The sequence below is a fragment of the Elephas maximus genome, chromosome 2 (genome assembly GCF_024166365.1).
Source record: "Elephas maximus indicus isolate mEleMax1 chromosome 2, mEleMax1 primary haplotype, whole genome shotgun sequence".
Taxonomy (NCBI): Eukaryota; Metazoa; Chordata; class Mammalia; order Proboscidea; family Elephantidae; genus Elephas; species Elephas maximus.
This window is the reverse complement of record NC_064820.1, coordinates 231166724-231288619: the sequence shown is the minus strand read 5'-3', so window position 1 is coordinate 231288619 and position 121896 is coordinate 231166724. Positions and strand designations below refer to the sequence as shown.

The following is a 121896-nucleotide window of genomic DNA, read 5'->3' as shown; positions in this document are numbered from 1 at the left end:
TTGAGAGAAGTGACTCATCCTGGCAGGGCCCACAGTCAAGTAAGGCCAGCAAGGGGCCCCACTGTATGCTGGTGTCTGCCTGGAGGCCTTTGGCCACTTCTCTTTGTGGGTGCCAAGATGAAGCTGTTGGGCTTTCTGGGCTGTTCTTCACGTGGGGTGTCTTGTCCCACTGTCCTTGTGGCCTGGATGTGTCTGAGATGCCCCAGCACTCCAGGACCCCGACTGCCCCTCCCAGGCTGATGCTTGAGTGTGAGGAGAAAGTACAAGCACCAGACACAGATCTCATGGGCTGGGAGACTCATGGCCTCTGCGGGCCGCTGCTGCCTGAGGCCATGGCCCAGGTGGGGGGCTGGAGGTGTTATTATCCCTGTCAGGGGCCTTGGGGCTGGTGGAGGCTGAGGGGGAAAGGCCACAGGTTGCAGAGGACAGAGGGCAGAGAGTGCAGGCTGCCCTTTGCTGAGCACTTGCTGTCAAAGCTGAGACCCCAACTTCCCCCGTGGGACCCAGGGAGGGTTGGCACCACCATTACCATGCCTACCCTCGGGGAGCAGAGGCTCGGAGAGGACCCCCGACCTGCCCAGGCTGTGCCTACCCTTGGCTTTTGGTGGTGTCTGTTTGCCCTCGGCGCCTGAGGGTCCCTGGGTATGCCTGACCCTTCTGGGGGCAACCGGGCCCTTCTGGAGGCCACAAACCCTCTCATAGTCAATGGCTCTGTTCCTGTGGGTCATCAACATGAGCAGCTGCAGAAGGGTTGGCTCCCCAGGGCCCACAGGGGCCAGGAGTCTGAGAAGTCTGGGTGTCCTCTGCGTGGGGATGAGGCAGCCTTGGATGATAAACATGGGGGGAAGGCTTCTCCTGGAAGGGAGATGAGGCTGTGAGGACAACAGATGACAGAAGGAATTCAGCCTGCTCTTGGCCAGGGGTGGTGCTGCAGGATCTGGAGGGGGCCTGAGGATTGGAGACAGAGCTGGACTCCAGGACTTGGGGGGCCCAGGTCTCCCATGGCTGCCCCTGTGCTGCCAGGACCAGCTAGACAATCTGTGGGGCTCCTTGTTCAATTTCATGATGGTAACAGCAGGGTGTTACAAAAGTGGGGGACCCCATGGGTTGTGCTGTGCACACCTGTGACCTGGCCCTGTTGCTGCCCAGCTGGAGTTTCTGGGAGCAGCGGTGGGAGAGCTAGGGTCTTCCCCTGCCTGCTGGTCCCTCCAGGAGCACACACAGTACCCACACAGCACACCCATAGCACATGCCACCCACACAGCACACTCACAGCCCATATGGCACCCACCTGGTATACTCGTGGAGCACCCGCTACCCACATGGCACACTCAGAGCTCACATCATCTACACAGCACACTCAGTCTCACAGTCACACAGTGACACCCCCCATGCACACTCAGGCACACTCACACACATTCTTACACACAGGCACATCCCCGTGCACACCCACAAACACGTGCTCTCACACTCATACACCCCCATTCACTCTCCGGCCGTCCAAACCAGGCTGACCTCTGAAGCTGTGACTTGGTGGTTAATAAGAAGCCCAGCCATGGGGAGGGGCTGGCCGGGGGATAAAGTTCTGAAGCGGCTGCCGAGGGCCCCTCACTGTCTGCACCATTGGAGAGAATCCCACCGACCCAGGTGCTGGACCATGTCCCAGCTGGTGGAATGTGTCCCCAACTTCTCGGAGGGGAACAGCCAGGAGGTGAGGTGCCCAGCAGGCTGGCAGCAGGCAGGGAGAAAGGAGTATTGGTGGTGTAGGCTAGGGGCTTGTCTTTTCCTGGGACAGGTGCCGAGCCACAGGGGCTATCTCTCTTCAGCCAGAAGAAGTGTGTCCGTGTGCCTAGGGGACTCAGGAATGACCTGACCCAGGTGTTGGAGTAGTCAGAGGGGGAACCCGGGCCAGGGTGGGGAAAGATGGGGGCCCAGGAGTAGGGGCTGCTGTTATTTGAAAACCAGGCCCCAGAGGACTGACCCCAAAGGACCATTGTGAGGGTCACATGGGGGTCATCCATGTGTGCCTGCAGAGTGCATGCTGTTCTCAAGCATGTTCACTGAGTCCTTCCAGCCCTACGAAGGGGGCGCTACTATTACCCTCACTTTACCAATGATGAAACTTAGGCACAGAGAGTTTAAGCAGATCGCCGATAGCCACACACCAGGATTTGGGTCCCGGGCCGTTGTTTCCAACCACTGGGAAGTCCTGCCATGCTCCCCTAAATTTCTGGGCCCTTCACCCCCCTACCCTGCTCATCGTCTGCCCTGCCGCCATCCACTTCAGGAGGTATATCCATTGAGAGATCATTTGGGGGGGCACAGGAAATGGGACCCTCTGTGACCTTGGGTGACCTTGGGCCAGTTGGTCATCTTCTCGGAGCCCCGGCTGCTCCCATCTGGGCATTGATTATCAATGGGGACCCCCTAGTTCTGCTTCCTGCCTCAGTTTCTCCTTTTCCCCTCCCAGCTGTGATAAGGTCTCCTGGGGTTTGGTGGTCACCATCTTACATACTTTCAGGGGACCACACATTCTTTGGGGGTCCCCAAAAGCCCAGCAGCACCTCGTTAGGCCACTTTCCGGCATGTGGGAGAGGTGTGGTTCGGCCACTCGGAAGCTTCATTTCCCTCTCCGAGTGGGAAACTGAGGCACAGGCCGGCTTCCATCCCACAGGTGATTGAGGCCATCTCGAGAGCCATTGCACAGACCCCTGGCTGCATGCTGCTGGATGTCGACTCAGGCCCCTCCACCAACCGCACCGTCTACACCTTCGTGGGGCAGCCCACGGATGTGGTTGAGGGCGCCCTCAATGCCGCCCGGGCCGCCGCCCGCCTCATCGACATGAGCAAGCACAAAGGTGGGGGCTGTGGGGTGGGACACAGGGCAAAAGGCAGGGTGGGAGGGATGTAGGGGTGGTTCGTGGGGCGGGCTGCCAGATGGGTTGGGCATGGGGCCTGGCCTGTGTCTAGAAGTGTCCAGGGACCCAGCTTAGTCGTCCCCTGGGGTCCTGTGGGTCAGAAGAATGAGCTTGAGCTTCTCCTTGGAGACCCCAGAGCCACCCCTACCCCCAGCTTCTTGCCAAGTCTCCAGGCTGACAAAGACTGTTCCTCCATGGCCCTGGCAGCCTTGGTTCTCTCCTCCCTTCACTGAGGCCACCAGCCTCCCAGGACAGAGGAGGACAGGGCCTCGGTGACACCGCCCACATCTGCCAGGGGTCCCCAATTGACCATGAGGCCCACCCACTCAGGCTCTGGGCCAGGCCCTCATGTGGGGGTGGGGTGGGGTCAGGGGCAGAAGATGTTGCTCCGCCCAGGGAAACCAGCCTGACACCAGTTAACCCTCAGATCCAAACACGTCAACACCAGGGCGGGTGGGGACAAAGGTCAGTGGACACAGGGGAGCCAGTCGAAAGGCCAGGGTCTTGGGTGGGGAAGGCACACAGATGATCCCAAGCTGGGGAACGGATAAGAGGCTTATTGAAAACAAAGGAGCCAGTTACCTGACTGGAAGGGCTGGGGGACAATGACTGAGGTGGGGGAAAGAGTGGGAATAATGACTTGGTTCCACTAGAAAGACCCTCCCGAAGCCAAGCATGGATACTCAGCTGCCAGCAGTGGGGTAGGGGCTGGAGTGGCCAGAACCCACCAAGGTCAGCCCTTTCACCTTGGCCAGGGCTCACTGAGGGTTGACTTGTGAAGCCTAGAAAGTTACTTGTGAGACTTTTAGGAGAGGGAGCGAAGGGCGTATTGCAAAGAAGCCAAAATATCAGGCCCCATGTCTTCCCTGGGGTCCTACGCAGTCACTCTCATGCTGGCCAGGAAGGATGTCCATGGCCGTCCACTGGCAATGCCTTCGTGTCACTGAAGGCCACCCTGGCAGGAACTGCTGTCCCTTGGGAGTAGCGGGTCAGCATGAGCAGGTGGGATATGGGTCTGGTGGGCCGGTGAGGAGCAAGGGTCTGAGCAAGCCCAACTGAGCGGGTGGGGAGGTTCATAGTGTGCTCCCCGGCGTCTTGCTGATACCCCTCCAAAATCGGACTTTTGCCCTGGCCCCTGTCCTCAGCACACACCCATCTCTGCAGGGGAGCACCCTCGGATGGGCGCTCTGGATGTCTGCCCCTTCATCCCGGTCAGGGACGTCAACATGGATGAGTGTGTGCTATGTGCCCAGGCCTTCGGCCAGCGGCTGGCAGAGGAACTGGACGTGCCAGGTGAGTGTCCCCAGGAGGGCCCTCAGGGGCTTCAGCTGGCCCTTCTTCATATCACGTCTGGTCATTTCCTGTCAGCAACTACTTATTGTACTGCTGGGCAACCTCTTCAAAATGGTGGTTATTACAAAACGAAGCCCTGGTGAGCAAGCTGACACCCAGGAACCCTGCTGCTTCTTCACTAATGAAATAAATGCAAATGGAAAGGACAGCAGATGTGTCATGTCCCATCTGGTGGGGCCACAGGGGGCACTTGTGGTCCAGCATTGCCGATGGCATGGAAGACTGCTTAACATCTGGGAGGCAACTGAGCAAGACAAGCAGTGAGCTTAAGAGTCTGTGCCTTCTAATGGAGTGACTGCCGTGGACTGCAGAAGAATGAACAAATCAGTATTAGAAGAAATACAACCAGAATGCTCCTCAGAAGTAAGGATGATGAGACTTTGTCTCGCTCACTTTGGACACGTTATCAGGAAAGGCTGATTGCTAGAAAAGGACATCATGATTGGGAGAGGGTCTACAAGAATGAGGGAAACCCTCAGTGAGATGGATTGACACAACAGCCATAACAATTGATTCAAACAGATCAATGATCGTGAAGGCGGCACAGGACTGGGCAACATTTCGTTTTGTGATACGTTAATGTCATCTTGAGTTGAAGACAACTGGATGGTAACCAACCACAATAAAAACCTCACTTTGGGGAATTAACCAACTCAAGAACACGACCCCAAGCAAAAGTACAAATGGGCATAAAGAGAATGTCCAGTAATGGGGCGATGGCCAGATGGATCATGGAGCAGCAGCCTCTGGATGGAGAGCTCAGTGCCAAGGCCATATAAAAAGTTAACAGTGGTGCTGTAGGAGGATGGGTTTGAGGGAGTTTTTTTTTTTTTTTTTTTAATTTGTCGTTATATTGATCGTACAATGAAAACACATCTTTAAAAGAAAATGTGGCCATCCTTCCAGCAATGCTTCCCACACGTCTGACAGTGAGGCTGCACCAGGGCCCCTGTGCAGAGGGAGCCAAGCTGGGCATGGGGCATCAGGAGACCTCACCCCTTGGTAGGGGGGCAGAGGGTGGAGACCTGGGATGGCTCTCCAGGGAGGTGAGAGAGGTGGAAGAGAGCAGCCCTGCCTAGGTTCTTCTCCGGGATCAGGGATGTGGCCTCCTGCTGACCAGGCCTGACCAGCACTTCCCTTGCAGTGTACCTATACGGGGAGGCAGCACGGACGGCCAGTCGCCGGAGCCTGCCAGCCATCCGAGCTGGGGAGTACGAGGCCCTCTCTGAGAAGGTGTGACGTCCCTATGGCAGGCAGGTCTAGGGGGGTAGCCCTTGGCAGCAGTGTGCTTGGCCCTGCCACTGTCTCCTGTGCAGTGGGTGGGCCTTGCTCCTTCCTCCCCGACCCTGCGGCAGCCCCATCTCGTGGAGGAGGGCTCACTCCAGGTGAACCCCTCCACAGCTCAAGCAGGCTGAATGGGCACCTGACTTTGGCCCCAGCACCTTTGTTCCCAGCTGGGGGGCCACTGCCACTGGAGCCCGGAAGTTCCTCATCGCCTTCAACATCAACCTGCTCAGCACCAAGGAACAGGCGCACCGAATTGCCCTCAACCTGCGGGAGCAAGGCCGCGGGAAGGACCAGGTCGGTTCCCACTGAGCCCTGGAGTGGCCCTGGAAGAACCAGAGGCTGAGGCCAGTCTCAAGGAGCCACTAGGTGTGGATCAGCAGGGCGGTTGGCTGAGGCAGTGAGTCCGGCAGCTCAGCCTCTGGTTGCTGGTGACCAGCCTAGCCCCACCTCAGCGTCCTGACGTGTGGGATAGGGCAGGGCCGGAGCTTTGAGTAGTCTCAGTAAGGCATAACTTGTTTCAAAAGACATTTTATACAGAAGCAAGGCCATCCCTGCTGTTAAAATATTACAGTATTTCCATGCTGATGAGGAAGCAGCTGCCTTGAGTGCCAGGTGCCCTCAGTACTCCCAGATAAGTCCGGGTAATCCTTGGTACTCTTGGTGCTCCCAAGTGTCCCCAGGCACCCCCAGATATCTTCAGGTGCTCTCAGGTATCCCCACATCAAATCTACCACAGCAACCATCACCTAGTTTGAGCATCTCTCTTGCAGGAAGTCCGGTCAGACACAGATAGATGAACAGACACCTGGTGAAGGAATTGGAGGGCAACTGGAAACCCTCTACCAGCCCCCTCCTTCCTAAGACCCAAGGACTCTCCACATGCAACTCTTGGTTGTTTAAGTGTCTGGGCTGGGCCAGCAGGGGACGGCGGGGACACAGGCAGAGTGGGGCTTAAAGCCAAGTGCCAGGGGCGTAAGGGCAGGGCAGGGTGAGCCTCCTTAGCCTAGGCTGGGAATGGCTTCTCCTTTGGCAGCGAGGACGTCTAAAAAAGGTTCAGGGCATTGGCTGGTACCTGGATGAGAAGAACCTGGCTCAGGTGTCCACGAACCTCCTGGACTTTGAGATCACGGCGCTGCACACTGTCTATGAGGAGACCTGCAGAGAAGCACAAGTGAGCAGGGCAGGGTGCCCCTGCTGGCTGGGAAGGGTGAGCAGGGTGAGGCACCCCTGCCAGTTCCAGTGGTGCGGGTGAGGAGACTGAGGCAGTGAGAGGTGAGGTGACTTGCTCAAGGTCACATCTGTCATAAGTATGGGCAGGGACATGCACCCATCTGCCCTCCTATGGCCTGTTATCAGACTTGGAGTCCCTACCCCGAACCTTCCAACACAGTGACTGATTCAGCGTCTTGTGATAACAAGGTGTTTCATACCTGAAAAAGAGTAAATGATTGATAGTCCACAGGGCAGGTGCCTCCAGCTGGCTGTGCGAGAGGGGATCCATCCAGGTGAGCAGGGCAGGTGCCTCTAGCTGGCTGGGTTAGGGGTGGTTTGGGGGTGGAATCCATCCAGGGGAACAGGGCAGGAGCCTTCTACCTGACCCTAGGAGCATCCTCAAGGCTGCGGCACCCCTAGGAGTGGACCTGACTTGCTTGTGCCTTCCTAGGAGCTGAACCTTCCAGTGGTGGGCTCTCAGCTAGTGGGCCTAGTGCCTCTGAAGGCCATCCTGGATGCTGCGACCTTCTACTGCGAGAAGGAGAACCTCTTCATCCTGGAGGAGGAGCACAGAATCAGGCTGGTGGGCGAGGCTTCCAGTGTGAAGGGGGCAGGGAGGGACCAGGAGTGGGCCAGTGGGTCTGACAGGAGAGTTTGAACAAGCTTGATGCTCCCTGGGCTGTGTCTTGGTGCTGGAGTTACCCCCACACCTGAGCTGGGATCTCGTCCATGGACCAGGCCTCCCTCCAGAAGGAGCTTCATGGGACATTGACACCGTGGCTTCCATGAGCCCAGAGAAGGTTCTGGTGGGGTGGGCTTCTCTCAGCTGCATGGAGAAGGAGACACCACTCTGGAAAGCAGCGGTTGGGTCTGATGCCCCTTCCTGCTCCTGTCTTGGAGGTTCTGTCTCTTTGAACTCTCTTGGTGAGCCCGGGGTGTTTGAAAGTTTTCTTCTGGTTCCTGCCTTAGCTCATTTTCAGAGTTTAGCACCTACCCTGAGTCTTCAGTATGTTTCATTTTTCTGTTTATCCATCCTGAGAAGGAACGATCTGTCCAGGGTGTGTTTGGCTATAAGCACGTGGCTGGATAAATCTTCTTTTATCACTAGATAGCAGCTCAAAGTGGGTGGACAATTCTCAGGAGTACTTTGGCCTTCTCTGGTGTGGCTTCTCTGCACTGGGAGTGGGGAGGTGTCTTTTCTGCACCTCACTTCCTCGCTCTAGGGTACTACAATGGGGGCTGTACTCCAGCTCTGCCTCACCACCAGGACCCCCCTCTCCTGCCCAGGGGCAGTGTGGAGAGTCGTATCTCTGGGGGCTAGCAGGCAAGAGTTCCCAATGGTCCCCATTGTCTCCATTTCCCTAAAGCAGAACAGTGTGTCCCAGTGTATGTATATTTCATGGCACACTCTTTGTGCTGGGACCTGTTTACAAATAATGCTGCAATGAAGACCCTCACCCAAGTGTCCTTATCGATTATTGTGGTGTAGCTATGTGTGAATTGCAGCCAGAGGTGTGTGCATCTTATATTTGGAAGGATGTTTCTGCTCCCCACAAATGTTGCCACAATTTATGTCACCCCAGTAGGGGATGGGGAGAAGACCTTGTCTCTACTCTGCACAATGTACCAGGCACAAAGAAGACTTTATGATTTTTGTCAATAGGCTGAGAGAAAAATTGGATCTCATTTTTATTTACATCAAATGAGATTGATCATCTTTTCTTTGGTGTATTGATGATTACTTCCCGTGAGGCTCCTGGTCACGCTCTCTGATGCTTTGCCCATTGTGTTGTTCATCTTATAAATTAAAGGAAGTAGCCTTATGTCTATTGTGCGTGTTGCAGATATTCTCTGCAGTTCTACTGTGACACACATGGGGTCACCATGAGTTGGAGTTGACTTGACGGCAAATGGTTTGGTTTCTGGTTTCTGTACGAAGTTCTCTTAGATTTTCTTGTTTTCCCACTCAGTCCTTTAGGTTTTCTAGGGACATGAATGTTTTGTCTGCAAACGGACGTATCAGGAAAGACAAATTGCTTGCTAGAAAAGGACATCGTGTTTGGCAAAGTAGAGGGTCAGCAAAAACAAGGGAAACCTTCAATGAGATGACTCTCACAGTGACTTGGTTCCTCATGTGTTTTGTGATTTTTGATTGTGAATGCATGTTCTTTGGAATTTTATATGTTGTAATTGGTGAACATCTGGATGTAAAGTTTGTTCCTCCAAAGATGCTTTGTGTTTCCCTCTGTTAGATGTTTGGGAGCACTACCAACAAGCCACTTTAAACTAAGTTTTTTGCTTGGAATTTTAGAAGTACACACGTAGCGAATTCTGTGTGAATACTAGCCCATATCCCCATCAGGATGGGCTTGTGGTTAGGAATTTCCAGGAAAAAATTTTTTCTCTGCCACACCCACAGGGAAGGCAGACACTGGGAAGTATCCAAACTATTTGCTCTGGTGGGTGGTTTTTTCTAGTACACACTTTGGGATGTTGCCTCTCAGCGGTTTCCGGTCTGACCCCTACTCTTTGAAAGATCAAGGCTTTTCCCACCCATTTGGGGCTGTCAGAGGGGGTCAGGTGCCCCCAGAGCAGACCCAGCTTCAGGGTCATCAGCTTTTCTGAACTCACCTTTCTGGTTCTTTCTGGCTTTGAATGATTTTCTTTATTTTTTTGCCAGTTTAGCCATGCACTTAAATAAAAAGAAAATACTATTTATCTTTGCTGGAAATTTGAGCTGGATTCAGAAGAGGACGTGGAACAAGGGATATCACTGCTGATGTCAGATGGATCTTGCCTGAAAGCAGAGAATACCAGAAACGTGTTTGCCAGTGTTTCATTGAGTATGCAAAGACATTCGACTACGTGGATCATAACAAATTATGGACAACATTGTGAAGATTGGGAATTCCAGAACACTTAATTGTGCTAATGTAGAAACTGTACATAGACCAAGAGGCAGTTCAAACAGAACAAGGGGATACTGTGTAGTTTAAAATCGGGAAAGGTGTGCTTCAGGGTTGTGTCCTTTCACCATACTTATTCAATCTGCTTGCTGAGCAACTAATCTGGGAAGCTGGACTATATGAAGAAGAATGGGGCATCAGGACTGGAGGAAGACTCATTAACAACCTGTGATATGCAGGTAATACAACCTTGTTTGCTGAAAGTGAAGAGAACTTGAAGCACTTACTGATGAAGATCAAAAACCACAGCCTTCAGTATGGATTACGCCTGAACATGAAGAAAACAAAAATCCTCACAACTGGACCAATAAGTAGTATCATGATAAATGGAGAAAAGATTGAAGTTTTCAAGGATTTCATTTTACTTGGATCCACAATCCACACCCATGGCAGCAGCAGTCAAGAAATCAAACGATGCATTGTGTTGAGCAAATCTGCTGCAAAAGATCTTTTTAAAGTGTTAAAAAGTGAAGATATCACCTTGAGAACTATTATTGATTGAATTATGCCCCCGCTAAATGTGTGTTAACTTGACTAGGCTATGATTCCCAGTATTGTGTGGCTGTCCACCATTTTGTGATCTGATATGATTATCCTATGTGTTGTAAATCCCCTGGTCATACAGTGGTTAAGAGCTCGGCTGCTAACTAAAAAGTTAGCTGTTCAAATCCACCAGCTTCTCCTTGGAAACCTTATGGGGGTAGTTCTACTCTGTCCTACAGGGTTACTATGACTCAACAGCAATGGGTTTGGATTGGTTTTATGCTGTTAATGAGGCAGGAATAGAGGTTGTTATGTTAATGAGGCAGGACTCAATTACAGGATTAGGTTGTATCTTGAGTCAATCTCTTTTGAGATATAAAAGAGAGAAGTGAGCAGAGAGGAAAGGGACCTCATTATCATCAACAAGAAGCACCAGGAGTGGAGGATGTCTTTGGACTTGGGGTCCCTGCACTGAGAAGCTCCTAGACCCAGGGGAAGATGGATGACAAGGACTTTTCCCCAGAGCCAACACAGAGAGAAAGCCTTCCCCTGGAGCTGGCACCCTGAATTCAAGCTTCTAGCATTCTAATCTGTGAGAGAATAAATTTCTGTTTGTTAAAGCCATCCTCTTGGGGTTGGTTTGGGTCAGGCGTACATTAGTAAGACAAGGACTAATGTACGCCTGACCCAAACCATGATATTTTCAATCATCTCATAGGCATGCAAAAGCTAGACAGTGAATAAGGAAGACTGAAGAATTGATGCATTTGAATTATGGTGTTGGCAAAGCATACTGAATATGCCATGGACTTCTGGGAGAATGAACAATTCTGTTTTGGAAGAAGCACAGCCAAATTCTCCTTAGAAGGGAGGATGGCAAGATTTTTTCTCATGTACTTTGAACATGTTATCGGGAGGGACCAATCCTTGGAGAAGGACATCCAGCTTGGTAAAGTACAGGGTCAGTGAAAAAGAGGAAGACCCTCAATGAGATGGATTGACACAGTGGCTGCAACAATGGGCTGAAATATAGCAATAATTGTGAGGATGACACAGGACCAGGCTCTGTTTCATTCTGTTGTGCATGGGATGGCTATGAATCGGAACCCACTCAACAGCACCTAACAGCAATAACAGCAATTTATCTTTCTGGAGTTTTCTGTGCCAGGAGAGCTTTGCCTTACTGCTGAAAGTGGCAGTAGCTTGCTGATTCTACAGTTTAACTCTCAGGAGGTCCTCTTATGTTCCCATTTCCATGTTCTTGGGGAGACCTCACAACCACCCTCTGGGATCCCCTGGTTTGTTTCTCTCAAGCAGCACTAGCCGCTTTCTACTTTTATGTTTGGCTTATAATTGACTTGGACTGTGTTGCTGGCATATAGCACCATAAGGTGTTTTGAATGTTTTCTTTTTTAAAAAAATTTACAATTTGTGCAATCATTATCACTATTTCCAAAAGTCCCTTATCACCACAAACAGAAACTCTGTACCCATTAAGCAATAACTCTTCATTACCCCCTGATCTTAACCCTTGGTAATCTCCAATCTACTTTCTTTCTGTATGAGTAATTTGCCTATTCTAGATAGTTTATAGGCACTGGGTTTCTGGGTAGATAGTTCATATAAGTGGAATTATACGATATTTGTTCTTTGGTACCTGACTTATTTGACTTATCATGTTTTCAAAGTTCATCCATGTTGTAGCATTGTCTTAGTCATCTAGTGCTGCTATAACAGAAATAACAGAAGCAGATGGCTTTAATAAACAGAAATTTATTGTCTCACAGTTTGGGAGGCTAGAAGCCCAAATTCGGGGTGCCAGCTCCAGGGGAAGACCTTTTATCTCTGTCGGCTCTGGGGGAACGCCCTTGTTGTCAATCTTCCTCTGGTCTAGCAGCTTCTCAGCACAGGGACCCAGTGTCCGAAGGATGTGCTCCACTCCTGGCTCCTCTTGCTGGGTGGAAATGAGGTCCCTTTCCTTTCTGTTTGATTCTCTCTTTTGTATTTCAAAAGAGATTGACTCAAGATACAACCTAAATCCTGTAGATTGTTTTCTGCCTCATTAACTACCTTTAATCCTACCTCATTAACATCACTGAGGTTAGGATTTACAGTACATAGAATGATTACATCAAATCACATAATGGAATACCACCACACAATACTGGGACTCATGGTCTCGCCAAGTTGACATATGTTTTTGGGGGATACAATTCAATCCATAACAAGCATATATCAGAAATTCACGTCTCTTTATGGCTGAATAATATCCCATTGTATGTATAGACCACCCTTTGTCCATTCATCTGTTGATGGACACTTGGGTTTTTCAAATCTTTTGGCTATTGTGAATAATGCTGCAATGAATATCCAAGTATATGTGTATGTTCAAGTCCTTGTTTTCAGTTCTCATAGGAGTGAAATTGCTGTGTCATATGGTAATTCTATGTCTAACATTTTGAGGAACCACCTAACTGTTTTCCGCAGCAGCTGCACTATTTTACATTTCCATCAGCATTTGTATATCTTCTTTGGAGAAATGTCTATTCAAGCCTTTTGCTCATTTTTTGTTTTTTTTTTTTGTTGTTGTTGTTGAGTTGTAGTTCTTTATATAGTCTGAATAATAAACACGTAATCTGAAAATGTTTTCTCTCATTCTATAGATTGTCATTTCAGTCTTTTGATAGTGTCTGTTGATGTGCAAAAGCTTTTAATTTTTATGAAGTTCAATTTAACTGTTTTTTCTTTTATTGGTTGTGCTTTTAGTGTCATATTTAAGAAACAATTGCCAAATACAAGGTCATGAAGATTTACCCCTATGTTTCTGTCTAAGAATTTTTTTAATTTTAGCCCTTAAATTTAGGCATTTACACTGTTTTGAGTTAATTTTTATATGTGGTGTGAGGTAGGGATCCAATTCCTTCTTTTGCATGTGAATGTCCAACTTTTCCAGCAACATCTGTTGAAGAGATTGTTCTTGGCACTCTTGTTGAAAATCAGTTGACCATGTGAGTGGGTTTATTTCTGGGTTTTCAGTTTATTCAATTGGTCTGTATGATATGTCTATCCTTACAGGCATATCATATCACATATGATATGTCTATAGCCACTGGCTTTGTACTAAGTACAAAGCTTTGTAGCTTTGTAGTAAGTGTTGAAATTGGAAAACGTGAGTCCTCCAACTTTGTCCTTCTTTTGAAATATTGTTTTGTCTGTGCAAACCCACTAAGGTCCCTTGAAATTCCATATGAATGTTAGAATAGGTTCTTCCATTGGGATTTTGCCTTTGGGGTTTTGACAGGTGTCTTAGTCATCTAGTGCTGCTGTAACAGAAATACCGCAAGTGGATGGCTTTAAAAAAGAGAAATTAATTTTCTCACAGTCTAGTAGATTTGAAGTCCAAATTCAGGGCATCAGCTCCAGGGGAAGGCTTTCTCTGTTGGCTCTGGAGGAAGGTCCTTGTCATCAATCTTTCTCTGGACTAGGAGCTTCTCCGCACAGGAACCCCAGGTCCAAAGGACACACTCTGCTCCCAGTGCTTCTTTTTTGGTGGTATGAGGTCCCCCACTCTCTGCTTGCTTCCCTTTCCTTTTATGTCTTGTAAGATAAAAGGTGGTGCAGGCCACACCCCAGGGAAACTCTCTTAACATTAGATCAGGGATGTGACCTGAGCAAGAGAGTTACATCCCACGCTAATCCTCTTTAACCACACAGGCAGAGATTATGATTTATAACACGTAGGAAAATCACAAAGTGGAGGACAACCACACAATACTGGGAATCATGGCCTAACCAAGTTGACATATTTGGGGGGACACAATTCAATCCGTGACAATTGTTGTCTTAATTTCTTTTTCTGATTGTGCATTGCTAGTGTATAGAAATAGACCTGATTTTTGCATGTAGATTTTGTATCTTGCGACTTGACTGAGTTTGTTTATTAGCTTTCGCGGTTTGTGTGTGTGTGTGTGTGTGTGTGCATTCTTTTAGATTTTCTATATATAAGATCTTGTCATCTGTGAATAGAATAGAGATAGTTTTACTTCTTCCTTTCTGACTTGAAAACCTTTTATTTCTCTTTCTTGCCTAATTGCTTGGCTAGAACTTCCAGTACTATGTTCAACAGAAATGGTGAAAGGGACTCCCCTTGGAATGATGATTGGTTTGCGGAGTGATCATGAGTGGGCACCTCCTCTCTCTGGGCCTCATTTTCTCCATCAGGTAACATGGGGTGGGTGGATTTATCAGGAAGCATACACACGGTGCCTGCTCTGGTCTTGGCATGCTCTCCTAGGTGGGGACCAGTTGGACATGGGAGTCAGTGGTCAACAGGGCTCCTCGTGGGAGCCGAGTGTGTACCAACCATGCCCCCTGCCCTGCTCCCCACAAAAAGGCCAGGCTCAGGGCAGAGACAGCACAGTGAGCTGTGAGGGATCCCCAGCACATTCTGTGGCCCTCCTCACTGTTGGCCTTCCTCACGCAGCGGATGGGCAAGAAGGGTCATTTCACCCTGTGCTACACCTCTTTTTCTAGGTCGTGAACCGGCTTGGCCTGGACTCCCTGTCTCCCTTTAATCCTAAGGAACGGATTATCGAGTGAGCTCCTTCTCAACCCTACCTGGAGCCAGAGGCGCCTTCCAAGTCCCTGTGGGCATGGTATAGGGGGCAGGGCCCTGTGTGGCTCCAGTGCTTCCAGATCCCTCTGCTTGGTCGCTTATTCATTCAACAAACATCAGAGGGCCTTGTGCTGGGCCTGGGGCTGTGGGCCAGGGTTGGGGAGGGGTGAGACCAAAACAGGGTCCCTGCTTTCTCCTAACAGTAGGCCCCTCTGAGTCTGCCACCTGCTCTGCAAACTGGGGACAATGTCCTTGCTGGTGAGGGCTGTGGTGTGGGCAGCAGGGTGGGACTGGGAGTCAGAAGCCAGGTCCTGACTCCAGCTTTGTCTTCACAGCCTGGTAATCGGGTTGTGACAGTGTCACAGCACCATGGGAACTTTATGCCCAAAACACTTGCTCAGCAGAGGGCTATGGACCTCGGAGGGGGCTGACACTCTTCCTGGTCTCTGTACCTCGGTACAGCCACTCCAGGAACTCATCCCAGTCCTGGAGGGAACTCACCGTCTGTTCGCTGTGTCCTCTCTGGACCCCATGCAGACAGGGCGGCAGAGCAGTCTTGTCCCACTCCTGGATGGGGACACTGGGGATGGAGACGATGGGGCTTGCTGGGTCCACCCATGAGCCAGTGGTTTCTGAAGGGCTCTGCCTCTGACCTGCAGCACTGGGAGCAGCGGGCTCTTGCCCAGGCCCCAACGCCCCAGGGCAACAACCCCAGAGCTCCCTCCCCTCAGCTGAGCCCTCATCTGCCCACAGGTACCTGGTACCAGATGGCAGGCCCGAGCAGTGCCTGGTAAACAAGTCCCTGGGCACCTTCATCCGCGAGGTGGGAGCCCGCTCGGCAGCCCCGGGAGGCGGCTCAGTGGCAGCGGCTACTGCGGCCATGGTGAGAGCAGGGCCTGGGGCATGTCTGTATCCCAGAGCTCTGAGATCCCCCTGCAGGACATACGGGCTGCGGCACCACTGTCCAAGACCCCACTGTGGGTCACAGGGGTGGAATCCTCAGTCCACCAGGACTCAGTGGCCCCACAGATGGGGGAGAATCACAGCAGGACCCCACTGCGTGTGGGGCGTGGAGGAAAGGATTGTCACAGGTGTAGGAGTAGCGGTGCCTCTGTGCTGGGTCCTCTCCGCTGTCGCTACCTGGGGTCTGGATACCTGGGGTGGACAGAGCACCCAGCATGGGTCCCAGTATCCCAGAGCCCACGGCCCGCCTCTCCCCAGGGTGCGGCACTGGCCTCTATGGTGGGTCTGATGACCTACGGGAGGCGCCAGTTTGAGCACCTGGATGCAGAGATGCGGCGCCTGATCCCACCCTTCCACGCAGCCTTGGCCCAGCTAACCACGCTGGTGGACACCGATGCCCAGGCCTTCACGGGTTACCTGGTGAGTGCCCACGGCCTCCTCCTGCCCGGGTCCTAGAGGCTTTGGAGACCCCAGAGGCGACTGCAAACACTGGCCTATGGGCGTCGGAGCAAGAGGGCTTGTCTGAAGGAAAGAAAGGGCCAGGCCAGGGTCTCAGAGAACAGGTGGGAGTGGGCAGGAGGAGTGCAGGCTGGAAAGGCCAGCCAGGGGTGGGAGTGGGAGGTGCTTGAAGAGCAGGTGTCTAGAGACCAGGAGTGCCCAGACAGGAGGGCAATTGTCTAGCTGCTATTTGGGACCAGGGCAATCAGCAAGACCCCTCCCTTCCCTGACTCTGCTCCCTGCCAGTGCAAACCTGAGGCCAGTGGGGCCTGGGGGTTGGCACAAGAATGACTGCACTGCTCACAGGCTACAGCAGTGGCAGGGGTGGGTTGGGAGGGAGCAGCCATGGTGCAGGGCTCCCTCCCACCAGCCGCAGTCAGAGGCCAACCTGGCTGCCCCTGAGATCTCACAGATGGGGGAGGGGGCATCGAGTGCACAGAAGTGCCCACGATCCAGATACCACAGATGCAGGGGGATGGCCAAGAAGGAGCCACCACACAGAAGAACTCAGACCCAAGGAAGTGGAGTAAACAAATCTCACAAGAAGAAAGACAGGGCAATTGATAGTCTCGGGGAGATTCAGGAAGACGTTTTGGCTATGCAACAAAAAAGGAACCAGTGGAGCACTGGGAAGTGAACACTATGAAATAACCCACCTGCGCCAGGCAGGCCAGACCACAGAACATGCACATCGGGAGTGAATTGGCCAGTGGGTCCACAGAGAAGGGGAGCCACGCAGATCTTGGGGTGACAGTGCAGAGAGAAACTACCAGAAACAACAGAGACATAGAGGACAAAGTGGAGAATCCTCACCGTGGGCAGGAGAGCAGTTCTGGAGGGAGACCCCAGAGGAGAAGGGCAGTGATTAGAGACAGCAGGAGAGACATTTTCAGACCTGGAGACAGAGTCCAGCAGCGGAGTAGGTGAGCAGGAAGACCTGCCCCTGTGATGCTGTGAGGTTCCACAGTTCCACAGGTGTGGAGATAGCCTAAAGGCTCTGGGACCAGAGCCAGTTCTGTAAAGTCTGAGAATCGGACAGCACCAAGTTCTTGCCAGTAATGCTGGGTGCTAGGGAAGTGCCCTGACACCCTTGAAGACAGAGGACGACCGTACTGATCTGGAAGCCTCCTCCATCAGCGAGCATTCAGGAGGGGGCAGAGCCAAGACCGGGGCTTGAGAGGTCTCCGCTGACAATAGTCCTGGGAGATGCAGAATGGATGCTGAATCCTCAACAGAGGAAAACCGCCTCACTGGGGAAAAGGGGACCTGCAGCAATGAAAGTCTAGTCTAAATAATTCTTAAAGGACACGTGTGTGCGTGGGGACAGGAGTGCTTACAAAGACAGGTATGGTGATGGTGACAGATGTGGTCAAGGGGATAGGCATGGTCAGGAGGACATGTGTGATCACAGGGGAGAGATGTGATCACAGGGGAAAGATGTGATCACAGGGGAAAGATGTGGTCACAGGGACAGGTGTGCTCACAGGGGACAGGTGTGGTCACAGGGGACAGGTATGGTCTAGGGGACAGGTGTGGTCGTAGGGGATAGGTGTGGTCACAGGGGCAGGTGTGGTCATAGGGGACAGGTGTGGTCATAGGGCAAAGGCATGGTCACAGGGGACAGGTTTGGTCACAGGGAACATGTATGGTCTAGGGGACAGGTGTGGTCATGGGAGATAGGCTCCCCTTTACACTCACTCACAGTTTGTGTCTCTGTGGTTATTTCCCGTAGGAAGCAATGAAGCTGCCCAAGAACACACCTGAGGAGAGGGACAGGTGTGACCATAGGGACCCAGGTGTGGGCGGTGGCACAGCCCTGTGGGATCTTTGTGATTAGACACAGGTTCTCCCATGTCTCTACCCTTGTTCTACCTGTTCTTGCTGTCTGGGGACCCTGAGTGCCTCAAGCCCACCCCCACCCTCAGCTTGGGCTCAGGCTCAGTGGGGCTGGAGTGTGGCCCCCATGGCACTGTCCTCTGGTCCCAGGCGTGCGGCCGCCATGCAGGATGGGCTGAAGCAGGCGGTGGCCGTGCCCCTGTCCCTGGCGGAGATGGTGGCCTTGCTGTGGCCGGCACTGCAGGAGCTGGCTCTGTGTGGGAACTTGGCCTGCCGGTCGGACCTGCAGGTACGAGGGCCCAGCCTCTTCTGTCCAGCCCTTAGGTACCAGTGAGGCAGCAGAGGAGGAGAGGTATCAGGGACCATTGATTGGTGACACAGCTCCTGAATTGGGCCCTAACTCCAAGCCAGGCCCTATGTGGAATCTCAGTCACCTCCCCTCCTCCTTACCCACCTTCCCCTCTTATCTCCCTTCCCCCTCCCCTCTCCTCCCTCCAGTCCTCCTCCCTGCCCTCCACCCTCCTCTCCTTCCTGCCCTCTCCTCTCTGCCTCCTCCTCCCCTCCTCCCCTATGCTCTTCCTTCCCCGCCCCCCCATCTCCCAACCCCTTTCCTGTCTCTCCCATCCCTCCTCTCCTCCCTGACTCACCCTGTCCTCCTACCTCACAGCCCCTGCTCCTGGACCCTTCCTTTCTCCCCCTCCTGCCCCCCATCTCACAGTCCCTCTCCCTGACTCCCCCTGGTGTTGGCGGCAGGTGGCGGCCAAAGCATTAGAAACAGGTGTGTTTGGTGCCTACTTCAATGTGCTCACTAACCTGAAGGATATCACCGACAAGGGCTTCAAGGACCAGGTGAGCAGATGGCAGCACCGGCCCATGGCATTGCTAGGTTTGCAGACGTGAGGCCAGAGCTCAGTGCCCAGCAGGGACGTTCTTGTCCACCATGAGGCCAGGATGGGCCCCTCTGGTGTGTCCTATAGAGCCGCTCACTCGGCTGGATCTCCTGTGGTGTCTGCGGGCATCAGGGGAGGGTGCCATTCCCCTCCCTCAGGGGTTTTCTGTGAGACAGGGTGGCCTGGGTGCCTGGCATCCTTCCCTCCCCATGGGGCCCCCTCTGCTCTTGGACCTGTCCCGGCTGGGAGGGGCTGGGGAGTGTGGAGTCAGAGCCCCAGTGCCTGTCACCACCCTCCTCAGGCCCCCGATGAGCTGCTGGCCCGGCTGAGCCCAGACACTGGGCACCAGCCAAGCAGGGCTCCAGGCCATCCCAGGAACAGTCGACCACCTGCTGAAATCACTTGACCCTCAGTATTCACGATGTTTTGTGATAATTTTATTATTATTATTGAGGTGAAATTCACATAACATAAAATACTGTTTTAAAGAGAGCGGTTCGGTGGTTCTCAGCACGTACACGAGGCTGGGCAGCTGTCACTTCTGACTCCTCCCCAGACATACCACCACCCAGAGGAGACCTGTGCTCATCAGCAGCCCCTGACCCCCAGCCCTGGCAGCCCCCATCTGCCGTCTCTCCCTGCAGACTTCGTGTTAGTTTTAAAAGCGAGGTCACAGTTCACTGTTTTTACTAGGATCCCCTGTGAGGGCATCATGACCCTTTAAGGCTGGGGGTCTCCACAGCTCTTAACACCCCACCACCCACTCCAGGCAGACCCAGCGTAGCCCTCTCGAGGGCACTCGCCACCCACCACCCAGGCAGCAAGCTCAAGGATGGCCTCCTAGGAGTCGTCACCATGCTGGGCCTTTGTGCCTGACCCCGGGCAGCTGTGGCTAAAGAAGGAGGCCTGGGAGGGTGGTGGGGAGGCCCAGACTGCCCAGGAGTCCGAAGTTTGGCTTTGCCCCAAATCTCAATACAGAGAGAGTTCCTCACATCTGTGCCAGGAGATCCTCAAGGAGCCAGAGTCCCTGGGTCAGGATGGCTCTGGGTCAGGATGGCCCTGCTCACTTCAGATGGACAGGAAGGGAACATATGGCTAGGGAGGAACACAGGGAGGGGACAGTGTGGGCTGGAGCCAGCAGGGACAGTGGGCAGGTGCAGGGGACTGTCTGTGGGCAGAAGCAGGGTAGGAGATATGCTGTGGCCGAGGCGGGGAGTGGGGCCGAGCTCCACCAGGCAGGGGGTGACCATCCACTGGTTTGGCAGATCCACCAGAGGGTCTCCAGCCTCCTGCAGGACGCCCAGACCCAGGCTGCGCTGGTGCTGGATCGCCTGGAGGCCCGGCAGGAGTGAGGGCCGGAGTGGAGACCCCCAGTAGACTCGTTACTCATCGTGAGGCGAGGGGAGCCATGGGTGGGGTCTGCGGAGGGGCTGCACTGCCTGATACCAGCTCTCAGACCAGCATGGCCGCATTGGGTATGCCCTCCAGTCTCAATAAAGTTGTGACACCCAGTGACCTGCTGTGTGACTGGCTGCTGGGGTAAGGGGCTGGGTTCTGGGGTGGGAGGGGTCATGGATGGGGTCTGTGGTTGAGTGAGCCGTGAGGTCAGGAGTCACAGGAGAGGTGACATGTGGCCAGCCTGAAGGATCCTACACATGCAGGTACACAGTGGACGTGTGGGGATTCAGCCAGGTCAGGCTGCTGCCCACAGCACTGCCGTCTGGTGCCAGGACTGGGGCAGTGTGGCCCCTTGACCAGTGAGAAGCTGTAGGTGGCTTTGGGGCTGTCACCCACCGCAGCCCACAGACAGGGAAGAACAGACTCCCAGGACAAAAAGGAACTTCAGGTGTGGGCACCAATTCTGGGCCAGGAGGCAGTGGCCATGTGGGAGGAGGGGACGGGGGCACTGATGAGGGCGAGGTGGGGGGCAGGAGGTATGGCTGGGCCTTGATCACTCACTCAGCCCCCGCTCTGGGCTGCCACTGTGGGGCCTCAGCCAACAAAGGGAGCTCCATGCCAAGTAGATAATGGCTAATGTGTGGGGTGAGCAGGTGTGGGGAGCCTGGGGACCTTCCTGGAGGACAGGAGAGGCAGTGAAGCAGAGGAAGCAGCCATCAGGGGACCCTGGACTATGTGGCACAGTGTGGGCCCAGGGACCTAGGGGTTGGTGGCTCTGGGGGAGTGGGGCATGGTGCTTGAATGAGGCAACAGCTCTGCCCTGGGGCATGACCTCCTCATACCAGGGCTCAGTGGTCAAAGGTGAGAGAGGTAGTCCTGCCCCCCCACCATGGGCCTCATGATCCCCAATGGCACTCCCCCCAGCCCTGTGTCTGAGCCTAGGCAGGAAGGCGGTGAAGGTGCTTAATGGACCTCTTGGAGGAGCTTCCCTAGATCCACCCTACAGCCCCCTCTTATGTCTCATGCGCACACCCACATGCAGATGGTTGGAAAGGGATGTGGACGTAGCAACCACAAGCACAGGGCTCTTGTTCAGCCCTGATGGTGTAAAGCTCAGGGCTGGGGATAAAAAGAAAATGAGACACAGTCCTGATCATGGAGTGCCATACTCCAGGTGCTCTCAGGTGCTCACAGGTGCTCTCAGGTGCTCACAGGTGCTCTCAGGTGCTCTCAGGTACTCACAGATACTATTAGATGCTCACAGGTGCTCTCAAGTACTCACAGGTACTCTCGGGTGCTCACAGGTGTTCTCAGGTTCTCACAGATACTCTTAGATTATTACAGGTGCTCTCAGGGGCTGTCAGGTGCTCTCAGGTACTCACAGATACTCAGGTGCTCACGGGTGCTCTCAGGTACTCTCAGGTGCTCACAGATACTCTCAGGGGCTATAGATGCTCACAGGTGCTCACAGATACTCTCAGGGTCTCACAGGTGCCCTCAGGTGCTCACGGATACTCTCAGGGGCTCACAGGTGCTCTCAGGTACTCACAGATACTCTCAAGGGTTATAGGTGCTCACAGGGGCTCTCAGGTAGTAAATGGCTGTGTGACTGGGTGCTTAGGGTGATGACAGTGGCAGAGATAGCTCAGGGAAGGGGGGCCTCACTGCGATGGGTGCCCAGGGAGAGGTGGGTGGGCACCCCAGGAGGAGGGAAGAGAAGGAGGGGGCCCTGAGCCCTGGGTTGAGGGATGGTGGTAACAGGCTTTGAGGGACTCCCAGGTAGACAGCCAAGTGGTTCCAGGCAGGAGAGCAGCTGACTCTTGAGGGCTACCAGCTGGGAGTGAGTGAGGGTGTCAACTTGGCTTCCAGAAGAACACTCTGTAACCAGCCACAGGGTTTTCCACCCTAACCGATTCTTTTAAAAATAGGCCATGTATTAACGTAGTTCAGAAACCAAAAGGACACAACAAAGTCTCCATAAGAAATCTCACCACCACCATCCTCTGCCCCCCCAGCCCCCTTTTCATGTCCCCTTCAGGAAACCACTTTTTTCCTTTCTTTTGCAGCCAATTGGGGTTTATACAATTACAAATGAATGCAAATTCTTATCCTCCTTTCATTAAACAAAAGGAGAGTATTCTATGCCCTATGCCGTGCTTTGTAAGAACAAGGCTGCCTGAAGATCTTTTCTCTAGTGTATAGGGAGATTCCATTTCAAAATTTATTTTATTCACTCACCCTTTTCCCCTCCATTTATTTTCTTAGCAATTTTATTGTGAAATATCATGTGTGGACAGAAAGATACTCAACAATAATGAATAACAGCTCAAGGGTTTATGGCAAAGCAAACTCCTGGGTTACCACCTACCAGGCACGAACACAATGCAACCAGCCCCTCAGGAACCCCAGATGCCTCCTGACCCCCCACCTGCTACTCTGATTTGATGGTGGCTTTCTCTGTCGTCTCGCACAACCGGGATGACATTATGGTTCTGTCTTCACTGTTTCCTGGTCCTTAAATACACAGGGTCGTGCATTCCATCTGAAGTCCCTGGGTAGTACAAATGGTGAAGCCCTTGGCTGCTAACAGAAAGGTGAAAGGTTCGAGTCCACCCAGAGGTGCCTCAGAAGAAAGATTTGGCTGTCTGCTTCTGAAAAATGATCCATTGAAAGCTCGATCCTGTGTATGTATATGATGAGTGCATAGTACACACGCAGGTGTGGACGTACTGAGTCACAGGGGTGTGTGGCTTCCGGTTTAGTAGTCGAGAACGCTCTGCTCTCTGAAGTGGTTGTACAATGTCTACCCTCACTAGCTGTGTATGAGCTCTGGTGGTTCCACGCCAGCCCGTGATGGTGCATGCATCTTTTTTAATAGCTGCATAGTACCCCAGGGCTTTATGAAGGGGCCCTGGAGTTGCCCATTTTTTACTAAGGCCAAGAGTGTTCTGTAAGTAGATCTGTGTGCACATCATTTCACTCGTGGGCAAGTATTTCTATGGGGCAAACCCCAGAGGGGGCCTGAGTCGAAGGGTAAGCGCATCTGTGATTTTGTTAACCACCAGCTGTCAGTTTGCACGTTGTTGTGATGCTGGGAGCTATACCACTGGTATTTCAAATACCAGCAGAGTTACCCATGGCACACAGGATTTCAACGGAGCTTCTAGACTAAGACAGACAAGGAAGAAAGGCACAGTGATCTGCTTCCAAAAATTGCCAATAAAAACCTTATGGATCACAACAGAATATTTTCTGATCTGGTGCTGAAAGATGAGTCCCCTAGGTTGGAAGGCATTCAAAATACACAGTGACCGCAACAATAGGCTCCAGCATACCAACAATCACGAAGATGGAGTAGGGCCAGGCAACGCTTCATTCTGTTGTACACAAGATCGCTGTGAGTCAGAGCTGACTTGATGGTAACTAACAACAATAATTCTAGTAGATGCTACCAAGCTGCCCTCCCTACAGGTTGCAGCACTTTCTCTCCCTCTGTTCCCCTGCACCCCCTATCCCAGCAATGTAGGCGTGTCACCATTTCTCTGCTTCCCTGGAGTAGATTGCACATGGGCCCCCTTTCCGGGCCATGCCCATATCCTTGCCCTTCGCCCTGTAGCTAAGTTCTTACTACTGAAAGTAGCGTGTATTTCCTTATCCCATGGACTTTAGGCTTGGCCATATGACTTGCTTTGATCAGTGGATTATGGTAGAAGTGACAGAGTGCCAATTCCTGGCCTTAAGAGATCACTTGTTTCCACTCAGGAGCCCTGGGTGCCCCCTGGTGTGCAGTGGTTAAGAGCTCAGCTGCTAACCAAAATGCCGGCCGTTTGAATCCACCAGCCACACCTTGGATAGGGTTACCATGAGTCAGAATTGACTTGATGGCGATGGGTGTTTCCACTGGCCCCCCTGGGGGCTTCTGACCTGCACCATAAGAGCAACTTTCCTCAAGGGGCAGCTGTCTGCAGCCTGGGCCCAGAATGGACCACAGGGAGTGGGACCTCCCCATCAGCTCCACAGATCTACAGCATGAGGCAGGGCTAACATGTTGTAATTGTTTGTTACTTCGAAGTAGCTGACTGATACACTTCCCAACAAAGTTTGTGGTCAAGCTGTCATGGATTGAATTGTGTTCCCCAAAAATATCTGTCAGCTTGGCTAGGTCATGATTTTCAATATTGTATGATTGCTACCATTTTATCACCTGATGTGATTTCCCTATGTGTTGTAAATCCTATCACTACCATGTAATAAGATGGATTAACAGCAATTATACTGATGAGGTCTACAAGATTAGATAGTGTCTTAAGCCAATATCTTTTGAGATATAAAAGAAAGAAGCGAGCAGAGAAACGTGGGGACCTCATACCACCAAGAAAGCAGTGCCGGGAGCAGAGTGCGTCCTTTGGACCTGAGGTTCCTGGGCTGAGATGCTCCCAGACCAAGGGAAGACTGATGACAAGGACCTTCCTCCAGAACAGACAGAGAGAGAAAGCTTTCCCCTGGAGCCAGCACCCTGAATTCAAACTTCTAGCCTACTGGGCTATGACAGAATAAACCTCTTTGTTAAAGCCATCCACGTGTGATATTTCTGTTATAGCAGCATTAGATGACTAAGACATCAAGCTCTGGGATTTTTGCTCTGAGTTGAGTAACAGTGTAATTTCAATTTCTTTTGCTATATTGTTACTGCCAATTGCAGATTCGTGCTGCCTGCCGCAAAGCCAATTCTGAGACAGGAGGAGGTAAGCAGCAAGAGGGCTTTATTGAATACCGGTATAAAGGAGACAGAGAGGGTTAAATGTCTCCAAATTCTGCCTAAACTAGAGGACTAATTGGAGGGTTTTTACAGGGGGAAGGTCAGGGTTAAGAGGTTTTCAGGAATGTTGGTTTTTCTTTGAGGTAGACATGATGACAAAGTCATCTATTATTGAAGTCCTGCAAGTCTCTGCACGTCATCCTGGAGTCCTGCAGGTCCCTTCACGCCATCTTGATTTCTGTCACAAGATGGATCTAACTACCTGTTTAGCTACCTCAGTTTTGTGTGTTTTTTTTCCTTGGAAGAAGAACATAGTTTAATCAACAACTAAAAATTGATTACCTTATTCTTCTTTATAGAAACAAACATGAGACAGATTTCAGAGCTAGTAATTATGTTTCAAAAACTAGAAATTAATCAGTTTATACAGCTGTACTAAAACACTAGAAATATATTTTCTCTATTCTAATACTAAAACACCAAAAGACACATATTTTCTCTACTTCAATCCCCTCTTTTTCTGAAAGTTTCTCAATCTTGGGAAACAGTGCGTCGCTCAGTCTGGCTACTTCCTGCTGGTGAGGGACATGAAGTGGGGAAATGTTTATTTAGGGTGGGTGTTAGAAGTAGGGTTAGCATGAAAAGAAATAGCATTTAAATGAATCAAATGGTGAGCATCCCCTTGGTTGACTGGAGAATTTCTTTGGCCAGCTAGGGCAAGTATGTTTCCTGCCTGTAAGGTGGTCGCAGTTCCTTTGACAAAGGTTTTCATAAAACATGAAACACAAATACACACTATTAATATTATGATTCTCTAGATGACGAGGGGGACTAACCAAGAACCAATAGATGGGAATAGATTTGAGATCCAGTCCTGTGGCCCACTGGGCCATGCTATGGGATTTGTCCACTCAGCGACTTTCTGGATTGCTTTTAATCCAATATCCACTTCTTCTGAAGTGTTGATCCAAGTACAACAAGTTTTATTAATTATGGCCTAAACACCCCTTGATTTTGCCAATAAAATGTCTAATGCAATTCTGTCATCTAAGACCACTTCTGTCAGGGAATTTAAAGAGGCTTGCTGGGCTTTTAGGGCTCTTTCAGTACCTATGGCTAATAAATGGATTGTATCTGAAAGGTTTTTAATAGCCATTTCTATATGGTACATCTCTAGTCCAGGGATTATCATCTTCAGAAACCATTAACTAAAGCCAGCTTCTTCTAACACCGGATTATATCTGTCACTCTGTGTTTCTAATGTAACAGGATCTACAGAGAAAACGTCTTGCTTCTCCCTTGATGGATGTGGAATGCTGGTGGTGGAACTGACTTGGGTGGGAAAGACTAAGATTCCTAAGGTACATTGGCCCACAAAATGGACCCCATTTAAGAACCGGATGGCCCATGTTCAGGGCGAGTCAGATGAATTGGGTGACTTGGTATTGGGTATGGTTTACCTCTATACAGGAAAGTATAACCTGGTGGGGCACATAAAAACAAATCTTCATTCGGAACATCTGGAATGCTTGAATTAAAATGTAACAAATAGGGATTAACAAGGGAGTCATTGCATGAAGAGAGAAGTTGGAAATCTCTGACAACTTGTTGATCTGTTTGTACTCGGGGTACTTGGGACTTTAATTCCCAATTTCCTTTTGCTCTATGGTTATACAGATTACCAAAACACCAACCAAACCCAGTGCTGTTGAGTCGATTCTGACTCATAGCTACCCTATACACATTTAGAGAGGAAAAAACAAGGGATGGAGAAAGGATACTGCACTAATCTTGCCCTTATAGGTGCTCAGGGGCATAGCGTATCAACACACCCTCAGACATAACTTTATCGTAGTTGAAAACCGGGGCAGGCATAGAACTTAGGGGGGCACCAGATCGTGGCAAATAGTGGCACACCTAGCAATTGCTGAGATTCTCTCCCTTAGCCACGGTTTGGGACATGGTAACTAGACCATTAGATGACCAGTCTCAGCCATCTGGGAGGTGAGATGGTTCTTTTTTCTCAATAATAATCACACGGGTCCCCTTTCCCCAGCTGATTTTGACATCCATAGGGTATCCTTTCTTATATTTTACACAGAAATACATCCCCTTATTAGATAGATTGACACTCTGAATAATAATAGAAAAATCAAGATTTTTCTATTGAGGAAAATCTCCAGTAGCTTTCTAAATTATAGACTGCTCCTTTCCTGGGGGTTCCTGAATCTACTTAATAGGACCTACAGGGCTTAAAAAAGAGATAATACAAGGGAGAGTTAGGGCATCTCTTACTTGTAAAGTCAAGGTGCCTCCAGACTGGAGAATTGTAGGAGCCTGGCTTGACTCTTTTCGGGTTGAGGCAGGCCTGATCTGGAACAAAAAGAATAAGGATTAGAGTCATGTTTGAATCTTTGCGAATCCGTACCTCAGGTTTTGAACTGGGGTGCTGGTATATAAGGATTCTTCAGTCTTTTTGCTACGTTCTTCTTGAAGAGGTGGGGCCCCTTTTACTCTAGTGTGATGCACCCATGTAGTTACTCTGGCCAGCTTCAGAGAGGAATGAGTAGTTAAAAGGACTTCATATGCCCCAGCCAGGTGGGAGCCAGTTGGTCTTCTGGATGTTGATTTTTCTATACTTTTATTTGGACTTGTAGCCTCCAGAACTGTGAGACAGTCAATTTCTGTTCTTTAAAGCCACTCATGTGTGGTATTTTGTTGTGGCAGCACTAGGGAACTGATAGCTGGGCATCTTTTCATATGACTAAGGATGTATTTGCTTTTCTGTGGTCTTGTCTGTTCATGTGCATTGCCTATTTTTTTTCTATTGGGTTGTTGGTCTTTTTTTTTTTTTTAACTCTTTACATAGGAGTCGTTTATAATTAGGGAGATAAGTCCTTTGTTATATGAGTTGTGGTTATTTATTTATAGAGTTTTCTGTTTGTCCGTTGATTTTGCTTAGAGGACTTTCTTGTCATGCAGACATTTTTCTTTTGAAGGTTTATTTATGAACTTGAGTTTAGTAATTGTTTCTTTTTTTGCTTCTGTATTGTGAGCCGTGGTTAGAAATCTTTTTCCCACACCCAGTGCGGTGGACACAGTAACAGCCCCCAAAGACGTCTATGTCCTCATCCCCAAAACCTGTGACTGTGTTGCCTCAGATGACAATGGTGAATTGAGTTTGCAGACAGGATTAAAGTTACTAATCAGCTAACCCTAAAAAGGGGAAATGATCCTGGATTTTCTGGGTGGGCCCAATATAATCACAAGGGTCCTTAATAGTGGAAGAGTGAGGTGGAAGGGTCCATGTCAGAGTGATGTGATGTGAAGCCTTGACCTGCCATTGCAGGCTTTGAAGGTGGAGGAGGGGCCACGAGCCAAGGAATGTGGCAGCCTATAGAGGCTGGAAAAGGCAAGGAAACATATCCTCTCCCAGAGCCTCTGGGAGGAGCACAGCCCTGCCCACACCTAGACTTTAGCCTGAAGAGGCCCCTTTTGGACTTGTGACCTCCAGACCTGTGAGATAATACATGGTGTTGTTTAAGCCACTAAGTTTGTGCACGTGTACAAGTGCAGGCAAAGCATCCAGAAGGATCCACAGCTATGGCTAACCCCGGGAAAGGGGTCGGTTTTGAGGGATGCAGCATTGCTATAGGGTTGCTAAGAGTTGTAATCGACTGGACAGCAACAGGTTGGTTTTAGCAGCTGATGGGCCACTTTTATCTTTCACTGTATATACTCCTGTATTGTTTGAATTTATTTCAGCAAACACATATTTGAGTGCTGCTTTTTTTTTATAGTAAGGCACACCTCAAGAGTTTCTCCGCCCACTGCTGAGTAAGCAGGTTGGTGAGGAGGGGGTGCTCAGGACAGAGGTGCTGAAGCCCTGCTCACTGAGGGCCCCTCGCCCTGCGTTTCCTGCTCAGGCCTCTTTGCGAACCTGCAAACCATGCGTTCTAACTATGGTTTGTTCACAGCGCTAGGTCTTTGCGCATGTGCAAACCAAGATCTGGCACATGCACAAACCAAAGAATTGTGTCCTTACCTGACCCCCGACCAAGCTATTCTCCAGCCCACAGTTCTACCCAAGCCCCTTTGGAAAGCGAGAAGTCCCACAACGCGAGCTTCCTGTGAAGGGAGGGCTCGCGGTGTAGACTTTCAGGCTCCAATCCCTGTCCCCCGGAACTTGAGGAAATAAAAGATCTCCAATCCCCTCCAGCAGGAAGCGTGTGGCCTTTCGGCCAGTAGGCCCTTCATTGCTCCTTGTCTGTGCAGACAAAAAAATTGCCACTTTGTTTGCCTTCCAGTTGGTGTCCGTCTTATTTCAATCTGCTAATAGGACAGGGCAAGAACCTGAAAGGAATTGGGTTACAGTGTGGGAGTCCCTGGCTACTGAGATCAGGAAATGGGAAAACGATACATGATTTACCAGCTTGAACCTTGCTGTAGGATCTTACCCTAATCAAGGGTACCCCAGCCCCAGTGGATTCTGCTCCAAAAGATCAGGGACCCAGGGGCATGAGCGTTGCTCTTGGGTTCACATAACACGTTCACCCCCACCAGTCCAGGCCTCACAGCTCCTGGCCCAGCAGAGGGGCGGTAGGGCTCAGGGTGTTCTAGGACCAGAACCCAGGGCCTTGGCAACAACTCTATTGGGCTCCAGGAAGTGTCTGGCTGTGTCTCCACCTCGTTTTGCTCCATTCTGGCCACCTCTGGAGACCCTTGCCAACTTGGCAGTGGCAAACTGAGCCTGCCCCCTGTCCTGGTGACTGAAGCTAGCCCAGGGTGTGGGCCTGCAGTGACTGAGCCTAAGGATGGTCTCCTGGGAACAGGTAATATTATCTCCTCAGGGGTGGTGGGGGGAGGGCTCCACAGGTCTGCAGCCCTAGGGTTTTGTGGACCTCTGGGTGGCTGGCAGGACAGGCGGGTGAGCTGTGGGGTCAGGGTGAGCTTGAGTCACTCTCCCACTCCCTCGCCTAGCTGCAGGGCCAGGGACCCTCAAATTTCTCTGGGCTCAGTCTCTGGGGCAGTGTGAGGAGGGGCCTGAAGAGGAGACCAACCACCCCAGGACGAGATCAGAGATGAGTCACACCACTAACCATGTTGTTAAACACTGGGATTTTCCTGGGGATGATGGATGGACTGCACCCTTTTCTGAGGAAGTGACCAAAGGTTGGGTCTCTGCTGTCCCTCCCTGACCTGGGGAAGCTGTGAGGAGCAGGCAGGGGAAGGGGACTCACGTGGCCCCCATGTGTCCCCACGTCCAGGCCCAGAGGAGGCCAGTGCTGTTAACGGGCTTAATTGACTGCAGCTGCCCTCCAACCCACCTTTGCTTCTATCTAGAATTTTCTCTTGGCGGCACCACCACCACATGAGTCAGGGAGCTACAAGTATAAACACAGGAATAGGCAAGGGCGAGCCCCAGGGTTGAGGGTCCTGGAAGCAGAGGTCTAGGGGCAAGAGTTTGGGGAGAGCTGGGTGGAGCTGGGAGATTGGCACCGGACTGAAGGACTGTGGAGAGGAAGGGAAGGGGAAGTGAAGTGTGGCCAGCCGTTCCCCGCTGCCTGGCCCAGAGACCTGGGCAGTCATTGCTTCCGCTTACCTGGGCCAGGTGATAACAATAAAAGAAGTGTCAGTTCAGGCAGCCGCTCAGGGCAGGCCACAGTCAGAAACAAACCCAAAAGCTCAAGTACTTACGTAACAGAGGCTTGTCTTTTTTGCAGGAGACCAGTGCAGTGGGAAGCAGACATGGAGAACAACCACCCAGGTGAGGGGTCCCAGCTTGGCCTGAGGCTGGCCCATGTGGGATGGTGGGACAGACGGTGGACCTGAACTATTTTTCTATAACTTGAAAATCTTCAGAACACTGAAGCCTGCACTGGGTCCTAAGAACCTAAGGACGTGACCATGAGAGCTTTCTCGGCCACAGAATGTATCCACCTTCTGTGTCTCTGGGGCTGTTTGTCCTGGGCTTTCAATGATTGGTCATACGATGGGATGGTGGGCAGGGGACACTCATCTGGGGGTGTTTGAAAAAGAGCTACCAGGCCTGGTTTTTAAAATGCACAGTGGCCACAGACTCAGGGATCTTCTTGGGATACTGTGCAAGTGAGAGTCTGTGAAGGTCCCCGTTTGTTTCTCTCTCAATTCTTCTCTTATCTATTGCTTTTTTTTTTTTTGCTCATGTTTGAAGCAATTATTTGATACATAACCCAAAACCAAACCTGTTGCCATTAAATTGATTCCAACTCGTGGTGACCCTATGTGTTATACAGTAGAACTTCTCCACAGGGTTTTCTTGGCTATAGTCTTTACAGAGGAGCCTGGTGGTGCAGTGGTTAAGAGCTCAGGCTTCTAACCAAAAGGTTGGCCGTTCGAATCCACCAGCTGCTCCTTGGAAAACCTGTGGGGCAGTTCTACTCTGTCCTATAGGTTTGCTGATTCAGAATCGACTCAACGGAAACCGGTTTGGTTTTTGGTTTTGATCTTTACAGAAGCAGATTGCCAGGCCCTGCTTCCATGGCACTCACAGTTGTTATTTTTGTTGGAAATTATATGCTTTGTTAATTAAAAGACCTTATTATTTTATGTTTTCTTCCCTGTGGGTGCACTTTAATTTGCACTTTAATAGCTGTGACTTCTCTCTGCTGCACTTGTTTGCCTTATCTTTCCTCTCTCTTCACTGCCCACTTCCATTGCCCCCGTACTTTGGGGGAACAGCCATTGCCTGACTTCCTTTCTGACCTGCCTGGCCCAGACAACCAAGCCAAGCCAAACCCGTTGCTGCTGAATCAATTCTGACTCATAGCAACCCTATACGACAGAGTAGAACTGCCCCATTGAGTTTCCAAGGAGCAGCTGGTGGATTCAAACCACTGACCTTATGGTTAGCAGCAGAGCTCTTAACTACTGTGTCGCCAGGGCCCTCACCCAGACAACAGGGAGGTTCAACTGTTCATGTTTGTGCGCTATGCCGAGTCTCCCTTCTGTTTGATTTTACCATTTACTTAATGCCTTCTGGTTGTTTCCTTTGCTTCCAGACTTATGCCTACTAATTTTTGCTTTGATTTTAATGTCTCCAGCATATCGCAGGCTACACACTGTGCTTTTAAAGTTCTTGTAGTTGCCGAACCTAGGAAGGTGGGTCCTTGCCAATGATCCGGAAACCGGTCTTTGAGAAAGAGAAAGTAACTTTATTGCAATGCGCAGAGCAAGGAGCCGGGAGGCAGTTCCTCAGATCTGGCTCCCTCAGCTATGGGGAAGCAGGGCTTATCTGTGATTTGGGCAGCAAGATGGCAGCTGAAAAGGCATGCCGGGGAGGGAAAATTCTAGAAGGAATATGTAGGGAAGACATTATAGGAATTATGGTGGCCAGGAAACAGGAGGTGACATGGTTCTTGTTGGACCTCCCACTTTGGAATGGGGTCCAGGTGATGATTTTCCTTCTGATTCATTCCACGTGTTGCTGCATCCTCTGTTGAGGTCAATTAACAGTCACGGCTGGCCCGTCTGTGCATGTGGGGCAGGCCTCTGGCTTGGGCTAGCTTAAGGCAGTCTTTTCTGACTAATGGACATTTATTGGCATTCGTGGGGTCAGGTTACATCGTGACAGAAAACATCCTTTTTTATCCTCCTTTTTGAGAAGTGTTGCGTGCATAGGGTCTTTACCTGATAGAGATTGGAGCCGTGTTAAAATACAGCACCACTTCACTCTCTCATCGTGGGAGGGGGTTTGGGGTGGCTGTGTTGCTAGGAGCTGTGCCCTGGTTTGCATTTTCAGCAATGCCAACTTGTCTCTCTCTCTCGTCTCTTCTTCCTTCCCCTCTGTGATCGAGAGGTTTAGCCACGATATTCCTGGATCAATTCCTCCCAGAAAATGTTCCCATCTACTGCTTAAGTATTAATTGTAATCTGCTCTAATCTTCAGGAGTTTCTAGGTGATACAAACGGTGAACATGCTTGGCTGCTAACTGAAAGACTGGAGGTTCAAATTCACCCCAGGGAAGGCTTGGTGATCTATTTCTGAAAAAATCAGCCATTGAAAACCCTATGGACCCTATGGCAACTGGTTAATAAAAACAACTCCCAGCCCACCCCAGAGCTGGTTCCAGATGGAGGGTCTCCTGGCACGGAGAGGCCCCAGTCCTGGCTTCCTCTTCACACCCCGTTAACCAGCAGTGCGCCCGCACTGGCCCCAGGTGTGCGGGTGGCCCCCTCGCTAAAGACATGCAAAGTGTAGAGAAAATTCCTCCTTGGCTTCCTGTTAGCACAGAACATCTGATGGTGCAAATGGCTAAGGTGCTTGGTTGCTAACTGAAAGGTTGGAGGTTCAAGTCCACCCAGAGGTGCTTCAGAAGAAGGCTTGGCGATCTACTTCTGAAAAATCAGCCACTGAAAACCCTTGCAGCACAGTTCTGCTCTGACACACGTGGGGTTGCCATGAGTCGGAGTCGATGCCAACAGGACTGGGCTCTAATCTCTGGGTTTGCCTTGGTATCTAATGTTTTCCGCACTAAAAGCTTCATGCCCACGCCTTCTGGATCCTGTGGCTTTCTGTTCTACCCTCTGGAGCCCTCATCTTCCCATGTCAGCTGAGAATGTAAGGCGGTTTCCCGACCTCCTCTTCTCTTCACCGTTGGGGAGCTGCTCCCCTGAGACCTCACTGCACCACCAGGCTCCCTGGGCTGCTGGTTCTTATTTATCAAGTGAGACAAGACTTGCCCAGATCCAGAACTGACTGGAGGAGGGCTCTGGGAGTCCCTGGCAGGAGGTGGACTCCCTCCTGGCCCCTGCCTTGGGCTTGTTCCTGGGGGCACTGAGACCTTGTCTTCTCCCCTCCCACCTGCCTGGTGGAGACTCTGACAAGTAGAGAACCTGGAGCCCTGGGCTCACCTTGTCCAGCTGCTTTGCCTGAGGGACCACACCTGCCCTGAGGTAAAGCCCCTTGCGTGTGTCCCTCCTCCTCCCAGCCTTTGCTGTGTTTCCAGCTTCCTGACTGGTGTGACTTTTAGGAGGGATTCCTCTAGAAGGAAGTCACACTGCAATGCAGAAGGCCGGTGTGACCTCTGGGAGCAGAAGGAGGTGGAGCAATGCACCTTATTATTCCATGGCATACCTGGGGGGGGCAGGGGGCAACAGGCAACGCTCCCTTCATGGGCCTGGGGGGCCTTCCCCAGCCTGGCATTGGCTGGCGGGGGAGGTCTCCTCTCTTGGTTCACAGGCATTCAGAGGGCTGGGACCAGGCTCAGGCTGCTATCAGATGCTACATGAGTGTCTTCAAGCATATTTGATTATTAACAAGGCTGATTATTATTAAAATAATTCAGTTTGCATTTAATTTTTTGAGCTCCATCTGTTCATGTCCCTGTTCATTTCCTCAGAGATATTTTTTCCTTTTTTTTTTTACTGATCTGTGGGAGCTTTTCCTGGTACAAAGAGGAGCTTTGCTGCCACATAATGCTGTAAATGTTTCCCCAGCTTGTTTTCAATTCTGTTTATGATGCTATGTTTTTGGAGCCCTGGTGGCACAGTGGTTAAGAGCTCAGGCTGCTAACCAAAAGGTTGGCCATCCGAATCCACCAGCCACTCCGGAATCCCTATGGGGCAGTTCTCTCTGTCCTATAAGGTCACCATGAGTCAGAATCAACTTGAGGGCAAAGGGTTTTATGGTCAAATTTATTGTGTCTGCTTATTATCCACGTGGAAGGGGAAGAACAAGTAACTGCAGTTTTTGTGTTTCCTTTTTTCTGTGTGAATGCCATCCCACACCATCCAAATCTGCCCCCAGCACTGTGTCGTGGAATGGAGACTGTCCCCCGGACCTGGCCCCTCTCTACACCCAGACCCCTGACAGCCCACGTCCAACACCAGTCCCCTAAGAGACCCCCTGCCAAGGCACCTGGTCCTTGATTGTGGACAGCACAGCCTCCCCTCCTAGGACCACAGCAGGCCCAACACTGCCCACGTGGGTCTGGCCACTTCGGCCAGCAGGTGGGTCATGGGGCATGGGGCCCCGGAGAAGGAAGATGAGCCTCTAAGATGGTGGGGGGGGAGGAGGGGCGCACAGGGGAGACAAGGGCCTCCATTTTGGGTCTGCCTCCATGAGACAGTGAAATTGAACTGGATTTCCCTTTGCAGATATAAAATAGTTAACATAAGGTCATATCTGAGTGGCGTCCTATAAACGAGAAGAGACCCAGAGACTGACAGGGGAAGACAGCCATGTGAAGACAGAGGCAGAGATTGGAGTGATGCTGCCACAAGCCAAGGAATGCCTGGGCCACCAGGACTGGGAGAGGCAAGGAAGGATCCTCCCCTAGAGCCTTCAGAGGGAGCGCAGCCCTCCTGAAACCCTGAATCCGGATTCCCAGTCTCCAGAACTCTGAGGCAATAAATGTCTCTTGCTTAAAGCCACCCAGTATGTACTACTTGGTCACACAGACCCAGGACACTCATGCAGGGCCTTTTGGATTCAAGGAAAATAACAAAGGTTTGGTGGAAGCCATCAGCCCTGCTGCCAACACAACTCTCTTGGGAGAGCCTGAGACGCGTGTTTGGTTGTGGGCATTTTTATGGAGATGACTGATGCGATGGCTGAGAAGGGGTTAGGACAAGAGGAGAGGGTCATGTCACCACCAGCATGGGGGAAGACAACGGCAGAAGTGTGAGGAGGCAGGAATCTTTTTCCACAGGGCTGGATACCATCAGGCACTTAGCTGTGTCAGGGACAGAAGCTGCGTGAAGGGTTAACGCAAGGACTGAGCTCCTCAGTTCGACTGTGACCCTCAACCTCTTCCCTTCTGGGCAGCTTGGATCTGCCTATCCAATGCAGGGGACCAAGAAGCGTGGTGGATGCCTTCAGGCCCAAGGGGAGGGGCATGTTCCTTAGCGTCTACCCTGCACACCGTGTGACTTGGAGGCTGGGTGCACCTGGCCCAGGTGAGGGACTCCCCCAGCCTTGTGTACACTTGGCAGGCTCTGGAGGTCTGTTGGGTTCCCAGGGGGACTCCAGGAATCTCACTCACTTGGGCAATGCCTGTTAGTCATGCCTCGGGCTGAAGGTGCTCCACTCACCAGGGTGTGGTTTCTGGCCACTGGGGATCCCATCTGCCCCAACCTTGTGTGACCTTCAGCTCCAGGTGAACCTGACTGGTTCACCTGGACTGAAACCAAGCCTATTGCTGGGCATCATCACTTCAGATCCTGCTGTTCTCAGGGGACAAGAAACTAGTCTGGGCATGGGTGAATGTGCGGGCTTGCAGCTACAGCTGGCCAAGAGCCAAGAGGGTGTATCCTGGGGTGGTGTACAATCATGTATGAACCACCACTTGATCTTGACTTAGTATCACTGTAGAAAGATGACTGTTACAGATTGAATTGTGCCCCCCAAAAACGTGTATCAACTTGGCTAGGCCATGATTCCCAGTATTGTGTGGTTGTCCATTGTGTGATCTAATGTCATTATCCTATTTTTTTTTTATTGTAAATCCTAACCTCTATGATGTCAATGAGGCAGGATTAGAAGCAGTTATGTTAATAAGGCAGGACTCAACCTACAGGGTTAGGCTGTATCTTGAGATATAAGAGAGAGAAGCAAGCAGAGAGAAGAGGGACCTCATTACCATCAAGCAAGAAGAGCCAGGAGCTGAGCACATTCTTTGGGTTCAGGGTCCCTGCACTGAGAAACTCTTAGACTGTGGAAGATTGATGACAAAGACCTTCCCCCAGAGAGAAAAAGCCTTACCCTGGAACTGGTGCCCTGAATTTGAACTTCTAGCCTCCTAAACCGTGTGAGAATAAATTTCTGTTTTTAAAGCCATCCACTGTGTTATTTCTGCTATAGCAGCACTAGATAACTAAGACAGTGACCTTGTTTGGAAATAAAGCTTTTTCTTTTATTATGTTAATGAGACCACATCAGAGTAGGTTGGGTCCCAAACCTAATCACTTCTGAGTGGTGTCTTACAGAAAGAGCTGCATAGACACTGACATACACACACAGGGAAGACAGACGTCACGTGGCTACGCATCTACAAGCCCAGGAACGCCAAGAATTGCAGGCAGCTACTAACAGCTGAAAGAAACAAAGAAGGATCCTCCCTTAGAGCTGACACCCTGAGTCTGGACTCCCGGCCTCTAGAACTGTGAGAAAAAAAAAAATTCTGTTCTTCAAAGTCACTCATTTCTGGGATTTTTTTTTGTAAAGGCAGCACCAGGTTACTAAGACACCATCGCCCATCTCTAATCTCTCATCTCTCTCAGCCCCTTCTTTCTCTCCACACACACACTAACTATGCTCACACAGATCATTAAACTTAAAGACATTGCGGCACTCTGGAGACAGAAGGAGCGATCTGATAGTGGAGTTCTCAGCCCTAGAAATGACTAGAAGGGGTGGCTTTGGGGCTGAGAAGTCCAGACTTGGATATGCAGCAGAGGCAGTACCTACTCCAGTAAGACGGCTGTGAAGGCTCAGCCTGGGGGAAAGAGAGTCCCAGGCGAGTTCTGGGGATGTGGGGTCACAATCAATCCTAGGGGCTGAAGGCCTATGATGGGCCAGGACATGTGAACTGGATGGGTGTCCCCTGGTGGAGGGGCCGTGAGTGGGAAAGAGAAAGGCAGGGGCACGGGGAAGTGGGCGGTTCACAAGCCTTTATTGGGGTGAAAGGCGGGTGCGTGCATCAACAGGTGGTGAGGGTCTTGCCACAGACTGACAGCAGGCAGGTGAGGATGCCCCCAGGCCAGATGAGGAGCTGGTGCAGTGTGGGAGGCAGGGTGGGAGTGGAGGACAGATGGACTCAGGAGGCAGTGTCCTGCCTGGCCCTGCCGTGCAGCGGGGAGGGCGAGGGGGCACTAGACCAGCAGGTGGGGGCTGTCGTGAGGGGTGAAGACACTGGAGGGCTGTGCCTGAGGAGGCTGGTTGGGGGCCGAGGCAGTGAAGAGGCATTGAGGGAAGGGAGTGGGCAGAATGGGGGTAGGGGAAGTCACCGGGGGACCCCAGGGTTAGGGCGAGGATCTGGGAGTGGAATCTCGGGGTGCGGGGGCATCCTCCCCCGTGCATGGAGGAAGCCGCGCCTGTAGATGGCCCGGAGCCCTTCTCCGCACAGACCTTTAGCACCATAGACAGGGTGTCGGAGGCCCGTAGAGGCGTGGTTGCCGTGTGGGCATACGTCCACTGGGCGGGGCCTCGGCGGGGGCGCGCGGTCCCAGGCGGGGGCGAGGCTAACAGATCCAGCGGATGAACCTGTCGAAGAAGCCGGGCTGCACCAGGCTGTCATAGTCCTTCTCGCGGAAGATGGCAGACGTGTCGCCCAGGCTGATTTTGGAGAGCACGTCCATGTCCACGTCGCTGCCCACGGCCACCACTGTGGGCACCACGTTCTGCTTGCGCATGGAGTGCAGCGACTCTTCGAGGCTCTCATTACCGGTGACGCCGTCGGTGAGGAAGACAAAGGCCAGCTCAGCGTGGCGCCGCGCCCCGCCCTGCGCCCCGCGAACCACCGTGTTGATGGCGTGGACGATGCCGCTGCCCACGTGCGAGAAGGAGTTGAGGTAGCGCGCGTCCTCCAGCGCCTGGTGGATGACGGTCAGGTTGGCGGTCAGCGGGAAGGCCAGCTGCTGCTCGCGGGGGCCGCCGTACTGCAGCAGCGCCACGCGGGCGTTGAGCGGGTCGTCGTCCCGGCGCGCCAGCGTCAGTCGCCTTGACACCTCCTCCACGAAGCGCCGGGCCTTGAGGAAGTTCTGCTCGCCCAGCCGCTCAGAGCCATCCAGCAGGAAAACGACGTCCACAGGCCGCTGCGTGCACTGGGCCACGTACAGCTCTGGAGGAGGGGGAGACGCGCAGTGGGGCCGGGTGGGCGGGCAGGGGAGACAGAGCCCTGAGTCTGCCCAGGTTTGTGAGGGAGAGCCAGAGCCCAGGACCCCAGGAAACACCCCACTCTGAAAAAACCAGTAACCAGGATGATGCCCTGCTCTGTCCAAGACCTGGCACCCTGGACCCTCAGGTGATGCCTCACTGTGACTATGACCAGACATCTAAAGCCCCCAGGTGACACGTGCTCTGGCCAAGACCTGGCACCCAGAATTGCTAGGTGACATCCCGCTTTGGCTGAGACCCAATACATAAGACCCTCAGGTGACTCCCTGGTCTGAGACCTGGCACCCAGGACCCCCAGGTGACATCCTGCTATGGCTGAGACTCAACACATAAGACCCTCAGGTGACTCCCTGCTCTGTCCAAGACCTAGCACCCCAGGACCCTCAAGTGATGCCTCACTGTGACTATGACCAGACATCTAAGACCCCCAGGTGACTCGTGCTCTAGCCAAGACTTGGCACCCAGAACCCCCTGGTGACATCCCACTATGGTTGAGACTCAATACATAAGACACTTAGGTGACTCCCTGGTCTGAGACCTGGCACCCAGGACCTCCAGGTAACATCTGCTCTGACCAAGACCCACCTAGGATGCCCAGGTGATTCCCTGCTCTGACCACACCCTGCACCCCTTCTATGTGCACCCCCTCTTGAAGCCCATGACAGACTGCTGGGACTTCTGGGGAAACCTCCACCCAAAGTCAACTGCCAGCCCAGGCCCCACCACAGTTCTTGAGAACCCATTACCGTCTCCCCTCATTCATCCTCCAATTAGGACATGTTCCCAAACCTGAGAGCTGAGACCCTGTTGAGCCCAAGGGTCTCAGTTCCTACCCTCTAGGCACCACCTCTGCCTTGACCCAGGACCCACCACGTCCATTGAGGCCCTGGCTTGATCCCTGGCTCTGAGCTCTTGAAGGAGGCAGTGCCCACCTGCACAGGTGTTGCCTCCACCTGCACAGGTGTTGGCCAACTTTCAACCTCAGAGCAGGCCTGTTGAGCCACCTGTACTTGACCTCAGTGAATTCACCCAAGTCTGTGATTTTCTGCTTTTATGGAGTATCTAACCTCTGCTCACTACAGAGTCAGAAGACGCACCCCGGAAGCACCCTCCCCGGCCGGCACAGGCAGAGGAGCGCTTGCTGTAGACAGGACTCTTTAATGAGCTTATTGACAACGGGAACTTATTCTGGCGGCCGCGCCAACCAAGGGCAACTTTCCAAGCATGTGGCTGAGACTGGCTTAAGACTGGCTTAGGATGCCACACCTCCTAGTGAGTTCTCTGTGCACTGCTGGACTTCCAAGTTCCATCACAATAATAAACATTTCCTCATGGTCACTGCAGACACCCAGTCATGGAGCGAGGGCCGGGCCTGTGGGGCATTTCCCCAGTAGGTCGACATTACACAGGGCGGGGGGTGGGGGGAGGGTATGGGAGGTGCTGGTGGGGACCCAGAGAGGCTGTGCTTAAAGCTACCCTCTGCTCTCTTTCCCATCTCTTTCTCCTGCCTCTAACCCTACATTGGGGTCCTCACTCACACTCTAGCCCAGCCCACCTTGTGCAGGGGGAGGGGGACATCCTGCCCCAGAAGTCATGCTTAATCTGGCTTCTGGTGGGAGGAAAGGGACCACAGGGATGGGGTGTGCCACGTCTGAGTCTCGCTCAAGGGGAGGATGCCTTGTCCCTCTGGGTGGCTCCTCATGGGACCCGCAGGTGGGAGGGAGGACAAGGAGGAACCCTACACCTCTGGGGAGAGGCCACACACACCAACAGAGCCTCTGGAGACCCGGATGCCAGGGTGTGAGGACACAGTCTGGGTCATCAGGTCCCCATGAAGATGAACCGCTGTACGGCTGGCCTCGAAAATGCCTGGCCCTGAGGTGACTCCTCACACGTGCCCTGGGGACTGTCCCTGTGTGTAAACAGCACGTGGAATCAAGGCCAATGCAACAGCCAGGTCATCTTGAGGCTCGGCCAGAGCCTGGGTAGGTACACTCCCAAGCACTCTGGACTGTGTTCCTCTTTTGCCTGCAGCCTCCAAGCATGTGAAGCAGCTTACTAGGCTGGGGGGTTGTGGTCAGCTAAAGAATAAAAAAAAAAAAGAATAGTCCCCCGCAAAAAGGCACGTCTTAATTCCTGGGACCTGTGAATGGAACCTTACATGGAAAAAAGGACTTTGCAGATGTGATTACATTAAGGCTCTTGAGATGGGAAATTATCTTGGTTTATCGGGGTGGGCCCTAAATGCAATGACAAGTGTCCCCATAAGAGGGTGCAAAGGGAGAACACAGAGAGGCAGAACACATCATAAGATGCAGAGATAGGAACAAGGCAACCACAAGCCAAGGGACGCCTGAGGCCACTAGAAGCTGGAAGAGACAAGGACAGATCTTCCCCAGAGTCTCCAGAGGGAACAAGGCCCTGCCCGCACCCTGAATTTGGACTGGCGGCCTGCAGATTGTGAGAGAATGTTTCTGTTGTCCCAGCCACCCAGTGTGTGGTAATGGGTCAGAGCCGCTGCAGGATACTAATTTGGGTTGGGGTCAGTCTGGCCATCTGTGCACATGGGTGGGCAGCCCTGGCTTCAGCAGAGTGCCAGCGCAGTCTCAGGGTCCCCCACGATGTCCCTGTGCACCAGCTTAAAGGTGTCAATGAACAGCTCCATCCAGTCCTGCCGCTCGACCCCTGTGGCAAACTTGGCCCGCTCGGCAGTGTAGACCAGTACGGCCACCAGCCTGGAATAGGCAGCAGGGTCGTGCGTGGACTCCGTGTCGTTTAGCAACTGTCGGATCAGGGGGATGGTCCGGGGGAAGGTGGTGTCGGGCCCCTCTTCCGTGCGGAGGAAGGTGACCTGGGGTGCCCCGCTAGGATGAGGTCCATCTGCAAGGGAGCGTCCAGAGAAGGGTTTAAGGGCACAGGGTGTGTGAGCGGCCACTGGCCGCCCTCCTCGGGCTGACAGCCCAGGGAACCTCTGGGAGAGACAAGTTTGGACCAAAGCAGAGAACGGTGATTGGGCTGGGCTAGATGAGGAGGGGTACACAGGCCCCTAGTGGCCCAGGGGGGACGTGGGGCCAAAGCCAGTCGGAGAGTTTGGGGAGATGGCAGCCAGGCGACAGGGCCCAGGAGCCCGGGAGCAGAAGCGCCGTTGGAAGACACCTCACCCGTGGTGGCTCCAACAGAATCAGGCCAGCCTGGGGTGGGCTTGAGCCCGCGTGTGGCCGGGGTTCTGGGTGTGTGGCCACATTTGGCCTGGAGGCCAGGGCTGTGCCAGCCCCACACACACTGAGGACGCCATTTGCAAAAGCACGCTCTAAAGCTCCCGAGTTGCCATGTTTGATTTGTTCTGAGAACTTCCAACGGCTTTAGAGAAGGAGCTCTGTAAAGCTTAGTAGAAGGGAATTTAAGGAGGCAGAGAAGCGCAGGGTCTTTAAAGGGGCCGCTCCTTTTATCTGGGAGAAGGGGAACCTATCGAGGCTTCCACAGAAGCAGTGGACCGAGTCCCAGTGATCCCTCACCTGCTCCCTGCCTGCCTGCGCCACACCCTCAGCATCAGCCAGCCGCCACCTTCCCTAGGCCTGGGGGAAAATGCTCGTCCCAGGTCACCTTCCTCGGGAGTCTGAGCCACTGCTTGACCTCGGCTGCAGGGCCTGTTTTCTCCCTTTTGAGGGTCCCTTGAAGTACACACCACATTCAGACCTTGGTTGGGCCAGTCAGGGAATCCCACCCCAGGAGGGAGGGCCCAGGGCACCCTGGGGCCCACAGCAGCTCCTTGCTCTGCCCATGCATTGAAGGGCCCCAGGCAGCTGCCATGCCCACCCACTCACGGTCCAACCCCAGGCTTCTGTGTACAGACCTCAGCCCCTGCGTCTGTGGTGGACACAGCAGCAACTGTGCTGGGGCTGTCTGTTTGCCATTTCCAGTTTTGGGGGCTCTAACACTCCAGGCACTATACACTGTGTCCCCAGCTAACGCTCAGCAGGGTGCTGAGACTCCAGGTGGGGCTCCCACCACCTTCCAGCTGACCCCTACACCTTGCCAATGCTGCCAATGCCATAACCTGGCCACAAAATACAGCCTGGGGAAACTCCTCTGCCTCCCCCAAGTCCAGCATGTTTCTTGTCCTCAGGACACCTCAGAGCCTTTAAATATGCTCAGGGCACCCAGCATATTCCACATGAGGAAGCTGCTTCATGGGCCGCCTGGACCACACAGAACACACGTGCACTGAGAAGCCCTGCCTGCAAGATGCTGACTTTCATTAAGATATGCAGAGCACATGTGGCCTCACACCCAGACACAGACACAGACACAGACCTGGCCTCAGACCCGGATGAAGCCATGGACGTATCCAGCCTCACACCCAGACGCAGACAGAGAAATGCAGACTCTGATACGGATATGGCCTCAGACAGGGATGCAGACATGGCCTCACACCCAGACGCAGACAGAGAAATGCAGACTCGGATACGGATATGGCCTCAGACAGGGATGCAGACATGGCCTCACACCCAGACGCAGACACAGAAGCAGACCCGGATGTGGACACAGCCTCATAGCCAGACGCAGACACAGAGATGCAGACGTGGCCTCAGACCCGGATGCAGACATGGTCTTACACCCAGCCTCAGATGTGGCCTCAATCAAAGCCTTAGATACAGATGCAGACACGGTCTTACACCTGGACACAGACACAGACCCAGTCACAGCCTCAGACACAGACCCAGACCTGGACATGGCTCAGACATGGACACAGACATGGTTGCAGACATAGATGCCGACACGTGTTGGCGACATGGACACAGACACGGGCACGGACATGGATGCTAACACGTGTTGGAGACATGGACACAGACATGATCACAGACACAGATGCTGACAGGTGTTGGAGACAGACACGGGCACACAGATGCTGACACGTGTTGGAGACGGTCGCAGACACAGATGCTGACAGGTGTTAGAGACACACAGACATAGGCACATAGATGCTAACACGTTGGAGACATGGACACAGACGTGGGCACAGACAGAAGCTGACACGTGCTGGAGACATGGACACAGACATGGTCACAGACATAGATGCTGACACATGGAGACATGGGCACAAACATGGGCACATAGAAGCTGACACGTGTTGGAGACATGGACACAGACACGGTCGCAGACATAGATGCGGACACATGTTGGAGACATGGACACAGACACGGGCACAGAAATGGATGCTGACACATGCTGGAGATGTTGACGCAGACATGGATGCAGACGCAGATGACGAAGGCACAGACACGGACACGGACCCTCCACCTCCCCAGCGGTCCCATTCTAATAGCTGGCTCCAGTGACAAGCCAGGCTCGACCCCCCTCCCAGCAAGAAGGTCAAAATGATGTCCCAAGGGTCCAGGATGGTGGGGCAGGGCTTGCAAAGGGGTGGCTTAGCTCCCAATGCCCCCAGGGCCCCTCCTTTGGGCTCCACTGCCCCACAGTCACTATGCAGTTGTCACCATGGGAGCTACAGGTCTGATGACCAGCCAGAGTGTGAACGATGCCTGATTCCTTCCCAGATGCCTGGGCACCTACGGAGGCCTTCTGCTGAACAGCCACCTGAACCTCCTACCAGTCACCCTGACGTCTAAACAGCACCCAGCCCCTCACGTGCCCCCAACCCCTCACCAGGCCCCCAATCCCTCGCTAGGCCCCCCATCACCTCACCAGGCCCTCACAATACCTCACCAGGCTCCTGACTCATCACCAGCCCCCTGACACCTTACTAGACCCCCATCACATCCGCCCCAATCCATCACCAACTGCCTGACACCTCGCTAGCCCATCACCTCACCAGGCTTTGACTCATTACCTTGCCAGCCCTCTTTCTCCTCGACAGGCCCCCACAATACCTCACCAGTCCCCTGATACTTCACATGCCCCCATCTTCTCACCAGGCCCCATGACACTTCACCAACCCCACAACATGTCACTGGCCCCTCATATACCTATCCAGCCCACCAACACCCCACTAGCCCCCTCACTCCTTTCCAGGCTGTGCACCCCAGTTCTCCAGCCTCACAGTCACTTCTGCCCCAAATATTCTAAATCCAGGGACACGGCTCCCTTGATCCAGCACCTGCCCCAGGGGAGGGCAAGCAGTAGTAGCCATGCACAGCAGCGGCGGGGCGGATGGTTAGGAGGCAGCACTCAGGCCCTACACTTGTGGAGTTACTGTGGGTCTGCCTCCTGGACAGCCATAAATCAGACCTTTGATTCACTGAATCCATGCTTCCTCCTCTAATGGCCCCAGCACACTGCCCAGCTTGGGGAGCCAAAGAGGTGTCAAACCACAGCCAGTCCCCCTACTGCTGGCCCATCTGTGGGCACTGGACAAGACGCACCATGCCTATGCGGGACTGCCAGGTGCTAGCCTCCAGTGGCTAAGAGCCAAGGGCAGCCCCAGGGCTTCCCAGCCCCTATGTGCTGGGTGAGTAAGGGCAGCCCCCCAGCCCACAGGCACCAGGTCACAGGGGCTCCTGGGCACCATCCCCATGTCCTGGAGTCTTCCCCTAGTTCCCTCCTCTCTATGCTCAGGGCCAAGGGTGTGCTCTGCGTTCTGGGGGAGAAACCACCCATGTGGGCTGAGATGCCAATCTCAGGCACTCCTCACGAAGGAGAAGCACTGCCCCTGGGTCTCACAAGGCCCCCTCCGCCCCCACCCCAGGCCTCTTGGCTGCATCCGTGCTGTCTGAGGGGGGTTGAGGTGGCTCCCTGTGTTACCTGTTTGGCAAGGAAGGTCAGGGCAGACAATCTGGGGATCTGCAAGAGAGGAAAACAGGCCGGGGGTCTGGTCAGTCTCCACTGGTCCTACATGGTGCTGACCCATAGCCCAGAGGGCAGAGGGAATGGACATAGCCAACACCCTGACCTCGGCCTCCCAGCCTCGAGAACTATGAGATGACACATGTCTGTTCTTGGTGGTATCTGTTACAGCAGCACAAGGGCACTCAGACACTGGGCTCTGGGTGAGGCTGGAGTCTGTCCCCATTTGTGACTGCCCAAGCCCTCTCCCTGCCTGGGCCCTTCCCTTGCTTCACATACATCAGAGTGGGGCCTCAGCCAGTGCATGGAGGGGCCCCCAGGGCTTGTATGGCCAATGACAGGAGGCCTGGCCGCCTATGATGGATTGAATTGTGTTCCCCCAAAATATGTGTTGAATTTCCAGCCCCGTACCTGTGGGTATAATCCTGTTTGGAAATCAGATTTTTCTTTTGTTATGTTCTGGGGTCATACCAGAGTTGGGCGTATCCTAAACCTGGTCAACCAAATCACTTCTGAGTTATGAAAAGACCAGAACAGACACAGACACACGGGAGAGGAAGAGGAAGCAGGATGACAGAGACACACAGAAGGGGAAGAGGAAGCGGGATGACAGAGACACACAGAAGGGGAAGGGGAAGCAGGATGATAGAGACACAGAAACGGAAGAGGAAGCGGGATGACAGAAATACACAAAGGGAAGACGAAGCGGGATGACAGAGACACAGAAAGGGAAGAGGAAGCGGGATGATAGAGACACACAGAAGGGGAAGACCAAGAGGGATGAGAGAGACACACAGAAGGGGAAGAGGAAGCAGGATGACAGAGACACACAAAAGGGGAAGAGGAAGCAGGATGACAGAGACACACAGAAGAGAAAGAGGAAGCAGGATGACAGAGACACACAGAAGGGGAAGAGGAAGCGGGATGACAGAGACACAGAGAAGGGGAAGGGGATGCAGGATGGGAGAGACACACAGAAGGGGAACAGAAAGGATGACAGAGACAAATGCAGCTATGAGGATTGCTGGCAGCTATTTGAAGCTGAAACAAACAAGAGCCTTCCCTTTGAACTGATGCCCTGAATTTGGGATTCTAGCGTCCTCAACTGTGAGAAAATAAATTCCTGCCCTTCAAAGCCACCACCCGTGGTATATTTTGTTACAGCAGCACTAAGAGACTACAACATGGTCTCCTCCTCCCAGCGCCCCCGGCCCCTCACCCGGGCACAGGATGTCCTCCATGTCATCGATGAACTTCTCGGCCACCAGGTCGGAGAAAAGCGTCATGTTGCGCACCTGCTGGGGCTTGTTGCAGGCAATGGAGTTGAGGTTCTCACTCTCGTGTTGCTCGTGGAACATGTCACCGATGCCAATGGCTGTGACTGTGACAGCGTCGTCATTGCACAGCGCCCGCAGGTTTAGGTCATCATCCCGTGGGTCGTGACGCCCGTCCGTGATGACCACCGCGAACACGCGGGTCTTCTGCCGCCGGCTCTCCTTGATGAGCTGGTTGTAGGCGAACTTGAGGGCTGAGGGTGTCCAGGTGCCACCGGCAATCCACTCGAGGTTCTTGACAGCCTCCTTGAAGCTGGACAGTGAGTTGATGCGCTCGTCATCTAGCTGGATGGCCTCGAATGTGCCTTCATGGCTGTACTGCACCACGCCCACACGAGTACCTACAAGGGCGGGTGGTGTGACTTGTCAGTGCTGAAGACGCCTCAGCCCCACACCACGCGGCTCCTGAAGATGCCCGAGACCCGCTGGCCCTAAAGGCAGCTATTTCCAGGAAGCCCAGCAAAGCTCAAGACCAGTGGTGTCACTGGGGTTGGTGTCACCCAGTGTGATAACTCATAGTGTCACCCCCGCATGGGCCTCCTCCCATACCAGACCGTATAGAATCCTTAATAATGTTTTTTGTACTAACGTTACTTGTAAATTGTAACTCCTGTGTATCACTCCTTCTTTTCCTTTAATTACTACTTCGTTCTCAAAAAAGTTATTGACATATCAATAGTCACAAAACCAGAGACTTTAAATACACCGCCAGCAATGAAAACAGTGTGTGCTTGTGGCGCGTGCAGACGACACCACATGATTTGACGTATCACTGTAACTGAGTAATAGTGACAGCTCTGACTGGAGCACATTAACAGGTTCGAGAAGTAAATTATCATAGAGTTTTAGCCTTGAAGGTATACCGATACATGTAAGGGGGCTTGCAAAGAATGTTTTCGTTGTTAAAACTAACGATATTTTTATAGACGGTCATTTTGGTATCACTCTCTCTGACAATGTCACCTGGTGTGATCCACACCCCCACACACCCCTAGTGATGCCACTGCTCCAGGTCCGTTTGTTAGGTGGCCCTATTTGAGCTTCTGTTGCTCCGTCTTCCTGTTACCTGATCTCCTTGCATCCTGCCCAGTCTTTCCATCTATGAAGGGGTCTTCCTACACGCCACAGCCCGGGACCTCCCGCCCACCGCCCCGCCCCTGCAGTGGGCAGCCTCTGACCTGTCTCTGACTTGGGGTCCTTGGCAATAGCGCCCAGCCGGTTGACCACGTTGATGACGAAGTTCTTCTCCAGAGTGAAGTTGGTGTAGCCGATACTCTCAGAGCTATCGATGACAAACACCACGTCCAGGGCACCACAGCGCTTCTCACAGTCTGCAGGTAGGGTGGGTGGGGTCAGTGGGGTCAGGGGTGTCCCGCACCCACACAGAGCTCAGCCTCGGAAGACACTGGGTGCCCGTGTTCACCCACCCCCAGGGGTGCAAAGACAGTGCATGGTGGGCAAAGGAGGTGGGGACTTGGGACAGAGGGCCTGCCCTCCATGAGAACGCTGGTTCCTCCACGTCCCCGTCCTGGGAGTCACTGGTAGGTGGGCAGGCTCTGAGCCTGGACTCTCCAGTCATCCCCAGTGGGACAGACTTCCGGGGGCTAGGGCGGGTGGGGACTCACCACAGCACCCACACGTCTCCCTCACGTAGGTCATGACGTCACACTCCTGCAACATGGAGCAGAGGTCAGCCAAGAGGTCAGCCAAAGGGCCATGCCTCCTGTGTCCCAGGTCTGGGAGAGCACAGTGCATGGAGGGGGGCTTCCCAGGGATGGTGGAAGCCCAGGAAGGTATTTCTGTATGAGGAGTCCACGGGCTTTTGGGTGGAGAGAAGAGGTTCACAAGCAAAGCATGTGGGAGGGAGGCTAGCAATGCCCCTGCACCTGCTGACCTTACCCCTGCACCCTGCACCCAGCTTTCTGGTTTTTAGAAAGGAGAAAGAAGCTCTCAAAGAAGCATGCTGATTTCATTCTGGATGGAACACCTACCGTGAGACCAGGGTCTCCGGGGGGGCCAGGCTCACCCTGGAGGAAGAAGGAGAGAGCTGTGAGGCCCAATCGTGGCCCCAGGGCTACCCGCCCTCCGCATACCTGCCTGGAGTGCTGCCCTCCCACCAGTGGACAGACCTACCTCAGGTCCTGGGACTCCTCTTGGCCCCCGAGGGCCCGGCTCACCAGGGGGACCAGGGTCTGCCTGAAAAGGGAAAGGGCAAGTGGGCCTCAGCAGATACCTTGGCTGGGCCCTTGAGCACTGCAGGAGCGTGTGATCCCCACCCACAGCCCCTGCCTGGGTGGGCCTGGAAGGTGAGAGGAAGAGGTAAGTCTGTGTTGTTCTCCTGCTCTGTGCCTGGCACCATGCTCAGCCACTGAGGGGCAGAGAGACCAACAGAGCTCACAGACTAGCTCGGAAAGATAGCGGCTGAAACAACTCACTCTGAACCCAGGGCAATTCTGATTATCTAACCACTTGCCCGTCCATCTGTCCGTCAATATATCCACCCACACGTCTACCCACCCCTTCATCCACCCACTGACCCACCCATACACCATCTACTCACCCATTCACAAACTCACCCACCCCACTCGTCCACTGACATCCACCTACCCATCCATTCTCGCCCCCACCCACCGACCCACAGACCCACCGGCCCATCCCTCCCTCCCCCCATCCACCCCTCCCTCCCCCCATCCATCCCTCCATCCATCCATTCAAGCACCCATCTGGCCCCTCCCCAAGTTTCACGTCCAGCCTGGCCAGGGCCAGTGCCCAGGATACTCACAGGTTCGCCCTTCTCTCCTTTCCTCCCAGGGGCTCCTTTCAGGCCAAAGTCTCCTCTGCCTCCCTGGGACACAGGACAAAAACGTCACTCATGGAGAGCCCCTCAAATCCCCCGAAGCCTTTTTTGAGTCTCCTGGGAAAACTGTGGTCTCGGCAGTGTGGGGTTTATTAAATGGCAACATTTTGTAGCATTTAGGCAAGCTCCAGCTATTGTTTGAGAGGGGACAACAGCCCCTTGCCAGCTGCACACACTCAAAGTCAAACAAGGGGGCCTCATGGGCTTCAGCGCTGGGAGGCAGGAGGCAGCTGGCCTCCTCTTCCAGCTTGTTTGCCTGGGGCGTCTCTCCAGTGGAGGAGGGCTTTGCCCCATGCAGGGACCCATGGGAAAGACCTCTCAGCCCCTTACGACACGTACGGAGTCCTGGCCACAGAGGACAGGATGGACGGACTCCCCTTGGTGGAAGGCCAGGGAGGACAGGTAGGTAGGCTGGGGCTCCCTGTACCTACCTCGGGGCCAGGCGGGCCGGGCTCCCCTTTTTCTCCCTGTGAAGCAAACACAAGTCAGGGTAACTCAGCTCCAGAACCCAGAGAGCTGCAGCTACTGTGTCTGTGTCTGACCGAGGCAGGGACTGACTGCCGGCGGCCTGGAGGTTTTCTGCAGAGCCCCGTCCCGTCCCTAACAGTGTGGTCTCATTGACAAAAACCCCACAAGCCTCAGGGCTAACGCCACGCCACCACAAAACACGCTGACACGTGCTATTCTCGGGGCGTAGGGTTATGCTTGAGATGACCTGTCACTAACGTCATGGTAGCTCGCTGGCTCCTGGTGCTGTCTGCCTTTGGACCTGATTACACACCCTTGACCTCTTTCTGCCCTTTCCCTGTCCTGGGACGGCAGGCGTAGGGGAGCCTGGCACAGAGAAGCCAGGGAGCAGCTAGGCTCCTCAACAAGAATCTTCAGGTCACTCACAACAACCCCCACATCCCCCCAGGGCTCCTGGCCCATGCCAGGACTTACAGGCGCTCCTCGGGGTCCTGGGTAACTGAATCCGGGCCGGCCGGGGTCTCCCTGGAGAATGGGGAAGGCCGTTCAGGGACAGCAGGTTCAAAAGGAATTGGAGATTGAGTCAGACTGTGTGGCCTGGGGACCAAGGGGCCCTGGGCGTGAGTGAGCAAACAGCGCCATGTGGGGTTCTGGGTGTGAGCAGAGGGTCACAGATGGGGTTCACTGTACCTCTTGGTTACTAATGGGGTTGGTGTGCCAAGAGGTAGGATCCAGGGGCAGAGAAGCCACGATAAGAACTCAGTCCCTCAGGCCTCCCTGGCTGGTCTACCACCCCACGACCCTGCCTTGGGGAAGATGTGACCCCCACTTAGGGTTGATACAAAAGGGGGTCAGCCTTGGCCTCGCTGAGGACCCGAAGTTCAGGGCCTGAACCCCAAGGCTGGACCTCGGCTGCCTTCCCTCTAGGCTGGGGTGGGGAGAAGGAGCTGCATACCTTGGGGCCAGGTGATCCTGGCTCTCCACGGGGCCCAGCGTCACCAGGGTCTCCCCGAGATCCCTGGGGACAGGAGAGAAAGTGAGGTGTGAGTACCATCAGGGACTGGTGCTTGTACAGGTGTGCACTGACATTTGTGACACACACACACACACACACACACACACACACACACGGGGCCAGCGCTGACCACTGAGAAACACCGCCCTGTGGGGTCAGCGGGTATCTTGAGGGTCACCGCCTGGCTTCTTCTCTTCCATGTACCCTGTCTAGGCATCCAGGCCTACCTGTCTCATTCCCCCTGCCCCATCTGCCCACCAGGGGTAGGCTGAGCAGGAGTGGGGTGGGGTGTCAGGTTGGTGAGGGCATGGGGAAAGCCCTGGGCCCTGCTCAGGATTGGGACCTTCAGGGCCAGCTTCCTCCTTTAACTACAGAGGGTGCTGGGGGGCCTGGGAGGGGCGTGTGAGGTCCATGAAGAGGGGCTGGTCTGGCTTCCAGGGTTCCTAGCTCCTCTTTCTGTTGCCCTAGTGCGGTCATGGGGCCAGTGACCTGCAGCCACCTGTCCTGCCCGGAGAGGAGGATGCAGGTGGCACAACAGGGTGTGGGAGGGAGGGCAGTGAAGTGAAGGGCAGAGAGGTGGGCCCGTGGGTGGGTCGGGGCACAGGGCCAGCCCCAGAGGCCATGAGGGCCCTCCCAGGAGGCCTGGGCTAACCTGCTTCCCTGGCTCCCCGAGAGCCCCCTGAGGGCCTCTGGGTCCCGGCAGGCCGCGGTCCCCCTGGAAAAAAAGGAAACGAGCTTGCAATCATCTCCTCTGACCAGGGGCCCTCAGAGACCCTGTTTTTACCACAGAAGTTGGCCACACAACCAGCAGGGGCTTGGGAGGGGGTCTGGGATGGGGTCTGGGGAGGGGTCTGGGATGGGGTCTGGGGAGGGGTCTGGGATGGGGTCTGGGGAGGGGTCTGGGGTGGGGCTTGGAGAGGGGCCTGCGCAGGGCTTGGGAGGGGTCTGGGGTAGGGCTTGAGGAGGGGCCTGGGTGGGGCTTGGGGAGGGGCCTGGTGGGGCTTGGGGAGGAGTCTAGGCAGGGCTTGGAGAGGAGTCTAGGTGTGACTTGGGGAGGAGTCTGGGTGGGGCACAGAGCCTCAGGGGCCCCTCCTGCCCTCCTTCGAGGGTCTCACCTCAGCCCTTCGCCCTGCTGAGGGGTGGCATGGTAGGGAAGGGGAGAGCAAGTCCCAGGTGCACCCTCTCCAGCAGGGAATTGGGCTTTTGAGCTGTTGGTCACATTCAGGCCATGGCCACTGCCCCATTCTGAGCGGCAGGTCGGGGGAATGGGGCAGTGGAGGGGGTGTGCGGGGATGGGAGGGTGGGTTGCCAGTTCTGTGGAGGGCTGCTCTGCGGGCCTCTGCCTCCCCCATCCCCCATCCCCAGCGCCCCCACTCACCTTGGCTCCTTTGTTGCCAACCTCTCCAGCCAGGCCCCGGGGCCCCTCAGGGCCAGGGTCCCCCTGTGAAAAGAGGCTCAGTGTGGGGTCTCAGCAGGGACTCAGGGTCCCACTGGAGAGCCAGGGTGTGGCCCAGAGGCAGGACCAGGGGCGGGGCCATGTAACTCCTTGCAGACAGAGGAAGGCTCTGTACACTGTAACATTCGAACCTCAGTGTGTGGGTGTCTGCAGGGCGCTGTGGTAGGGCAGTGTGCAGCACGAACACGTGTGCATGGTGTTCATGGTATGGGCCTTGTGCAGGCTTTTCAAGGGAGCATGGGATGTGGGCCGGCCTGTCAAACTCCTACCTTCCCAGACCCGTGGGGAGTACCCTCCCTGCATGGGGAGGTCCTGGAGTTACTTTTGTCTTCTGTGGTGGAGAGATCTAGATCCCACACGTCTGGGCCATGGGGGTGGAGATGGCCCTGGTCAGCACCCAGTGCAGCCCTGATCCAGGGGTCTGCTGCCGTGGCCCACTCACCTTCTCCCCCTGGGGGCCATCATTCCCAGGGCTGCCCTTGGCTCCGGGGTCTCCTCTGCGTCCCTGTGGAAAGAACAGGTGTCAATGGGAGAAGGGCTGCCACCAAAAGCCCTCGGGACCCCTAGACTCAGAGGTTTCTCTATGACAGCTCTGACTCATGCCTGCAGCAACGGGGGATGCTGAGGCACACATGCAGAGGAGCAGGAGAAAGTCAGGCTTTGAGAGGCCCAGAACTGGGTGAGCAGTGAGGGCCTGCAGGAAAGGCCAGGGCACTGCCACCCTGGCCACTGGGACCAGTCTGGAGCCCCCCTCCTGCCATGTTCACCAGGGCAGGGCCTGGTGGGAACTCACAGGCTCGCCTTTGGGTCCTCGGGGCCCCGGCCCGCCCTTGGCTCCTTTCACGCCGGGACTCCCTGGGGCACCATTGTTGCCTTGATATCCCTGAGGAGAGAGAAGGATAGTTCAGCCACAGCCTCCTGGGTGCTGCTTGCCCCAGTTTGTGGTTTGTGGGAGCTCCCCACACTCCCCTGCCCAGGCTTGTGGAGCCCCACCCCACCAGCCTTGGTCACAGTGGCTGGAGCTCTGGCTCCACCTGTAGACAGGGCAGGAGGGACTTGCCTTGCTGCCTTTGGCCCCACTTTCTCCTGGGGGTCCTCTGCGTCCTGGGCGGCCGGCGTCCCCCTGGAAGAATTTGGAGAAATCAGCCCAGCCCCCCTCAGCAGTGCAAGAAGCAGGGGGATGCAGGGCGGGGCTGGGACTTGGGCCTCCCCGATGGCCACAGAGCACCTAGGATGGCCGGGGCTGCCCATGCAGTGTCACCCTCAACCACTAGTGGGGTCAGCATCCCCATCCCTGCATCCTGGGAGAGTTAGTCAGACGTGGCTGCTGTGCAGGGGCTTGAAGCTTGGGGGGAGGAGTGTGCAGTTTGGGGTTGAGGTTTTCTCCTGCTGAGGTCCCTGGCTTCGGGGAAACGTGAATGCCTTCTGTTTCTCCTGAGTGTCCCTGGGCAGCCAGGGAAAAGTGACACCTTAGGTGGCCTAAGTGGGCAGCAGTCCCCACAGGTGCCTGAGAGTCTTCCTGCAGGCAGTCCCTGAAAGGCTTGGGTGGCAGAAGGGTGGCCGGTGGTTATGGTCGGTGCCTCTAAGCAGGGCCACTGTCCCCGTAAGTGGGACGGGAGCCAGTGAAGCTCTGGGCAGGGGGACCCACAGCCCCCAGAGACAGGCTTCTCGGTGGGCGTCTCAGCCTGCTGTGTCCCACAGGCCCTGGAGTGGTGGGCCACCCTCACAGCGCAGACACGTACCTTGGCACCTTGGTCTCCTTGCTCCCCAGGACTGCCTGCATCCCCTGGGTAGCCATCAGGGCCCTGCAAAGAGGGAGTGAGAAGTGAGCCCAGGCTCCTGCTGAGTGGCTAGGTCTGGAGATGAGCTGTGGTTCTCTGGGTAAGTAGAGGGTCAGCTGAGGGTGCAGCAGGGTTGACAAGCACCCCATGCCAGGCCTCAGGGGCATCCCTGCCCCACCTTCCCTATGCAGCCAGGCCCTGTCTCGGAAAAACTCCCTCAGGGAGCAGCAGAAGTTCATGGGGCTCAGAGATGAAATCCATGTTGAAAGGGTGTTTGCTCTAGAGAAGGGTGCCAACAGCCCAGAACCATCCACCCCTGCCTGAGCAGAGCAGCTGGGCCAGCCATGTGGAGAGTCCAGGAGCCCCGCTGCAGGTGTGAACCCCACCCCAGTCCTGGCAGACGCTGGCTAGGCAATAGCTAGCTGGCCAGGTAAGGTGCTGGGTCCGTGTAGGAAAAGCCCAAGCATGGATGACTCCCGGCTCCCTCAGTGCAGCTCACCTGGGCTGGCAGGCAGCACCCCACCGGTGGCCTGGCATCTCCTGGGTCACTAGCCCGCACTGAGCCCCTAGGGTTTAAGGCCGCCCAGAACACAGAGCCGTGCTTACCCGGTTCCCAGGGTCACCCTTGCAGCCAGGAGGCCCGATGCGCCCCAGTTTGCCCTGGAAGGAGAAGAGAGAGCAGAAGATGGATGCGTCAGGGTGACCGTCGCGACCCTTGTATGCTGGTGACGGCAGTGCAAACTCAAGCCCGGTGGCCGTGGTGCTCTCTTCATGAGCAGCCAAAGCCCTGTGAACCTGCCTTTTGAGGTCTGAGCTGTCATGGTAGTGAGTACGGGAGGGGCAGGAGTCAGTCCCCAGGATGCTGCCCGGAGACAGGAGCCCGAAGTGCCCCCTCCCCTGCCACGTATGTGTGCACGTGTGCCGGTGTGTCTGAGTGTGTACGTGAACTGTCAGGTCCCCTCCTCGTGTCTGTGTGTGAACGGCAAGCCCCCGATGTATGTATGTGCGTGTGCGTGTGTGTGTGAACTGCCTGGTCTAGGCCAGATCCCAGTGTTCTGCAGGGCTGGCTGGGACGTTCCTGGGGGATCTAGGCCTTGGTTTTCAGGAGCCAGGGCCCACTCCACCTTTGTCATGTTCTGATTTTTCCAGCACCCACGGGGGTCCCTAGTTCAGCAGCCCCAGGGTGCCCAGCTGCAAGCTGTGGGCAGTGGCAAGCAGGGACCAAAAGCTGGCCCCTGGGAAGGATGGACAGCTTGGGGAGGCTCCTGAGTGTGGGACAGGCAGAACTCGTGAGGCCTTTTTCAGTGGTGCGATGTTATGTCTGTCCTACAATAGTGGAAACTCTTGACGCCCCACAGCCCAGCCCCCAGTGCCTGGGATGGAGTGCATGGCTTACTCTACCTTCTGTCCGTCAGTCCCGTTCTTGCCGGCAAGGCCGGAGGACCCCTGGGTGGGAGAAGGAAGGACTCCATTAGCTCCGATGGGTATTTCCTTAAGCAGCAGAAAGGTGAGGGTCCACCTGGCCCAGCCCGCTTACCTTCCGACCATCAGCTCCAAATTCGCCCTGTGCAGAAGGAAAGTGAAGCCATTAGCTGGCATCTTTGGTCCTAGACACTGTTACTGCTGTCTGTGGGGCTCGAGGCCAGGCCAAATGTGAGGCGCGAAGAGCCCCCAGGGCAAAACGACCCCCAGCAAAAGGCCTAGCCCTGTTCCTCCAGGACTTGCAGTGGTGTTACAGGGGTGAGTTTGAGGCTGAGGTTCCATCTGTGTCCTGATTAGGGTCAGGGTGTTCTGAATCAGAATCTCACCTTCTCTCCTTTGAAGCCAGGAACACCCTGAACAGGAAGAAAGAAAAGAGCGTTAGACTGAGGCTTGCTGGTGAGAGACCAGACAGAGCAGAAATCCAGGAAAGGGAGGGCCCAGGGGCCCACACCAGCAGGCCAAAGGGAGAGAGAGTGGGCGGGGTTGGGTGGCTGGAAGATGCTGGAAGGTTCTATACAAGCCTTGGAGGGTGATGGTGAGTGACAGCCCTGGGGTCAGGGTCATCAGCCTTGGGTAGAGATGAATGTGGGGTCAGGCCGGACACCAGTTTTGGATGGCATTCATCATAGTGCTTAAATTCCTTGGTGACTAGAGGCAGGGGGGTGGGCTGTGCCAAGACATCTATGACTTAAAAAAACTGGTGCTCTTTGTGAGGGCTGCCCCCAGTCAGCAGTGGATCCTTTGAGTCTCAAGCCAAGCCCTCTTGTGTCAGCCGTCCCCTCATCCCCTTCACCCTGGACCCCAGACTCCCTTGGTTTGTCTCTAGTCCCCAAGTGGGGCTGACCACAACTTGCCTTAGGTCCTGGGAATCCAATGGGGCCTTCAATGCCTGGATCTCCCTGTGGAAGAAGAACAAAGAGCCATGGCAATCGGCCCAGCCCTGGGGTGCTGAGGCCAGGAGGAGGCGGGGGAGTCAATGAGGGGGGAAACTTACCTGTCGCCCCTTCTGTCCAGGCTCTCCTGGCTCACCCATGTTGCCCTTGGCACCCTATAAACAGACAACAAGAAAAGTGGTAAGGGATGTCCACTATGGTCACTATCATCCTCGCTGCCTCTCTGAATCTAACTGCAGCCATCACCATGACAGCTTCCAATGACTGTCCAATGACTTTCAAACACCCCTACCCATAAGACACTAGAGTCACTGCACTGCTGTGGATGGCCAAAGCTGCGCATTGGTGGCACATTCATTCCTAGGGCTGTGGTGGTGGCTGGACACTACCACTCAGGCCTGGAAGAAACCAGAATAAGGAAGTGGAAAGAGTTTGGCTCGTGGCCTGGAGATCTATCATCCTGATGGAAAGTGCATCTTGATACCTGCTGGTCTAGACAATGTCCACTTGAGATCAGAAAGAGAAGGAACCGTGAAGCCACTTGGTAATAACTCTTCTATTTGCAACATTATTTTAAAGTCCTTGTCTCATTTTGGAAGTTGCTTTGCCCACCTCTGTTTTTCTTGATAGTTTTTGACAGACATGGATTGTTGAAGTTTCTGATATTCTGGTGGTGAATTTTGGAAGGATTTCTCTTATATACTGCTGTTGTCCGGAGAACGCAGGACCATTCAAACCAGATTCTTAAACTTAATTACCTAATGCACAACAAAGGTGGGTGCGTGATGCCAACTAACAACCATAGTTATTAACAGTAATGCCGCTTCTGCTTTAGTTACTCATCTGAGCATACCTGTTTATTTTCCAAGAGTATTTCAATGGCATATCTTGACAATTAAAAAAAATTACTTTCTGAGTATGTCCTTTAAAAAGAAGTGGACAAACCCAGAATTTTAGCTCTTTCAGAGTCAGAAAAATTGGGACTCATATACCAAAAAACCAAACCCACTGCCATCAAGTGTATTCTGACTCCTAGTGACCCTATAGGACAGGGTAGAACTGCCCCACAGGGTTTCCAAAGAGTGGCTGGTGGGTTTGAACTGCTGACATTTTGGTTAGCAGCCATCCTCTTAACCACTGTGCCACCAGGTGTAAAACCAACAAAACCAAACCCAGTGCCGTCGAGTCGATTCCGACTCATAGCGACCCTACAGGACAGAGTAGAACTGCCCCAGAGAGTTTCCGAAGAGCGCCTGGCGGATTTGCACTGCCGACCCTTTGGTTAGCAGCCATAGCACTTAACCACTACGCCACCAGGGTGTCCCCACCAGGTATAGCTGGCTTTAAATGCTGAGCTCAATGGCCAGCTGAGGGGCTTCCCTTCCCGACAGCGTAGACCCTCTGCAGTCTGGGCATCTTACCTTCTGTCCCCGGTAGCCCTTGGGGCCAGGCGGCCCAGCGATCTCCAGGCAGCTCACCTTGTAACACTGGAATAAGAACACAAAAGCAGGTAAGTCCAGTGGTCACGACAATTCCCTGTGAGGTAGAGACAAGACTGGGGACAAGCGTGGCCTGGTGTTTCAAGGACCCATTGGCTCCTAAGACTCCAGGGCAGCAATACCCTGTCTGGTGTGTGTGCCAGTGTGGAGGGGGAATCCCTGAGCTGCAGGTCAGGGGCAGGAAAGGGGGGTCAGGTCATGGGGGTCAGGGGCAGGGAAGGTCAGGTCATGGGTGTCAGGGGCAGGGAAGGGGGGTCAGGTCCTGGGGGTCAGGTCCTGGGGGTCAGGGGCATGAAAGGTCAGGTCATGGGGGCCAAGCACAGGGAAGGGGAGTCAGGTCATGGGGGTGAGGGGCAGGGAAGGGAGGTCAGGTCATGGGGGGCAGGGGTGGGGGTGTCTGGTCATGGGGGTCAGAGGCAGGGAAGAAAGGTCATCATGTGGGTCAGGGCACGGAATGGGGTAAGAATCATAAAGAAGTAAGAGCTCCAGAAAGAGCTCAGCCTCCACAGACTAACCTGTGCTCCTGAGGCCCCAGTGACACAGAAAGGGGCTTCCCCAGCCTAAGAGGGCACCGGTAACCCCTGTTCCCAACTCTGCCCTAAAACCTGTGCTCCTTGTTCCTAGACTTCTCATGGGCATGGCTGGCAGCGGATGTGGAGACTGACCCCAGAGATAAGTGGGAGTGAGGACCCTCCACTGGTGCCAGTGACCCACAACACCCCCTCCCACTTCCACGTGCCCCACCATAGGAGGAGGTCCCTCTCAGGCCAGGTAGGGAGCTGTACTGTATGGTCTGAGTGTAGAAGGCCTGGCATGGCTGCATACCTGTGTCCTAACCGTCACCTCTGTGGGCTAAGCAGTGAGTTATAAACCACATGGCCCAAGACTGTACCCCACCAGGAAGCGAGGCCAGCTTCCAATGGCCCGGGAGCTATGCTCATCTGCCAGCCAAAATGCTGGCTCCCAGAGGGCAAAGGAAAGGCTGTGAGGTCTCAGGCTGGCCTCATGGGAGAGCGTGGAGAGGGAGCTTTCCCCACAGAGGGTGGCCCTAGGCACAACTGGTGGTGTGGTAAAGGAAGTGCTAGGAGGAGAAAAAAAAAAAAAAATTTTTTTTTTTCCACCCACAAAGACCAGCACAGAGGGCCTGGCTCTCAGCTACAGGGGTCGAGGTCTGAACAAGGGTTCTGTTTCAGGTTTGGAAAACCTTGGCCAAATTTCGATTGATAACAACAACTGAGAGTAATGAGGGTTAAAGAACTATTGAGCGTACACCGGGCAGGTTTACAGAGAAGTACTGAACCTGTGTTTGTGAACAGGTGTGCTAAAACGGGGCGTAAGCCTCAGGTGCCTGCCACCTTCCCGGTGCTGTGAACCAAGTGTGAGAGTGGGAACGGAGGCTTGCAGGGATGTGGGGGGAACATCATGGTGCTGGTACCCTCGGGGGAGCAGGGACCACCCTGGACACACAGTGCTCCAAGGCAGCCATGTGATCCCCTTGACCGTGGCTTAGCTGGCCAGCCTGGAGGCTAGACCTTAAGCGCCTTTACTTACCAAGCTTGTGGTGACCCCTAACCTGACCTTCAGGGTCTAAACCAGCCTGGCTGTGGCTAGAGCCTCTCGCCCCAACACGGAACACACTTCTGGCTCCTGCTCCTCTTGTTTGACTGGCCCATCCACCCCAGCGCCCCCCGAAGGTGGGAATGCAGTGTGATCTTCAGTCAGCCACATCCTAGAGGGCAGAGCCAGGAAACACAGAGCCAGGATGTGCCACTCACCTCACCGTAAGCTTCATGTTTCTGGAAAAGACAGAGAGAGCCTGGTCAGACACAGACTGAGACCCAGCCCAGCTCTGCTGCATCTGGTGGGGCCCTGGACACGGGTGGACAGGGCCCTGAGCTCACCTCCTCCGGTCTCCTCCCTTACACGGGGTAAACTGAGGCCTGGAGTGGGCAGACCACCCCCCACTATAGCTGGTTGGTAGACAGTGGCCTGGGTGCGGCCTCCAGTCCCAAGGCTGTGGCAGCTCACCATGACCTTGATGATGCGGTTGATGGTATCCTCATTGATGTCAGTGGTGCCAGGCCTCATGGTGGCATAGTTGCTGCGGTACAGCTCGTGCGGTGAGCTGGCAATGTCCCGCAGACCCTGCTCATTCAGGTTGGGGTTAGGGGCCACAGCGAAGAGCCGGATGCCCTCCTCTCGAGCCCGCTCAGCCTGCATCTTGATTCCCCCACAGGGGCTGCCGGTGACGTGGCCGTCGGTGATGACCACAGCGAAGTTGACCACGCCCTTGGTGCCGTGCTGCCGCACCTGCTGCGTCATGTTGGCCAGTGCGCAGTCAGTGAAGGTACCACGGCGGAAGGAGCGGATGCCCTGCAGCGCCTTGGTGAAGGAGGCGCGGTCACTGCCTGGCGGGCTGAACACCTCCACCTGGTCAGAGAAGTGCAGGCCACCGTAGCGCCAGCTCAGGGCCACCTGGTCAAGGTAGAAGGCATCCTGCAGCTGGCTGATGAGCTCTGGCACGAACTGCTGCATGTGGTAGAGCAGGCTGTCAGTGGGCGACTGCATGGTGATGCTCTCCGAGGTGTCCAGCACGAAGTACACGTTGATGGGGCAGTCGGTCTTCTCTGTGTGTGTGGGAGCAGGGCGGGGGGACAAGATGTGGTCATTGCTTCGCAGGGGGGCCTGTGGCGTAAGCCCACACTGTTCGTGGCTGGTCCGCCCCCGCCCCCCGTGGCTCACACTGCTCACTGCTGCCTGGCTCCATGCACGTGGGTGTTCCCAAGCTTTGCATCCCTCCCCCAACTTCCCCACACCTGGCCCCTGAATGCCACTTCTATGCCCAGAGCCCCTGGGCTCCCTGACTTTGTGTGCACGGTGCTGCACCCACCTCACCCACATGAACCCTCATGTCCCACAAGGCAGTACCTGGGCAGTTATTGTTTCTATCGGAGACAATGGGAAACGTGATCCCCTGCTGCTGGGCGTGGAGTATCCCCACAAGCCCCCAGAGCAGGAGCACACAGCAGGTGCCTTGGAACATCCTGGCAGCACCTGTCCACCTGATGTCCTGCAGCAAGGAGGAAAGGTCGCTGCAGACAGCACTTCCACCACACACATCCCCGTGCCCCGCCGGCCCTCAAGCCCCACTCCACCCATGATGGAGGTCAGCAGGATGGGCCTTTCTCCCCCAATGGTGGAGGCCAGCAGGATGGGGCTGGCTCCTCACTTCACAGGGAAGTGGGAGACAGATGGTGTCTGCTCCTGGCTCACACTGCTACCAACACCTGGGCTGAGAAGACCGTGGTACTCTCTCCACCCTGAGCCTGCACACCCCTTGCCCCGTCTGTGGTCCACAAACAGTGCACACATGAGTGCAAGCTGTGGGCTCATCTGGGTGGGATTCTGAATGCTCATGGCTCATCCCTGTCCTGCAGGGCAAGGGTGCCACAGGTAGACAGTGTGTTCATGTGGAAGTGAACCTCAGTGACCCTCGTCAGAGGTGACCACAGGGCAGAAGGGTCAGCCAAGGGCAACTGAGAGGAGAGGTATCAGGGGACAAGAATGGAGAGACCCAGGGCTGGGGCGGGTATTGGTGTGACTGTCTGACTGCCTCAGCACTGGCCGCGCTGGGGAGGGGGGAAACAGTGGCGGTGGGTTGAGGGAGGAGGTTGAAGGGGGAGATTGTGAGCAGAGAGGCAGATGCACCTGGGGGGAGGGGGCTGAAGCCTCAGGCTCAGGCAGTGGGTGCAGCTGCCTCTTTGCTGGGGAACATTGGGGGAGCTGCCTGGGGTGTGGGAGACCCTTCCTGAGAGCCAGCCCAGTCCACATTACACCACACACACCACACTCCCATCACACACTTGCAAACACGCACACACACACCCACCACATCCCCCTGCACACACACCACACTCCCATCACACACTTGCAAACATGCACACACACACCCACCACATCCCCTGCACACACACCACACCATGTACACACACCCCGCATTTCCTCCCAAAGTCCATCAAGATGGCCAAAGTCTTCCCAAAATGAGACACAAGTGCTGGGGCCAGGAACTGGGGGTGAGGAGCTTCCCAGGAGAAATCCCTGAAGAACTTTCTGTACTTCTGTAGCGTCTCATGTTGATGTGATGACCCAGGCTGGACCCACCCGGCCCAGGGCTGAGTAGAGGCCTCTGGGGCAAGTCACAGAGCCCAGCAGAGCGACACAGACCCTCAGGGCTGCACTAGGGGTGAAGGTGGGTGGGGACAAATCTCAGCACTAATGCATAAGTATACAGCTGCCTGCAGCTCTCTCTTCCCATCACAGCAGATCAAAGCACCTCCCCAGAACCCCTCTCCTCTCCTTTTGAGAAACTTGATGGGGCAGGGATGCATGTGACCTGGGAAAGAAGTGCCCTCAACTCCAACCCCTGGGAAAATTGCTGGGATCAGAGAAGGTGCTTTCAGATTCCAGCTTTGTGATTATATTAGTGGAAAAAGAAAATGGAGCCAGTGGACACCAGACTGGATACTAAAGAAAGTGAAATCAGTTAATTAGATGCTAAGTTTGAGAAATTATCCCGAATTCAGAGGGAGCAGATAAAATAACGGAGATGATACACAAAGATTACTGAAGTAGAAAATAACCCGTTGCTGTTGAATTGATTCCAACTCACAGGACAGAGTAGAACTGCTGATCTTTTTCTTAGGAGCCATAGCTCTTAGCCACTGCACCACCAGGGCTCCAAGGTAGAGAATAGACCAAAAAAACCAAACCTGTTGTCGTCAACTCAATTCCGACTCATAGAGGCCCTACATGACAGAGTACAGCTACCCCCATAGGGTTCCCGAGGAGTGGCTGGTGGATTCAAACTGCCAACCTTTTGGTTAGCAGCTGAGCTTTAAACCACTGCACCACCAGGACTCTGCAAATAGAGAATAAAAAAAAAAAGTATATAATGGATATTCAAGAGGAGAAAGCAGCACAGTCTTAGGGAAGGCAATAATTAAAGAAATAACAGAAGAGTAATACCTTGAGCTGATGATCAAAGGCATATCAACTACCAGGAAAGTTGAATTAATTAAGAGGCCCACATACCAAAGTACACTGGTGGAAAATCTGAATTTCAAACGTAATAGAAAATTCTAAAAATATCCACACGGGGGAAAAACGCAACAGCAACAACAAAATACAGGAAACACATAAAGAAAAAAAAAATCATTTGGCAGTGTGGTAGGCAGACTCCAAGGTGGCCCTCAATTATTCTTTCTTCCTGAAATTCATGCCCTTACGCAGTCCTCTTACACACTGAATCATCGCTGGCCTCTATGGGCAATACAATATTGTGGAAGTGATGGGTGACCTCCAAGGCTAGGTCATAAAAGACACAGGCTTTTGCCTGGCTGTCTCTTGGATTGATTGCTAAGTGGGGAGCCAGCTGCCATAGCATGAAGACACTCAAGCAGCCTTTGGAGAAGCCCACATGGCGAGGAACTGAGGCCTCCAGCCAACAGCCACATGGGTGTGCCATCTTGGAAGTGGATCCTATAGCCTCAGTCAAATGCCTATGGCATTTGCCAATATTTTGACTGCATCTCATGAGAGACCCTGAGCCAAAACCACTGAGCCAAGCCGCTCCTGAATTCCTGACCCACAGAAACTGAGATAGTAAAGCTTATTATTTACACCACTAAATTTTGAGGTAATTTGCTTCACAGCAATAGATTGCTAGTGAAACAATAATCTGTTGTCATTGAGTTGATTCTGACTCATGGTGACCCCATGTGTTGCAGAGTACAATTGTGCTCCATAGAGTTTTCAAGGCTATGGCCTTCTGGAAGCAGATCATTGGCCCTTTCTTCTGAGGAACATCTGAGTGATCTAAACCACCAATCTTTTGGTTAGTAGTAGAGCACTTAATGATTTGTGCCACTCAGGGACTCCAGATAACCAGAAAAAACATCACGTTTTTCTCCACAATATTAAATGCTGAAAGACAATGACTACAGAGTTTTGAGAGGAAAAAACAAACATAACTTATCTTTCATGGACAAGGATAACAAAGACAGTCTCAGATGTAAATGGGCTCAGATCTATGCCACTCACATATCATTCCTGAAAAAATTCAAGGAATTTCTGAAGCCAACAGAGATGAGAATAACAATCAATTAAAAAAGGAAAGAAACTTGAGAATTATAGTATGTCATGGATTGAACTGTGTCCCCCCAAAATATCTGTCCACTTTACTGCGCCATGAGTACCAGTATTGTGTGACTGTCCACCATTTTATGTGATTTCCCTATGTGTTGTAAATCTATCACTATGATGAAATGAGATGGATTAGTGGCAGTTACATTGATGAGATATACAAGATTAGATAATGTCTTAAGCCAATCTCCTTGAGATATAAAAGAGAGATGTGAGCAGAGAGACATGGGGACCTCGTACCACCAGGAAAGCAGCACCAGGAGCAGAGTGCACCCTTTGGACCTGAGGTTGCTGTGCTGAGATGCTCCCAGACCAAGGGAAGACTGATGACAAGGACCTTCCTCCAGAGCGGGCAGAGAGAGAAAGCCTTCCCCTGGAGCCAGCACCCTGAATTCAGACTTCTAGCCTACTGGACTGTGAGAGAATAAACGTCTCTTTATTAAAGCCATCCACTTGTATTTCTGTTATAGCAACACTAGGTGACTAAGACATAGTAAAACATAGAAAATGAAGGGAAGAAGAGCCATGAACTATAAAAATAAATCCTAGAAATATCACATAGGTCAGTTGTGACAATAAGTGTGAATGGTTTATAAAAATATCCTCCTATAAAAGGCAAACATTCCTAAATTGGCTTAAAAATGAAACTCATCTTAATGAGGTTTATGAGAGTCATACTTTAAACAGAATGTCACAGATAGTACAAAGAAAATGGGGGAGGGAGGGGTGATGGCAAATGAAAGGAAAAAAGAAAGGAGCAATACTGTATGGACCAGTTTGAATTTAAGGCAGAAGGACAAATGATGGGAAAAAAGAAAAGATAAAGACCACAGTCTATTTAAAAACCTTTATGTATTGAATTTCATCACATAAAATTATCTAAAGCAAAATCTGTGAAAATCCAAAGAAAAACTGAGAAAATGCAATCATGGTAAAAGATTTTAACACATCTTTTTTAGTTATTGACAGATCACATAAAAATATGGAGAACCTGAATAATATGTTTTGTACAACTCTGATACTTACAGGTAGGGATACATATTTCCTAAACATAAAGGATTTGAATAATGTCCATAAAACACACACACGTGTATATTATATATGTCTATGTCTTGGAAACCTGGAGATAGGGAATATGCATTCTTTAAAAAATTTTGTAAAGTTCAAGCCTAGAGTAAGCTACAAGGAAGTTTCAATAAATTAAAAAAGAAAAAGAAAATTGTACAGGTCAAATTTCCTGAGCCACAATGCAAAACTAGTCATTAATAAGACAGGAAAAAAAACCAAAAAATCAAAGTACCTGGAAGTTTAAAAATTCTCTTGTGAAAACTATGCAGGATTTAATAAGAATGTTATACATAAAAACAAATATCAGAAGGCCAAAGCTATACTCAGAGGCAAATATATAGCCTAAGTACTTTTTGTTACTAAATAAGAAATTAATGTGAACAACAGGGGTGGGGACTAATAAAATGAATACCAGGAAACCAAAAAAGATAAAGTAATAAAATAAACCTACAAAATTTATTAAAAAGTACCCCAAATCAAATAATAAATACATCTAAGGGCTGGCTCTTTGAAATGAGGCCAATAAAACAGAAAAATGTTTAGCAAGATAAAAAATAATATGAAATACAGATATAGAAATACACAAATTTAGGAATTAATAAAACAAGATAATGATAGATGAGGAAGGTATCCTCTTAAAAGCATAGAAAGTGCAGCACTACGCTAATAATGTGAAAGACCATTTTCTCGGAAAGGTCTCAAGAAGAGGTGGGGGAACTGACTGGATTCTCTTCCTCATAAGGAATGAAAACACTGGAAGGAAATGCATCCCCAAAAGGGTCTGGCCCAGATGGTTTCTGGGTGAAGGAAAAAACATTTCTCTGTTATTTAATCTGTTTCAGAACATTACAAGTAAAAACCAGAAACAACAATAAAAACAACTTCCTTTTAATTCATTTTGAAATATGGCATTACTCTGAGATCAAAACCTGATAAAGGCAATCCCTAAAAGAAATTCTACATATAAGTCTGTTTTGAATATAGTTGCAAAAATTCTAAATAACATTAGAAAATCAAATCCAGTAGCATATTAAAAAATACCATAAAAAACCCAGAACTAAAATGAAGTTAGTTAAAAATACAATGCTGCAGCACTCGCAACTATGTTAATGTAAGTCACATTAACGTAAAAAGAGAAAATCATGTAAACTTTTTAATAGATCCCTAAAACACGTATTTCTGATTAAAAAGGATGATGACAAGAAACTCACAAGAAACAAGGAGTAGGATTAACATTGTAAAAAATATAAATTTCAGCTCAACAGCCAGCATCATATCTTACAGGAAAAACTAAAATAGTGGTTCTTTGTGGGTCATGGACCTCTTTAAGAATCTGGACAATTTTGCTTGACATAAATGTACACAGAAATAATTCTTACTAATTCAAGGAGTCCACCCATGAACCTAACCCAGGGTTAAACACTCCTGTACCAGAGGAATGCCCATTAGAGTTAAAAAAAAAAAAAAAAGACAAAGAATGCTTATCTCACTTTATTACTCACTGTTGGGTTGGAAGCCAATGCAATAAGACAGTAAAAAGTAAAAGAAAAAAGTATAAATCTTGGAAAGGAAGAAATAAAACTGTGCTTACCACAGATGGAATTGTATACATAAAAAAAACACGAGAAAATTTGTTAAACAAAGCTGAGACAGAGAGAGAGAGTGTGCGAAGAGAGAGCGAAAGAGAGAGGTTGGATTCAGTGAGCCAGTTAGAAGAAAAATTTACAAAAATCGAATTGATTTTGTACTAGATCAGCAACAACCAATTAAAAATGTTACAGGAAAAAAAAGATACTACTCACACTAGCAAGAAAAGCAACATAAATCCAAGGAGTAAACTTAGTAAGAATGTGCAGGTCTTATTAAAAAAACTAGAAATCTTCCTGATGAACACACTGGAGCAACAAACCTGGTTTTGGATGGGAAACACAGTTTTTAAGAATGGAAATTATTTCTAATGAATCTACAGTCAAATGCAATTTTGATTAAAAGCTCCAAGAAATTCATTTGCTTTTTTTGCTGGTAAAATTTGATGAAATGAATGTAAGATTCACCTGGAAGAATCAGCAAGCGTATCTGAGAAAGAAAGCACGAGAGGGAATTTGCTCTGTCAAGTGCAAATGATACAACAAAATTACAGTCTCAAGCAATTTTGGTTTGGGTCCTGGAACAGACCAACAGACCACACAACAACGGGCACAAGAACATACAAGAATTGAGGAAACGTGATGGTGGCCTTTCTGAGTAGTGGACAAGGGCTTACCATGTAACTAGAAATAAAGGTAGACCCTTCCCTCACATGTCGCACCCAGGAGAATTAAGTATCTGAGTTCCTAAAATGAACCAAAAACTCTCTGAAGAAACAGAAGGGACAAAATGACAATGAAAGATCTTCTGTCATTATTCTTCGCCAGACACTGTTCCTGCATCCATTCATTGAACACTCATAACTGCCCTTGGATGTAGGTACCATTATCATCCTCATTCTATAGACGAGGAAACTGAGGCCCAGTGTATGTAACTTGCCCAAGGGTGTCAGCTAGCAATAGCAGAGTGTGGTTGAGCCCAGGTTGTGTAGCTCTGAGCCTGCACTCCGCATGGCTGTAGTTAGCTGCCGTGAAGTTGGCTCTGACTTACCTGTTTCATGTATAAGAGAACAAAACACTGCCTGGTCCTGTGCCATCTTCTCGATCACTGGTATGTTTAAGCCCATTGTTGTGGCTGTTTTGTCACTGAGGACCTCCCAATTTTCACTGACCCTCTACCAAACATGGTGTCATTTTCTAGCAAATGTCTAGATGACTCAGCGACCCTACAGGACAGAGTAGAACCACTCCATAGGTTTCCAATGAGCGCCTGGTGGATTCGAACTGCCGACCTTTTGCTTAGCAGCCGAGCTCTTAACCACTGTGTCACCAAGGTTTCCTCTAGATGACTAGACTCCCACAATGAACACCAGTACGACAGAAACAACACGAGCAGTGAAAACACAACAAGAGCTAGGTCAAAGTCTTCCCAAAGCATGACCAAGAATTTGCGTGGGTCAGGCTTGAAAACCTCCTACCAATCAGTAAAAAATGAGCACCCCATTAAAACCTGGGTGAAATCACAAGTAGACAAGTCACAATAAGACTACGGAGGGTGGGTCATCATAAAATATGGGTGCTGCTCTAAAACCCAAACGATAAACCGACAAGTTACTCTATTTCATCTATGAAATTGGCAAAACAAGAAAATCAAGACACTTTGGTCCATTTTGGAAACAAGCTCAAGTTCTTTGCCCTCTGGGAAGTGCTGGGTGGGCGGGTGAACTGACATCACTTTTCAGGCTGATGTCTGACAACATGCTTGAAAGCCTTAATGCTTTTAGACCTCTTAACCCAGAAATAGGGGTGGATTAACCAGTAAGCGCGGCACCCACAGGCTTCATTGTGTTTACTTACTAATCTGTAGCACACAATTTCACATGGGTTTCACAACATTTTTGATGTGAAAAACAGGTGAAACAGTGCGCTTTGTTGTTGTTGTTGTTAGGTGCCGTGAGTCGGTTCCGACTCCTAGCGACCCTGTGCACAACAGAACGAAACACTGCCAGGTCCCAAGCCATCCTCACAATCATTGTTATGCTTGAGCTCACTGTTGCAGCCACTGTGTCAATCCACCTCGCTGAGGGTCTTCCTCTTTTCCGCTGACCCTGCACTCTGCCAAGCATGATATCCTTCTTCAGGGACTGATCCCTCCTGACAACATGTGCAAAGTATGTGAGACACAGTCTCGCCATCCTTGCTTCTGTGTGCTACAGATTAGTAAATAAGCACAATTCAGCTGTGTGTGCCTTGCTTATTGGGTAATCCATCCCTGCCCAGAAGCTGCTCTCCTAGGAACAGGCTCCCCCTGCCCCCCACATCCGCTCATTACATGGTGTACAACCTGCTTCCAAGAGGATAATCCAGGGGTCTGGGTGGAGCATCAGTGTGTTTAGAGTGTAGAGGTGCAATCGGATGTAAAACTACTGGTCAATAAAATGGCCAAGTCCCGACTCAAGCCCTGAGGGCAGGCACTACCAGGTCCCTTCCTTTTCAATGAGCAGCAGCCCATCACCCTGCTTTTTGTTTGGGGGGCCTCACACCAGGACACCTCCTTGGCTTTGCATAAAATGCAATGGAACCATGGAGGGGGTGACTCATTAAAACGAGGCTATGCTTCAAAGGAAAGAACCAACTATCTGTGTTTTCCATAAAATGATCATGAGCAATATTTCCCACCATATGAAGCATTTCGTGGCTGTGAAAACGGCACGTGCACCTGGAGACTCCCAGCAGCCTTGTTAGGTAAGAAGGGTGGGCTTGTTAAGCCTGACTTCATTCTTTGGATGAGAACTGAAGGCCCCACCATTGAGCAGGGCCAGCAGCGAGCCTCTGGCTCAGCGCAGTGGCCCCCCACCAGGCGCTTGGTCTATTTTCCGTCTAAGCGCAGCGTTTGAGGCCAGCCCTGCTGCCAGTGACTCCCCATGGGCCCCCAGGTACCTTAGGTGGGCCCCTCCACTAAGAGCTGCCCAGTGCTCGCCGACGCCACCTCTTCCCCGCACTGCCCCGTGCAAGAGCCAGCAGGCCCCTGACTCCCACGTTTCCTGTTTTGTGCCGTACAGGGCTCTGGGCATTCTTCCTGTGCCAGAGGTCACCAAGTGGTAGGTGTTGCCTTCTCGGTGCTTGCAGTGCAGACGCCCCCAACAATTGCCCCTCCTCCGCTCCACGACATGCACGGGGACAGCATCAGAGCTGCCTGATCCCGGCCCCCCCCAACAGTAGGTGCATTCCACAGAGAGGATGCACCTGGGGTCCCCTGGGTCCCCCGTGCCCAGTCCAAGTTGCACGACCTGACTGGGTGCCTTCAGGCCTGCCTTCCACTGACCCCGAAGACAAGTCTTTCCCTCCAAGATACAAATGCTCTGCTCACTGTCTTTGTGAAGCTGAATGACATAAACCCCAAAACTTTTTTAATTAAAAAAAATTAAATGTAAGATGGTTTTTTGCCCCACCAGAGCTATTACTGTAAGAAAAAACAACCACCACCACCAACAGAGAAAGTTGTGAACCTCCTGTTTGTGTATCACCCTAAAAGCAATTGATCCTTTACTTGCTGACGGTCGCTGGGGCGGGGTGGGTGGGTGCCCACTTCCTCCCAGCACAGGGCCACTATGCTCCCCAGGTGAGCACTTGGCACTGATCCTGCACACCTGAGGGCTCCAGGCCCCCCCTGCTACTTTGTGTTGTGGTGCTGTTACTACTATCAGTAGAGACAGTCTCTATAATTGGGGCCCCCACATACAAACTGTGGGTGCTGGGCCTCTGGGGCTCTGCTACTGCCCCCTGAGGAGTCCAAGGTTGGCTAGATTCTCTTGTTCAGCCCCTCACTCAGACCCACTCTACAGGTTGGGGTCTGCCCAGTGTTTTGGGTCCAGCCTTGGAGAAATAGTGGGAGGGTGGGCTCTTTTCTATTCCCCAGGTGACCCCACCCCATCCCTCAGGGCATGGGCCCTGCCCTCCCTCTATTGTTCGCAGAGTGCCAGGGAGGCCAGTCCTCCAGGAGCTCATTGCAGCCCCACCACTTCTTCCAGAAGGAGGAAGAGACACCCTTCTCCGGCGCCCTGGGGACCAGGGCCTGATTACAAGTCCAAGTGGAGTGGGGGTGACTTAGGCTCCCCAACACTCATAAGATATCCCACAGGTCAGAAACGAAATCAAACGCCCAGAACTGGCCTTGGGTGTGACTACAAATGCTGAGCCCAGCTGGGGACATTTGGCGGCTGGAGAGGCGGCTGGACCTCCCTGGGCTGTCCCAGCAGACAGCCAGGGGACTGTGGAGGCTTAGCACTGCACTCAGGAACAGAGAGGAAGACCCCTAGACCAGCACCGGACCAGCTCTATCCCAGAAGAGGTCAAGTGGGGTGGGCTGGCAGCACCCCACTGATAACTCGGAGCACTGGATGCCACTGCCGGGGCAGGTCAGGGGACAGCAGCAAGCACAAACGGCGCGGATACGGGGGAGCTCCGGGTGAGGGCAAAGTGGTTTAAATGTTGGGTAGCAAAAGCGAGTGTGGCCAGCCAAGCTCCTGGGGTCGTTATCAGAGGAGAGAGCAAGGTCCTGGCTGTGGCCGGGCCTTTATCTGGATACCCCCTCCGGGCGTGCCCCCGCTCCCCTGGCCGCTTTCGTGTCCGAGACCCGAGATTCTAGTCAAAGCGGCCGCGCACACCCGGGCTCCCGGGAGCCGTGAGAACAGGTCCTCGACGGCAGCGAGCCCTGCCCTTCTCCCAAGCCCCGTTCTGTCCCCGCGCCCAGGGCACCGGGCGCAGCGGGGGCTTACCTGGCCCGAACGCGGCGGCCCGACGCCCTCGAAGGACGCGTCCAGAGGAGGGTCCGGGTCCTGCGCGCCCGAGACTCAGCGCCTAGTCGGCCGGTGGGAGAGGACCGCGGAGTGGGCTGGAGGGAGGGGACCGCGGGCGGGGCCGCCCACTTTATAACCCCCTCCCGCCGCTGCGGGCGCGCCCCGACCGCGCTACCACCGGGGGGCGCTGCGGCCCCGCGGATGGGCCGGTCGGGGGGCGGCGGGACCCGCTGGCGGGAGGGGGCCAGCTGGGGAGAACAGGAGGGAACCGGAGGGGCTGTGGGTGGACGGCACGAGGCTGGGGGCCGAGCCAGGCGCCCTGCTGGGGAGACCGGGGGAGCAGGGAGACCCGGCAGCGGTGTGGGGGAGGGGCCCGCAGGGGGGCTAGGCCGGAGGGCGGGGGAGGGCTGGCCGTGCGGGGACCCCGAGGGCTAGGGAGACGCGGCGGGCGACGGGCGACGGGAGGCGGGGGGAGACCGCAGGGAAGGGAGCTGGGCGGCCCCGTGGAGACGCGCGCGGGCGGGGGCGGGGGCTGCCACCTCGCTGCGAAATAGTCCGGGGCGAAGTCGAAGTCTCCTCCTCTCCCCCCGCCGCCGATCCGCACATTCCTCCAGCCACGTCCCCCCTCGCCCGATACCCACGTCGGCCGCGCCCCGAGCTGGCTGCTGCCGGGACTTCCCGCCCAGCGGGCGCTGCCTGCACCCGCCCCCCAGCCCCATTTGCCCTGCGACCGGGTCCTGTCTACTTTTGGGTGGGGCGCTGGAGCGTTGGGGGCAGCACCGTTCACCGAGGGCCGAGGAGGGGTCCCCAGGAGTCGCCTCTCGGTAGGAGCTGCTTCTGGGTGGCGCCGTAGGGTCCTCCTCGCCCGGCCAGAGCGCGGTGATTGCCCCCTAACTCGGGTGAGGTAGGAAACCCTGGTGGGACAGTGGTTAAGTGTTCCGCTGCTAACCAAAAGGCCGGCAGTTCGAATCCACTAGGTGCTCCTTGGAAACCCTATGGAGCAGTTCTACTGTGTCCTATATGGTCGCTTTGAGTAGAAATCGACTCAGCCGCAATTAGTTTGGTTTTTTTTTTTTTTTTCAGGTGAGGCAAAGAGGCTGAGGGAGTCCGGTACTGGGCTCCACGAAAGGCTGCCACCTTCCAGCCTGGTCTCCCGCCTTTCTTCTCGTCAGGGACACGCAATTCCGTGGCCCCGCCGGGTCAGAATGTGTGTCCGCGCGCTGGGCTCCTGCGCGGTGCTCCGTGGCACCCCCCACCAAGCTGTGGGCTCCCTGTGCCGTGGGCTCTCCACACTCGGATCCCTCTTGCTGTGGACTTTGACGCCATGTTCCTTCTCCAATCACGCCGGGGCACCCAGCTCTCGGTGCTCCTGCAGAAACCGGATGTGACCTGGTGTGTGAGATGGCCACGCTCAGTGGTGAACGAGGTAGCTGGGAAGGACTGAGGGTGGCCAGGACAGTCCGAGCCTCGAGTACCATCAGGAGGTGGCCCAGGGCCAGATAATGATGGCCAGGTGTACCCCAGAGCACCACTGGAGACTTGGTTCTGGGCCCTGGAGCCTCTGTGAGGCCCCACTCCTAGGAGAGGGAGAGGAGGGATCCCAGGCAGGGCTGTGGCTGATGGGGCTGTGGTCCCGATCCCCACTCCCCACCCTGGAGCAGCAGCCCAACATGCCCAGTGAGTGTAGGCAGGGTTGGGGGTCCTTGGGCTCTGGGACAGACCATATTCAGGTTCATCCTGGAGGCTCCAGCCTCAGAAGTTCATTTTTTGCCAATCTTTGGTTTAGTCATGTCTCCCTAAGAGGAGACAGACTTAGGGCTTCTTAGGTGGCCTCCCTGCATCCATACCCTCTAGCCACAGGGCCTCCCTACCCCTGAAGCCTGACCATCTCTTTTCAGTCTCTGTACCTGTTTCTCATGTCCTGAGTCCTATCTCCTGGCCTGGTGGTAAGGTCCTGAGGGCAGGGGTCCAGTGGAGGTGTCTGTCTGCCCTGGGATCACGCAGCAGCAGTCTCTGCTTGAGCAATGGAGGAACAGCTCAGGCAAAGGGAGGCACATGCTACCAAGGCAGCTGCTTGACGGGGCAGTCAGCACTGTCCCCGAAACGCCTTGCTTCGCTATCCGCTGTCATTCCCACCAGCTCCCAGCTCCCAGAGCCCTGCCTTCTGGGCTAGGCCACCATGTAGCCCCTCCATCAGTTCGCATTCCACCTCCACTGCCCACCTTGCCCCAGGGCAGCAATAGTCACTCGCCTTTCCTCCTCACAGTGGCCTTTCATGCCTGGCACCATGTGGAGGGTGCCTGGTGCCATGAGACTTTAACGAAGGTGTGTGAGTGTGGTATGTGAGAGTGTGTACAACAGTGTCTGAATGTATGTATGTGAGTGTGCATATGTGAGCGAGTGTGGTGTATGTCTGTGTATAAGCGTGTGTGAGTGCATATGTGAGCGTGAGTGTGGTGTATGGGTATACATACCTGTGTATGTGTGGACAGTGTGTATGTGCATTTGAGTGTGTGAATGTGGTGTGTCTGTGCATAAACGTGTGGCAGTGTGGCAGCTAGGTGGGTAAATGAAAGGCTCAGGTCTCCTGCTTTGGAGTGCAGTTGACTGAAGGTCCCAGCTGCTGCTCTCTGGATCCACTGAACATTCTCACTGAGGCTGCACTTCCTGCCTCCTGCCTAGGCTGCGCCCAGGGGTATATATGCAGGCCCAGTCCCACAAGCTGTGGGATCCTTTAAGGGATCTTTTGGCTCCAGGCCTCCCCATTGCCTGGACAGAGCTGTCTAAGAACTGCTTTGCAGGCTGAGACTCTTCCCATCTCACAGGGTCAGACATGTATCACTGTCTGAGTCCCACATTGTCCTCAGCCGTCTCGCCTGTATCTGTCGAGGCATTGCCCTGATAAATCTCTAATTCTGTCTAACCCCATCTTGGCATTTGCTTCTCAGAGGACCTCAATTAACAAGTGGTGCAGGAGGGGTCTGAGAAATAGGTGTGAAAAGGGGACTTGGGACCACCAGAAGGCAAAGAAGATGCTGTCCCAGCTGGTATGTGGGACACAGATAAGTCCTTGGCACAAGGTCCTGCAGGCTCAGTGTTAAAGATTTCACTGATGGTGACCTGGGGAGAGGTCCAGTGAAGGGAACGTCCTAAGGTGTGGTGATTCGGTCATTAGAAGGCTACGACAGAACAGTGGGGCTGGCTGGTTGCTGCTGAGTTGCGTTGATGTCCCTGCAGAGGGGTATGAGAGACTGAGGCAGTTAACCAGCAGTGAAAGACCTATTTGGTGGTACAAAGAGACCCTGTCTCCTGCAGTGGAAGAGCTGATATGGCTGAGTAGCAACAAAGATATGACAGCTCCACTCAGCTTCAGATATATTGAAATGTCTGATATGTGAAGGTCAGGGCCCTGGTTGGGAAAAGCTGTGACCCCGAAACATGGAATGGGGCATCAGTCAGCAGACATCCCAGCGGTCCTTTCCCTGGTCCCTCAGCATATAATTGTAATTGACTCACTCGGCTGTTGCAGTAAGGTTTACCTTCGGTTCCTGTCCCGTAGGTCAAGAGGTATCACATTGGGGAAGGCCAAGGGGAAACCTCTGGAACTGCCCACGCACCGATCAAGATAGTAAATCACAAATGGTATCACATCCTGGGCGGGTGGCACCACCATTAAAGACCTAAAGGATGCAGGAATGGTGGGGCCACATGGCCCCATTTAATTCACTGGCCTGGCCCCTGCAGAAATCAGTGGGTCCTGAGGATGACTTCAGGCCAGTCAGGCTTAGCCAGGTAGTAGCCCTGCTGTGCTGGAGGTGGTCTCATTAATAGACCAGATTAATAAGATCATCAATTGGTGCTCGTACTCTTTTCCATTCCAATCAGAAACAGTTCGCTTTCACATGGAAGGGATAACAATACACATTTACAGTTTAGCCTCAGGGCCATAACTTCCCCTTTGTCATTATTTTGAAGAGATCTGGACCACCTGGACATCCCACAGACCGTGACACTGATGCATGACAGTGACAGCATTGTGCTGATTGGGCAGGACGAGCAAGAGGAAGCCAGTGTGCTGGAGACCTTGGCATGATATGTGCATCCCAGACGGTGGGAGATAAACCCTATGAAGTCTTTGGGACATGAGCTTCAGTGGAGTTTTAGGAGTCTAGTGGTTAGGGGCAGGCTGGGACATCTCTGAAGCAAAAGGCACATTTCTACATCTCGTACCCCTGCAACAAAGAAGGAAACCTGGTACCTGGCTGGCTTTTTTGGGTTCTGAAGGCACTATATTTCACTCTTAGGAGTAGTTCTCTGACCCCTGTCCCAGGCGACATGAAGGCAGCTAGCTTCGAGGGGCCCAAGCCAGGAAATGTCTGCAGCAGATTCAGGCAGTGGTGCCAGCAGCCCTGACCCATAGGCCACGTGATTGGCACTCTGTGGGCTTGGAGGTGCCAGTGGTGGGAGCAGATGCCTTACGGAGTCTCTGAGCTGGCCCCTGGGGCCTGAAGCAAGGCTGGGCTATTTGCTCCGAAACAAAGAACACACACCTTTAGGGAAAGGCTTCATGCCTCCTGAGTAGGAGGAGCAGCCCACCTCTGCACTTGGTGGGGACACAGGATCTGGCTTTGGGTTGGTCCCACCAGGGGAGCTGGGCACTCTGGGGCCTTGCTGGGATGCTGCTGTTCCTGCTCCCTCCCCTTGTGAAGGGGTCCCACCATAATGGCTGTCAGCACGCGGCCCCGTTTTGTTGTGCTTGTTTCCCTCTTCAGGTAGCTATGACAGCATCTATTTTGCAACAGCGACACACCGCCCAAGGAGCATGCTGCACACCAGACATGGCACGTGTAGCTCATGGAGACCCTTGTGCTACCACATAACCCTATCCTCATATGCAGGAGAAACTGAGGCCAGATCGCTGAAGTAACTTTCCCGAGACTTCACAGTTCGCTGGCTTGGCTTGTCATCTGTTATGGGTTAAATTATGTCCTCCCAAAATGTGTGTCAACTTGGCTAGGCCGTGATTCCCAGTATTGTGTGATTGTCCACCATTTTGTCATCTGATGCGATTTCTCATGTGTTGTGAATGTTACCTCTGTGATGTTAATGAGGTGAGATTAGTGGCAGTTACGTTAATGAGACAGGACTCAATCTACAAGATTAGATTGTGTTTCGAGTCAATCTTTTTTGAAATATAAAAGAGAGAAGTGAGCTAGAGACATGGGGACCTAATACTACCAAGAAACAGGAGCCAGGAGATTGGCGTGTCCTTTTGACCTGGGATATCTGCTCTGAGAAGCTCCTTGAACAGGGGAAGGTTGAAGACTAGGACCTCCCTCCAGGGCTGACAGAAAGAGAAAGCCTTCCCTGGAGCTGGTGCCCTGTATTCAGACTACTAGCCTCCTAAAAAACTGTGAGAAATACATTTCTCTTTGTTAAAGCAATCCACTTGTGTTATTTCTGTTATAGCAGCACTGGATGACTAAGACAGCCTCTCCATTGTGTTGTAATGCTCTGAGGGCAAGGACCTGCCCTGACACCTTGGTATCTACAGGGCAGCCCCTGGCACAGAGAGAGCCCTGACAGGAGACTGCGAAACCAATAAACGTGGAGCCTCCAAAGTCAGGCTCTGCAGGGCCCAGCACTCTGTAGAGATTTACGGGGGGCTTGAGACCTTGAGAATTCCCCTCTGGATTCAATTCCAACTCATCCCACCCAGCACCCTGTTCCTGACTGTGGGGTTGAGCAGGGATTTGTGTGGGGGGAGGCCTGTGAGATGTCAACTGACCTCAAACCATATCATCGAAGTCCCAGACACCCCACTTTTCTGTGATAACCCAACAAGGGTCTCTGCCTTTGACTCTGTTGAAACAACTTCTGAAGGGACCCATCTTTTTGGGTGTAAGAAGTTTTCCCTTGTACGTGTCCTTGCTTTGCTCTCCTTGACTTGCTGAAGGGCAGGCCTTGTTCTGGGGACTCAGCAGGGGACTCAGGTTCACCTCAATCCTTATCACAGCCTTTTGACATCCACATTTTCAGACCGAAGGTTAAGCGTGGCTCATTGTCCCTTCTCAGAGCTCCTGACGCTACTGTCACTAGAGTGCCTGCACTGGCCTCTTTTAGTACTGCCCGTTGTTCTTGAAAAGTCCAGGACTGCTCATGGAGACTGGGGCGTGGAAGGGATAGGGAGGGGCACCTAGGAAGATCCTCTCTTATCAGGTGTCATAGGATTCTGAGAGTGTCCTTGAGGGCTTTGATCTACTGATTGAGGATGGGAGCACTCTCCCAGGCACTCTGTCCAAAGGGCTCAGCCAGGGCTGGCTCCCTGATCCCCACAGTGCTCGTGCAGTACAAACCGAGATCACATGCCTGGGTCTTTTTAGCTGCTTGCCATTTTCCATCCCGTTGTGGGGACTGGTGCACAGATAGCAACACATAACCTTGGACACTTAAAAAACTAATTGATGACAGAGGCGAGACCCATGCATACCATCAGAGGAAGAACTTTCTATATTTGGGCTGCAAGTGCACCCTGGCTCCCAGCCTCAGTGGAGAATTAAGTAATGCGTTTCCTTTTCTGCCCACATATTCTCAGAAAGAGGAGCCTTAATTGGTTCAGTGTGGAGAAGCCCTCCACAGCTTTCTCATGCTCAGGAAGTCATGTGGGATCGTTCTGGGTGGCTGGGGCATTGCTCTCGGACTTGTGGCTGTAGAAATGCAGAGGATGTTTAGGAAGACCACCTTAACATTCAGATTTTCTCTTGCTCACTAGTGGATTGGACGGACAGAAGTAACGGTCTCTTCTCCTTCCCCGCCCCAAGTAGTTCTCGCCTTTCTCCAGGGACAACTCAGAAAAACATTAAAACATTGCAAAACCAGCCATTAGCAGGCAAGAACACATGAGTCAGTTATGTGTCACCGTGTGTGTGTTTCAGAGGAGCGGGAGAAGCCGAGGGTTTTTCCTCTCTCTCTCTCTTTTTTTTTTTAAAAGCCAAAGCTACATCATTATTCTCAACAATCTTACCAGGTTCTTGGGTTGACCAGAAAGACAATTTTAGTCTTTTAATTTTATAGCAACACTAGTGTGAGAACTTGGCAGGGGCAACTCTTTATATATATTTCCAGCAAAAACCAAGTACAGAAGCAGGGTGCTCGGTGGAGGGGCCTGGGTTGGGTGAGGGCACCAGGTGACAGGAATGTTGGGGTTGGGAGTTTGGCAAACGCTAGCGGTTGAGAGCTGACCCCTCCATGGAACAGTGCGGTGATCGCCAGTGGGCGTGGGGCACATCCAGCCTGGATGGCACTCCTACTGGGTCTGTACTTCCCTGCACGTCACCTCTCAGCAGGTGAAACCAGCCTGATGGTAGCAACACCCCCAATATGCCACCACAGAGCTCCTCCTCGCGCACCTGATCTAAGCAGATCTTCCCATCCCTGGGAGGCAGCCAGGAAGGACACCCCTTGTCACATTGTCACCGACAGGGATCAAGGCTCACAGAGGAGTCCAAAAAAAAAAAAAAAAAAAAACCCGTTGCCCTTGAGTCGATTCCAACTCATAGTGACACTACAGGACAGAGTAGAACTACCCCCACAGGGTTTCCAAGGAGCACCTGGTGGATTTGAACTGCCGACCCTTTGGTTAGCAGCTGAACTCAACCACTGCACCACCAGGGTTTCCCAGAGAAGTCCAGGCAACGGTAAAATGTGGTGCTGGGGAGGAGAATTCCAGTCTTTTAACTTCTGGCCCAGTGTTGGTTTTTCCCCTTCCATGAATTCTGAGAATTTCTAAACGAAATGAAATTCGATTACAAAATATTTCAAAATATTTATGCTTCATTAAGAGCTCTCCCATCACCAGCTCTGCTGTACTAAGTTGAAACTCATGCATCTTAGTTCTTCACTGGCATAGGAAGGACACACCGATGGCACTCCATTGGCTGGCTGGGCTTGTTTGGGCTGAGAACCACGCACACCACAGGGCTTCTCATTGGGGGTCCACACGAAAGGACTTCTGGGTCACCAAGCCCCCAAAGTCTGAGCAAAACTTTGTCTACACGCATTTTTCAGGGAAGACAGCCCACAGCTTTAACTGAATTCTCAAAGGTATATGTAACCTCAAAGGTATTGCACATTTTGAAAGAAATGGAACACAATGAAATACATATTGAACAAAGCCATCCTTCTGTGATGGCTTAGGAGGTATCTCAAGGGCTTGAGGTGCTCCAAAGGTATGGTCATCATCACCATTACTACCACCACCACCAATACCACCATCACCCCCTACTATTAGCACTACCACCATCACCATCACCATGTTCACCCTATCTCCCATCACCATCATCACACCCATCATCCCCATTCCCAACCCCATCATCACCATAATATAACTAAGCTATCACCACTGCCAATACCACCATCACCGTCCGCTACTAACACTACACTATTATCCTATCATCGCCATCCTATCATCACCCCTATCATCACCATCACCTCCATCCTCACCATCACAACAGAACCACCACTCTTCCACCACCACTACCATCACTGTCATAACCACACTATCTATACAACCACCCTCCCCACCCCATCATTATGACTACTATTACCACCATCATCACAACCACTGCCATTGCCATCACCACACCCCTGCTAGACCCTCAGCCACTGTCCTCTAGGAAATGACTTTCCCTTGCTCTTCTCCTGTTCGCCCACCCCTCTGGCAATGGGCAGTCTCCTCCCACCCCATGCTGCCTTCCTGGTTCTGGCCCTTCTTCTGTCCCTCCTCAAATCCCCCAAAGCACTCTGCTAGCTGTGGGTGAAGACAAGGCCTGGCACCCAGACGACAGCTTTGTGGAAGCACATTCATCCCTTCAACCACCTCCAGCCCCTCTGGTCTCTATAGGCAGAGGGAACTTGCAGAGAGCTATCTTTCTCTGCATATGGACACACACAAACACGCGCTCACTCCTCTACCTTGAAGGCAAAAGGACGGCAGCTGGTTCCCTCCCCTTATTTAAGTAGCAGTTGTATCTTTCCTGCTCTGAGAGCTAAAACAATTAAGTTTTATCATGAGTTGCTTAGAGGAAGCACATAGAGTTGCTCAAAGTCATCCCTGTAATACCTGCACTCTCCTTACTTCCATTGACAAACTTTCCTTTGACAAACAAAGGGCAGGCTTTGTGGGTGGTTGGGTCCTCCTATCTCAGGGCAAGAAGGGAAGTGTGCCCACCTGCATGACTGTCATCTTTGTCGGTTGTCAGCTTAGAGTTACTTTTCTCTGCTTTGTAAATTTTACTAATGGTTGACACTGAATTTAAAAAATATTATTTATTTATTTTTGAGCAGATAATACACACTCATTGTGCAAAATTCAAAGGGCACAACAGGGTATGGGGTAAAATACCAGGCCCCCCTCCCACTCTTTCCTGCAAAGCTTGGCTGGAGGAGAGTCACTTCCAAGCTCACTCATGTGTTTGGGTCAGGTCCTATTGGCCAAGACATCAATTTCTCACTGCAGTTTCCCACACGTGGCATTCAGCTTACTTCTCCCAGAATGGGGCCTGTCAGGAAGTTGAGCTGAGCTGGAGAGAGTTAAGGTGAGCTGCCAGGTCAGAGAGGACAATTAAGACAAGGAGCCAAAATGAAAGTCACAGTTAAGCCTTTAATCACTCCCCGAGATAGTATAAGCAAGAGAAACCTGGAGAAGGTACAGATTGCCGCCCTCCGTTCCACATTTCCCCAGGGTCAAGTGGATCAGCACAGATGTGGGGAACATCTCACAGCCAAGTGAGGCCTGAACAAAAGGCTTCTGCTGCTGGGGGCCAGGGGAGGGTAGTGAGAGGGGGAACGGTTGGAGTGGAGAAGTACCAAGTCCTGGGAAAAGGTGACTTCAGGATCCTTCCCCCTCTTCCCTGATGAAGAGGTCTCAGCAGATGTACCTGAGTTACTTCTGAATCATGATGACCTTATTTATAACAGAAAGAAATGTTGCCTGGTCCTGTGCCATTGTAATGATCGTTGGTATGTTTGAGTCCAGTGTTGCAGCTATTGTGTTAAAACATCTCATTGAGGATTTCCCTCATTTTCACTGGCCCTCTACTTTACCAAACATAATGTCTAGCGATTGATTTTTCTTGATGTTGTGAGTGAGTCAAAGTCTCGCCATTCCCGCTTCTAAGGAACATTCTGCTTGTATTTCTTCAAAGATTGATTTGTTCATTTTTCTGGCAGTCCGTAGTGTATTGAATATTCTTTGCCAACCCCACAGTTTGAACGCATCAATTCTTCTGTTTTCCTTTCTCATTATCCAAATTTCTCATGCATAGGAGTGATTGAAAAGACCATGGCTTAGATCAGACACATCTTAGTCATTGGCTTAGTTATCTGGTGCTTCTATAGCAGAAACACCACAAGTGGATGGCTTAACAAAGAGAAATTTATTCTCTCACAGTCTAGGAGGCTAGAAGTCCAAATTCAGGGCACCAGCACCAGGGCAAGGCTCTTTTTCTCTGTCAGCTCTGGGGGAAGGTCCTTGTCATCCATCTTCCTTTGGTGTAGGAGCTTCTCCATGCAGGAATCCCAGGTTCAAAGCAAGAGCTCTGCTCCTGGTGCTGCTTTCTTGGTGGTATGACATCGCTATGTCTCTCTGCTCGCATCTCTCTTGTGTCTCAAAAGAGATTGGCTTAAAATAAAATCTAATCTTATAGTTTGAGTCATGCCTCATTAATATAATTGTCACCAATCCTTTTTTATTAACACCATAGAGATAGGATTTACAACACATAGGAAAATCACCTTGAATGACAAAATGGTGGACAATCACATAATACTGGGAATCATGGCCTAGAAAAATTGATACAAATATTTTTTGGGGACACAATTCAATCCATTAACAGTCATCAAGGTGTCATCTTTGCTTTTTAAAATTTTCAAGAGGTCTTTTGCAGCAAATTTGCCCAAAGGTAATTTGAGCAATTTATAAAAAATGTAGTTTGGGGAGGCGGAGCCAAGATGGCAGAATAGACAGCTGCTTCTGTCAAGCCCTCTTTAGAACAAAGACCTGAAAAAAAAAGTGAAATGAGTACATTTGTGACAAGCTGGGAGGCCTGAGCATCAAAGGCAAGCTTAGACAACGAACTAAGGGGCAGGGGGAGGAAGAGGCTGTTCAGAAGTGGAGAGGACTTGCCAGACCTGAATCACGGGGAGCCCTCAGGCACCATTCCGGAAGCAGCGGCTGTGGAGAAGGCAGGCTGGTCCTAGCATTCGGCCGCAGTTTCCTCAGGGAGAAGCAGCTAGCCACATAGCCCACTCACACCTCCGGAACCTAAGGAGAAGGGCGTGCTCTCCGCAAAAGCTAAGTACTTGCGTATATTTTACTGCCCACCCCCACACCCCCAAGCCGGCTTCAGCGGCTGAATCCCTGGGCCTGAGATAGACCCTGGTGAGCACCTAGAGCCATCCTCCTGGCCTTGGGGAAGGAAAAAATTTGCAATTGGAGGGAAAAGATAATTTGCTAGCTTCATTAACCAGGGGAGCTCAGGACAGAAGCGGCTCCTATCCAGGCATAAACTGTCTGTGGACCTTGAGCACCTTTCCCTTCTGCATGGACCTGTGTGGGCCTATTTGGGGAGAATAGGCCTTTGTTGGCAAACTCCAACCATTTCAGCTGTGTGGTGGAGAGATGGGTGTTTGATATTTGACATTGCTTTGCCTATTAAATAAAGTTCTCACCTACCCACATCAGGGACCTAAGGACTGGTAGCTCTGCTCAGGTCACCCAGTCACCCACAGCAGGGGTCCAAAGATGACTGATACCTCCCGGTCCTTACAACCAAAAACTTTGGGTGCCCGTGGACCCTCTGCAGAACCCACCCACCAGCACACTCTAGGGAACAGAGATGCATTTTCCTCAGAGACACTTGGGGGTCGGTTCTCAGCCCCCTGCCTTGTTCAGAGCATGACCCCCTGCTGCAATCAGATACTGGTATATATGCCAATCACCCCTGCCCCTCTAAGACTGTAGGACAGAGCCTGTACCACACACTTGATGATCAGCTACCTGGAAACCTGAGCTGAATTCTTACAAGAAAACTGAATGGACTCCTAGACTGATATACCTGATAGCAGCTCTAGCCAGCTGGGGACAGGATACCAGAGCTCCAAAGGCAAAAATAATCAAGCTAGCTCACTCAAACAACCCATGGGGGTATACCAAAAGGAAACAAAGCAAGCAGCTACGACACAGTAAGCAAGCATAAACTAATACAATAACTTATAGATGGCTCGGAGGCAACAGTCAATATCAAGTCACATAAAGAAACAGACCATGATCACCTCAACAGGCTCTCAAAGCAAAGAATCCAGGGATCTTCTAGATGAAAGTGCATTCCTGGAATTATCAGAACCAGAATACAAAAGTTTAATATACAGAACCATTCAAGACATCAGGAAGGAAATGAGACAACACACAGAACAAGCCAACAAACACACAGATAAAGCAATTGAAGAAATCAGAAAGATTATTCAGGAACATAATGAAAAGTTTAATAAGCTGGAAAAATCCACAGGCAGACAGCAATCAGAAATTCAGAAGATTAACAATAAAATCACAGAATTGGATAACTCAATAGAAAGTCAGAGGAGCAGAATTGAGCAAGCAGAAGCTAGAATTTCTGAACTCGAAGATAAATCACTTGGCACTAATATATTTGAAGAAAAACCAGATAAAAGAATTAAAAAAAAAAATGAAGAAACCTTAAGAATCATGTGGGAATCTATCAAGAGAAATAACCTACGAGTGATTGGAGAACCAGAACAGGGAGGGATAACAGAAAATACAGAGAAAATTGTTGAAGATTTGTTGGTAGAAAACTTCCCTGATGTTGTGAAAGATGAGAAGATATCTATCCAAGATGCTCATCGAACTCCACATAAGGTAGATCTTAAAAGAAAGTCACCAAGACATGTTATGATCAAGCTTGCCAAAACCAAAGATAAAGAGAGAATTATAAGAGCAGCGAGGGATAAATGAAAAGTCACCGACAAAGGAGAACCAATAAGAACAAGCTCGGACTACTTGGCAGAAATCATGCAGGCAAGGAGGCGATGGGATGACATATTTAAAAAATTGAAGGAAGAAAATTGCCTGCCAGGAATCATATATCCAGCAAAACTGTCTCTTAAATATGAAGGTGAAATTAAGACATTTCCAGATAAACACAAGTTTAGGGAATTTATAAAAACCAAACCAAAACTATAAGAAATACTAAAGGGAGTTCTTTTGTTAGAAAATCAATAATATCAGGTATCAACCCAAGACTAGAACAGTGAGCAGAGCAACCAGAAGTCAACCCAGACAGGGAAATCCAAAAAAAAAAAAAACAAAGCAAGATTATTAAAAAAAAAAAAGCCCAAAACAGAGTAACAGTGATGTTATTATATAAAAGAAGAAAACATTAAAATAATAAAGAGGAACTAAAAAAAGTTTTTTTTTTTTTTTTTAAGAAAGGTAATCATACACCTTCCATATGGAGAGGAAGATACAGCGTTACAAAGAAATAAAAGGTACCCACAAAGGAGACAAACTATTGTACTCATCAAAATAAAATACAAGGGAAAAATACACTCAGCAGAAACAAAATCAACAACAACAAATATGAGAGAAGGACAATATATAAAGAAAATCTACTCAGCACATAAAAGCAAGTGGGAAAAAGAAGCTGTCAACACACAAAAAAAGACATCAAAATGATAGCACTAAATTCATACCTATCCATAATTACCCTGAATGTAAATGGACTAAATGCAAGAATAAAGAGACACAGAGTGGCAGAATGGATTAAAAAACAAGATCCATCTATATGCTGCCTACAAGAGACACACCTTAGAGACACAAGAAAACTAAAATTCAAAGGATGGAAAAAAATATATCAAGCAAACAACAATCAAAAAAGAGCAGGAGTGGCAATATTAAATTCTGACAAAATAGACTTTACAGTTAAATCCATCAGAAAGGATAAGGAAGGACACTATATAATGATTAAAGGGACAATACACCAAGAAGATATAACCATATTAAATATTTATGCACCCAATGACAGGGCTGCAAGATACCTCAAACTATCAGCTTTGAAAAGTGAGATAGACAGCTCCACAATAATAGTAGGAGACTTCAACACACCAGTTTCGGTGAAGGACAGGACATCCAGAAAGAAGCTCAATAAAGACACGGAAGATCTACATCCCACAATCAACTTGACCTCGTAGACATATACAGAACCCTCCACCCAACAGCAACCAAGTATACTTTCTTTTCTAGTGCGCATGGAACATTCTCTAGAATAGACCGCATATTAGGTCATAAAGCAAGCCTTAGCAGAATCCAAAACATTGAAATATTACAAAGCATCTTCTCTGACCATGAGGCCATAAAAGTGGAAATCAATAACAGGAAAAGCAGGAAAAAGAAATCAAACACTTGGAAACTGAACAATACCCTGCTCAAAAAAGACTGGATTATAGAAGACATTAAGTATGGAATAAAGAAATTCAGAGAATCCAATGAGAATGAAAACACTTCCTATCAGAACCTTTGATACTCCGCAAAAGCAGTGCTCAGAAGCCAATTTATATCAATAAATGCACACATCCAAAAAGAAGAAAGGGCCCAAATCAAAGAATTATCCCTACAACTTGAACAAATAGAAAGGGAGCAACCAAAGAAACCCATAGGCACCAGAAGAAAACAAATAATAAAAATCAGAGCTGAACTAAATGAAATAGAAAACAGAAAAACAATTGAAAGAATTAACAAGACCAAAAGCTGGTTTTTTGAAAAACTCAACAAAACTGATAAACTGCTGGCCAAACTGACAAAAGAAAAACAGGAGAGGAAGCAAATAACCCGAATAAGAAATGAGAGGGGTGATATTACAACAGACCCAACTGAAATTAAAAGAATCATATCAGATTACTATGAAAAGCTATACTCAATCAAATTTGAAAACCTAGGAGAAATGGATGAACTCCTAGAAAAACACTACCTACCTAAACTACCACAAACAGAGGTAGAACAACTAAATAGACCCATAACAAAAGAAGAGATTGAAAAGGTAATCAAAAAACTCCCAACAAAAAAAAAGCCCTGGTCCGGATGGCTTTACTTCAGAGTTCTACCAAACTTTCAGAGAAGATTTAACACCAAGGTATTTCAGAGCATAGAAAAGGACAGAATACTACCAAACTCATTCTATGAAGCCACCATATCCCTGATACCAAAAGCAGGTAAAGACACCACAAGAAAAGAAAATTACAGACCTATATCCCTCATGAATGTAGATGCAAAAATCCTCAACAAAATTCTAGCCAATACAATTCAACAATATATCAAAAAAATAATTCACCATGACCAAGTGGGAGTCATACCAGGTATGCAGGGATGGTTCAACATTAGAAAAACAACGTAATCTACCAGATAAATAAAGCAAAAGACAAGAATCACATGATCTTATCAATTGATGCAGAAAAGGCATTTGACAAAGTTCAGCACCGATTCATGATAAAAACTCTCAGCAAAATAGGAATAGAAGGAAAATTCCTCAACATAATAACGGGCATTTATACAAAGCCAACAGCCAACATCACCCTAAATGGAGAGAGCCTGAAAACATTCCCACTGAGATCGGGAAGCAGACAAGGATGCCCTTTATCACCACTCTTATTCAACATTGTGCTGGAAGTCCTAGCCAGAGCAATTAGGCTAAATAAAGAAATAAAGGGCATCCAGATTGGCAAGGAAGAAGTCAAAGTATCTCTATTTCCAGATGACATGATCTTATACACAGAAAACCCTAAGGAATCCTCCAGGAAACTACTGAAACTAATAGAAGAGTTCAGCAGAGTATCGGGATACAAGATAAACATACAAAAATCAGTTGGATTCCTCTACACCAACAAAAAGAACATGGAAGAGGAAATCACCAAATCAATGCCATTTATAGTAGCCCCCAAGAAGATAAAATACTTAGGAATAAGCCTTACCAGAGATGTAAAAGACTTATACAAAGAAAACTACAGTACACTTCTGCAAGAAACCAAAGAGACTTATATAAGTGGAAGAACATACCTTGCTCGTGGATAGGAATACCTAACATTATAAAAATGTCTATTGTACCAAAAACGATTTATACATTTAATGCAATTCCGATCCAAATCCCAATTCCGATTCTTTAATGAGATGGAGAAACAAATCACCAACTTCATATGGAAGGGAAAGAGGCCCCAGATAAATAAGGCATTACTGAAAAAGAAGAACAAAGTGGGAGGCCTTACTTTACCTGATTTTAGAACCTATTATACCGCCACAGTAGTCAAAACAGCCTGGTACTGGTACAACAACAGATACATTGACCAATGGAACAGAGTTGAGAATCCAGATATAAATCCATCCACATATGAGCAGTTGATATTTGACAAAGGCCCCAAAACAGTTAAATGGGGAAAAGACAGTCTTTTTAACAAATGGTGCTGGCATAACTGGATAATATCCATCTGCAAAAAAATGAAACAGGACCCATACCTCACTCCATGCACAAAAACTAACTCAAAATGGATCAAAGACCTAAACATAAAATCTAAAACGATAAAGATCATGGAAGAAAAAATAGGGACAACATTAGGAGCCCTATTACATGCCATAAACAGTATAAAAACATTATAAAGAATGTAGAAGAAAAACTAGGTAACTGGGAGCTCCTAAAAATCAAACACCTATGCTCATCCAAAGACTTCACCAAAAGAGTAAAAAGACTACCTACAGACTGGGAAAGAGTTTTTAGCTGTGACATTTCTGATCAGCGCCCGATCTCTAAAATCTACATGATACTGCAAAAACTCAACTGCAAAAAGACAAATAACCCGATTAAAAAATGGGCAAAAGATATGAATAGACACTTCACTAAAGAAGACATTCAGGTAGCTAACAGATATATGAGGAAATGTTCAAGATCATTAGCCATTAGAGAAATGCAGATCAAAACTACAATGAGATTTCATCTCACTCGAACAAGGCTGGCATTAACTCAAAAAATACAAAATAATAAATGTTGGAGGGGCTGTGGAGAGATTGGAACACTTATACACTGCTGGTGGGAATGTCAAATGGTACAACCACTTTGGAAATCGATTTGGCGCTTCCTTAAAAAGCTAGAAATAGAACTATCATACGATCCAGCAATCCCACTCCTTGGAATATAAAAAAAAAAAAAAATTTTTTTTTTTTAATCCTAGAAAAATAAGAGCCTTTACACGAACAGATTTGTGCACGCCCATGTTTATTACAGCACTGTTTACAATAGCAAAAAGATGGAAGCAACCAAGGTCCCCATCAACGGATGAATGGATAAATAAATTATGGTTTATTCACACAATGGAATACTACACATCGATAAAGAACAGAGAGGAGTCTGTGAAACATTTCATAACATGGAGGAACCTGGAAGGCATTATGCTGGGTGAAATTAGTCAGTTGCAAAAGGACAAATATTGTATAAGACCACTATTATAAGAACTTGAGAAATAGTTTAAACTGAGAAGAAAATATTCTTTTGTGGTTAGGAGGGGGGGAGGGAGGGGGGGTGGGAGAGGAGCATTCACTAATTAGATAGTAGATAAGAACTACTGTAGGTGAAGGGAAAGACAGGACACAATACAGGGGAGGTCAGTACAACTGGACTAAACCAAAAGCTAAGAAGTTCCCTGAATAAACTGAATGCTTGGAAGGCCAGTGTAGCAGGGGCAGGGGCCTTGGGACCATGGTTTCAGGGGACATCTAAGTCAATTGGCGTAATAAAATCTATTAAGAAAACATTCTACACTCCACTTTGGAGAGTGGCGTCTGGGGTCTTAAAAAATAGCAAGCAGCCATCCAAGATGCATCAATCAGTCTCAACTCCCCGGGATCAAAGGAAAATGAAGAACACCAAGGACACAAGGCGATTATGAGCTCAAGAGACAGAAGGGGCCACATAAGCCAGTGAGTACATCATCCTGAGCCCAGAAGAACTAGATGGTGCCCGGCTACAACTGATGACTGCCCTGACAGGGAACACAACAGAGAACCCCTGAGGGAGCAGAAGCGCAGTTGGATAAAAAAGGATGCAGACCCCAAATTCTCATAAAAAGACCAGACTTAATGGTCTGACTGAGACTGGAAGGACCCCAGTGGTCGTGGCCCCCAGACCTCCTGTTGCCCCAGGACAGGGACCATTCCCGAAGCCAACTCTTCAGACATGGATTGGACTGGAACATGGGCTGGAGAGGAATGCTGGTGAGGAGTGAGCTTCTTGGATCAGGTGGACACTTGAGACTATGTTGGCATCTCCTACCCGGAGGGGAGATAAGAGGGTGGAGGGGATTAGAAGCTGGCAAAATGGACATGAAAAGAGAGAGTGGAGGGAGAGAGCAGGCTGTCTCACTAGGGGGAGAGTAATTGGGAATGTGTAGCAAGGTATGTATGGGTTTTTGTGTGAGAGATTGACTTGATTTGTAAACTTGCACTTAAAGCACAATAAAAATTATTAAAAAAATGCAGTTTGGGCAAAAACTTGATTTCTTCACTGCTACTTGTATGGACATTGGTTGTTGATCCAAGTAGAATGAAATTCTTGACAACTTCAATTTCTTCACCATTTATCACAATGTTGTTTATTGTTTCAATTGTGAGAATTTTTGTTTTCTTCACACTCAGGTGTAATCCATACTGAAGGCTGTGGTAGCATAACTTTGTCAACAAGTGCTTCAAGCAAGTCATGTGCATTTTTGGCAAGCAAGGCTGTGTCATTTGCAAATCACAGGCTTTTAATGAGTCTTCTTCCAATCCTGATGCTGCCTTCTTCTTTATATTGTCCAGATCCTCAGATTATTTGTTCAGTATACATATTGAATAAGTAGGGTGAAAGGATACAACCCAGCTGCACACCTTTTCCAGTTTTGAGCCATGAAGTATCTTCTTGTTCTGTTTGAACAACTGCCTCTTGATCCATGTACAGGTTCCACATAAGCACAAGGGTTCTGGAATTTCCATTCTTTGCAGTATTATCCATAATTTGGTATGATTCCCATAGTCAGATGCCTTTGCTTAGTCAATAAAACACAGGTAAACATCTTTCTGATATTCCCCAATTTTGCACTACCATAATCCCCCTTTTTATTTTGTCTACTGTGGGTCTGTTGGCAAGAAATTTTCTCAGTGTTTACTTGTCTCAAAAAATTTGTATTTTACCTTAAGTTTTGAAGGATACTCCTCCAGGTAAGAATTCTGTTTTAGCAGTTATTTTCCTTTGACACTCTAAAGAAGTCATTCCACTATCTTCTGTCTTACAGAATTTTTGTGGAAAAATCTAAGTGTTGTTCCTTTGAAGATAATGTGTCTTTTTTAAACAGCTGTATTGAGGTATATTTTACATATAATAAAATCTCCTCTATTCAAATGTGCAATTCGATAATTTTTGGTAAATTTACTGAGTGGTGCAACAACCACTGTAAGTCAGTTTTAGAACATTTTCATCACCACAATAGATCCCTCATGCTCATTTACAATTAATCCTCTTTCCCATCCTTAACCAAAAACCAAAACTGTTGCTGTCAAGTCAATTCCGACTCCAAGTGACCCTATAGGACAGAGAAGAACTGCCCTATAGAGTTTCCAAGAAGCACCTGGTAGATTTTAACTGCTGACCTTTTGGTTAGCAGCCATAGCTCTTACAGGGTTTCCTTTCCATCCTTAGTTTCTATAGATTTGGCTTTCTTGACATTTCATACACATGGAATGATCGATATGTGGTCTCTGACGTTTTTCATTGAACATGATGTTAAGTAGGCACAGTTGATTTTCTTGAATATGTACTTTTCAGATTGTTGTTAGTTTTTGGTTAATATCCAGAATTCTGATAAAGTTGATTTTGATAAATTTGACAGTATTTTGTTGGTTTTAGGAAAAGTGAATTCATGGAGGTTCTTACTCCACCATTCCAAACATTATAATTTATTTTTGTGTATTGATTTTGTTACTCTGCTAAGTTCAGCTCTTGGTTCTAGCAGTTTTTTTTTTTTCCAGATTCCATAGAATTTTCTAAGTACACAATTATGCCATCAGTGAATAAAGAGTTTTATTTATTTTATCCAATCTGGATACCTTTTATTTCTGTTTTCACTTGTATGCACTAGTTAAACCTCTAGCACAATGTCAAATAGAAGTGGTGAGAGTGAACATCCTTACCATGTTGCTGAATTTTTGGGCAAAGCCTTCTGTCTTTCATGTGAAGTATGACGTTAGCTATAGAGTATTTTTGTTGTTGTTGGAGATGTTCTTGGTAGTGATGATGTTCATTACCGGGTTGGGAAAGTTACATTCTATTCCCTGTTTGCTGAGAGTATTTTCATAAACCAAAACCAAAGAACCTGTTGCCCTCAAGTCAATTCCTACTGATAGAGACACTGTAGACTCTAGAAGACAAAGTAGAGCTGCCCCATACGGTTTCCAAGGCGTGGCTGATGGATTTGAGTTGCTGACTTTTTGGTTAGCAGTGGAGCTCTTAACCACTGTGCTAGCAGGGCCCAATTTTCATATAGGGTGTTACATTTTATCAAACATATTGTCTGCATTTATTCAGGTGATCACCTTTGTTCTGATAATATGGTGAATTACATTGTTTGATTTAAAATTAAAAAAAAAGTAAATTCTATTTTTGGGATAAAACCACTTGGTCATGGTGTATTATCCTTTTTACATATTGGGTTCAATATGCTAATACTTTGTTAAGAATTTTTGTGTCTATGTTCATGTGTCTGTGAGTTTGAATCGACTTGATGGCAATGGGTTTGGTTTTCTGGTTTGGTTCATGAGGGATATTGGTCTGTGTTTTTCATTTCTTTTAATGTCTTTCCCTGGTTTTGGTGCCAGGGTAATGGTGGCCTTACAAAATGACTTGTGAAATAGTTCCTTGTCCTCTAGATTCTGAGAGTTTTTACAGGATTGGTGTTACTTCTTTACTGAATATTTGATAGAATTCTCTAGTGAAGCCCTCTCAGATAGTTAATTCAATTTCTTTAATTAATATACAACTAATTCTTCTTGAATCGCTGAGGTAATTTGTGTATTTCAAGGAAATTGTCTATTTCCTTTAAGTTGTCTCAATTTATTGGCAAAAAGTTGGTCATCATATTTCTTTATTTTCCTTTTAACATCTGTAGGCTCTATAGTGATGACTCATCTTTCATTCCTGATATTAATCATTTTTGTCATCCCTCTTTTTAAAAAAAAAATCAGTACAGCTAAATTTTATCAAAGTCTTGACCTTTTCAAAGAGTTAATTTTTGGTTTTGTTGATTTTCCCCATTGTTTGTTTTCCATTTCAATAATTTTCTCTTATCATTTTATTATCAATTGTTCTTAGGTCAGCTACAGCCTCAGTGCTCATGTTCTACTCTGGATTGTTCTTCCTCTTCTTTTTGGTACACATCAACTCTTCATGTACACATTTAAAACGATGTTTTAAAAATTTTAACCAGCATTTCAAGCTTTCTTCCCTCCCACCCCCCACACACAGTTCAGGTAAAATGAGTTTTCAGAATATCTAGTCTGTCCATTTATTCAAAATGGAATTCTCAAAGTTTGAACTATGAAGAGGCAAACATCAGCTCTTGTGGTCTGTAACTAAATAAAAAAGTTCAGAGGACACAACTGTCTCTATAGTAGACTCAGAGTCCCACGCATTTTAAAAAATATGTTTGTGCCTAAGATTAAGTGCAAAATAGGTGACGCATGCTTTATGTCAGAAGTTGCAAAAATTTTAATATCTTTTTATTATCAAGAGAATATTGAGAAATGCCTGTAATTTTTATAGAGAGTCACTCTTTTTCTGTCATAGGTGGTGTCAGCATTTGTAATTAAGAAGCCTAGTCCTGGGCACCGCTGAACAGATCACATGGAGACCACACCTCAAGGGGACACTTTGGCAGGGTGGCTCCTGGGTGCTTGGGCTTTTAGTCTGACTGAGTGATCAGTCCCTGCAGGGTTGTCAAGCAGTGAAAGTGGCATGGTTGGAGTATCTTGGCTGGCCAGCGGGTCCTGACTTGCTTGTGTGGCCATTTTTCCATTTGGTATGATGACTGAGTTTGGAGGGTGCAGTTCCGTTCAGGCCAGTCCGTCTGGGGTGACCAGTGCCTCTTACCAAACTCTTACCAACCTCAGCCCACAGAGTAGGTTCATTTTCTTTTGATGCAACCATTTTCTAGCCAGAAGAAATTCTGGCTGTTCTGTGACAACAGTTGTCAAGATGGTTGGGGCTAATGTACATAAGTGATTAGTCACAATGAGCATGACTAGAGCCACATTTGTTCCCTAGTGAAGCTGGACAGGCCTGAGAGCCACCCTCCATCAGAAGGGATATTCACAGCACTGTGCCATGGGCTGTTCCATGTAAAGTACTTTGCCCAGGGTTGGGAAAACATATGTTCACATGTGTGAGAACCTGTCATCTCCTGACTTCTGTCTGCCTGACTTGGTGTCTTGTCCCCATCTGTCTCCTGGGCTCACCTCTGGACCTGATGTCTGGCCCTGCCCCCATGGTCTGGCCATTTGCTCTTCACTGTGAGACCTGTAAACCTGCCTTGGTTCCCTGCCTCTGCCACTGGGTTGGTGCTTGATCTGGTAGGCAGCTCCTTCATGGTGCCCACTTGTCCTTCCACCCCCAGCGCGGCTGTGATTTACTCTCTCCCTGGGACAGCAGGAGGGCTCAGACACAGGCTGCTGGGAATACAGGAGCCCATGGTATCCACAAGAAATCTTGGGGCTGGGGAGAGGCAGAGGTGACTCAATCATAACCACAGGTCAAGGTGAAGGGCAGAGCCTGGCCATACACTGTATATCTAGGGATAGGAAAGTCAGGGAAATCCTGGCATCATTTCTATCTTGGAGGGGAGTGGCACCACAGAGCTTGGGGCAGGGGCACCGTGTTGTCTTCTGGAGCTGGGGTGTGAGGTCTGAGACCACTGGCGTGAGTTTAGACTCAATGACTAGACACCTAGTCTCAAAGCCAGCCTGTTGCTGCTTAAATACTTTCTACCTAATAATCAGCCAAGGTAAGAGGGGAGATGGGGTGGGGAGTGGGGGGCCAACTAGAGGGAAGGAAGTGACACCAGGCATCATGGAGCAGCCCACGGCTTCTGCAGCCAAGGAGTGCAAATGAACCATTCCCTGAGGAAATTAGGAATGCATCTGGAAGGGACCCCAGGAGCCATCTGGAGAGGGACACCCATTTCTCAGTTCCCAAGGGGTTGGGATGTGTCTCTCCCCCCAACAGTTGAAGGACTTTTCTCTCTCCACCCCTGTTTGTTCCATTTCCCGGAGCAAGCTTAGTCTCTGCTCCCACAAGTTTCTCTAAAATCAGAGAGGGTCAGGGTGTCCTGTGCTTCCTTGGGCACTGACTCATGGCCCTCCTTTGGTTTGTGGTCACTCACTCTGCCCACTCCCTTCTCCTTGGGGCTGAGACATGGAGACTCTTACCAACTTCAGCCCACAGAGAAGGCTCATTTCCGTTTGATGGGACCATTTTCTGGCAAGAAGAAAATTCTAAATTGTCTGACAAATCAAGCCCTAAACAGAAGCAGCTTGTCTGAGGTCAGCAGAGTGAGATCGAGAACCAGCAGTGGTATCAGTGGGTCACTGCAAATCTGCAGTGTAAAGCACAAGTCCCACCAAGGAGACTGGCACTACTCTGCTTCCCTGGGCTGGTGCAGGAGGGGTGTGTGGGCTGCAGCAGATCTTGAATTGGCTGCTGCGGCAGGCCACTGGAAGGAATCTGAGAGATGAAAGAAAGTTTGAGAGTCCTGGATCCAAGCTCAGGGCAGCTGCGGGTGTGTGATTTTCCTGAGTTGGTTTGATTGAAATGCCATAAGAACCCTATCCATTTCTCCTCAGGGTCAAAGACCCCAGGCTGCCTCCCATCCACTGTGGTCCTCTCAGCCCTGTGCTTGGGCCTTCCAAGCTGGCTTTCAGTCCAGAACCTTCTATAAGAGATGTTCAGTGTGGCTGTGCCAGCTGTCCCCCATGGTGAGTGCAGGGCCATGTGGACACAGTGGGGTAAGGTCAGCAGTGTGTTATCTGTGCTCCAGCACTCAACCCTTCGCTCCTACCACAAAATTACTAACTCCCTCCTGTGTGTGGATGTGGCTGTCACACTCACAGGTTAATGTCCTCAAGCTGAGATGACACTTCCAAGGAGAGGACCAAGCTCCAGGCAAGAATGCTGACGTTCCTAGTGGAAGCTGGGGACAGGTCAGGCTTCTTCCTGGAGGAGTCAACCTGGGGCTGGGACAGAGGATGCACGAATTACCTGCGAGAGGGGAAGGCACCTAGGAAGGCTCAGGAGGGACAGTCGCATCTTCAAAGCCTCACTCATGGCTGGAGGGGGCAGAGCCTGCACGCCTGGGAATGTCCAGGAGTGTGTCTGGGGTGAGATGTAGCTGCGGTAACACAGGCCAAGGCAGAGGGGCCAGGCTTGAAGAGCTCAGGGGCATTGAAAATTTGGGGGTGGGTTAGCCCATCCGATCTGCTGTGGCTGTGCCACGGAGGAAGCAGAGGGATGGAGGGAGCAAAAGTGACATGGGGCAGACCCAGCTGGGAGAGGAGGATGGTGGGAGGGAGGATGAGGACAGACAAGGAGACCCTCAGGGAGAGAGGACAGGACTGGCTGTGGGGAGGAGGAGGGGCCAAAGATTATGCCCAGGGTTCTGGCTTGAGGATCTGGGCAGACAGTATGCTTAGGGGGACCACGAATCCAGCACTGTGGGGAGCCATGTGGGGGTGTGAGTAGCCCTGATGGGGCTCCGAGGGTATTTGCTAAAGCTGGCCACCACCATCCACCACGAATGCTTGGGAGTGTTCCTCCCTCCTCCCGCCACATGGCGCCATGGCTCTGCTGACTGCAGCCAGCTGCAGTTTCCATGGCCGCCTGGTCACTGGTGCAGGCACTCCCTGGTTCAGGCTAGAATACAGGTGAGGCTTTAAGCCAGCTGTGGCCAGGAAGCCTTTCCAGTGAGGGGGCACCAGGAGCTCCTTGGCAGCAGAGGGGACAGGGTGACTGGCCAGCCCCACCCAGCCACAGTGGACCCAAGGTGGGATTCCCCTCCCTGGCTCTGGGCCCACCTCTCAGGTCTTGGGGTGGGTGGTTCAGAGATCTTCTGTGGGGCCTGTCTGTTCTGCTCCTGGGCCAGCTAACTTGGTTGTGGCCGGATTCTTGTAAATGACCAGCTTTCCAGAGTGTGGGCAGTGAGCAGTATTCTTCAGTGAAGGAAAATATTCCAAAGGTGGTCCGGTCCAGGTAAATGTGTCACCACAAATTCATCAGGAAGGAATGTGGGCTGTTTGTGTGTAACCATGGTAATGGTCGAATGCCAATTTCTGTAGAATAGGACTGTGTCTAAATTAATTTCTTGGTGGTGATGAGAGAAAAAAAAACGGCTGAAGCCCGTGCCTGTTAATTCATTCCCTTGTTGTGGACACATCTCTTTGTTTCAGGAGGTCTTGGGGATTATGTGGTATTGTGCTGGTCTTGCCGGCCCCACCTCAGTGTCTAAGGAAGCCTGTCCATCAAATGCTTTTTTCAGACTCTAGCTCCCTCCTGTCCAGGCAGGATTCGATGATCCCCCTGCGCCCTTTTCTCTGTGCTATGCCCCAATTTTGTGAAATTTGCAGGTGGAAATAAGGTTGCTGATCAGCTGACCTTAAGTAAGGAGGTTACCTGGTGGACCTGGCCTAATCACATAAGTCGTCTAAAAGCAGAGCTTTCTCTAGCTAGTGGCAGAAGAGGGAGTCTGAGAGATTCAGAGCGTGAAGGATTTTGACATGAGGAGGTGAGGGAGGAGGCCAAGTGGAAGGAGCTGGGAGTAGCCTCTAGTAGCTAAATGGAACCTGGGCTAATAGCCAGCAAGATAGCCTCCATTTTACAGCTGCCAGAAGTGGAATCTGACCAAGGACCTGAGGGAGCCTGGAGGGTTGGAGCCCAGTTTGCAGTGGACTCCCGATTCTGTGCTCGCCCAGATTTTTTTTTTTTTAATTGTACTTTAGATGAAGGTTTACAGAACAAACTAGCTTCTCATTAAACAGTTAGTACACATGTTGATTTATGGCATTAGTTAACCACCCCATGACATGTCAATGCTCTCCCTTCTCAACCTTGGGTTCCCTATTACCAGCTTTCCTGCCCCCTCCTGCCTTTTAGTCCTTGCCCCTGGGCTGGTGTGCCTTTTAGTCTAGTTTTATCTTATTGGCCTTTCTAATCTTTGGATGAAGGGTGAGCCTCAGGAGTGACTTCATTACTGAGCTAAACAGTGTCTTATTCCTGGGATTTCTCCAGCCTCTGTCAGGCTAGTAAGTCTGTTCTTTTTTTGTGAGTTAGAATTTTGTTGTACATTTTTCTCCAGCTCTGTCCAGGACCCTGTATTGTGATTCTTGTCAGAGCAGTTGGTGGTGGTAGCTGGGCACCATCTAGTTGTACTGGACTCAGTCTGGTAGAAGCCATGGTAGTTGTGGTCCATTAGTCCTTTAGACTATCTTTCCCTTGTATCTTTAGTTTTCTTTGTTTCTTCCTTGCTCCTGAAGGGGTGAGACCAGTGGAGTATCTTAGATGGGCTGCTTACAGACTTTTGAGACCTCAGATGCTACTCGTCAAAGTAGAATGCAAAACATTTTCTTTATAAACTGTGTTTTACCAATTGAGCTAGATGTTCCCTGAGACCATGGTCTCCACAGCCCTCAGCCCAGCAATTCTGTTCCTCTGTGGCTCACCGAGATTTTTGACCCCCGGAACTGTGAGCTCATCAGTAGATGTTGTTTTAAGCAAGTTTGTGGTAATTTGTTACACAGCAAGGAAACTGGTACACTAGAGGCTTCCCTTCTTGCCTTAGGCTCTGTTATGGGTTAAATGCTGTCCCCCAAAAAGGTGCGTGGAAGTTCTAACTCCTGTAACTGTGAACATGACCTTGTTTGGAAAGAGGGTCTTTGAAGATGTCATCAGTCAACACAAAGTCACACTAGAGTAAACTAAACCAAAACTGTTGCTGTCAAGTTGATTCTGACTCATACTGACCCTATAGGACAGAGTAGAACTGTTCCATAAGGTTTCCAAGGAGCGGCTGGTGGATTCGGACTGCTTACCTTTTGGTTAGCAACCCAGCTCTTAACCCATGTACCACCAGGGTTGCCATACTGGATGAGCCTAATCCAACATGACTGGTGTCCTTATAAAGGAGAAGAGACACAGACAGACACAGAGGGAAGATGGCCGTGTGAAGATGGAAGCAGAGATTGGACTGATGCAGCTGCAAGCCAAGGAACACCTGGAGCCACCAGAAGCTGGAAGAGACAAAGACGAATCCTCCCCTAGAGCCTTTGGAGGGAGCATGGCCTTACCAACACCTTGATTTCAAACATCTGGACTCCAAAACTGTGAGAGGATAACTTTCTGTACTTACAAGCCACCCAGTGCATGGTACTTTGTATGGCAGCCCCAGGACACTCATTCAGGCCCCTGTGGTCACGTTCTCTTTGACAGGCCAGCAGCCCCACCATCAGTGCCCCCTGCAGCCTGCCCTGCACTTTTGTTGTCCTTTTACAGCCTTCCTGGGCAGAGCTTCAAGACCTCCACAGTTCTCATGGGGCCGGCTCTGTGGATGTGTCCGTACCAGCTGGTTTCTGGATCCTGGAAGCAGTTTGTGACGACTCCTCTGGACATCTGGTGGTGGTTTCTAGAGTTGGGAAGCCAGAGGTCACTTGGGTGTGGCAAGACAACATATCTGGAGCATTTTCCAGGGAAGGAGGATGAAGATAGGACAGGCTGACAGGAGGCGAAGCCCGCGGCCTGATGGTGCAGACACCAGGGTGAGCAGCGGGACCTCCTTCATTGGCACACACTCATAGAGCACACCCACGGCCCCCAGGGCAGGAGCCGATCCTGGAACGTGAGGCTGCTTTTCAACTGAGCTACGGAGTGCCCAATGGATGGAAGGGGGTCAGACCCGCTCATGGTTTATGACTGTCTGTTCCCGCTGCATTCTCCCAAAGCAGAGCCCGGGCCCAAGGGCCCATGGCTGGAGCAGTAGGGATGAAGGGCTGTAGCCTGGCTCTGGCCCTGACTGATCACTGTAGCTCCTGGACTGTGTCCTGGGAGAGGGACGTGAAGGCTTGATGGGGATGTGCTGGGTGTGCTGGGTAAACAAGAAGAATGAGAAGTCAGGGTGGTGGCACTCCAGAGTCAGGATGAGTGTGCACACCTGGGGCTTCCAGAATACTCCAGGACAGGACAGGTGAGGTCAGCTGTGTGCACACCACATGTAGGCCAGGCCACGCTTGGAACACAGGAAGCAAGCCCTGTAAAAACACCTCTGAGGGAGATTCGAGTAGTCTGTGTGTGCGTGTGTGAGGGGGGTGGCCTCCTGAGTCACATGCCGGTCTGTTTGAATTATCACACTTTGTTGGGCCAGTGGGCACAGGCTCCAGGGTGTGCAGTTGCGGGGGAGTCTGGAGTCCGAGAACCACTTGTGCTCAGTCTTGGGGACTCATTTTGGCTTCCTGCTAGGACCCTGTGCCCACTTTTGATAAGTGAGAAAATCAGTTTTGGGCGAGAGCAACCTGATTTGCGAGAAAGTTGGACAGCAGCCACTGGGGATTTGGACCCCGCATCTGGGGCTACCTCACTTGCCTCCATGGGTCTGCAGATGAGCTGACGATCAGTGGGCCGGGCCCCTTTGCAAGGCATGGCTGTGGGCATCTTGTGGGTTCCCACTGTGGCAGATTTCAGCTGTACAGAATGTGGTGTCCTTGATTTCCTAGAACTCAGCCTGGGAGCTAGGTCAGGTCTGCCCTGTGGGGATTGCTATTCAACTTTGGTTGCTGGGAATTTCCGGCCCCATCTCCAGAGAGATCTTAGGAGGCTTTGTAGTCTACTGAGGCACTGGGAGGAGCCAGGAGATGTCCGTTGCCCAGCCTGGTCCTGGGGCTTCAATCCTAAGGCCCCAGCAGTTGCCTTTGATGAGGTCCCTCAAGGACAAGGGCTGCCTTTTCTGCTCTTCATCCGTGTTGGGTGCCGGAAACTCTGAGCTGCGGGTCCCATTGCCCATGCAGGAAAGATGGCCAGGGTCCTCGGATGCCCATGGTTTGCCCTGTCTTTGTTTGGCTGAGGCAGATGTGGGGTGGCCTTGCCCACCTTGAAGCTTCTACTCCTCAGCTCTTGACACTTCCCCAACTGAAGCCACCTTTCCCAGGCTTGACAATCCCAAGAGGAGCTAACAACATAGAAAAACCATCAGTGGCTATTTCAGCCCCGGTTGCCTTCCAACATGGGTTGGGCAAGGGGTCTGTGGTGAGGCTTCCCTTCTTGGTGAAGATGAAGGTACAGGAAGCTCTCACTTGTCTATGTCAAGAAATTTGGAAGACAGTTACCTGGCTAATTGACTGGAACAGATCCATATTTGTGCTCATTCCAAAGAAAGGCAATCAAATACAATGTGGAGATTATTGAGCAATAATCTTTAATGTCTCATGCTAGCAAAATTTTGCTGAAGATAATTCAAAAGTGACTGCAGCTGTATATTGACAGGGAACTTCCAGAAGTTGAAGCTGGATTCAGAAGAGAATGTAGAACAGGGGTATCACTGATTATGTCAGATGGATCTTGGCTGAAAGCAAAGAATACCAGAAAGATGCTCACCTGTGTTTTGTCAACTATGCAAAGGCATTCGACTGGGTAGATCACAATAAATTAAGGTTAACATCACAAAGAATGGGAGTTTCAGAACACTTAATTGTGCTCGTGTGGAATATGTACATGGATCAAGAGGCAGTGGTTCCAACAGGGCAAGGAGATACTGCATGGTTTAAAATTGGAAAAAGTATGCTGCAGGGTTGTATCCTTTATTTATTCAATCTGCATGCTGAACAAATAATCTGAAAATGTGAACTATGTGAAGTATGCAGCATCAGGATTGAAGGAAGACTCAGCAACAACCTGTGATTGCAGATGACACAATCTTGCTTGCTGAAAATGAAGATGACTTGAAACACATACTGATGAAGGTCAAAGACTACCACCTTCAGTATGGATTACACTTGAACGTGAAGAAAATGGAAATCCTCACAACTGGACCAATCATGATAAATGGAGAAGAATTGAAGTTGTCAAGGATTTCATGCTACTTAGATCAAAAATCAACACCCATGGAAGCAGCAGTCAAGAAATCAAGTGACGTAGTGCATTGGGCAAATTTGCTGCAAAGGCCTCTTTAAAGTTCCAAAAAGTAAAGGTGCCACTTTGATGACTAAGGTGTGCCTGACCCAAACCATTATCTTTTCGGCTATCTCATATGCATGTGAAACCTGGGCAATGAAAAAAAAGAAGACAGAAGAAGAAATGATGCTTTCGAACTTTGGTGTGGGTGAAGAATATTGAATATACCATGGTCTGTCAGAGAATAAACAAATCAATCTTAAAAGAAATACAACTGGAATCCTTCTTAGAAGCGAGGATGGTGAGACCATGTTTACTTTGGAGCCATCATCAGGAAAAATCAATCACTAGAAAAGGACATCATGTTTGGTAAAGTAGAGGGTTAGGAAAACGGTCGGTAAGACGGTCTGAAAAAAGAGTCTCAACAGTGGGCTCAGACATATGAAGGACCATGGAAATGGCACAGGACGAGGTAACAACGGTCGCCATGAGTGGGAGCCAATTTGACAGCAACTAATGGCAAAAAGGTTGTATATCTAACTATAGGTCAATACCATGCTCTCTTGATTTCTGTAACTTTTCAGCGAATTTTGAAGTCAGGTTGTTAAGTCCTCCTAACTGTTATTTTTCAAGGTTGTTTTGGCTGTTCTAGGTTCTTTGCATTTCCATATAAATGTTAGAAACAGCTTTTTGATTTTTCAAAAAGAATTCTGGAATTCTGATTGAAATTTCTTTGAATTTGTATATCACTTTGGAGAAAATTTAATTTTAACAACTATTGAAGGCATGAACATGGCTTATCCCTTTATTTATTTAGTTTTTTTTTTTTTTTTTTAATTTTTCTGAGCAGGGTTTTGTAGTTTTTAAGAGTACAGCTCTCAAGCTGATTTTGTTGAATTTATCCCTAAGCATTTCTTTTTTTTGTTGCTTTAATTATTGTAATACATTTTAAAAACTATAGTTTCTGGTTGTTGCCAGAATATAGAAAGACAATTAAAAAATTGTTGCGTATTGATCTTTTATTCTGTGACTTGCTAAATTCATCTGTTAGTTTTAGTAGATTCCTGGAGGTTTTTTAGGTATGTGGTCGTGTTGTCTGTGCATAAAGACAGTTTTACTTCTTTCTTTCTGAACTCTGTCTTGTATTTATTTTTCTTGCTTTATTGCAATGGCTAGACCTTCTAATACAATGTTGAATACAAGTGAGAGTGTTCGTTCTTTCCTGTTCCTTATCTTAAGAGGAAAGCATTCAGTTTTTCACATTAAATTAACATTAGCTGTAAGATTTTTGTAGATATCCTATACTAAGTTGAGGAAGTTCCCTACTATTTCCTGGTTTCTGAGTTTTTATTTCAAATAGCTGTTAAATTTTGACAAATGTTTTTTCTGCTTCTGTTGAGATGATCAAGTTGTTCTTTCTAAAATTATTCTATTAATATGGCAAATACATTGCTTGACTTTTTTGAAGGTTAAGTCTAGCATTTCTGGAATTAGTCCTACTTGATCATAATGTATTATTACTTTTATATATTGCTAAATTTGGTTGTGTTAAGGACATTTTCACTCATGTTCATGAGAGATATTGGTCTGTAGTGTTCTTTCCTTGTAATGCCTTTGACTGTTTTTGATATTAGGGGAATATTCGTGTTGTAAAATGATTTGGAGATTTTTTCCTATTTTCTGAAAGTTTGTGAAAGGTTGGTTTTACTGTTTCCTTAACTATTTGACAGAATTTACTAGGGTAGACATCTGGACCTGAAGCTTCCTTTGAGGAAGATTTTTTATAATCATATTAATTTCTTTATACAGAAACATTCAGATATTCTTTTTTTTTTTTTAATTCAGTTTGGTAATTTCTGTCTTTCAAGGATTTTTTTGTCTAGGTTGTCAGTTTTGGGGGAATAAAAGTCATAATATTTTTTATTCTATAATATCTGTAAAGTCTGTAGTGGTGGATCTTTTATACCTAATACTGGTAATTTGTGGCTTTTATTTTTTAATCTTGATCAATGTATCTAGATGTTATCAATTTTATTGATATTTTCAATGAACCAGCTTTGGTTTCATTGATTTTCTCTATTTTTTTTTTTTTTTGGTCTGTTTTCTATTTCATTGAGTACCCCCCTCTCTTTCTTCTCTCTATCTACTTACTTTTGGTTTTTCTTTTTATAGTTACTTAAAATAGAAGTTTAGTTCCTCAATTTTAGACCTTTCTGCTTTTCTGATTTAAGTGTGTAAAGCTATATATTTTCCTCAAAATACTGCTTTAGCTATACCACCTATTTTGATATATTGCGCTTCCATTTTCATTTAGTACAAAATATTTTCTAGGTTTTTTTTTTTATTTTAATGTTTGATTTAAGTATTGCTTAGAAGTGTATTGTTTAATTTCTGAATATTTGGGGGGGTTCCAGATATCTTTTTGTTATTGACTTCTAGATTAATTCCACCGTGATCAGAGAATATACTTGGTATGAATCACGGCTTTTAAGTTTATTGAGACTTGTTTTGTAGCCCAGCATGTGATCTCTGTTGGTGAATGTTTCTTTTGCACTTGAAAAGTAGGTTTATTCTGCTGTTGTTGAGCGTAGTTTTCTATAAATAGCAATTAGTTCAAGTTAATTGATAGTGCTGATTAAGTCCTTTATATCCATACTGAATTTTTGTCTGTAAGCTCTACCAATTACTGTGAGACGAGTGTTGAAATTTCCACTATAATTGTGGATTTGTCTATTTCTCTTTTTAGGTCCGTCAGTTTTTAATTCATGTATTTTGAAACCTTTCTGTTAGGTGCATATCTATTTCAGATTGTGTCTTCTTGATAAACTGATACCATAATCATGATGTAACACTTTATTCCTCATAGTATTGCTTGTCCTGAGTCTAATTTGTCTGGTATTGATATAGAAGCTCCAGATTCCTTATGATTAATATTTGCATGGCATATGTTTTTTCATCCCATTATTTTTACCTGTGTCATTATATTTAAGGTGCATTTCTCTAAATATTGTTCTGTTTTGGATTTTTATGCACTCTGATAATCTCTTTCTTTTAATAAAGTTGTTTAGACCATTTCTTATTTCTTTTAGGCAATTTAAGGAAAAAAAAAAACACTTCCTTCTCTTGGTATTTTCCAACACGAGCTTATTGTCTTTTATATACTCTCACACTTAATTTTAATCATGTTTATAATCCATGGAAAATGCTGTTTTATTTAATAGTTGCAAAGCACTTACCCTTATGTTTTCTCAATTGAGCCTCACAGCAACATTTTGTTGAGTTAGGGGAACTGTTGTTCTTATCTTATAGATGAGGACAGTAACGCTTAAAATATACTTTCACAAAATTCTATACAGAACAAATGGCAGAGCTGTGGTCAGAACCTAGTATTTCTCACTCTGATCCTAGGACTTTCCTAACTACATTTGCATTTCTCTGGGTAGCTAGAGCAGTTATGAGTTCAGGGGTGAAGACACTGAGGTTTGGGATTTTAGGGACTTGTGCAGAGTTCTATGAAGCACTTATGGATGAAGGTCAAAGACTATAGCCTTCAGTATGCATTACACCTGACCTAAAAAAAACAAAAATCCTCACAGCAATAAACATCATGATAAATGAGGAAGAAATTGAAGTTGTCAAGGATTTTATTCCACTTGGATCAGCAATCAATGTCCAAGGGAGCAGCAGTCAAAAAATCAAACAATGCATTGCAGTGCACAAATTTGCTGCAAAAGACCTCTTTAAAGTTCTAAAAAGCAAAGATGTCACTGTGATGACTAAGGTGCACCTGGCCCAAGTCATGCAGGTCCCTGGGTGGCACAAATGGTTTGCAGTCAACTACTAACCTAAATCTTGACAATGTGAACCCACCCAGTGGTGCCACGGAAAAAAGGGCTGGTTACCTGCTTCTGTAAAGATTACAGCCAAGAAAATCCTATGGAGTAGCTCTACTCTGTAGCACATGGGGTCACCATGAGTCAGAATTGACTCCACAACAATGATTTTGTTCTGTTTTCGAGCCAAGCTGTGGTCTTTCACCTCATATGCATGTGAAAGCTGGACAATGAAAAGGGAAGACAGAAGAATTGATACATTTGAACCATGGTGTTGGTGAAGAATATTGAATATACTGTGGCCTGTCAGAAGAACGAACAAATCAGCCTTAGAAGAAATACAATCAGAATGCTCCTTAGACACAAGGATGGTGAGACTTCAGTTTGCTTAAAAGACCAACTGCTAGAAAAAGGCATAATGTTTGGTAAATTAGAAGGTCAGCAAAAATGAAGGAAACCTTCCATGAGATGGATTGACACCATAGCCAAAACAATGGACTCAAACATAGCAACAATCACGAAGATGGCACAGGACCATGCAGTATTTTGTTCTGTTATCCATAAGGTTGCTGAGTCAGAGCTGACTTGTGAGCACCTAACAACAACAACAAACAGAATTCCTCGGTCTGACCAGCACCCCAGAGCTCTTGCCTCTCACTAGCTTTTACTACCCCACCTGAAAGCACTGATCTCTTGACTCTTTGGGTCTTTACTACCACACTTACCTTGAGCCACAGTGGAGTACTGGTCCTTGGCTGCTTACTAAAAGGTCGGCAGTTCAAATCCACCAGCTGCTCCTTAGAAACCCTATAGGGCAGTTCTACCTTGTCCTATAGGGTAGCTGTGAGTCGGAATTGATTCGGAAGCAATGAGTTTTTAATTTTTTTTTTTTAATCCTAGGTACCAGGCCCTCAGGGCCCATTGTTAATGTGAGACCGTGGAGAGGTATGTCGTCCCATCCAGAGAAAAGTTTCATACATGCTCAGTGCCTTAGTCCCCAAGAGGAATTCACAGTGAGAGTGAAGGATTTCAGGTTGTCCAGGCATGGACCGATCATGTGAAACTTGCTTCCAAAAATGGAGGGCTCGAGAGACCAAAGAAAAAGGCAGGCAACCCCAGGGTGGCAGCAAAGGAGTTTATTAGGGAGACTTACATAAGATGTGAGTCCTGGGAGGTCACAGGACAAAGCAGATCCACATACTCTGCACTGGAAGGGGAGAGGTTTTATAGTGGTAGTGGACAAAAGTGGCTGCATGTCAGGGACTTACATAAGGGTGACTTAGCAAACTGTAGTGGACTAATAGACTGCATAAGGGTGCTCATGTTCAGCCTCTCAAAGCTAGTTTCCCCTTCAGCTCACCCCTCAAAACTGGCTCCTATAATCTGGCATGTTCCCCATCTTGTGCCGAAGTACAAGAGACTCTGCTCCCTCCCTGCCAGAAGTAGATGTAGAAGTGGGGTTGGCCAGGTGTCATATGGTGCCTGCGCAAGGGCAAGAGACAGAGAAAGTTACTCTGTGCCCAGAACAGGGTGAAGACTTCTCTGATAAGGAGAAGCAACTGGGAGAGAGAAGGAGACCCAGTTCCCCGTCTCCTCATCAGAGAATGTTCTGGGCTCAAGGCCTTTACTTAGTCTGGATGCGAGGTGTAAAGCCCAGACCATTCTCCCACCACAACTGTGCATCAGGGCAGGACAAGGCATTTGACATGGTTGAATTTTTGTTGAATCACAGAACACATTATGAGATCCAGTCTGTTGCATAGCCCTGCCACCTTCTTGCAACAAAACTTACCACCCTTTAAGAAAATGACAGTTCATCCAGTTTTCAAAGAGCATAACTTTCCACCAACATTTGTATTTAAAAGAGAAGGACCAATCCAACCTAAGGAAACATGACCACAAGCGATTCACTGGAATGATGTTTGGAGATTTTGTTTTCAAAGGAGTTGGCAATTATCAAGCAAGGCTTCTGGATGTCATGAAAACTCATGTGAGTGGCCAAGAGAAACCCAGGGCTTTGAAGGAACCCTAACTAACTCTTCTGGGTGTTATTCAGTAAGGTCGTTGAATTAATCTTTGGCATATTTATCCAATTTAATCCAGCATTTTTGATGGTTGAACCTATATTCCTATCTATCATCCACCTCCCTACATTTAGGTGGCTAGCAAGACTTGTAAATTTGCTAACCATCCACTTGTTCATTTATTTATTATACACTATACAGATTATAATTGAGCAGCTCTGGGCCAGACCCTGTGTTGGGCTCTGGAGACATATCAGTGAACAAGATGGACATGATCCCTCCTCTCTAGGGTCTCCTATAACTGCCTTAACTTTTTTGTTTCCACTGTCCCTCCTAGGGATGCCATGCTGTATTAACCATCTCCACTGCTCCCTGTGGGCCAAACCCACTTGGCTGCTGCCACTGTGGCCCTGGCAGCCAGTAAGATAATTGCAGCCTCCTAACTTCTGGTGGTTAAGTACTGCTACATGCTCCCTATTATTTTGGGGCTCCATCATTCTATGGGTATGAACAAGCCCAGCTCTATGGATATGAACAAGACCACCTCTCCTACCATCAATCCTGGCCTATGTGGGGAGCAACTGCTGAACTTCTTAGTGATGCTGTACCCCTCTCACCAGCAGTGGAACATAATCCTCTGATCTATTTTTCTGGGTAAATTTGTTTTTCACAGGAGTACAGGTTAACAGTTCTGAACCTACTTTATATGTATACTGTTGTTGCTGTCTTCGAGTCAGCCCCCACTGTGTGTTACAGAGTAGAACTACTCCATAGGGTTTTCTTGGCTGTAATCTTTATGGAACAGATCACTAGGGCCTTTTTTCTGAGGAGCCATCGGGTGGGCTCAAACTGCCAACCTTAGGTTGACAGCTGATAGCAAACCACTTGTGCCACCCAACTCCTTATATGTATATGAACCCGTTGCTGTTGAGTTGATTCTGACCCATAGTGACTGTATAGGATGGAGTAGAACTGCCCTATAGGGTTTCCAAGGAGCGGCTGGTGGATTCGAACTGCCAGCCTTTTGGTTAGCAGCCACAGCTCCTAACCACCGCTCCACCAGAGCTCTTTATAAGTAAATGAATGGTAGATAGGTGCACTAGGTTTGTCACTGTTGGAGAGGGAACATAAACATGAAAGGAAATCTAGAAAGAACCTGAGGCACTGGTTTAGAGTTCAAGACAATATGAGCTCATGTTTAACTTAACACAGATACAGATGGATAGATAGGAAGAAAGTGACCTAGAGCCATCTACTTGCATGCCTGCAGGCTGAGGATTATTGGACACAGGAATCTGAGATGACACTGACATTCAGAGACCTAAATGTTATCATGGCCTCCTATTAGAATGTAGGCTTATAGGGCCAGGTAATAAATAGACTTCAGTGCAGGGATCTCACAGTGCATTCACTGGGTCTATAGACCCATGCAGTGGTCATTTCCTCAGTATTTCAGTGTATAATTGCAATTGATATACTTGGCAGCTGGGGTGAACTTCTACAATGGGTTCTTGACCTGTGGGGTAAGAAATATAATAGTGAGAAAAGCCAAGCAGAAACTTCTGAAACTGCTTCCCACTCCACCCAAGATAGTAAGTCACAAATAATATTGCATCCCAGAGAGAGCGGCAGAGGTTAGTGCCATCATTTGAGACCAAAACTACACAAGGTCTCTATCATATTTACATTTAAATTCTCCCCTTCAGTGACTGCGTGGATCCTGGAGAATGCCTACAATCTACCACAAGCTCGAACAAGTAGTGATTCAAATGCAGCCTTGGCATCACTGTTGCTGTTGTTGTTAGGTGCTGTTGAGTCGGTTTTGACTCATAGCAACCCTACGTACAACAGAACGAAACACTTCTTTATTCATGGTCCAGCTTTCTCATGCATATGAAGTGATTGAAAATATCATGGCTTGGATCAGGCATACTTTAGTTCTCAGAGTAACATCTTTGCTTTTAAACACTTTAAAGAGGTCTTTTGCAGCAGATTTGCCCAATGCAATGTGTCATTTTATTTTTTGAGTGCTGCTTCCATGGGTGTTGATTGTGGGTCCAAGTAAAATGACATCCTTGACAACTTCAATCTTTTCTCTGTTTATTATGATGTTTCTTATTGGTCCAGTTGCGAGGATTTTTGTTTTCTTTATGTTGAAGAGTACTCTATACTGAAGGCTGTAGTCTTTGATCTTCATCAGTAAGTGCTTCAAGTCCTCTTTGCTTTCATCAAGCAAGGTCATGTCATCTGCATATCGCAGGCTGTTAATGAATCTTTTTCCAGTCCTGAATCTGTGTACTTCATATAGTCTGACTTCTCAGGTTATCTACTAAGCATACAGATTGAATTAAGTATGGTGAAAAGATACAAGCCTGACACACACCTTTTCTGATTTTAAACTCAGTATACCCTTTTCCTGTTAGAACGACTGCCTCTTGGTCTATGTACAGGTTCCAGTATTGCTGCTAGAGCAGATTAATAAGACCTCAGTACGTGGTATGTGGCCATTGATTTCATAAATGTATTTTTTTCTATTTCAATTAGAAAGACTATCAGACACAGTTAAAAATCATATGGAATAGACTAAAATATTCACTTGCAGTTTTGCCTCAGGGTTAGGTTAACTATTCTGTCCTTTGTCACAATATAGTCCATAAATATCTGGACTGCCTGGCATTACACAGAACATCATACTGATCAATAACATTGATGAGATTATGCAGATCGTGCAAGATGGATTCTGGATCAGATTCATTCATCCATAGCAGAGGATTACATGCCTTTTGAGAAACAGCTCCTGGAATGTTACAGGGCCTTGATAGAGACGGATGCTTGGCCAGGAGACAACAAATGACCATGCATCTGAAACTTTTCATGATAAGGTGGGATCTGTTGGCTCCACCATGTTATAAATTCAGATAGGTCCAGCAGCAGTTTTTCAAAATATGGAAATGGTTTATTCAGGATTAGTCTCAAAGATGTCCAGAGTACATAAGTAACACACATGAGCAGGTAGCCCAGATACCCATGCCACCCAAAGCAATCATACCAATGCCTCTTCTCCAGCTCATGCCTATGGCCTTATAGAGGCTCTGTATGACCAGATGAAGGAGCTTGGTTTATAGATGGGGTCAGTTGCTTACGGGAGCAAGCTGAAACTGGATGGCAGCTGCATTCCAGCCACATTCAAAGTTAACTTTGAAGACAATGGGGAAGGAAAATTTGCCCAATGGGCAGTGCTTCAAGCAGTGCACCTGATCATTGACTTCGTGTGGCAGGAGAAATGGCTGGAGATGAGAATATATGCAGATTCCTGGGCAGTGGGAAGTAGCTAGGCTGTCTGGCCAGGAACCTAGAATGAAAAAACTAGAAGATTAGAGATGAGGTGTTCTGGGGTAGAGGCATGTGAATGGGTATTTTGTAGTGGGCACGAAGTGTGAAGATTTTTGTATCATTCCTTAACACCCACCAGAAAACATTCACCACAGAAAAGGTCCAGAACAACCAAGTAAAGAAAATGACTTGGCCATTAGACATTAGTCAGTCTTCTTTATCAGTTAGCCCAGAATCAGCATGATGGGCACTTGAATGGAGTGGCCACAGTGGTAGAGATCGAGGCTAGGCATGGGTTCAACATAATGGACATCCACATCCAAGGTGGAGCCAACTACCTCTGAATGACCAAATTCTCAGATATCAGAGAACAGCACTGAACCCCCATTATGGCACTTTTCCTCAAGGGGACCAACTACATTAGGCCGCTCCATCCTGGAAAAGACTACATGTCATATATTCCAGGTATGGTTTTACTTTTCCTGCTCATAGAGCCTCTGCCAGCACCACTCTTCAGGGGCTTACAGAATGCCTGGCATCCCACAAGCATAGCATCCAATTGGGGGCCCACTTCATAGCAAAGGAGTTTGGGAGGGGGATTCATGATCACGGGATTCACTAGTCATGTTACATACTACACCGCCCAGGGTAGCAAGGCTCAGAGAATGCTAGAGCAGCATTTTAAGGAAGATTTGAAGCATTATCCTTTGGATTGTAGTATTGGCATTAAACCAGAGAATTTTTTATGATTCTGTGTCTCCAATAGGAAACATATATAGGCCTAGGAACTAAAGAATGGAAGCAAAAGTAACCTCACTTACCTTCACTCTCAGTGGCCCACTGGGGGATTTCGCATTTCTTGTCTCATCCCTGCAACTCTGGGTTTTGAAAGGTTAGAGGTCCTGGTCTCCAAAATGGGCATGCTCTTTCAAGCAGATACAGCAAGGATCCCTCTGAACTATATAACTTATGGCTTCCACCAGGGAACTTTGAATTTCTTATGCCCAGGGACTAGTAGCAAGAAGAGGATTCACCATCTTGGCAGGCGAATTGACTGTGATCAACAGCAGGAGGTAGAACTGCTTTTATACCATGAGGACTGAGAGGGATATGTGTGGAACACAGTGATCCACTCAAGTGCCCCTTGGCACTCCCTTTCCCTACTGTAACTGTGAGTGGACCCTGACCCGAGAAGAGTTTCCTTGCAAGGGCTCAGACTCCTTAAGAATGAAGGTTCAAGACCTGCAGAGGTGATGGCTGAGGGTGAGCAGAATTCAGAATGGAGAGTGGAGGAGAGAGAGAATGAGTTCGACCAACTTTAATGATAGGGGACATAGCTTGTTCCACTCACCTCCCTGGAAGAGGGACACTTGGAGATCGTGGAGAAATTGCTCCCTGAACCTGTGTTGAGAAGTAGATCTTTGCAGTGCAAGGAGTGAATGTGGAGGTCATGAAAATGCACCTCCCAGATTCCCAGTGCAGGGAACATAATTGATTGACAGCCTGAGAAAACATCTTTCTTAGATTCTTCACCGCATGTACACCAGGGCCACACTTTGCAGGGACACACCCACCCAATGACTCAGCACAGCAGGGATACTAATGTAGGTCCATTTTAATGACACACAGGACTCTGTTAATGGGTGAATTTGCTCTGGAATTCTCCATGTGGAACTGTGCTTTAGTCCAGATTTCCTACTCTGTCTTCCTTTCTCCTCTACCCCCTTCCCAGGGGTCAGATCAGCATTATGCCTGCCTCTTCTGGCTTCTTTCCCCTTTATCTTTCACAGACATTTCCCCTAATACATCTCTTGCATGTCTAATCCTATCTTGGCATCTGTTTCTTACAAACCTGAATTAACATCTTGGCATCTGTTTCTTACAAACTTGAATTAACACATCTTGTCTCTCTTGCTCTCTCTCTCTTTTGGAATGGTAGAATTTATTAAGGCCAGTGATTTTTCTTTATTCAGTGCTTTTGAAGGAGGTCTCTGGACAAGTAGATTATCACTTTTGATCAAGCTGGAATTGAAATGAAATTGAAGTATTCCTTTGTAGCCAGTTAAAGGAGAAAGATTTACCCTGAGTTTATGTGTCCACTTTAGGACCCAGCATCCAGTGAGGAATACCACAGGAGCAGGAGCTGCAGACAGTGCTGGAAGGGAGCTATAGCACTGTGCCAGCTAGGGCTTCTAGCCCAGGAAAAAATCCTGGGGTTTCCATGACTGCTTATGTGATCCAAATGCCACCATCTCTCGGTAAAGCCAAGAGCGTCTGGGTGGCATGTACGTTCCCAGACTTCTTCAGGTCTGCCCTCCCCTCTGACACTGGTCCTGGGCATGGTTCACTCACAGGAGGAGAGCCACAGATGGCCTTCAGCCAGTCCTGACTGGCTTATCACTTACAGAAAGGCTGTAAAGTTACCAGCTGGCAGCCCAATTTCTCCCCTTGTTTCCAGTCTGAAAATATTTTTTAAGGGGGTGAGGAATTTTTAACCCAGATATGTTTTTAAAGGGATCCTAGACGGGAGAGTTACAAATCACTTCAAATTATTATTTTGCCTGAAATCCTCTCTCCAAACTTTGTTATAAATTTGTAAAATTACAATGTACTTACCTTTGTATATACTCTCATTGAGTATATGGTAGGTGCTCGAGAAAAAACGAGAAGGCTGTGTCTAAAAAACAATAATAGGATAAATTGGGAGTCTTTTGCTATATCATCTAGTCCAACAGAGGCCGAAAGTGGCTGAACAAGTGCCAAAGGTGATACAAAGACAGGTGTGGCTGGGAACAATGACTGTACTAACTGAGAATATCAGGACACTTGGGGATTTTCATAATTGGTTTAATTATTTTACCTTTGGGTAAGGCTAAAGTAATATACATATTAAATTGTTTTGCTGAGAGGCCAAAGCAACATTCTTACCCTTTAAAATACTGCAGAGGTGGAGAAAATCTCCAAACAGATCTGTGATAACACTTAAAACCCTACATTGCATTTAGTACCCATGTATTTGTTTGCTTTACTAGTTAAGGAGCTCACAGAGCTCTGAGGGTCAACACCTTGTCTCATTCATCCTTGCATTTCCACCACCACCTCAGTACTGAACAATGCCTTGTTCATAGTAGTTGTGAAAAACCATTTGTTGAATTAATGAGTTAAAAAAAGAAAATTTCATTGATTTGGTGGTGTGTGTTAGAAAAAGTTGCTGTATTGTTAGAGTACACATTTGGGATTCCAAATGGGGTAGAAATATGAACTTCCTTGTTTAGGACAAAAATAGAACAAGTCAGCAAAAACAACTGGAGAAGCAGCTAACTCCTGGAGCCTGCAGCCTGTATATGCAGCAGCCTTATCTTCCTGGGGATTGGCCATTCTGTGAAGGAGGGATTGGAGGGATTACAGGAGTGAGGTTCCTCCGTCTGGATTTGCCACCAATTTTGTGATATGGCCTTCTCTTTGCTCTTTGGCTTCCTTGCTTTACAGTGAGACACTGGAATAAAGGAATGATATTCTTACAGAAACAAAAATTCTGTGATTTCTGGAGACAAGGAATCCTCAGCTTCAGGGTACAGCTTGTTCCACCATCAAAAGCTCTGGGTGTTAGAGAGAAGGCAGATGCTGTGATGTTTTTTTGTTCTTGTATTTAAATCATGAGCAAGGTCGGAAGATATGTGGAGCAGAGTTTTTTTTTTCCTTTCCCCCTATAGAGGTCTGGGGAGTAGCTGCTCTTCTGGGAAGATGGGAAAGAGTGGCCACGGGCCTTTTTCCCTGGTGCCCAGAATTTGCCCAGTCACCTCTGTGGGGGTGGGTGGGGCAGGGTGTGGGGTGGAGTGTGATGGGGGATAAGGAGTTAAGGGAGAGTCAGCTTGGATTTCTGGAGTGCGAGGCTTCCTGATTTTCCAGCCCTAGGTGTCTGCTGGAAAAATGTAGCTGGGTGCCAGGTGACACAGCTGTGTGTGTTTGTTTTTGATGTTACCAGAGAAACAAGAGGGAGAAATAAAAAATGAAGTTTCCACAAAAATCCAAACGGACTTCAAAAGTGTCTGTGCGCAACGGAGAAAGGAGAAACATTCAGCCCTTGCTGAAATAACGGTGCAGTCTGTCTGGCTTGGCAGCCCCCACCCACCCACACCCACGCGTGCGCATATACACTCATACTCAAGAATTGGAAGGGCCCCGTTGGTTTTTCCATGTGAGAATAGGCTGCCCCCCGTCTCAGCGCCAGGAGTGTTGCCACCTCATGAAGTAACTGCTCGGCCAGTGTCAGGCAGAAACACACTGAGCTGACTGTTAGCATTAGATTACTGAATGGATTAAATAAAACCACCAACCACAGAGAGACGCTGGTCTGCATTACTAAGTGGTTATAAATAGGAGGGGAGGGGTCGTTATTAGTGCATTAAATGTCATGAATAAGGGGACCAGAAAGGAGGAAGCTGTGACCTTAAAGAAAATGCAGATAGCCAAATGCATCGAGCCAGTGGGGCTCTAATTCATCCCACAGGATCTGCCATCTGGCGCTTCTGCAAATCCAAGTCTTTCCAGAGTAGACAAGGTGCCAGGCACTGCCAATGTTCTCTCCATGGGCACAGAGAGGGGTGGGGCTGTTCTCTTCTTAAACCCAGCCCCAGAAAAAAGAGAACCGTGCATGCAGGGAGCCAGATAAGCTTGCTGGTGAGTGGGTCTTGACCCTGTAGCCAGCCAGTTACTACCCTGGGAGGTAATTCTGGCTCTTGTCTATCTGTAAAGTGGCTAGCCACCACCTCTGGGCCTCAGCATGTACATTTCCATCACCTCTTGCCAGCTCTGAGTGCCATTGCTAATGCCTCCCAAGGGAGCACTCCTTAGAATGACTTAAGATACAGAGCGTGGCCTCAAAGTACTTACCGTGAACAACATCGTTGGCTGGGCCAGAATTTCTTTTGAGAGTCGTAAGAATTAGCTGACCCCCACCCCACTATGCTGTATGAAGGACGCAGAGATGGGCTATCTCGTCAGATACTGATCCTGGGCAGTGGCCCGGGACAACCCCTTAGGCAGGACTGGTAGGACTCTTAACATCCACTAGGGTTTCAACATGTAGGGAGTGAGACAAAGACTCTAGACTCTACCTTGTCAGTGGGCTTTCTGTCTGTGGCCCACATGACTTCCAGCAGGGACAGAACTTCCTTTCCCAAAGACTCTGCAGTCTGGGTGGAGTCGGAATTTGTCTGTTCCAGGGACCCGCGTGACTTCTGGCAGGGTTGGGATTTCCTCCTCCTGGGTAGGAATTAGGCTACTGGCTTCCAGAGGTGATCATTTTCTGGTACCACTTCCAGATGAGAGGTCCTGGCTTGCTTTTCCTTTTCTTGAGCATATTTGTGGTTGGAGAACTCTTTGGAGGTGTGGGGACAAGTGGGCTCTTAAGCTGGGATGTGAATACTTGAGGAAGTTGGGGTGAGGTTCCTCTTTGCCTCATAAGTCTCAGGCCAGACCCCCGGCCACACTTCTCAGTAGTCCTGGATCCCACCGACCACCCATGGTGGAGGCAGAGCTGCTTGTTCTGGGGCTTATTATGACTTATAATTGAAGAAAAGCATGAAGGGACATTAAAGTCACAGGAAACTAGAAAATTCTATGAAAGGCAGTGTTTGCCAGGGTCATGTGAAGGACCTGGTGTTGGAAAGCCCACCTGTCCAATCTGTGCTGCTTAGATTATGCCAGAAAATAGAAGCCATGGAAGGTTCCTGGTGAAATCTTCAGGCTTGGAGAGTTTGGTCTTGAAGAATTAGTCAGCAGCAGGATAGAGTTAGACTGTCTGGGCTTCCTCAGTCAAAGATCTAGAATGATTCTGAGGTTTGTGTGTTAGTCTATGCTTGTCTCACAGCTTAATGATAAAGAAGTTTCATAAACAAACCAGTGAGTAATTCAATTCTCAAAATGTTGGCTCCACTTAGTTCTTCTTTCTCAAGTTTTGTATTTTTCTCTTTTGTAGACAGTGCTTGAAGAGGGTGTGGGAAACAAGGATAGAGGAAAGAAAGAGGAAAAAGGAGTGCCACCTTATTTTTTTTTCAGTAGAACCTGAAACAATTTAATTAATTTTTTTGGTGACCCTGTCTAAAGGACTATGCCTGCTGACCAAACAAGATATGCTGGTATTTCTCAGCTACCTGTGGAGCTCAGCCATCTCATTCTGCCTGTCTTTCACAGCACACTTCAAACCCAATTCTCAGCTAGTGGGCTTTCCTGGACAACCAGAAGTAGAACCCATGCTAAATGCAGGGTGGTGATCACTACCGCAGAAACCCTGGTGGCATAGTGGTTAAGTGCTGTGGCTGCTATCTAAAACGTCAGCAGTTCAAATCCACCAGGCGCTCCTTGGAAACTCTATGGGGCAGTTCTACTCTTCTAGTCCTGTAGGGTTGCTATGAGTCAGAATCGACTTGACAACAACAAGTGTGTGTGGTGTGCTCACTACAGCTGGGAGTTAGGGAAGTCAATTCCCAGAAAATTCCTGGTTAGTTTGGAGACAATGTAAGAATGTCCTATACTAGCTCAAACAGGAGTCATGTAGAGGGCCTGAAGTGGTATGGTGAAGGAAAAAGTGGGATGATCATGAGAAGGTGCCCTGACTGAGGCAAAGTCTATACAGACAACCAAATGGATAATTTAAGAGAGAGGGAGAGCTGAGTACGTCTCTGAGATTCTGAACCTGGGGGCCCTGGGATTATGGTGGAACCTGTACAGAACTCACGAAGTCAGAAAGATGGGAAGGGTTTGGCCTAAAAAGGCTGAGTATGAGGTGATACTCACCTTCCAACATCAAACTGAATCTGTAAGTTGGAGACGTGGCTTGGACTGGATGTTCTCCACTCTCCAAAGATGTCACATGAGGCCCTATCCCTTCATTTTCCTGATGTTCTTCCCATCTTCTGCAGCACCCTTGCCCTCTGTCTCCTTCTGTCTAGATCTCAATCACCTTTCAAGACCTAAAAATGACTTCTGCTTGAAAACGTTTGCTGATACCATCCACATTTATGTGGTCTTCTCCCTCCTTTGAGAGAACGCACTCAAAAACCCCAGTGCCGTCGAGTGGTTTCCGACCCTTCGCGACCCTACAGAGCGCACGGGGTCTGGCAAACATGGATTCAGCAAAGTGGAACAAGCCTGTAATTTCAATTGAATTGAGTTGCACTGACTTCCTTAAGTGTTCCCCCTGTGATAGGCCATCCTATCCTTCTTGGCGAGAAGTGGAGACTTTCCACTGGGAAAGGCCAGAGGACCTGGCAGCAGGGGTGGGGGCGGGGTTCTCCCACCCAGAGTGACTCACTGTGGTCACCCTGTGACCCGTTTTCCGCGGTGAGCTTTGGCTGAGTGGACTCTCACGATGTTTCTTTTTTCACATCAGTCACCTTCTCCCTGAAAAAACAAGGTGAAGTAAGCAATTCAGAGTTGGAAATTCTGAGCTTTACCACTCTTTTGAGGGTGGAAAAAAGGAGTTGGAAGGGAAAAGGCAGGTCCCTCAACACTAGCTATTACCTGGATTACTTTTCCCCTCAAAACTAAAACCCTTTCCTCCATCTCTTCATAACTGCAAGTCCTGTGACAAATGGGGGAAGGAGTCCAAGGGGGGATATGATTTGCCTGAGGATGCAAAGCCAGTCACCATGAGTCCAGACGCAGAGCCAGAGTGCTCCGACTGCTAAGCCATGTGATGCTATAAGGAAGAGTTAGGTGCTTCCTCTCCCACAGGATCATGTCAAAATGAATTTGCAATGTGGCGCACTCCTTTATTAACAAATTTTTTTGCCCATGTAATCTTAGACATTTCTGGGGTGCAGGCGCTTCAGCTTTCTTGGTGGTTGTTTGTGCCATGTTGTATTTTACGGGGTGCTTCCTGGGTGTAAGGGTGGGTTGGGGACTTGCTTTTCAGTTGAGAATCATTAAAAAAAAAAAAAATTAGGTCCTTTTAATTAGACATGTAAAACATTCAGTTATTCTTTGAAGATTAAGTGTGAGACATACAGCTCTGCCAAACAAATACTATGAGTGACAACAATATTTTGAGTTTTTTGAGATGGCTATCCATGAGAAAAGTAGAGTAGAGGGTCACTGAAAAAGAGGAAGACCCTCAACGAGATGGATTGACAACAGTGGCTGCAACAATGGACTCAAACATAGCAATGATTGTAAGGGTGGCGCAGGACCGGGCAGTGTTTTGTTCTGTTTTACATAGAGTCGCTATGAATAGGAACTGACTCAGCAGTACCGAACTACAACAACCCACGAGAAAAAGAGCAAAGAAGAGAGAGAGAGAAGCGCGCAATAACTTTGTCCACACAGACACATGGAAAGAGGGGGGACCTCAGGCGAGCATTCAGGCTCTAGCATCTTTGCTTGTATTCTTTGGTATTTTGTGACTGGTGTTAAGAAACATTATTAAAACTTGAAAATATGGCAAACAGGTGAGTGAAGAGTCCTTTCTGTGTCATACTTGGGACATTTTACCCAGACCCTTCAAGCACTATTTAGGGCTGTGTGCCTGTGTTGGAGGTTCAAGTCCACCCAGAGGTGCCTCAGAAGAAAATTCCGGTGATCTACTTTTGAAAGATCACAACCTTTGAAAGCCCTGTGGAGCACAGTTCTACTCTGATATACAGGGGGTTGGAACTGAGTTGGAACTGAGTTGTCATTGACTCCATGGCAACTGGTTTTGGACCTGTGTTCAACATCATCACCTCTGCCGTTTTCTAAGAGCGCAGATTCTGTGAAGTGTCACGTTGACTTGCAGACTTTGTCTGGTAAGAATGCAAATTATCTGTTTTATAGAATAGATAATTCTAAAGGTTATGGATTTATTGCTCTGTAGGACATTAACAGTTTTGTCTCTAACTCAGCAAATTCATTTCAGAATGTCTTTCCTGATGGACTGATGATTGCCGCACCTCTAATTCTCATTTGAACCAGCCTTACCATCTCACTGGTTCCCTCATTCATGAGCCAGATAGAATCTCTGACATGCCTTCATGCTGTATTTGTGTAGAGGTACGTGCTTTAAGTTTTTGAAAAGTACGCTTTGATACTGAAGATATGGAAGTCCACGTTGAACCTTTGTTGCTGTAGGTAAAGATGGCAAGACCATGTCACCTGCTGCTTGAGTCACCTGACTGCGCAAGAGCCAGTCAGGGGCACAGAGAGATGAGCCCTGTGTACCTTCCCTTCCAGGCCCAGAGATGCTGATCCAGACCGTGCTTATAGGTCAGACTTGTTGCATGGATCCAACAGGGAAACACAGCCAACAGTGGGAATGCTTTATCTTTCCTAGGAGGGGACACTGGTTCTAGGCACAGAAGTCTGTTGAAGAGAGATATGGATACCAGCTTGAGAGCATACAAGTTAGTGCAGTTTACTCTTTCTTTCTTCCCTTCCTTCTGCTAGACATCCATCATGGTAGGGAAGACGCACAGTCCCAGCTCTCCAGGGAGATTGTCATTTAAGTGACAGAACTCAGAGACTGGGACCAAAGACTTTTTTCTTTAATTAATATTTAATGTAACAGAAAGGGAGAAATAGCTATTTTGAAAGCTGGTTTCACTTTTAGCTGACTGGCTTCAGAAGGATGGATGATTTCTCCTTTGGGAGGTTCACTAGGTAGCTAGGGAAACCACTTCACGACTGTTAGGCCTCAAAAGATCTCCTGCCCCAGCTCCTCCTTGGCTAGTCTAGGCAGAAGAGTTGTCATTGGACAACTGAGCGCTCCCTGAGGGGCTGGGATCCTCGGAGAGGAGAGATGAGAGCCAGATTTCTGGGTACAAGGAAGGCCAGGAGCTTGAGGACAGGACCTCAGGAGGAGTGTGCACTGTGGAAAGCCCCTAGGATCAGTGGGATTGGCTTCAGGATCAGTTTTCAGGTCATGCTGTACCTGCTCACTGGTCTCCAGACATTCAGAACCACCTGTGGTCACCCAGGCCCCATCAAGGTCTGCACTTCAGCTGGGTTCACACAGACTAAGCAGTGACCAGCCTACAGTTCCTGTCTCAATGGGACTTACAGTCTCATGAGGGCCAAGATAAAAAACTAAACCCTTTGCCACCGAGTGGATTCCGACTCATAGCGACCCTATAGAACAGAGTAGAACTGCCC

At 49.6% G+C, this 121896-nt stretch overlaps 2 protein-coding genes across 3 annotated transcripts; one reads left to right on the top strand and one right to left on the bottom strand.

Annotated features, from left to right (window-relative positions):
• The first annotated feature begins 1657 nt into the window (after positions 1 to 1657).
• FTCD (formimidoyltransferase cyclodeaminase) lies at positions 1658 to 20373 on the top strand. Its single transcript, XM_049875064.1, has 14 exons — positions 1658 to 1711; positions 2675 to 2858; positions 4083 to 4211; positions 5416 to 5504; positions 5673 to 5852; positions 6592 to 6729; positions 7222 to 7353; positions 14753 to 14814; positions 15588 to 15717; positions 16056 to 16217; positions 18028 to 18071; positions 18282 to 18420; positions 18885 to 18980; positions 20287 to 20373. The coding sequence occupies exons 1-14, from the start codon at positions 1658 to 1660 to the stop codon at positions 20371 to 20373; spliced, it is 1626 nt and encodes a 541-aa protein (XP_049731021.1).
• A 15590-nt stretch (positions 20374 to 35963) lies between these two features.
• On the bottom strand, positions 35964 to 72411 carry COL6A2 (collagen type VI alpha 2 chain). Of its 2 annotated transcripts, none has more exons than XM_049875060.1 (28): positions 72277 to 72371; positions 61572 to 61713; positions 60672 to 61270; positions 60419 to 60439; positions 58566 to 58631; positions 57246 to 57299; positions 57106 to 57150; positions 56578 to 56604; positions 56307 to 56333; positions 56171 to 56215; positions 55376 to 55429; positions 54731 to 54793; positions 54049 to 54111; positions 53782 to 53871; positions 53431 to 53493; positions 52911 to 52973; positions 52185 to 52247; positions 51473 to 51535; positions 50992 to 51042; positions 50481 to 50516; positions 49975 to 50037; positions 49326 to 49388; positions 49184 to 49219; positions 48818 to 48863; positions 48371 to 48523; positions 47078 to 47533; positions 45817 to 45855; positions 35964 to 38998 (listed from the first exon to the last, which is right to left on the bottom strand). In XM_049875060.1, the coding sequence occupies exons 2-28, from the start codon at positions 61684 to 61686 to the stop codon at positions 38400 to 38402; spliced, it is 3063 nt and encodes a 1020-aa protein (XP_049731017.1). In that variant the 5' UTR covers positions 61687 to 61713; positions 72277 to 72371; the 3' UTR covers positions 35964 to 38399. The 2 variants fall into 2 exon arrangements, with proteins under 2 accessions (XP_049731017.1, XP_049731018.1); XM_049875061.1 differs by lacking the exon at positions 35964 to 38998 and adding an exon at positions 40482 to 41934 and having other exon boundaries at positions 72277 to 72411.
• Between the last annotated feature and the right edge of the window lie 49485 nt (positions 72412 to 121896).

What these genes read in the sequence shown, in the direction of transcription:
- FTCD (XM_049875064.1), top strand. Translation starts at nt 1,658, where the DNA reads ATGTCCCAGCTGGTGGAATGTGTCCCCAACTTCTCGGAGGGGAACAGC. An exon ending in AGACCTGCAGAGAAGCACAA is followed by an intron (nt 6,730 to 7,221) that starts GTGAGCAGGGCA and finishes GTGCCTTCCTAG; the next exon opens with GAGCTGAACCTTCCAGTGGT. An exon ending in CCTGCCGGTCGGACCTGCAG is followed by an intron (nt 18,421 to 18,884) that starts GTACGAGGGCCC and finishes TGTTGGCGGCAG; the next exon opens with GTGGCGGCCAAAGCATTAGA.
- COL6A2 (XM_049875060.1), bottom strand. Translation starts at nt 61,686, where the DNA reads ATGTTCCAAGGCACCTGCTGTGTGCTCCTGCTCTGGGGGCTTGTGGGG. An exon ending in TTGGAGCTGATGGTCGGAAG is followed by an intron (nt 56,216 to 56,306) that starts GTAAGCGGGCTG and finishes TCTCCCACCCAG; the next exon opens with GGGTCCTCCGGCCTTGCCGG. An exon ending in CCGGCCCGCCTGGCCCCGAG is followed by an intron (nt 50,038 to 50,480) that starts GTAGGTACAGGG and finishes CCTGTGTCCCAG; the next exon opens with GGAGGCAGAGGAGACTTTGG.